The 141,766-nt window shown below is 45.6% G+C and overlaps 7 protein-coding genes and 1 non-coding gene across 15 annotated transcripts in view; 2 read left to right on the top strand and 6 right to left on the bottom strand.

The window, feature by feature from the left end:
* Window positions 1-3,414: 3,414 nt before the first annotated feature.
* Window positions 3,415-5,335, bottom strand: Khdc3l (KH domain containing 3 like, subcortical maternal complex member). Its single transcript, XM_032911003.1, has 3 exons — window positions 5,128-5,335; window positions 4,809-4,988; window positions 3,415-4,627 (listed from the first exon to the last, which is right to left on the bottom strand). The coding sequence occupies exons 1-3, from the start codon at window positions 5,291-5,293 to the stop codon at window positions 3,669-3,671; spliced, it is 1,305 nt and encodes a 434-aa protein (XP_032766894.1). The 5' UTR covers window positions 5,294-5,335; the 3' UTR covers window positions 3,415-3,668.
* A 7,072-nt stretch (window positions 5,336-12,407) lies between these two features.
* Rab27a (RAB27A, member RAS oncogene family) lies at window positions 12,408-34,215 on the bottom strand. The gene is made up of 5 exons (XM_032910811.1): window positions 34,021-34,215; window positions 28,314-28,399; window positions 25,790-25,893; window positions 21,603-21,726; window positions 12,408-13,211 (listed from the first exon to the last, which is right to left on the bottom strand). The coding sequence occupies exons 1-5, from the start codon at window positions 34,171-34,173 to the stop codon at window positions 13,013-13,015; spliced, it is 666 nt and encodes a 221-aa protein (XP_032766702.1). The 5' UTR covers window positions 34,174-34,215; the 3' UTR covers window positions 12,408-13,012.
* A 34,236-nt stretch (window positions 34,216-68,451) lies between these two features.
* Window positions 68,452-68,909, bottom strand: Pigbos1 (PIGB opposite strand 1). Its single transcript, XM_032911555.1, has one exon. The coding sequence runs from the start codon at window positions 68,733-68,735 to the stop codon at window positions 68,571-68,573; it is 165 nt and encodes a 54-aa protein (XP_032767446.1). The 5' UTR covers window positions 68,736-68,909; the 3' UTR covers window positions 68,452-68,570.
* A 3,121-nt stretch (window positions 68,910-72,030) lies between these two features.
* Pigb (phosphatidylinositol glycan anchor biosynthesis class B) lies at window positions 72,031-96,203 on the top strand. Its single transcript, XM_032911554.1, has 12 exons — window positions 72,031-72,269; window positions 72,943-73,078; window positions 74,554-74,671; window positions 76,835-76,939; window positions 79,284-79,414; window positions 81,551-81,691; window positions 88,825-88,876; window positions 89,563-89,774; window positions 90,432-90,496; window positions 93,563-93,776; window positions 93,865-94,045; window positions 95,082-96,203. Exons 1-12 carry the CDS (start codon window positions 72,140-72,142, stop codon window positions 95,223-95,225), a joined length of 1,629 nt encoding a protein of 542 aa, XP_032767445.1. The 5' UTR covers window positions 72,031-72,139; the 3' UTR covers window positions 95,226-96,203.
* On the bottom strand, window positions 95,037-126,834 carry Ccpg1 (cell cycle progression 1). Of its 6 annotated transcripts, none has more exons than XR_004388877.1 (10): window positions 126,714-126,834; window positions 115,362-115,430; window positions 112,841-112,961; window positions 112,437-112,513; window positions 110,487-110,673; window positions 106,275-106,526; window positions 101,321-101,442; window positions 98,383-99,451; window positions 95,971-96,068; window positions 95,037-95,479 (listed from the first exon to the last, which is right to left on the bottom strand). XR_004388877.1 is itself a non-coding variant. In XM_032911548.1 (10 exons), the coding sequence occupies exons 2-10, from the start codon at window positions 115,419-115,421 to the stop codon at window positions 95,463-95,465; spliced, it is 2,337 nt and encodes a 778-aa protein (XP_032767439.1). In that variant the 5' UTR covers window positions 115,422-115,430; window positions 126,714-126,834; the 3' UTR covers window positions 95,037-95,462. The 6 variants fall into 6 exon arrangements, 5 of the variants coding, with proteins under 5 accessions (XP_032767439.1, XP_032767438.1, XP_032767441.1 ...); XM_032911548.1 differs by having other exon boundaries at window positions 98,049-99,451; XM_032911547.1 differs by having other exon boundaries at window positions 95,037-96,068; window positions 98,049-99,451.
* A 58-nt stretch (window positions 126,835-126,892) lies between these two features.
* C8H15orf65 (chromosome 8 C15orf65 homolog) lies at window positions 126,893-131,552 on the top strand. Its single transcript, XM_032911552.1, has 2 exons — window positions 126,893-127,257; window positions 131,121-131,552. The coding sequence occupies exons 1-2, from the start codon at window positions 127,231-127,233 to the stop codon at window positions 131,460-131,462; spliced, it is 369 nt and encodes a 122-aa protein (XP_032767443.1). The 5' UTR covers window positions 126,893-127,230; the 3' UTR covers window positions 131,463-131,552.
* Window positions 131,553-135,448: 3,896 nt separating this feature from the next.
* Window positions 135,449-141,766, bottom strand: part of Dnaaf4 (dynein axonemal assembly factor 4) — a 13,516-nt gene continuing 7,198 nt past the window's right edge. Inside the window, exons 7-9 of one of the 3 annotated variants that reach the window (XM_032909957.1) lie at window positions 139,056-139,209; window positions 136,525-136,630; window positions 135,449-136,222 (exon numbers count right to left, since the gene is read on the bottom strand). In XM_032909957.1, coding sequence (XP_032765848.1) covers window positions 136,107-136,222; window positions 136,525-136,630; window positions 139,056-139,209 — 376 coding nt within the window. In that variant the 3' untranslated portion in view covers window positions 135,449-136,106. The remainder of the gene's footprint in view (window positions 136,223-136,524; window positions 136,631-139,055; window positions 139,210-141,766) is intronic. The other 2 variants (XM_032909958.1, XM_032909959.1) reach the window with 2 other exon arrangements.
* On the bottom strand, window positions 138,459-138,564 carry LOC116908468. The gene has a single exon (XR_004388985.1). It is a non-coding gene; the product is annotated as a U6 spliceosomal RNA (small nuclear RNA).

Here is a 141,766-nt window from a genome sequence, read left to right as displayed (position 1 = left end):
GTTTCTCTGTGTAGACCTGTCTGTCCTGGAACTCACTCTGTAGACCAGGCTGGCCTTGAACTCTAAAGAGATCTATCTGCCTCCCGACTGCTAAGATTAAAGGCGTAGGTCACCCACCACCACCCAGTTTAACGCTGTTTTAAGCTCAGATGTGGTGGACATAGTGCTCAGGCCGGGGCTCCATTGTTCTGGGAGAGTGGAGGTGTGAGCAAGGCAGGCAGATGATGTTTTAGTCCAGCCCAAGCGTCTTAGTGGCAGCATTGTGTCTCAAGGTTTTACGGCTGGAGCTGTAACTCAGTTATATCCTGAAGTGTCGCCAAGCAAGTACAAAGCCGTGGATTTGGATTTGGTTCCCAGCACTGCATAAACCAGAAATAGTAGCACACGCCCGTATCCCAGCAGTTGGAGGTAGAGGCAGAAAGATCAGAACTTCAATAATATCCTTAGCTATATAGTGACTTCCAGGTCAGCCTGAGCTACAAGACCATGTCTCAAAAAAAATTTAAAAAAAAAGCATCTGTGAACAAGTCAATTATAGAGTACCTACCTGCCCGGCAGTTCAGGCCTCTAGTGCTGTCTCTAACCAAAGATGTTTCACACATACATTACCATATTCTTTGAAAGTCATTTTAGACCTATTCTGTAAGTGCAGAGTGTTCCTTCATTTCAAAACAGTCAATAAATTCCTTTTCCGGCATTTAGACAAAAGCCAGCACTCCCTCCAAGGCTAGAATATATTTCCTACTTCCTGAAAGGATTCATTCTTATCTCTGGCTAACAGAGACCTTAGGCTCCATTAACATAGGCTTGTGGTCCCGGTTCACAGAGCAAGGTCAATGCTAGCCTCTAGGCTCCCTCAGTCTACCCACAAGTACCCAATCCCATACAATCCAACAAATACAATATATCCCCCTCGCCCCACCCTGCTCCCTTCTCTCTACTCTCCCAACAGCCAGCCTTGGGAGTATGGGATAAACTTTCACCTTTTCCACCCACCGAGTAGCTATTTGAGTTTCTTTACCCTTTTCACTCACTATCTTTCTTGTAAAAAGGAAATCTGAAAGCTAATGTGGGCAGTGCACTGTAACTCCAGCATTAGGAGACAGAGGCAAGAAAACCAGTTCTAAGTCATCTTCCACTACGCAGGAAGTTAGATAGTGTGGGCTACAGGAGATCATCACAATCCCTACCTCCTATCCCTCCCCCCAACACACAAGAAGAACCTCTAGTCCCACCGCTTGGGAACACTGCCACAAGTCCCAGGCAGTGAGAGCCCCTGTAACAACCCTGAAACAAGCTGCAAAGGGTAATGTAATTCTACCACGGAAGGGAAGTATGGTGGCTCACTACTGTAATCCGACCGCTTTAGAGGCTGGAGCAGGAGAGCACCACGGCCAGCCAGCAAGCGCTATGGAGCAAGACTGTCTGGAAGGGAGGCATCTTCAGGAAAATAGATGAAGTGCATCCGACCAAGGAAAACAAGCTGTCTTAGACAGGCCCAATATGCTCTTTCTCATTACAGGGAATATAAATTCAAAGAAATAAGCTAAAAGCAGAGACAAAGGTAATAACTGGCAAATTAATCAAGTCAGAGTTCATGTTACATAGAGTGTAATCATGAAACCCATTTATACAGTATAAACAAGGTAAAAGTTGTGGTTTTAAATCTTTAGAATTGGCCAGTGTGGTGCTCAAAATTAACCTGTAAGCCACCCCTGCTCAGAAACCAGGTATTTTCCTGGAATGCTGGAAATTGGAGTTCTTGGGAGATAAGCCTCATGGGAAAGTAAGATGGCCTATACGTTTGCCCTTACAAGGCCCTGCAATACATGGCTAGAGGCCATTCCAACAGGGAAATTTCTCGGGAATGTTCTTGACCAAAGTCCATTTCTTCTTGGTCAGTATTGAATATTTAATAAATGCTTGCTTCACATTTGGCCCAAAATGGTAGAGTTGGTTTTTCTGGTGAACCTCAGGACTAAACAGTTTTTCTGGTGAATGTCGGGATTAACACTAGATACAGGGAGACACTCCCACATTCCTATCATTATGAGGTAATTATGGGTCAGCTGGGAGGTGGTGGCACATGCCTTTAATCCCAGCATTAGAGAGGCAGAGGCAGACAGCTCTGAGTTCTAAGCCAGCAGGAGCTATGTAGTGAGTTATTATAAGCCAGTCAGTGCTATACAGTGAGACCCTGCCTCAAAAGAACGGAACATGCCCATGTAAAGGTTCCTTAAACTTGGTATCCCACCCTCAAAAAAATCACGTCTATGTCCAGCTTTGTCATCCAGGCATGGGCTCTGCTTCCCAAGTGCCAATCTCCCAAGCTTTACTCTCCCCTCCTCCGTCATCTTCTAGAATGAGACAGGGTCTGTCTCCCTGTGCAGCTCCAGGTGGCCTGAACTTCAAGTCTGCCTGGCCCAGATTCCCAAGGGCTGAGAATAAAGGCCTGTACCACCACACCCTGCCTCCTGGGATCACTACCAGCTGCTAGCTCCACCACCTGAATGTTTCTGCTCAAACTGCTCAAAAGCAGCACTCAGTTGCCTTCACCTTAGATTTCTGAGACATGGAACATGCCACATGCCCCCCACCCACCCACCCAGTTCAGGAAGCACAGGAAGTCCTGAGGCTTGTAGTTAGTCTCAGCCCTCCTACAATCTCCCCCCCACCTCCCACCCCCCCACCCCATCTTCCCAAAGAGACACTAGCCAAAGTCTGCAGTGGCAACTGGTTACAACCAGCTTTGTTTCCATGTTTTAATCCACTTTACACGCCCATCATAGCCCCCTATCCTCCCCTTACAAATCCTTCCCCCTCCATTGCCCTCTCCCCTTCTCAAGAGAAGGAGAGACCCCACCTTGGGTACCAACAAACCTTAGGACATCTAGTCCCAGCAGGACTAGGTACCTTCTCTCCTATAGAGGCCCACCCAGGCAGTCCATGTAAGAAGGAAAGGTATCCAATGGCAGGGAATAGAGGCCAAGCCAGCCACAAGCACAGTGTTAGGTGGCCCACATGAAGACCAAGCCACATATTTGCTACAAGTGTGTAAGGGGGGAGCTGGGAGGGCTCGGTTTGGCCTGAATGCTCCCTGGCTGTTGACCCAGTCTCTTTGAGCACGGCAATCAAACCTTTCAAAGCCAGTTATCAAATAACAGTTTCACAGCGCAGTCTGCTCAAGATACACAATCAGGAGAGCCAGTGGCCCTTAAAGGCATCTCTCCAAACACCTGGATGTATTGGGTTAAGCAGCCCAGTGGAGGCGTCTGATCCTGGGGGTGCCAGGATGGGGACCAACTATCCAAGGCGTTCCTCCACTCTCGGGGAAGATAGTGAGGGTGTCCAAACAGCACTTTGGCTGCTGGAGAGAGGAGCACTGTTCCTATATCACCACTCAAACACAGACCATAGGCATGCAATTTTTATTCCAATACTCTAAATTGTTTGCAAACATGTAACACAAGGGGGAAACAAAACCGCTCTACTCCGTTCTTCCCAATTCCTAGGGTAAAAAGAACCAGAAAGAAAGATGAAGGGAGTCAGTCTTAGGCAGGCTGAGGTTTAAGACCACTGGCCTTACTCAGCCCCAGGCTAACGCCCTGCCTCTAGGTTCTGGATTTGCAGGTGTGTACCATTTATCTTGGCTCACACCAGAGATGCATTTATAACATGACAAAGGGTTCCCAGACAGCTCTTGAAGGGCGAATTATGACATAGCTGTCATCCAAGGAAATCTCGGTCTCCCCCCCTTCAAGATCCTCAGGACACTTCTGGGACAAGGCCTCAGGGGCATCTACAGAATGCCGCTGGGTGGCACCCTCACAGACTTCAATGGGAGACTGCGCATTGACGTCCTGGTGGACTTTCCCTGAAGTGTGCTGAGCGAAGGCTTCACCAGCCTTCAACTGAACCAACTGGGTATCATCAGCGACCTCCACGGGAGTCTGCTGCGTGGCAGCCTCACGGACCTGCACCGGAGCCGGCTGAGTGGCCGCCTCGCGGACCTGCACGGGAACGGGCTGGGTGGCAGCCTCACGGACCTGCACGGGAACGGGCTGGGTGGCAGCGTCGCGGACCTGCACCGGAGCCGGCTGGGTGGCAGCGTCGCGGACCTGCACCGGAGCCGGCTGGGTGGCAGCGTCGCGGACCTGCACCGGAGCCGGCTGGGTGGCAGCGTCGCGGACCTGCACCGGAGCCGGCTGGGTGGCAGCGTCGCGGACCTGCACCGGAGCCGGCTGGGTGGCAGCGTCGCGGACCTGCACCGGAGCCGGCTGGGTGGCAGCGTCGCGGACCTGCACCGGAGCCGGCTGGGTGGCAGCGTCGCGGACCTGCACCGGAGCCGGCTGGGTGGCAGCGTCGCGGACTTGCACGGGAACGGGCTGGGTGGCAGCGTCGCGGACCTGCACGGGAACGGGCTGGGTGGCAGCGTCGCGGACCTGCACGGGAACGGGCTGGGTGGCTACCTCGTGGACCTGCACCGGAGCCACCTGGGTGGCAGCGTCGCGGACCTGCACCGGAGCCACCTGGGTGGCAGCGTCGCGGACCTTCACGGGAGTCGGCTGGGTGGTCGCCTTATTGGCGGCCATAAGACGACGCTCAACTCCAGCCTCCAGAGCCTCCTCTGAGTTGGAAGAAAGCAGTGTTAAGGAGGCCGAAAAGGACAACCATTCCTGAGTTCCTAAACACAAGGTCATCTGGCCTTCTAGAACATTTCCAAAACCCACTTTCCCAAGGTGGAGCTCCCCCAAGGAGCCAAGACTTGCCAGGCAGGATAGCCCTACCAACTCCTGACCCATACTTACTTTCCATCAATTTCATGCGGCAGAAGTGAGCCACGTTAGAGAGCATCTGAGCAACGTCCTTTTGAAAATTAGGCGGTCCGAATATCAAAATCTCAGCTTGCTTTTCGGGGCCCCACACGTTCACGTGAATCAGGACATGCAAAGTACACTCAACATGCGGGATGTGCTCTCCGTCCTTACCTGGACAGGGAGCAGGGGGAACCTAAGCGTGAGATGGCTTCCATTTCTTGGGGCCACAGCCACTGGAGTTGCTTTTCAATACATCAGAGTGTATATAGGGGTCAGGAAAAGGTTACCTTTGCCTTCCCAGTTCACCTACCAAACATGATTTCCACTAGCGTAGGTTCCACGTTCATTTTTTTTGGATCTTCCAGGTACTCGACATGGAACCACTTGGGCAGCCTGGGCTCTCCGAAAATTTCATAGGCTTTACCTAGTTTGTGCTTCAGCTGAACGAGCGTCCGAAACGTCTTCAGAGGGGCCATACTGTACCAGTCGAAAGCCTACCCAACCGCAAAATCAGAGAACTCAAGGTAACTGAGCTCGGAGCCTTATTTCAAGGGCAGTTCACTGGCCCCTTCCCACTTAAGTCCTTCCCATTGGATCTCAGTCCTCCCAGAAGCCCCACCTCTGCTCAAGGCCTCACTGGCTGCACCTGGGGTGGGGGTGGGGCAGCTCGCTGACCCTAGAGGGAAAACCTGTTTTCTTTCTTTCTTTCTTTCTTTCTTTCTTTCTTTCTTTCTTTCTTTCTTTCTTTCAAGATTTTCTTTATTATATATAAGTACACTGTAGCTGTCTTCAGACACACCGGAAGAGGGCATCAGATCTTATTACAGATGGTTGTGAGCCACCATGCATGTGGTTGCTGATTTGAACTCAGGACCTCTGGAAGAGCAGTCAGTGAGTGCTCTTAACCACTGAACCTTTTCTCTAGCCTGTTGATTTCTATTTTTAAGGTGTGTGTTGGGAAGCATCAGATATCTTAAGTGTGAACACAGGGGGATGATGACAGTAGACCCAACATCAGGACAGAGTGTTACCTGACTTCAAGGCCAATTTAATCTCACATGTGGCGAGGCTATGGTGGCAAATGTCTTTAATCTCAACACTCAAGAGTCAGAGACAGGCTAATCTCTGAGTTCAAGGTCACCCTAGTCAATAAAGCACATTCCAGGACTGTATCCCAAAAACAAAGTTTCACAGTCCCTGCACCTTAACTCTGAGTTGCCCCCACCCCCCGTACCAAATTTCCATATACTTTTAAATTTGTTTTCTGTTGCTTTTGGTTTTAAGACAGGCCTTACTAAGTAGCCTGCCCAGGCAGGAATTAAGACATGCTGCAGTTGCCAGGCAGTGGTGCGTGCCTTTGCTCTCAGTACTGCCTGCGGAGTCAGAGGTAAGAGGATCTCTGAATTCTGGTCTACAAAGCAAGTTCCAGGACAGCCAGGACTACACAGAGAAACTGTGTCTCCAAATACTCCCTCCTCCCAAAAAATGGCATGCTCTGGTAAGCTGGGCTTCCAATTTCTTTTACTTTCTAGAGACAGCTGGGCAAGAGCAAAAAAAAGCACATTTAATGAAAGCAACTCCACGCAGGTGGCTTCCCACCTAGAAAGAATGTTACATTTGTAACGCCTCTTTAAACCACAGAATTATATTTCAATTTAGTTTTCTGTTCCTGTTTTTTCTTCATTGTGATTTAAGAAAATCAAATTACAAATTACAGAGGATGTCTTTATTCTAAGAGTCTTCTGGGTGCTGAAGAGATGACTCAGCAGTTAAGAGTATTGACTGCTCTCCCAGAGGTCCTGAGTTCAAATCCCAGCGCCACAACCATGTGTAATGGAATCTGATGCCCCTCTTCTGTGTGTCTGAAGACATAAAATGAAAATCTTAAAAAAAAAAAAAAAAAAAAAAGTCTGATGTTAGCTGGGATGTGGTGATCCATGCCTTTAATCTGAAAACTCAGGAGGCAGAGACAGACAGATCTGAGTTCAAGACCAGCCTGGTCTACAGAGCAAGTTCTAGGACAGCTGGGGCTGTACAGAGAAACCCTGTCTCAAAACAACCAAACAAACAAACCCAAAATAATGAAGTTACAGGCCTCCTGGGGTCAACATTTGGGTCTTATCTCCGCCAGAAGAAAACCCCAAAACTCTGCTAGGCTCCTCTTGGTCTTCGTAGAACCTCTCTAAGCCAAGGGAGGGTCTAGGCACCGACAGGTGTTTCATAGGCCCGAAAGAGCCCTGAAACCTGAAAACGGGAACTAAGAGGCACAGAAAAGCATTCAGGTGATGGCAGAGTGGACTTACTTCTGTGAGTAGGCAGAAGAATGCTTAAAACTATTTTTGCTTAAAGCTTTACGTTTTAAGGTTTTTTTTAATTTTAATTACGTGTAAGTATGTGTGTCCGTGTTGATATTATGCACTAATGAAGGCAGGTGTCCTGGTAGGCCAGAAGCAATGGATCCTATGAGTCAACTGACATGGGTGCTGGGAATCAAACAGTCCTCCTCAGTAGGAGTACACATTCTCTAAAGCTTCCCTCCGGCCTGAGCCGCTCGTGATTACAACAGTAGCTTCAAGAGGAAATCTATAACGCACAGACTAGTGAATAGTGCACATCTTAACACAAGGAAGCCCTTGTGATTTTATTAAAATGGCTATAGAATTCATTTTTGGTTTTGTTTGTTTGCCTGCTTTTGAGACAGTCTCACACTGTAGCCCAGGCAGCCTGGCCCTCACCATATAGCCCACGTTCCCCTCAAACTGATGATCCTCATGTGTCAGCTTCCTAGATGCTGGGGTTTCATGCATGTACACCATGCCTGGCTAACAGTTGTGAACAAAAGCTTTTCCTTTTTGCTCTCTTTTGAAACAGAGACGCACTGTTGGTATTTGGGGATGCACACAAAGGCAATCCAAAGCAAACCAGTATCTGTTGCTTGGATACTAAAAAGAATTCCAGAATAGCAGGCAATGGTAGCACACACCTGTAATCCCAGCTCTCGGGAGACAGAGCCAGGTCCAACTGTGAGTTCTAGGACAGCCAGGGGCACATAGAAAATGTCTTTTTAAAAAAGAATTGTAGGATTAGCCAGTTTCTGAGCAAGAGAATGGTGTTGTTGTTGTTGTTGTTTAAGATTTTTTAAAAATTTTATTTATATGAGTACACAGACACACCAGAAGAGGGCATCAGATCCCATTACAGATGGTTGTGAGCCACCATGTGGTTGCTGGGAATTGAACTCAGGACCTCTGGAAGAGCAGTCAGTGCTCTTAACCGCCGAGCCATCTCTCCAGCCCGAGAGAATGTTTTACTAAAGGTACTTTTGGGGGGGGGGTGAGAGACTAAGGGAGTATAAGACAAGGTTTCTCTGTGTAGCCCTTACTGTTCTAGAACTCACTCTGTAGACAAGGCTGGCTTCGAACTCAAAAGATTGGCCTGCCTCTGCTTCCTGAATGCTGGGATTAAAGGTGTGTGCCTGCCACACACCCCCCAAGAAGCCCCTAAACCCACCTTAACCCTAGCTTAACCCTAGCTTAACCCTAGCATTTTAGTGTGGCCTTATGCATGAGGGTTAGGAGATAAAGCACCCTGAAGAAAAAGTCCTATCTTGCCATGTGGGCGTAGGCTTCTTAAGGATGATCACTGCTCATAGTTTTGAGACAGGGTCTCACCAAGTAGTCCTGGCTTGCCTGGAACTCATAGAGATCTGTCAGCTAGCCTCTGCCTCCCAGTGCTGGGATTAATGATTGTGCAGCCACCACGTCTACAACAGGGCAATGGGATTTTGTTGTTGTTGTTTTGTTGTTGTTTTTCTCTTGTTGTTTTTTTTTAACGATAGTCTACAGGATTTGGGTGAAATTACTATCCTATCACCAGGTGCTTCCTGAGGACACCTGACAAGGTAACTCTACTCCAGGAGAAGATGTGGAGGAAGGTTATCTTCATTAACAAAGTTAAATTTTTGGTTCGTGTTTGTGTGTAGGATGATGTCAGACAGCTGAGGGCAGGTACAAGATAGAACAAGGCCTGTTATTGGACAGGAAGGAAGAATGGGTGGGAGAAACGTTTGAGGGAAGAGGAGGAGACTGGAACCGGAAGGCGGAAGAAGCCTCGGAGAGAACATGGAGGCCGATGTTAAGATTCCACTCTGAACCTTTACAGGTTGTTGTGAATGTTCTTAAGGGGTGGATGTGCATGGGGCTTTGTATGTTTAGGTGGGAGATTACTATCTTATCAATTAGATCAGAGGTTATTGTGTTGTGTGTTCTCGCATGTAGCGATTTAAGTTTAAGAGAGTGTGGCAGCTAGAGACACTGGGCCACCACGGAGTTGGGATGTGTGTTCCTGGCATGGAAACCCGCCTTGGGAACTGGATGGGTAGAGAGATTGCTGCCAGGCTCAGAGAGAGGCCATCGGCAGTGTGATAAGGGATGGAGCAAAGCGAGTGAGAGGCTTTGCTGACTGAGATGAAAATATCTAACAGATATCTTGGGGCACTGCGGTGCTGGACCTAGAGCAGGTAAAAAGACAGCATTTTTATAATTTTACAGAAGCATTTGTGCCCTTCCCACAGAGGCTCTTCCCTATATAATCCAAACACTTTGTATACCTGCACCCTTTTTGTACCTTTGGCCTCCTGGCTGATGGCTCCCCTCTCTCTCCCTTCTCCCCGTCTCCCATGGTTCAGGGTCGTGCTCATTTTGGACTCTCCCAGATGTGTTTGCCTCTGCTATGCTCACCCACATATCTATAATGAATTTCCTCCACCATATCTAGAAGCAGTCATGCGGTTTCCTCGGGTTTTTTTGTTTTTTTTTTTTGTTTTTTTTTTTGTCCGTCCCCCATCCTTGATGAATTCTCATCTGCAGATGTGTGGAATAAACACTTACAGAAGGGTTGTGAGCTTGCACACTTAAGAGACCCCAGTTGCACCTCCACTTTACCTGTGCCCCCAACCTTCTTAGCTATGGCTCCTACACTTTGACAAATCCTCTTCAATAGGGTTAGCAAACCAGGCACCAGATTCTCAGCATGGGCCACTCTAGTGGACTGTGAAGATGGCTGCTCTTTTATAGGACATGGTTGGACAAAGTGGTATCTGAACAGTCTTGGAGAGAGCACCAGGTAGACCTATTGAAAGCTTGCGTCCAACGCAGACCCACACGTGCTAGATCAGAGCCAGCTCAGGGACGCACATGCACCTGAGTGGGGCAGAAAAGGGCTCGAGCATATAAGGTCTGTAGCCAAGCCTTCCCCAGTGCCCTGGCACCATCCCCAGTTCTGCTTTGGGTGCAGGCCTTAACCATTTTTGGTTATGTTCCCACAGACTACCTAGTTCACCGATTCACAAAGGTGCTCAATAAATATTGGATAAAACCTTTTGAATTGGGTGCTGGAGAGATGGCTCAGCTAAAAGCAGTGGCTGCTCTTCCAGAGGACCCATGTCCGATTCCCAGCAACCACATGGCAGCCGACAACTGTCTGTGATTCTAGTCCCAAAGAATCCAAGGCCCTTTTCTGGTCTCAAGGACATGCGCGCACAAGGGACACAGACACACATTCAGGCAAACATTCATACACGTGTGGGATGATGTCATCATACAGGTGAGGTACAGGATAGAAGGAAGCCTGTCATTGGACAAGAAGGAAGGATGGGCGGGAGAAAAGTTTGAAGGAAGAGGAGGAGACAGAAACGGAAGGGAGGAGAGGCTGCAGAAGAGTCACCAGACAACTAAGATTCCACGCTGTACCTTTACAGGTTGTTATGAATGTTCTTAAGGGATGGATGTGTACCGGGCTTTGTATGTTTAGGTGGGCAATTATATCTTATCAATTGGGCCAAAGTTTATTGTGTTGTGTGTTCTTTCATGTGCAGACTTAAGTGTAAGGGAGTGTGGGATGGCTAGTCTGGGCCGCCACGGAGTTGGAATGTGTGCTCTGGCAAGATATCCAGCAGGTATCTTGGGGCATTGTGGTGCTGGATTCTAGTGGGGGGTAAAAGGAACCTTTTTTTTTTTAAATAATTTTACAACGACACACACGAAATAAAATAGACCAAAAATAAATAAATAAAACCCTATTCCCGCTATCTTCCTTGGATAGTTTGACCAGGCTCCTCAACGAGCATCTCGTGGACTCTGCGTTCCTGAATCCTGGTTCCTTTGGCATTACAATTCCTAGTTTGAAATATTCACCGAAACTTTATATACTGAACCTCTTTTATTATTTATTATTATGGTTTAATTGGCACAAAGTTCACTGAAGAGCGTTTGCTTTCATATAGATTTGTAAATAGAAAAATACAGTGACAATAAGTACAGTTATTTTATATCAAATTTAAACCATTTTCAAAGAGAATACAGTTTTGGTTTATTTCAACAATTCAAGGCGGCTCTCGTGCTGGGCAACTGTCACATAACTTAACATCCGTGCCTGGTGCGGGGCCAACAGAAGGCGAATCTGACAGTGGATCTCCTTCTAGAAACCTGCACTGTACAAACATTGGCTTTGATTCTTGAAACAGAATTTCACTGTGTCACTGTCTGTCCTGAAACTCTATTGATCAGCCTGGCTTCAAACTCGCTGCCTGCCTCTGCCTCCCAAGTGCAGGAGATTGAAGGAGTGCACCGCCAACACCTGGCATAGTAATACGTTTGTATTTACAAAGGAGACATTAATTAAGAAACGTGCCCTGACGTGCAGTACAGTCCACTGAAGTCTTAGAGCAACGTTGGAAGGCACGGCTGTGATGGGCCCCAAGTTTCCGGTCTTTAGGATTCAGATGCATAGGCCTCGGTGACAACTTTGGTGTTTCAAAGAGTCCCTTATTTCAGGGACAGAAAGAGCTTAGTAGCCATGGCTATTTTTTCTGGGGAGGGGGTCAAAGGACAATGGCAATAAATAATCGATGTTGCATTTTTAAAAGTCTTCTGAGAGCCAGGTGTGATAACCACACCTTTAATCCCAACACTTAGGGGGCTGAAGCAGGTGGATCTCTGTGAGTTTGAGGCCAGCCTGGTCTACAAAGGGAGTTTCAGGCTGGCCAGAAACTACATAATAAGACCCTGTCCCAAAAAACAAAACAACAACAACAACAACAAAAAGCCACTCGAAAACTACCATGCAAAGCACGTGGTTTCCTTTATACTGTCAAAAAACATAAGTGCCCAAATTCTCAGTGAAAGTTACAGGCTACAAAACACCTCTCCTAAACTAGCATATAAATGTGACTGCTTAAAGTCAGACATTGATCTCCCTCCAGATAGCAAATAAACAAGCTGTTTAATTAGCAAGAGCTTCCCTCAGTTACACTAATGGGGGAGAAAACAAGCTGGGAAACCCCAACACCACCAAAGCTTGATGGAAAAGTCAAATTCGCAGTCTACAGACAAGTGAAAGCACAGCCTGAAGTGCCAGACCAGACATACGTACAAATGCACACACAGCAGATGCATCTTCAACGTTCAGATGTGGACTGAACCACAGATAAACTCGAGGGTCTCCATGACCCCTTGGCTAAAAGCCAGACAATCTGACTAAACTCGATCCCTACTTCACCCACCCCTGCTCCACAAACCCTTCCCACCACCCCCAAACTCACAGTGAGTCAATCCAGTCTACTCAGAGCCTACAGATATGGCCGCCATCTGTTTACGTTCATGTCAGAGGGAAGGCTAAGTTTAAGGTAATGCTGAAAGACATTGATCCATGGTACACACTTATTAACATTCACGTGAGAGTGATATTCTACGGTAAGGATTCTGAACTCTGGATTCTCTAGACCATGCTAGCTTTTCATTGCCCAAACATCTTAACGTCTTCAGTGAGACTCTAGGGCTGTGTTGAGGCAGTTGGCTGTTAAGGCAGGCGACGGGACCATCAGCATTCTACATGACACGAAATCTTCCATGGCTGAAATCTTGGATCCCTGAATGACCCGAGGCCATGGGCTTTTTTTTTTTTTTTTTTTTTCTCTAAGACACTTTTGGCTCTGTGAAATAGTTCCCCCAATTCATGGACTAAATCATATGAAGTTGCAATGAGTTACAATTGGATGTTGAGTCAGTTCTACTGGAGATGAGGAGCAGCACTTGGCACGTGATGCTGGCTTGGTCTCTACAGAGGATTTGGCAGGCAGGGGCCAGGCGCTGCTGCCACCACTGCCACCATTGCCGCCGCCATGCTCACTTGGTGTCTCAACAGCCGCATAACCCCTTCTCCTTCTCCTCGCTGAGTTGATCTGTAGAAGTATGGCCATTGGACCGCACCACCCCCTCTGGAATCCAGGACTTGTCCACACACCGCTCCATCCGCTTCATGATCAGGTCCAGGAGCATCTCAATTGCTTGGCTTATGTTTGTCCCATTGGCAGCGCTGGTTTCAAAATAGGGGATTCTGGAAGAGAGAAACCACTGGGGTAACAGTGTGGAGAGAAAGACAGTGACCTTTGCCCTTCATAATTTTTGGGCCATTTACAATCTAGAGAATCTGAGGATAAATATACATGACCAGCAGAGTGACTTCAGTAGTGCCCAGAGAGGCGACAGACAGTGTTTCAGTTATAATTCAATGTGCCAAATTACAAGGAAAAAATGACTTCTATTCCAGTGTGTGTGCCTCTCAAAATCATTCCTTCATATTTCATTTTTCAAAATGATATCATTGGCCAGTACCTAAAGCAAATGCCTAATTAGGCTTAAAGGAATGACATCATCGCAATTGGCAATCAGTCTGCGTGGGCTGGCGTTTGCACTAGGCAACCACCAATAGCTACCACAGAGAGCCAATGTCTCCTTAAGAAAATGCAGGGCCAGGTATAGCGCTGCACACCCGCAATCCTAGTGTGGGGGGTAGAGGCAGGATCGTAAGTTTAAAGGCAGCCGCACAACACAACAAATTTGAGGAAAGCCTGGGCTACATTAGACCCTGTCTCAAAAAAAGAAAGAAGAAAGAAAGAAAGAAAGAAAGAAAGAAAGAAAGAAAGAAAGAAAGAAAGGAAAGAAAGAAAGGTGCAAGAGGAGGGGAGAATGGGAGCGTGGGGGGAGAGGGCTTTAATTATATGCCCTAATTTCTCTGGTGTTGGGAGTGTTAAGTTTCAACAACCCCCCCTACACACACACACACAAGCATACCTGGCCTCTAGATTCTTCTAGCATCCCTCAGTCCCTTCCTATGTGGCTGGCATACACCACCCTCTACCCTGAGCCCAACATCTGGTCTGCCCTTCCCCCAGCAGCTCTTCCTTAGATAACCCAGACATTTTTGGTTTCCCACCTCTCTGTCTCCTGGTACCTTCGGCCTCCTGGCGGCTATACTTGGTTCCTCTTGAAGGACACTAGTTCTTACTGAAGTATAAGAGATATTAAGAAGCTTGGCCTGGTAGAAAGTAGGAAGGTTATGGGGGTCCTGTGGAGGACCCTAGGGGCTTTTGCTAGCCTTACACCCACCACCTCAGATCAAATTAGGCCAAGTACCAGCTTCTCACCTCGGGTCAAGGCTAGGCCAAGTTCCTTTCTCTACCCACGGTTCTCAGGAGGAGCAGGGACATTCTTGAAAAACCACAGAATGTACTGACATAGTCACCTGAACCTCTGGTCCCAGATAGAGTTTGAATGCGTGTCATATGCTTGCTGGCCAATAGATTCAAAGGTCAATATGCTTAGTCAATAAGTTTAAACTGTAACCTTGCTGATGTAGTCTGTACCCCTAAAAAGTATAAAAACTGCTTGTTATAACCATTCAAGGTCGCCTTCTAGTCACTCGCCACAAGGGGCTGATTGAGGGTTTACCCCGACACGCTGGGGAAATAAACCTCTTGTGTTTGCAGCGAACTCTATTCTTGTGTCTCACTTGGTGGGGGGTGTCTCCCAGCAGTTTAAGACTCACTTTGAGCCTCTCCCCCTCCCCTCCCCCCACATGGTTCAGGGTCATGACCACTCTGGACTCTCCCAGATGCCCCAACCTCTGCCCTCTCACATGTCTATAATGAACTTTTTCCTCCACCATGCCTGGGAGCAGTCATGTCCTTTCCTTTTCTTTTCACTCAGGGAACACAAAGGTTCTTGCATCTATAGATCACTAGGAAACTAGGAACGTTAAGAACCCAGGAGCTTCTTTTCAAAGGAAAAGATGTACCACCTGTTTCCCACCCAGACAGTCAAAAGTGGATGCTGTTAAGGACCTGATGGCCTTTGCTCTCTGCAGAGCCAGAACTCACCCAACTCCTACCCACCTCCTCCAAAGACCTTAATTTTTAGTTTTGTTTCCCAGTCAATAGAATACAGGTACTTTATAGACCCTAGGACTTCTTCACTATCCATTTGATGGAGACATCCAGCTCTTCCCCTAGGCCCTTAAGCTAGTACATGTAGCCTATCTCTAAACCCATCTTCCTGGAAGAAGTAACATATACTTTGAATTTGATACAGTTATGCTTCCCCATTCACTGGAGATTGTATTATACCAGGAACTCCGCCCCCCCCCCCAAAAAATGGTACTGCATTTAAATATGCTTACACACACACACCCAAAGGGGTCATTCTGCTAATAAATGGTACACTTGTGTTCTCCATTCCCATATATGTTCTCATACATCCTATAGACCCTGTTCAAGTAGGAAATGCCCTCTTGGATCCCCAGTGAGCAACACCCACAACCTTTTGTGTTTTGAGGCACAATTTAACTAGGTAACTCAAATGGATCTTGGATTTTCCATGTAGTCCAGGCTAGCCTCAAACTCACAGTCCTCCTGCTTCAGACTATCCAGTATTCAGACTGCAGATGTGTACCACCACTCCCATCTTACTATGTTATTTTTAAAGATTTATTTATTTTATGTGTGTGAGTTCACGGTCGCTGTCCTCAGACACACCAGAAGAGGGCATCAGGTCCCATTACAGATGGTTGTGAGCCACCATGTGGTTCCTGGGAATTAAAACTCAGGACCTGTGGAAGAGCAGTCAGTGTTCTTAACCGCTGAGCCATCTCTCCAGCCCCCAGCTTACTATGTTACACTTTTGGTTTTTGTTTCTGTTACATGCACTTGGGAAGCTGGGGTTGGGGTATCGAAAGTGCCAGGCTGGACTGGACTACATAACTATTTAGCAAGACCTTGCTTCAAAACCAAAAGCAATGACAAACTAAGATTCTGGATTGGCCACAGAGTCCCACCTCTGTTAATTCCAGGCCAGCCTGGTCTACATTAGTGAATTCCCGGACAGTCAGAAAGCACAAGTATTCTAGGTTGTAGAGCGAGTACAGTGCTCCCAACATAGCTCTGAAGCCTTCTCCTTATCTGTGAAAAGGAGGAGCAGTAGGCATGAGGTCATGGTATTAAGGGGCTGACATCAACACAGGTACAACACTTAACACCGTCAGACTTGAGAGAGACTTTTCTCAGTAGCAGTATTCCTTGTGGATATGGTGGTGCACACCTGCAATCCCAGCATGCCAGAGGCACCATTTCTGCACATTGAGTAGTAGTTTCTTCTGTGTTTTGTTTCAAGACACGGTTTCTCTGTATGGCCCTGGCTATCCTGGAACTTCACCTGGCTGGCCTCAAGAACTCAAGAGATCCTCCTGCTTCTGCCTCCCGAGTGCTGGGATTAAAGGCATGCCTTGCGCTTGTGTTTTCTTTTCCAAAAACGTATCTGAAAACAAGTTTAGGTATCTAGACTTAAATTCAAAAGGATCTGTATGGGGTTGGGGATTTAGCTCAGTGGTAGAGCGCTTGCCTAGCAACCGCAAAGCCCTGGGTTCGGTCCCCAGCTCTGAAAAAAAGAAGAAGAAAAAAAAAAAGGATCTGTACTTTCACCATAGAAAACTGACACTGCCCTTTTTGTCCACAAGATGGCGATAAAACAGCACTGCCAGGAAGAGCTCTTGCTAGCAGTATGAAAAATGGTTGGTTGATAGTTATATCCACCTACAAACGGCCACTTAACAGTTACTTGGGAGTTCCTGGAGACAAAAGAATATTTTGATGTGTTTTTCTTTTTTTCGGAGCTGGGGACCAAACCCAGGGATGTGTTTTTTTAAAAGATTTATTTATTATATATAAGTACACTGTAGCTGTCTTCAGACACACCAGGTAGAGGGCATCAGATCCCATTACAGATGGTTGTGAGCTACCGGGGTTGCTGGGAATTGAACTCAGGACCTCTGGGAGAGCAGTCGGTACTCTTAACCGCTCAGCATCTCTCCAGCCCTTGATGTGTCTTTAATAGGCTGGGAGGTGATGGCACACATCTTTTTAATGCCATCATTCAGGAGGCAGGGGCAGACAGATCTCTGTGAGTTTGTGAAGCCTAGTCTACAGAGGGAGTTCCGGGACAGATAGATTCATCACAATTTAAAAACAAAAAACATTAACCATTGCTTAATAACTGTACAGTGTTGGGCTGGAGAGATGGCTCAGCTATTAAGAGCACTGGCTGCTCTTCCAGAGGAAATGAGTTCAAATCCCAGCAACCACAGGGTGGCTCACAGCCATCTGTAATGAGATCTGATGCCCTCTTCTGGTGGGTCTGATGACAGCTACATTGTACTCGCATACAAATAAAGTAAATAAATCTTATAAAAATAAAAAAAAATCAAGTAAACAAAATGTTTTAAAACAGTTGGTTTCAAATCAATGCAAGGGACTGTCAGCTTTACACCCGTCCACCAGGTACCCACAGGGCATGACCCTCCACGGATGACCTCTATTATTTACTTATTGACAAAACTGGAAACTGAACACCGAGTTGCCAGAGATTAAGAGATGGCTGAGAGGTTAAGGGTGCCTACTGTCCTTGCAGAGGATCCATGTTCGGTTCCCAGCACCCATATCAGGCACTCACAACTGTCTGTAACTCTGCCTCGAGAGACATGATGCCTCTGATATCTGTGGTACACACACAGACAACTACACATAGTTAAATACTTTTTAATCCAGTGCAGGAATGATATATATGTATATATATATTATAATATATTATATATTATGTAAATATAATATAATATATTTATAATATATATTATAATATATATATGCACACACATATATTCATATGTTCACTAGCATTTGCCTGGCATGTGCAAGGCCTTGAGGTCAGCCCCCAGCACTGCAGAAGTTGTTAGAAAGACAATGAGAGTTTTATCAATGTGTCTAGATGTTTGGCTTACACGTGGATCCAGAACTCAAGCGAGTCTTGCTGGATGTTGAGTGCTCCCAGGAAAGGGCTGTGTGATGACCACTTGAACCTGGAGGACTGTGGCAAAGGAAATCTGGATTCTCTACTGAGTTACAGAGGCTTCCAGGAATCAGTCTTGTGCGTTTGGTTGTAGCTTACTCACGTTGTTTCAAGAAGTATGCACAGTAACACGTTAATTTCTTACTTTTTAAAGTTTATTATTTTTATGTGTGTGAGAGTTTTGCCTGCATGTATATAGTTGTCTCATGTGTGTGCCTTTTGTCAGAAGAGGGCATATTGGAGCCCCTGGATCTGGAGTTAGGGACAGCTGTAAGCTACCGAATAATAGGTGCTGGGAATTGAACCCTGATCCTTTGCTCCTATACATGGAGCCATTACTCCAGCCCCCATTAATTCCTTCCCCAACACAAGCAAGGATGTCAAGTTTACAAGGGATCAAACGCTCAGAGATCAAATTCCAACCATGTTCCCTAGTTCAGAGTTAGCACAGAGCACTGCCAAGTTCAGGCCTCTGAAACCCAAAACGGCATCTGTGCTGACGTATCTATCACCAACATAGTGAATAAAGGTTTTCAACTGGGCTTTCAGTGCAGAAACTTTGAGTACCTTCCCTCATCGGCAACCAGCAGGGGGGGCCGAGTCCTCCTCTCAGATCTGTGGCCGATTGTGTGCACAGCACACAAGTACATTCAGTTGTCCTTTAACCCCATTCACAGTTTTCTTGGCTTTCTCCATTCGGAATAAAAGAGGCAAAGGGACTTATTACCAGCTCCGGTTATCTTCTGTGACTGAAGGAGCATGGACGGCTTCCATTCCTGTCCTCTCTTCTCCTGGCATTTCCTTTATCCTCATCAATAAAACCTCTTCTCATTAGCACTCAACTCAGCCCATCTTTGTGACCTATTCCATGACAAGTGTGTGCTGGACACAGGGAAGACGGTCCCCGCCCGCATGGCTCAGACCTTGGTACAACAGGAAGCAACACCAGACTCTCTGGTGCTGGGCAGACTACAGAATCCCGAGACCCAACATGCAGTAATAAAGCAAGATCTGAGGAAGGCCCAGAGTGGCCAGGTTGGTCCTTCCACTCACTCTCCAGGTGCTTGAGACATCCTTGTGGAAAGACTTCTCTCACTGACCTGCTTTTACATTCACTTCCCAAAAGCAGGGCAATAACTATGGCCCCTATTGCCTCATGGCTGACTTCCTCCTTTCTCCTTGCAAAACAGCATCCCTTTCATCACTTCAGCCTGACTTGTAGTGTTTGGCCCCTCTGTTTCCTTTCCACACTTTGAGAGCCTCTCAAAGGGGATGGGCCATACCAGAACTGCCTGGGGTCTAGGTCTGCCGGCCTCTAGCTCAGAATCTCCCAAGTGGGTCCGTCATGACTGCTGCATTGGAAATTCACATGGGAAGCTGTTAAAGGCACCGGGTGCTCCTGTAGCCTGACTGAGCATTTCCCAGAATTTGCTTTCTGCTCTCGGTGGGCCACAGGAAAGGCGCGGGGGAAGTGAGGCATTACCCTTTAAAGATTTCTCACACGTCTGCTCTGACATGCTGACTCATCTTGGCACAGCCTAGCAACCAGACTTGCACCTGTCCCACCGCCCTCGCCTCTCTTAGCACTCGAGACTGCTAAGCCAGGTGTGTGATTAACGCTAAGATAAGGGCCTGGCTCATGCAGGATGCCCACACCACTAAGGTCAGAGGCAACGGCTGTGGGCAGTGTCAGGACACGGATGTAAATCCTACTTGCCCCTCAATACCCAACCCCACAGTTTGCAGTCAGCTTCCTTTCCTGACAGCCTAACCTGTGAACCCCAAGATTCAGCATTGGACACAGAGAGAGATCTTTGGAGACTACATAACTACCGTGGCATAAAGTCAGATCTCTGCAACAGATGAGTGCCCTCGCACAGGCTTGCGTGTTCATATGCGCACCTGTGCATGTGTTAGTGGAGGCAGAGGTTAACCGTGAGTGGCAACAATCCACCTTGGTTTTATTTTGATAGGTTTCTCACTGGCCCGGAATTTACCAACTAGTGACCTGCTTCTGCCTCCTTGCTCTGAGATTAAATGAGAGCTAACACACTCAACTTGTTTTTGTTTTGTTTTGTAAGATAGGGTCTTGCTATGTAGACCAAACTGGCCTCAGACTCAAAACAATCCACCTGCCTCAGTCTCCTGAGTACTGGGATTAAAGGCCTGTGCCACCGCTAAGCTTTAAACAGGGGTTCTAGAGTTGGGGGCGGGGGGATGGGCATCAGACTCAGGTACTCCAGCTTGCATGTTAAGCACTCTGCCAACTGTGCCATAATGTTCCCAGGCCAGGATGTCTTCATATACAAGCGTCTAACTGAAACTTAACTGCTAACACTCCACATGACCAAGCCACAGAGTCCAGGCCCATACTCTAGCCACTGTACAAAGCTCCCACGAATTTCTAAGAGCTCGAGATGGAAGTAAAGTGAGGGGACCATCACTGTCACCTACCCCTTCCACATGCAAGCCCTGAGGTGCCTCCATGGACCCACTTTTAGAGCTTGAGAAGAAAGACAGCATTTTCTGGCCCTCCCCTCAAACCCAGCTTAAAGCAAGGGGGCAGCTTCACTTCCTCCTGGCAAAGTCAGTGCCTGCTCTGTGATACCCAAAAAGGCCACCTCAATAGCCGGAACTCTGCAACGGTAAAGTGGTTTTGAAATTTCCTTGCCAAACACAGAGGATTTCCTTATTCTATGAGTCTTTTGTTAGCCAGGTGGTGGCAACACACACCTTTTAATTCTAACCCAGGAGAGGTGGAGGAAGAAAGATCTGTGAGTTCAAGGCCAGCCTGGTCTACAGAGCAAGTTCCAGGACAGCCAGGGCCATACGGTGAAGCCTTGTCTGGAAAAACCAAACCAAACCAGTCTTCTGTTTGTATATTGGACAGAAGGCCCTACATCTGCATTCAAGGATGTATTCCTACAAATTCCAAGGAGCTCCAAGAGAGGACAGAGTCAGCAGAGGACACCACTATCCCCCATGTTTGTTCTATAACTCCTGCTGTGATGCTCGTGTGAAATCTGAGGGGTCTGACACCTCTCAGAAGGCTGAGCGCTTTCTCTCGCTCTCTTTTTTTTTTTTTTTTTTAATTTTTATTTATATGAGTACACTGTAGCTGTTTTCAGACACACCAGAAGAGGGCATCAGACCCCATTACAGATGGTTGTGAGTCACCATGTGGTTGCTGGGAATTGACCTCAGGACCTCTGGAAGAGCAGCCAGTGCTTTTTTTTTTTTTTTTTTTTTTCTTTTTTTTTTTTTTTTTTTTTTTTTGGAGCTGGGGACTGACCCAGGGCCTTGAGTTTTCTAAAGCGCTCTACCACTGAGCTAAATCCCAACCCCAAATACCTGCCTTTTTTTTTTTTTTTTTTTTTTCCTTTTTTTTTGGAGCTGGGGACTGAGGGCCTTGCTTGCTAGGCAAAGCGCTCTACCACTGCCTAAATAACAGCCAGTGCTCTTAACCACTAATCCTTCTCTCCAGGCAATCTCTTTTCAGATGCTTGCTTGCTAATGTTTCCGTTTCCTCTGGACCCAACTATAGGATACTCACCCATACTTCTCTGCGAGTTCCCTGGCTTCCTCCTCTTTCACAGCTCTCTGGTCTTCTAGGTCACTCTTATTTCCGCAGAGCACTATATCTGGGTTTTCGCAGTACGCGTGCATCTGTAGCTGGCCTAAGGCATGGGAAAGACCATAAGTCATAATATAAGCACGTGACCAACAGAAAGTGAGTATACAGAGGTAGAGAGCTGATAGGATACTTTCCCTCTGCCTTGCTGAACCATAGATCACAGTCCTAAAGCTGGCTGCCTAGGTCTAGTCCCCTGTTTGGCTACTTCCTCCTCCTGAGGCTGGCACATGAGGTCCAGCTATCAAAGTATTGAAGTCCAGGATTCAAAAGCTCCTTTTGACTCACCTAATTAACATGTACAATCAGAAGACACCAACTCATCCTAACACAGGGTTCCCCCCTTCCCTTTTAGAAACTGCCATTTGCCTATGGCCACATCTGCCTCTGCTTTATCCAGAGGCAGTGCTTTGTCCTCTGAAGCAAATACCCCTGCCCTTCTCCCTTACCCCATTTCTCCCCTCTCCCTTGTTCCTTTTCATCCCTCTGGGACTAATCAACCTCCTTTGTTCTGAGAACTAGTCTTGGTGTATCCTGTGCTGACTCTGGTCCTTTCATTTTCCTAGGCTTTTCCTATTTTTTTTTTAATCATCCTAAGGCAGGATCAGTCTATTTGAAACAATTAAGAAGCTGGGTGTGCCAGGCCCAGATTCAGGGCTTTGAGTTAGCCCACCCCAAAATCTACCTTTCATGAACTGCTTGAGCTCATGAAAGGGCTGGTTCTGCTGATCCAAAGCTGCAGGATCTCCCTGACACAGGACAACATCAGGATATCTGAGAGGAATCCCACTGGGGATCCAGTATTGATGGTTTAGCAGAAGCCATAGACCTCCAGCCAGACCAATGACTCATTGCAATGAACATTTGCACATCAGAAGAGGACATCACATCCCATTACAGATGGTTGTGAGTCACCATGTGGTTGCTGGGAATTGAACTCAGGACCTCTGGAAGAGCAGTCAGTGCTCTTAACCACTGAGCCATCCCTCCAGCTCAATGAGATGTTTTCTTTTTTTTTTTTTTTGGTTCCTTTTTTTTTTTTCCGGAGCTGGGGACCGAACCCAGGGCCTTGCGCTTCCTAGGCAAGCGCTCTACCACTGAGCTAAATCCCCAACCCAATGAGATGTTTTCTAATTCTTTGTTTTGCTTTTTAATTTCTTATGCTGGGGAGGTTGCAAGGGCAGAGGGCAGATATGTGAAGGGAAGGGGAGATGAGTGGGATTGGGGTATATGAGGTGAAACTCACAAAGAATCAATAAAAAGTTAAAAAGAGGAAGAGGAAGGAGGAAGAGGAGGAGGGGGAAGAGAAGGGGGAAGAAGAGGAGGAGGAGGAAGAGGAGGAAGAGGAGAAGAAGAAGAGGAAGAGGAAGAAGGAGAAGGAGAAGAAGAAGGAAGAAGGAAGAAGAAGGAAGAAGAAGGAAGAAGAAGAAGAAGAAGAAGAAGAAGAAGAAGAAGAAGAAGAAGAAGAAGAAGAAGAAGAAGAAGAAGAAGAAGAAGAAGAAGAAGAAGAAGAAGAAGAAGAAGCAGCAGCAGCAGCAGCAGCAGCAGGGTGTGGTGGTGCATGCCTATAATCTCAGTAATCGAGAAGCTCTGAGTTCAGAGATAGCCTGGACTTCAGAGTAAGACCTTGTCTTATACAAACAAACACAAACTGTGGTTTGATGATGAAACAAGACATAGAATAAAGAGTAAATGAGTGTCACCAAGACCAGGGGAAACAGGGCACCAAAATTTATATTCTGTAACCTTCGGAAACATTCACCTATAACCCTCTAGCTAGTCTGAACTAAAAAGCAAAAGTGACTAGCGAGATGGCTCAGTGGTCAAGAGCACATACTCCTCCAGAGGACCCTTTTTCTGTTCCCACCATTCACCTAAGTGACTCGCCCCCAGCAGCTACCCTGGCCTCATAGGGCCCCTGTGCTCACATGCACATACCCACACAGACACAAGATTTTAAAAACATAAAAAAGAAAACTCTTTTAAAAGGAACCAAAAAGAGCTCCAGGGTACTAAATAGTCCCAAATTCCAGAGAAGGGACATAAAACCCAACTTCTTTTCCCTCACATGGCAGAAACTGAAGCATCTGAAGTTTTGCAATCAGTGGTCTCAGAGCACATGACTTCAGCCAGGAGTGTTGACACTTCAGTTCCTCCTCACAAAGGCAGGTCATACATATCTTATCAAGAGAAGGTGAAGGAGGAGGAAGTCTCCTCAGCCTTAAATAACACAGGCATGAATTTCAGGATATTGTTCTTTGCTTTTAGGAGACAACTTGGGTCACAAGACCTGCCCAGGCAAGATCTAACTGTGCCCGTTTCCTGTACAAGCCAGACCTCCTCTAACCTACGTTGTTAATGTGCAGATCCTACACTCTTTAATGCCCAGTCACAAGTTCCTTCAAGATCTGCTCCATCCTCTCCTCTACGGGTCCCTTCTGTGCCCTCCGAGCACCTCCAAAGTCCACTGTCATGCTTACAAACATCTCCTAGTGTTGAAAACTTGATGTTGCTGGCTATGTGCTCTCCTCAGCCATCCCTGCCCTCGTCCTGAGGGTCAAGTTATGTGACCATCTTAGCATCCTGATCTACAAATGAACACGATAGTACTTACTTCCCAGAGTCAAAGTGAAGATTCACTGATTCGGTGACTCTCTGGGTAAGGGGTATGGGCTAGCAGCCTCAGCTACCCCTGAGAACTTATCAGAAGTACAAATTCTAGGTTTTATCCAACAGCTACTGACCAGGAACCGCTCCCCCAGGAGACTCAGATGCATATGAGCAATCAGTTAATAAGCCAAAGAACGTTTAAGACTCTGTAAGAATTAGTAACAGTTCATAGTATCTGTGTTGGTGAGTTTAAGAGATGTTATTGTCTCTCTCTCTCTCTCTCTCTGATGGTTTACATATGCTTGGCCCAGGGAGTGGCACTATTAGAAGGTGTGGCCTTGTTGGAGGAAGTGTGTCACTGGGGTGGGCTTGGAGACCCTCCTCCTTGCTACCTGAGGATGCTCAGTCTGTTCCTGGCTTCCTTCAGGTAAGATGTAGAACTCAGCTCCTCCTGCACCATGCCTGCCTGGATGCTACGATGCTGCCATGTTCCTGCCTTGATGATAATGGACTGAACCTCTGAACCTGTAAGCCATTCCCAATTAAATGTTGTCCTTTATAAAACTTACATTGGTCATGGTGTCTGTTCACAGCAATAAAACCCTAAGACTCTCTCTGTGTGTGTCTCTGTCTGTGTGTCTGTGTCTGTGTCTGTGTCTGTGTCTGTCTCTCTGTCTCTGTCTCTCTCTGTCTCTCTCTCTGTGTCTGTCTGTCTGTCTGTCTGTCTCTCTGTCTCTCTCTCTCTCTCTCTCTCTCTCTGGAGAGGGAGAGATGTCCAGACAACATTTCTGTATTGCCCTGGGTGTCCTGGAGCTCCCTCTATAGACCAGGCTGGCCTCAAACTCAGAGAACCATCCACCTGCCTCAGCCTCCCAAGTGCTGGGAGTAAAGGTGTGCGCCATACCTGAATGGTATCATTATTCTCATCTCTAAACTTGGGCATGAAAATTATAAAGTAATTGGTGATTAATCGATCAGTTATCTGAAATTTTTCTCTAAAGAAGAATGTACCTAGACACCTAAACAACTGTACCCCAAGATGAGGCGCAGTGAGGCTCAAATATGTGTTCAAACAATAAAATAAAACAACAGTCTTCAGCAAGAGGGAGATAGTCTGGCTAAGATTATCATGGAAAACTTCATGGAAGCTCTTTCTCTACAGGTTTTAAAAAAAATTAACCTGGCCGGGTGGTAGTGGGACAGGAAGTCAGCTAGATGGTGAGCCAGTTCTAATCATGTGGGCCAAAGGACTCAGCTCTCTGTTCAGGCTCCAGCACTGGGCTGGCTCACCCATAGGCTCTTCTCATCCCCAGCAGAGAGAAGGTAGCTCCAGGGAGCAAAGGATGTCAGTGATCTGAGGCCCTAAGCTGAAGGGTTTATTCTTAGCAGCCTTGGCACTGAGCTGCTTCTAGCAGAACACACATCACATGGACATGCCACAACATGGCAGTGCAGAACAAGTCCCGGGAGCAGGGCAGGGCTGGGGAAAGCACACGTACTTATCCAGTTTCGGACATTGAGGAAACTTTGCTCGTTTGTCAGGTCGAACAGAAGCAGGAAACCCATGGCGTCCCTGAAGAATGCCGTGGTCAGGCTACGAAACCTAGGGCAGGAAAACAGACAGCTGGTCACTAGTGAATGAAGCATAAATAAATAAATAAAAGGGAAGGGAAAGGACATCACTGCTCCAAGCGTGGTGGAGGAGGACGCTTGTTATGGACGTGTGGAAGAGCATAGCCAGCAGCAGATATATCTGACAGAGCCCAGAATGGTCATGACCCTGAACCATGTGGGGAGAGGGGGAGGTGGAGGAGAGAGCGACCAAGTACAACAGCTGGGTGGCCAAAGGTGCAGAAGGAGGAGCTAAAGAGGAGTGGGTAACCACGGTGTCGGGATTGTACAGGAAGAGCTTCTGAGAGAAGGGCAGCCCAGCTCCTGGGCTGGAGAGTTCAGGGTAGAGGGTGGGGTATGCCAGCCATACCTTGTAATAGGCAGGGACTAAGGGACTCTGGGAGAACCTGGAGGCCAGGTCCCCCTTGATATGTTAAATAGGCGCCCCAGCTGCTTGTCTCTGGTTTGAAACTTAACAACTAAGTCGTGGCCCCACTCTTGAGTTGTATGGAAGACTGAGCTAGCTGTACAGGAGATCTTGACCTCAGCCAGGAAATCCTTGGACAACTCTGAGTTCACTGAGCCAAAACCAACAGTGTCAGGCATGTGTCTTCTTCTACAAGTCAGTAGGTCTCACTTCCGGCTCTGGGTCTCTCTGACAACCATTTCATTACCCCTACGGTGGGAGCAGTGTTGGGCCAACCTTTCCTGGTATTCTACCTCCACAGGCTTTACCTGCGGTCCCTTCTCTTCTCTCTTTCCTTCTCACTTTGCCTAAACGTCCAGTCTGAAACTGGCAGGCAGGCTCCATTTCTGTGGAAATGCCAAACAATAACCAGCTAGTCAGAAATAGGTTTTCCTCAATTACTGTGTCCAATGCTCTTACAAAAAGTCTTTACTGTTCACAGATACGTTCCAAAATAGCTATGGGTGGCATGATCTAAACTCTGCCCTCCAGGTAATTTGGGAGGGAGGAAGGAGAATCCTATTGGGGTTAAGGGGAGATGTGAAATGAGAATGGTTACAACATGGGAATGATTGGAACTGAGTAAGGGACACAGGTTCAGTTAAATCTCCTCTTTGATTTTATATATACCTGGAGATTTCTATGGTTTTTCTCTTTTTTTTTTTTTTTTTTATTTTTTTTTTTTTTTTTTTTTTTTTTTTTTTTTTTTTTTTGGGGATTTTTTTTTTTTTATTTTTTTTTTTGCCCCCTTTTTTAAAAACCCCTGGGAGCCAAATCCCCCCCCACCCCTTTTTTTTTTTTTTTTTTTTTTTTTTTTCTTATTAAAAGAAGGCTGGGAGATAGTTTGGTGGTTAAAGTGCTTCCCATACAAGCCAAGAACAGAGCTTGGATTCCCGGAACTCACATGACTATCAGGTAGGCATAGCAGATCACCTATAACAATGGCACCCAGGAGGCTGAGACTGGATCCTCAGAACAAGCTACAGAACTGGACTGGCTATGTGTGTGAGCAGTGGGCTGGGGTGAGCTGGACTGGCTGCGTGTGAGCAGTGGGCTGGGGTGAGCTGGACTGGCTGTGTGTGTGAGCAGTGGGCTGGGGTGAGCTGGAGTGGGCTGGGGTGAGCTGGACTGGCTGTGCGTGTGAGCTGGACTGGGGTGAGCTGTGGCGTGTGAGCAGTGGGCTGGTGGCTGAGCTGGAGTGGCTGTGCATGTGAGCACCGGGCTGGGGTGAGCTGGACTGGCTGTGCGTGTGAGCACCGGGCTGGGGTGAGCTGGACTGGCTGTGCGTGTGAGCACCGGGCTGGGGTGGCTGGAGAGCACCGGGCTGGGGTGAGAGACCCTGCTTCAATGAGTAAGGTGGAGAGCAATCACGGAGAGTGCTAATGTCAACCTTCGGCCCCCACATCACACATGTACATGCATACCCACAGGAGAACACACCACAGACACACATATGCGCGCACACACACACACACACACACACACACACACACACACACACCCTTCCAGGAGACTGTGAGAGAAATCAGAGGCTGTGGCTAACTGAAAGCAACCTTGCACCAGAATGTCATGTGATTTATTTTAGTCAAGTAACCTCTGACCAGATTACTTCACCCCAACCAGATGTTCCACCAGGCCTCAGCAACAGATAAGAACAAAGCAAGCAGCCTTGGGACTCCCTTACAGGTGGAACAGACAGCCGAAGTCAATGGGGAGAAGCCTAAAGCCTGAAACGGGAGAAAGAAGGATGAGTCCCAAGTACGAAGGGTTAATTTTAAGAAGAGTTACATCTCCTTTGACCTTGGAGAAAATACGCCTGTCACCATCACCTCAGGCTGCCAACACCCTGGTCTGGCGGCTCGTCTTACCAGGTGCAGAGGAGCCAGCTGGCTGCCTCTGCCTGCCCAGGTCAGTGTGGGTAGACTGAGGAGACTGAGGAGACATACCTCTCCTGCCCCGCCGTGTCCCATAACTGCAGGTGAATCCTCTGGCCTCGGCCCACAGTTCCATCCGGTCCATTCGCTCTGTACACCTGAAACAGCAAAGCAAAGATAAACCTAGGGAGATTCCGGGGCCAGTGGGCCCTTCTTGACTTTCTATTCATCACAAAACCCCAAAGCATTTAGACTTCTCAAGAGAATTGAGTCCCTGATACGACCAGCTTTAGGCTGGTGCAATGACTGCACGTAGGACCTCCTAGTAAGGCCTAGCTTGGGGTGTAGTTCAGTTGCAGTCTTGCCGAGCAGCCACGAAGTTCCAGGTTCCATTCCCAGCACCAGAAAAGCAGGCATGGTGATGCGTGCCTGCAATCCCAGCACTTGGGAGGTGGGACACAGAAGATAAAGAGGTCACTCCCAGCTATATATCAAACAATTTGAGGCCAGCCAAGAACAATGTATAGAGAGAGGAGGAGAGGAGAGGAGAGGAGGGGAGGGGAGAGGGAGAGAGAGAGAGAGAGAGAGAGAGAGAGAGAGAGAGAGAGAGAGAGAGGAGAGAGAGGAGAGAAAAGAGGAGAAAAGAGGGAGGAGAGAGAGGAGAGAGAGAAGAAAGGAAGGGGGAGAGAAAGGGAAGAGAGCAGAGAGAACAGAGAGAAAAGAGAAAAGAGAGAGGAGAGAGCAGAGAGAACAGAAAGAGAGAGAGAAGAGAGAAAAGAGAGAGGAAAGAGAAAGGAGAGAGCAGAGAGAACAGAAAGAGAGAGAAGAGAGAAAAGAGAGAGGAAAGAGAAAGGAGAGAGCAGAGAGAACAGAAAGAGAGAGAGAAGAGAGAAAAGAGAAAAGAGAGAGAGGAGAGAAAAGAGAGGAGAAAAGAGAAGAGAAAAGAGTAGAGAGAGAAGAGAGAGGAAAGACAGAGGAGAGAGAAGACAGAGAACAGAAAGAGAGAGAAGAGAGAAAAGAGAGAAAGAGAGGAGAGAGAGAACAGAAAGAAGAGAGAAAAGAGGGAGAGAAGAAAGAAAGAGGGAGGAAGGAAGGAAGGAAGGAAGGAAGGAAGGAAGGAAGGAAGGAAGGAAGGAAGGAAGGAAGGGGGAGAGAAAGCTGAAGATTGAGGCTGGAGGTGTGCCTCAGTAGTTCAGTGGGGCAGCACTGCCTTATTATGTGTGAGGCTCCAGATCTGACCCCAGGCACCACATACCACACAAAACAAACAGCAAATGTACCACCATGGCAGCCTAGAGAACCTCAGCCAGGCAGCCACTGCAGAGCAGTTTTGGAGACTTGTCCAAACCTTCCAAGAGCACTCTATCCCAGGCTTGTCCTAACCCAGAGCTTGTTCATGGGAAAATCCCAGACCTGGCAACTCTGTCAACAGCAGTCCCTATAGTGACTTAACAGACACAGCTGGCTTCCAGGGGCAGCTAATAAATGTCTCATCTCTAGCATTGTCCCCCCAAAATAAACTTAAAAACAAAATAGCCTGGTAGTGGTGGTATCCGCCTTTAATCCCAGCACTTGGAGGCAGAGGTAGGTGAATCTCTGTGAGTTGCAGGCCAGCCTGGTCTACAGAGTGAGCTCCAGGACAACCAGGGCTACACAGAGAAACCCTGTCTTGAAAAACAAACAAACAAAAAAATCCAATCATTAATAAGATTTGCTGCATGGAGAAAATATTTCCTTCACATGCAAATATTGCTAATAATGTCAAAACAGCAAGAAACCATGCTTAAGGCCTCAGCATATATGACCCCAGAGGTTAGCCTCACTCCTTCCCGTGATAAACCCATAGCTTCTGGAGAACTTCACAAACAAGATGATGGACTTTTTCGTGGTCAAAACTTAGGTCTTAAGTTCCTTGTGACCTCATAGAGTAAGGATTCCTTCAACCCTTGTGGCCTGTGGTTTTGTATATCAGCCTGTAATCCTGACCAGTGTACCTTGGGAACTACCCACTGGTTTCTTACTAAGAGGAAAAATAGGAGTTTTTTTTCCCAAAAGCCCTTGAAACAGTGTGACTTCAGAAGCCACCAGTCATGTATGGCCACTTACTGTTAAGACTCTAAAGAGTGGTTCCTTCTCCCTGTGTCTCTAAGTCCTTTTCCTCAGCACGAATCTTTTCTCCTTCCTAGTGCCTGTGCTTACATCTATATCCAAACCTTTTCATAATAAACTCTGTCTTTGTTTCCTAAAAATAAAATAATGAAAATGATGAAATCTATGCCACAGGAAAACTGAATAGTTACAGAAGTATCAACATAGCTAAAAAAGAAGCAGTGAAAATCTCCATCAGCACTGAACAGATAAATTTGACATGTTGTGGAGAGCTTTTGGGGTCACTTGGCAGGAATTTGACGTTGGGCCAGGACAGGGAAGTTAGCTCAGGCAGGAATCTGATTTTGGGCTAAAACAAAGAAGTAATCGTCAGGCAAGAATACAACTTTGGGCTAGGACAGGGAGGTAGGCTCAGGTATCTTGGTCATCCTGATAAGTCCTTAGGAACAGTGATCATGGGACTTTGTTTATTACCTTGCTTGTCCCCTTGACTATTTGTGTTTATTGTCTTGTTTGTTCCTTAATCTAGAACTGACCTTATTACTTTCATGCAATTAAAATAGTATAAAAGCAGATTGGGAAAAAATAAATTTGCCTCAGCCTCAGAACTGGCTGGGGTCATAGTACAGTGTTGTCTAATTGTCTTTTTCTTTCTTTCTTTTAATTTACATTTTAAACGTTATCCCCTTCCTGGTTTTTCCTCCAGAAACCCACTATCCCCCCTCCCCCTGCTTCTATGAGGGTGCTCCCTCACCCACCCACCCACCCATACTCTCCCACCTCCCTGCCCTGACATTCCCTTACACTGGGGCATTGAGTCTTGACAGGACCAAGGGCCTCTCCTCCCACTGATGCCCAACAAGGCCATCCTCTGCTACATATGCAGCTGGAGCTATAGGTCCATCCCTATGTACTCTTAGGTGGTAATTTAGTCCTGGGGAGTTCTGGGGGGATCTGATTGGTTGTTATTGTTGTTCTTATAGGGTTGCAAACCCCTTCAGCTCCTTCAGTCCTTTAACTTCATTGGGGACCCCATTCTCAGTTCAATGGTTGACTGTGAGCCTCTGTATTTGTCAGGCTCTGGTAGAGCCTCTCAGGAGACAGTTATATCAGGTTCCTATAAGCATGCACTTCTTGGCTTTCCGCAATATTGTCTGGGTTTGTTGTCTGTATATAGTCTCTGGATGGCCTTTCTCTCAGTCTCTGTTCCACTCTTTGTCTCCATATTTCCTCCTGTGATGTCTTTTTCTTTTTAATAGTCACTCTTGCCCTGGAGAACCTGTTGACTCACTGAGGTGGCTTGGTCAGTATATTAGCACAGTAGAATATTATTCTGCTGTAAATTGATGCATACAAGGGTTAGAGAGAAGGCTCAGTGCTTAAGAGCACTCTGCCTCTTTTTAGAAAGGACCTGAGTTCAGTTCCCAACACCCACAACAGGCAGCTCATGTTGTAACCATTGTAATGCCTTCTGGCCTCTGCAGGTACCCCAACCCACCCCATTCTCACATAAACATGATAAAAACAAAATAAGCATCTTAAAATTGATTCTGCCTGATACTTGCTACAATATAGATGAACCTTCAGACATGCTAAGTCTAAGACAGGCACAAAAGGCCTTGTATACAACAGATACAACTAGGCAACTCTAGGGATTTTCACAGTAGTTGAAAGGAGGAAAGATAAGCAATGGTGTTATTGGGGTTTATTTTTGTGATGATAAAAATGTTTATGTGGGCTGGAGAGATGGCTCAGTGGTTAAGAGCACTGAGTGCTCTTCCAGAGGTCCTGAGTTCAAATCCTAGCAATCACATGGTGGCACACAACCATCTGTAATGAGATCTGATGCCCTCTTCTGGTGTGTGTGAGGACAGCTATAGTGTTCTCATATAATAATAAATAAATAAATATTTAAAAACTGTTTATGCTGGGCATGGCAGTGAAGATCTTTTTAGATCTTCTACACAGCCAAGTTACAGGCCAGCCAGAGCTACATGGTAAGACCTTGTCTCAAAAGAAAAAGCATTGGGGGTTGGGGATTTAGCTCAGTGGTTAGAGCGCTTGCCTAGGAAGCGCAAGGCCCTGGGTTCGGTCCCCAGCTCCGAAAAAAAAAAAAAAAAAAAAAAAAAAGCATTTATAAAACTATAAACAGTTGCTGGTGGCACATGCTTATAACCCAGGACGCGGGAGGTGAGCCAGGGGATCAGTTCAAAGTAGCCTATGCTGGATGAGGCCCTGTTTCCAAAAACTAGATGAGTCGAGCTGGAGAGTGCCTCAGTGGTTAAGAGCATTGGTTGCTCCTGTAGAGGACCTAGGTTCGGTTTCCAGTATCCGTGGCGTTGGCTCACAACCCTTTATTACTCCAGGTCCAAGGAATGTGATACCTTCTTCTGGCCTCTGTAAGTTCCAAGCACGTATGTATGTGGTACACATATATATCATGCTTGCATGCAGGCAAATACGTATACACATAAAACAAAAATAAGTTAATCTGAAACCTAAATAAATCAACAATTAAGTATGCAAGCAGTTAGCTGTGATGATGACGTCACATGAATAGGCTGCCATGGATATGCCAGAAAAAAAAATCTGCTCAATTCTACACTTTAAATGGATGGGTTTTACTTGTTGACAATTACATGTCAACAAATTTGCTTCAGACCAAAGGGAAGAGCTGGAGTTACCCCTCCATGGCAGAACACCCAGCCTGCACAAGGCCTCTGACTTCAACCCTTAGAACTCCGTGCACACAAGAAGCTGGGTCACCAGGTGAGAGGTAACTAGCAAAAACAATCACATGCACACAGTCAGCCCTAGTGTGTGACACCAAGGCTTACAAATGCTTCCACAATCACTGTGGGTTGACGTTACTGCAACTTCATTGTTCAGAATCATGCCAAGAGAAGGTCTGCACATTGGCCAGAGAGCAGGAAAGAGAGAGGGGGAGGGAGGGAGACACAGAGACTCAGACAGACAGAAGCTAGGAAGTCTACATGGGGCCAGTGACTCACATCTGTCATCCTAGACTTAACTACACAGCACACAGTATAATGCTGGTGGCTCCGTGTGGTTGAACCCAGAGACAGAAAACTGACTATATAATGACTATCAGTTATGTGACCATGAGCATCTCTTAGGGCACTCGTCTTTCTCAGTGAGTGTAAGTCTCTGTCAGATTCTCTGGTTTCTGGGTAATGGCGGAGTCTGAGGCAAGAGGAACAAGAGTTCAAGGTTAGCCTGGGCTATACAGAAAGACTGTAAAGTGATAAAATAAGGTTGGTAGTAGAAAGGGCCTATCATGGGTTAGAGGGACTGAATTGTAATATCTTAGGAGCTGGGGACCGTGCAGCTTGCCTCACTGAATACACGTGCTGAAGGCTTCAGCCTTACTTGACCTACCAGGAGCACCACTCTTTTTTTTTTTTTTAAATTTATTTATTTTTATATGAATACACTGTGGCTGTCTTCAGACACACCAGAAGAGGGCATCGGATCCCATTACAGATGGTTGTGAGCCACCATGTGTTTGCTGGGAATTGAACTCAGGGCCTCTGGAAGAGCAGTCAGTGCTCTTAACCACTGAGCCATCTCTCCAGCCCCAACCTTTGGCTTCTTAGTCCTGTTAATCTGTTGACTCAGATTAGACTCCTATGAAGGGTGCAGAACTTACCACTCTCTTTTCCCTGAAATCAATGCCCACTGTGGTGATGAATTTGGAGTTGAACTTCCCATCAGTGTACTGGTACAGTACACTGGTCTTCCCCACTCCAGAGTCTCCCAAGGCCAAAAACTTGATGAGGTAATCATAATCTCCATCCGACATGATGGAGGCCTCTGTGCTTCACCTGTAAGGCACAAAGAAACAGGGTTAGTAAAATCCACCAGAAATACTATAATTAGAGCTGGTAGGATGGTTCAGTGGATGAAGCATTTGCCATGCAAGGCTGACAACCTGAGTTATTCCTGGAGCCCATGTAAAGGTAGAAAGAAATCCCCAAGGTTGTCTGCTGATGTGTGTGTGGTAGGTAAGCACATACACTCATGCGCACGTGCACACACACACATACACACATACATACATACACACATGCACGCACAAATTTTTAATTAAGAAATATTGGAATTTTCCATTATTAAAGTAACAATATTTTGTTCAATAAGTATTTGTTTGCATGCTTTGTTGGGGGTTTTGTCCATCTGTCTGTGTTGGTGGTTTCTGTTTATTTTTGAGGGAGGTCTCAGGTACTTCAGGTTGGCCTAGACCTCCTGATCTTCCTGCCCCTCCACCTCCCCAGTGCTTGGATCACAGATAGGATGCACCACCGAGCCTGGCTTTCCACAAGTGCTCCTGGGTAACAGCCTGTTCTAGAGTCCATGAGTGAAGGTAATGAAATGTTCGCTGTCCCCAAGAGATGCTCTTGGAAACGTAAATAACAGTCTAGGGCTTGGGGGTTTGTTTGTTTGTTTGTTTGTTTGTTTGTTTGTTTGGGTTTTTTTTTTTTGGTGGGGTGGTCTTTTGAGGTGGGGTTTCTCTGTGTAGCTCTGGATCTCCTAAACTCAACTGTAGAACTATAAAGAAGGAAACGCCAAGTGGGAACGTCCGCCGGACAGTTAATCACAGTCACGGCAGACCTCATAAAACAAAAGCTGCAGGTGAACCAAAGAAGGGGCAGATGGGTGTGTGTTGCACACGGGCAACCCTAGCAATCTAGAAGCAGAGGCAGGAGGATTGCTCATGACTTTAGGGCTAACCTGGTCTATACAGTGAGTTCTCACTCAACCAGGGCTACATAGTGAGACTGTCTCCAATACGAGAAAGGAAAGAGAAAAGTAAATGAGAAAAGAGAAGCCTAAGGAGGGGAGAATAACACACGGTGGGACAGGCCTGTGACCCCAGGGCCTGGAAGGGGTACAGGAGGAGCCTGAGTTGGAGGCCAACCTCAGTTGAGATGTTGCTCAAGGAGCAAATGTGCAAACAGAGACAAATGGGACGGATGGGACGGATGGGACGGATGGGACGGATGGGAAGGATGGGACAGACGGAATGGATGGGACGGATGGGACGGATGGGAAGGATGGGACGGATGAGATGGGATATAAGTAGTAACTCCCACAGCTCAGTGGCTGCAGGTCAACTTTTCAGGCCTCTCCCTCTTTCCACTTGGACTTTAAGTAATTTCATTTGTTTTATTGATTTTCATGTTCATGGGAAATGGCTCAGTCCATAAAGCACTTCCTGTGCAAGTGTGGGGGCCAGAGGTCTGACTCCCTGGCACCCACATGGTGAAAAGGCAGGTACATCCCTAACCCAATCACACAGTGTGGGGATACACAGATCTGACCAGCCAGCCTAATGGACTGGTGAGCTCCAGATTGAGTGAGATACCCAGTCTCAAAAGATAAGGTACAGAGGGCTGGAGAAAGACACCTTGCAACAACCTCTGATCTCCATATGCACACGTGCACACACACACACACCAAGACTGGTGGCACAGGCTTTTAAACTCAGCAACTGGGAGGCAGAGACAGCCAGATCTCTGGATTCAAAGCCAGTCTGGTCTTCAAAGTTACTTCAAGGAGTCAGGGCTACACAGAGAAACCCTGTCTTGAAAAACCAAAAGAGGAGGAAGAAGACGGGGAAAGGGGGGGAGGAGAGAAGGAGGAGGGGGAGGAGGGAGAGGAGGAGGAAGGAGAGTGGGAGGAGGGGAAGGAGGGGGAGGAGATAAGACACTTATAACTCACAGGTCAAATCAGTCTGATGGCTTCTGTATACTGTTATTATTTCCTACTTATTGGTCAGAGTGCCTAGCTGTCACACTCTCTCAGGAAGTGGGTCCCGTAGTGGAGTAGAAACCGTAACCCACAGCTAAATTCACCTCCTCCTGGGTTTCTAACAGGAAGTGCTCAAAATTCTTCATGATCAACTGGCACAAACTCCACCACGAAGGAGAAAATGTCATCGTCCCCAGCAGTACCCATCCATGGATGCTTTTCTCCTTTGCTCAGCCTTCATGATCGGCTTCCACCTTCTCAACAGATGCAACGCACAATTCCAGTCCAAAGAGAAGTGAGTCTCACCACGTATGAGGGGAACTGTGGGGGCGGGGAGGACGTGTTTCCGATCCCAGGGCTGGGGGGCAGAGGCCGGCAGATTTCTGAGTTCAAGTCAGCCTACATAGTGGTCTAGTGGTCTATGTAGCATTCCAGGCCAACACACACACACACACACACACACACACACACACACACACTCACCCCTCTCCAGGAAAGCCCTGCATACTCTCACTTACATGTCAAGTGCTAACAAACTCTCTGATAATCAGAACAATGACCTTCTGTCCCACTCACAGAGATACCTCTTCCTGCCCACGAAAGATGGGGTCCGCCCATCCACGCACACATCAGAGGCCCGCCACGCTGCTCTGTTCTCTCACACTCGGTCTACTCGGGCCTCAACACTAGGTGCTTCCTGTATGCAGGAATTAGTAGACCACAGGCAACGATTTCCTTCTTCAAGCTCACCTCATCTACCCCTGCCTAACACCTCAACTTAGTGACTAATAAAAATCCCAAATCCTCAGCCCCTAGAGCTGCTGTAGCAAACTTCTTCAGACAGCCCCAGTGCAGACCTGTGACCTCATACTGCAGGCATGACTGGCCCTGCCGATAAGGGCAGAGCCTCTACAAACATTCGCAGTTCGGTTTGCAGGATATAAAGGGTGACCCTTTACTGTGGGGCGGCTGTCTGTGTTTCTTCTTGCAGATGTAGGACTCTGGATTAATGGGCTCTCCAAATGAGGACCACGTGAGGCTAGAGTCTGGATTCATGCTGTACAGAAACAGGAGCTAAGGCTTGAAAGCAGTGCCAGATACGCTCCAGTCAGTTGGAAGTGGGTAGGTGGGTGGTTGGGGGTTCAAACTGAAGCAAAGGGGTCCAGTTCTGCAATAGGAGTGACAAAGGCCCTGTTAATCGATTTTATTTGTTATTTATGTTAATTTGTGAAAAGCTGGCCAGTCATGTACCTATACTTCAGTTTATTTTTTAATTTATAACCAGAGTTTTGCTGGGTTGTTTATTGGGTTTTTTGTTTTATTCTTTTTATTATTTATTTATTTATTTATTTATTTATTTATTTATTTATTGAGATGGGTTTTTCTGTGCAGCCCTGGCTGTCCCAGAACTCTCTGTAGACCAAGCTAGCCTCAAACTCACAGATCCACGTGCCTCCTGAGTGCTGGAATTAAAAGCCTGTGCCACCATTGCCTGGCCAGACTATTTTTATTGATGATGTTGCCTGTTTTTTGTTTTGTTTTTTTCAAGACAGGGTTTCTCTGTATAGCCCTTACCATGCTAGAATTTGCTGTGTAAACCAGGCTAGTCTCAAAGTCAAAGATCTGCCTTCCTTTGCCTCCTGGGATTAAAGGTGTGTGCCACCATGCTGGCCATGTTTTGTTTGTTTGGTTTGCTTTGTTTTTAAGTTAAGAAAATTTGAACCCTAGGGGCAAAAGAGATGGCTTACTGGTTAAGAACACCTGCTGCTCTTACAAAGGACCTGGGCTTGGTTCCCAGCACCCACATCAGCCCCTCACAACCACCTGTAAATCCAACTCTAGGATCTGATGCCCTCTACTGGCTCCTTCAGACACTGCATGCAGGTACAAACTCATACACACAGAAATAAAAAAGAAATTTAAGACCTTTTAAAAAAGAAAGAACGATGATAATACACCACCTCACACAAGTGCCCTGAGGATGGAAAGGCATGCTGTTTGTGGGGTACCCAGCATTCAGTGTGATCTAACAGCCTGCGACTCACAGAATTGCAAGGAAATGCCCAGAATCTCATCTACACTAGGAAGATTACCTAATTCACCAAGCTAAGATGTGCTGAGAGCATGGGAACCTTGGATCACGTATCTGAGTCCCCCTCTCCTGGAGGAAGCACTGTTTCAAAGCCTGCATCAGGATCCAAAGCTCCAGACACCTCAGAGTGGACACATTCCCACTCAGTTGGCGTCTGTCCCTCCCTCCTTACACAAATATTTCCTCACAGTGCTCCCCACCCTCACTCTCGTCAGGCTAACAATAGAAAGCACAGAACACCCATTTCCTCAACAAGAACCACAGGGTAGATAAGTGCCTGAGAGGCAAAGAGCTTCCTTATTTAAAAAAAAAAAAAAAAAAAAAAAGAGGAGGGCGGGGCTTGGTGGTGCAAGCCTGGAATCCCAGCTACTCCAGAGGCTAAGGTAGAAGGATAGAAAGGGCAGCCTGGGCAATTTAGTGAGACCTCCACGTGAACTAGACAGTAAACAGGACCCTGAAGATACAGTGTGGGGGTAGAGCACTTACCTGTCTAGCAGTTCGAGGCCTTAGGTTTAATTCCTAGTACCAAAACGAACAAAAACACAAACAAAAACTCTCAACATAGCTACATTGTTTTCCAGAGAGTAAATGAGGAGAGCGGTTTCTGTTCAGACAAACGGAGATGAGCTTTAGTAGATCCTGCCCTCAACCCTGAGGTTCAAGACGCTGGTGCAGGACAGGTTGCTGGGCTGCATAGCAAGGCTGTTTCAAAGGAAAAGGAAAGAGAGCAGCACTGCTGGGCAGCTGTCGTATGCCACAAACAGCACTAGACATAGGCGAGTTTACTTATCATCCTTAGAGCTATAGATTTCCAACAGAGAGTGTGCCTTCCTGTGTAGGGTTTGCATGGGTGCAAATCCTAACTCTTCCTCTTCTGCCTAAAGCAGTTCCATCCCAGTGCTTAAAAGTGACCTCATCTCTTCATCTGTAAAAACAAGGGCAACAGCCACGATTTCCACTGAGCTGCTCCCGATAAACACCCTGGCAATAAGCAACTTAGGGGAATCCAAGTCCTTTTCTATTTTTACTTTTTATTTTATTTTAAATATTTTTATTGGATATTTTTTCAATTGGATATTTACATGTCAAATGTTATACCCTTTCCCAGTTTCCCGTCCATAAACCCCCATCCCATCACCTTCCCCCTGCTTCTATAAGGGTGTTCCCTCCCCCTACCTCCTACCCGGACATTCCCCTACACTGAAGAATCGAGCCATGGAAGAACCAAGGGCTTCTCCCCTTGTTGCCCAACAAAGCCATCCTCTGCTACATATGCAGCTGGAGCCATGGGTCTGTCCATGTGTACTCTTTGGATGGTGGTTTAGTCCCTGGGAGCTCTGGTTGGCATTGCTGGTATTGCTGTTCTTATGGAGTTGAAACCCCTTCTGCTCCTTTCGGCTTTTGAGATTATAATTATAGAATTTCTCCCTTCCCTTTCCTCCAAGCCCTCCCTTATGTCCCACCTTGCTCTCTTCTTTCATTAAGTGTTACTACATACATATGTGTATGTGTGTATACATTTTAGCTTGAAATTCTAGATGGCAGTGCATCATTTCAGGAATTGACAATGGCAGGAACTGGAAACAGCTACTCACACCACATCCATGGTCAAGAGCAGAGAGGAAATGCATGCTTGCATGCTTGGTGGTCAGCTTTTCCCCTGCCCTTGTACAGCCTAGGGTTCAAACCCAGGGAATGGCTTAGTCATATCAGTTAAGGTAATCAGGACAGCCCAGCACAGACTTGCTCACAGGCCACATAATCCCTCGCTGAGACTCTTCCCAGGTATCAACTTGACAAGTAAAGCCAGCCATTATAAGAACCCTAGGAAGTGCGGAGACATGACTTACGCACTGAGGTAACTCACAGAAAGATTTCAGTCAAGTGATTGGTTCCAATGTTCAATCATTGCAACTTATTAGCAGTGAAGAGAGTTCTTTTTTTCTATTTATGTTTTGGGGTGCAGAAGAGCACATGTGGAGGCCATATGCAAAGGTTGGTTCTCTCCTCCCACCATGTGGGTTCCAGAAATCGACTCAAGCCATCATGCTTAGCAGCGAGCACCTCTGCCCAGGAAGCCATCTTGCCTGTCCTAGCAATAAGGGATGTGTCTAGTTGTTGCCATTTAGGGAGAAATTTCACTGTGTAGCCTTGACTGGCACAGATCTCACTACATACACCACTCCAGCCTCACCCTCAGAGACCTGCCTGCTCCAAACTCTGAGTGCTAGAATTCAAGGTGAGTGCCTGCATGTCCAGCCTACCGGAGGTTTTTCATTTTAAGCCTCCCTCCTCCTTTTCCTTCCTTAGTGCTATTGAGGATCAAATTAGGGCCTTGTGAGTGTTAGGCAAGCTCTACCACCGAGCTACAGCCTCGGCCCTCGAACCCATTCTTACTCTTAATATAGTCTGTGCCTGGATGCTCAGAGAGACACACAGGGTCAGTGTGAGGGGAAACCAGCTTGAAGAAAACCTAAATGCTGTCAGTTCCAAAGTCCACTGAGAATTTCTAAAGTGTAGCCATCCCTTAGCAGTTGACCCCGAGGACTAGGAAGTGGTAACATGGGCTGCAGCAAGATAGGGAGGGAGAGGCCGTTAGACCTTTCCTGAGTAGATCTGGAAGATGGTTGTCTATGACTCAGAGACATTCATTAGCTTTTTATCTCAGTGTGGACTGTCCTCAAGGGGCAATATCTATCACTTATTGCCAAAGCCTCTTTGAGGATCAGAATATGCATATATATTGGGATTTGGGAAATTTACCAAAATCGGGAGTGAGTGTAGTACTTATGGTTTGTGACAAGTACCTCTTGCTTTATACTGTCTAATGGGAGGAGGATACAACCTTCCATGTGTAGAGTAGAGGTGTGGCTGATTGGCTTCCTGAGTAATACCTTAAATAACACAGAGGCGGCCACACAGTGCACACAGCCATATGTCACTGTCATGAAACACCAGCCCACGACGGAGCATGCCTCCTTATGAACCTTGAAGCTGGGCTGTCTCCAAGAATTTGATAAAAAAAAAAAAAAAATGAAGAAGTGCAAAGTCTACTCCCAGTGGGTGGCTACTTTCTCTGGTGACTACGGAGACAGTGAAGAACAGGGCCCAGAGCCAGGATCCTCTACACGGTGACAGACACCACACCCTCCCGGGTAAAGGGAGCAGCAAAAAGTGTGGGTGTGGTGGATGAACTAAGTTAGAGCTGCTCATCACTTCAGGCAAGTCGGGGCTTGAACCCCATGTTACGGCTGTAAGCCTGGTGCTTTTCCCCACAAGCTAAAGGACGGCCCTTGAACGACATTTCTCAAAGATAGGACAGAAAACATTCTCCAAGCCTGGAAATACAGGAGCAACCTAAGCCACCTGGAATACAGGCTACCTGCAAGTCCGTCTGCTATCCACGGGCTCTGAGGCTACCGAATGTGGGGGTGATTAGTTAAGCTGGAGACCACCAATGACCCCACCCTGGGCCTGCTGCTCAAGGCAGAACTGTTAAGAGGCAGCACCCAAAGCAGAGGGCACAGATGGACCTGGAGTTGGAAAGAGAATCTCTCAACACTCTACAACACAAAGGCTTTTCTGAAACCCAGATGGGGATTCTGAGAGGATTCCTCTTGGAACAGGGGCTGGGGGATGAAGCGCTGCTCCACGCAGCCGCAGCGCATCGATGGCAGCCGTCTGCTAGGGACGTGCACCAGATCAAGAAGCAAGCCCTCAACTCTGTGAATGGGCAACGCTGCTTCTCTTGTTCTAAGAAAAATGCCTGAGTAATGAAAGCAGTCATACAAAGAACCCTGAGTTGTCAGTATAACTGAGAAAAGGGCCTCACTTAAGAGTTAACTTTTTGAGAGAATGAGTGTTGTGCATTTCTCATCCACAGAGGGCTTGGGTCCTGGGTATTTAACACCCAGCTCTTTGGCACCCCTTCATTTACACACCAGGGTGTTACTTTCCCATTTTCTAAGGAGTGGTGTTTCCAGTACGCTGTAATCAAATCTGACTTCTTCAGCATGAGATCCAAAGTAGGCTTTGAGTTCTCTGTGCTGAATCCTGCACTCCTACCCTAACACCCCACCCCTAAGGAAAAGCTGCTCACAAAGGAGGCTCTGGTGGACCATACACAGCTTCCCTCCCTCATATCCTAACCAACCTCCGGAAACAGAGCTGGTCTGCATCCATGGAAACAGGCTCTTCAGCCCCCCCCACACACACACACACCCAACCCCCAGCAATCATTTCCAGATGGCTTTCACTTGTCAGACACCTGCCTGCATTGCCACACACACTCACGTTGCTCTCTAACAGCAAACCTGAGCTCCCTCTCCGTGAGTTCATCCGCTGTCTTCTTCATCTTTTGGCTCTCTTGTCCCACATTCCCCAGATTTTCTTCCCAAAAGCTGACCTTAGAGTTACGCCAACATGTGCTTTCTGGAAACACAGTGAGCTGCTGGGCAAACTTTACATGCTCAACCCTTCTCAGTAAGTTCCCACAAGGCTGGGTCTCTAGGAAATCCTTCTTTTCCATTAAGAGATCGTTTTCCCCTCACTATGGATGAAGGGGAGCACCTCAGAGACTCAAACTTCTCAACACTGTGCTGGTTTGGGGTTCACCATGACATAACAGAGAAGGCAGTAGGTGCACCCATCATAAACTTACCCCACAGTGGCTGTAAAGATCTCCACCACTCACCAACCCAGTTCTTATAAAAGATAAGGAATAAAAAAATGTGATAGGCTCAGAAAATCAATCTATTCTCTAGTGTTTAAACGCCACTAAAATAGAATTCTTTAAAAAAAAAATTGGATTCTCAATCATTATCTGAAAAGAAAACATTTTAGAATAACATTATTGAAAACAGCTCTGGACCTGAAGAGGTGGTTCAGGGGCTTAGAGCATTTGTTGCTCTTGCAGAGGACCCAGGGTTGATTCCCAGCGTTCACATGGTGGCTCACAACCATCTATAATTCCAGTTTCAGGGGATCTGACACCCTCTTCTGACTTCTAAGGGCGTCAGACAAAACATTCATAAACATAAAATAAATCTAAGAAATTTCTTAGAAATTTAAGAAATTTAATTTAAGAAAACAGCTTTGATAAGGTGGGCGTGGTAGAGCACATCTTTAATCCCAGCACTCAGGAGATTCCAAGCCAAACTGGTAGTCTATGGAACAAGTTCCAGGGCTACACTAAGAAACTCTGTCTCAAAAAATAAAACAACAACAACAACAACAACCATGACTTTTCATTAGTAGCATGGGTTAGACTCATGGGTGGGACTTAGAACCCCAAGCCTCTGTCATTAGCTATCACCAAATCTTCTAGACTCTGTTTTCTCTACAATACATATTTAATTACCCCCCCAAACATCATAGACTTTAATAGATGAGTTCAAAAGAATGAAAATAAACTTACCAAGAGGACAGAGCCTAATCAAATACACTCCTCACAGTATCTAGGCAGACTCTCTCCCCCTCTGTCTACTTTTCCTATGTAGTTGCGGGTTCTTGGAATTGACTGTTTGCCTGTCTATCAGCACCTGTTTATAGACCGGGCGTGCCTGGCGTTCACTTATGCAGAGCCAAGGAGGAGCGAGGCACCACCACCCGCTCATTTCCATCAGCCTGTTAGACTGCAGGGTGCACTCTTGTTGCTTTTGATTCCTAACTCTACCTACCGCCTGGTAATCAGCAAATGTCACCTGCATGACACCAAACTTGGAGGAATTTCAGATGATTTTTAAATTATGTTTTGATTGTGGTATATCGCAGGTGAGTACTAATACTTTGAACAAGAACGTCCCCCATAGACTCAAATTTGAAAGTCTGGTTCCCAGCTGCTGGACTGTTTAGGAAGGATTAGGAGGTAAGGCCTTGTTGGAGGAGGTGTGTCACAGGAGTGAGGTTTCAAACGCCTACTCCAAGCCTAGTCTCTGGCTCACTCTGCCTGCCACTTGTGGCTCAGATGTAAGGATCCTCTATAGAATCAGCCAATGCTTTTCACCACTGACCCACCTCTCCAGCTCTCCAGCCTGGGAAAGGCAGATCTTTAACTTGTGCTATTATTGAAACTTCTCAAACACATGTTTCAAATTGAATTATCTTTCCCCCAAATTGTCACAGGAAAGTACTAACCTGCAGTGTCTCAGGATATAACCTCTTTCATCGCTAGGACTTCTAATGGAGGTAGACAGATGTTAAGAGAGATCAGTAGGGTGAGTCTGAGACCAGTCTGAGTTTGAGGCCAGCCTGATCTACAAAGCCAGTTCCAGGACAGCCAGGGCTACATAGAGAGATCCTGTCTGGACAAACCAAAAAGAAAGAAAAGAAAATCTAATTGGTGAGATGGCTTGCCTCCTCAGACTTGGAGACCTGAGTGCTAGCCCCAGAACTCGTAACATGAGGGCACGGGAGCAGACAGCTGTAATCCAGCCCTGGGGAGGCAGAGAGAGGATCCTGGTGTGCTGGTCAGCCAGCTTTAACTAACTTGTGAGCTTCAGGGTCCATGAGAGACCTTGTCTCAGAACAAAGTGAAAGCCATAGAGGAAGATATCTGAGGTTGACCTCTGGCCTCCGGGAGCACAAGCATTGGAACACAGAGGAAATTGGGTCCCCAACATGCGTAGAGGGAAGACGACATGAGGACTCATGAGCAGAGGTCAGAAATGGAGTCTCCCTTGACACTCTCAGGAGGCCCCATCCCACCCTGATCATGGGTGACAATATGTTCACAAGTTGGAGGGCCACCTACATCAAACAGCCCCAAAGTGCCAACATTTACATTAGGCTCAGACTTCCCCCCCTCCAAGCTCTGAAATAGAAGCCTGTCCTTTCAAACCTAACAAAATTAATCATTTCAGTGCCTGGAAGTTGGCATGGCAGATCTCGAAAACATTATAAGAAAAAATAAGACCAGATGCAAACCATACCTGAGTTAGGAGAGAGCCCGGTTGTGTTTTCTAAACCTTTGGTCTGGAGTCACCAACACACCAACTGACAACTCAGAATCACATCTCTCGGTCTCCAAGGTCACTTTGAATCTCGCATTACAACAAAGAGAAACGGTAAAGGCCAAACAGCCTGCTTAGGAAAGTTTCTCCAAAGACTCCTTTGAAAGCTGTCTATCCTACAGGCCTCTCCACGGAAACCCACAGTCTGGCTAATGAGTCTCAGCTGCTTGTCATATGGCTGGGCCAAGCAGTCAAGTGATTTCCCCGGGTCAGGCTTCTTAGATCCAAACCGACGGCTCTCACATAGAGCAGACTTAACTGTGCCTGGGATTTGGGGGCAGTGCTACATTCTTACTTTCCTCCACCCACCAAGAAAGCACATTTGCTTTCGTAACTGCAGTTTCTTTACAAATGCAACGCTCGGTTCAAACAGACAGAAGAGCAGGCACAAGTGGCCAGAGACAAGTCACTGCCTCCACCTCCTCCAGGCCGTCAGCTCCACTGACAAAACATTCTCCGGAGGAGTCTATCCTGACACCCACGAGCACCTCAGAGTCAGCCCGAGTTCCACCTGCCCTCAGAGTGCCTACCTTGCTCTCCTTCCTGCTGCAGACCTGCCTCTCCTCAATCTTCAGTAATTAAGGGTCCTCAGCGGCCCCTCCCTCTACTCCTCTCTGATTTCCAATTGGCCATATCGTTCCTGCTTTCACCCTCGTCTGTTTTAAAGTTTTATTTCTGGTCTGGATGGCCATGACTAAACGCTTATTTGTTATTCTGGCTTCAAACGTGTCCACACCTCTGATCCAGGCCCTTCATGGAACTCAAATTGTTCTTTCCACAAGCTCTTCCTCCATAAAACCTGGGGGGAGTGGGAGAAGACTCTGCAGTTAGGGCAGTTAAGAGCCCACAGGGCTCTTGCAGAGGTTGTAAGCTGCTGTGTGGGTCCTGGGAACTGAATCCAGGTCCTCTGCAAGAGCAGTATGTGCTCTTACACAAAAAACAAAAACAAATTCTTAAAAATTTTTATTTAGTTGTGTGTGTGTGTGCGCGCGTGCGTTGTCATTGTGTGCATCATGTGTGTGCAGGTGCCTGAGGAGGTAAGAGGAGGGTTTCAGATCTCCTAGAATTACAGGTGGTTTTGAGTGTCCCAATGTGAAGTGAACTCAGGTTCTCTACAAGAGCAGCAAGTGCTCTCAACTAGAGCCATCTCTCCAACCCCAAATAAATAAATGTGAGACACACACATCTAAAAATGAAGGACAAAGACAATACGATCATAAGATATTTGACAAAGATCAACCTTTTCATGACAAACGCTGTCAAGAAATTAGTTATAGGGGGATCCCCCTCACCACAGCCACGACACATGAGACACAAAGCCACATCATCTTAGGGTTGAGCCGCAGAAAACCTTCTTCACAGCCAAGGCCAAGACAGATGCCCACACTCACCGCTGCCCTTCAGCGTGGCTCCAGGTCATGGCTGGATCAACCAGGCAAGGGAGAGAAGCTAGAGCATCCCAGTAGGAAAGGAGGAGCTGAGGATAAAGCTCGCAGCGGAGTGCTCGCCCTGAATTCAAGCCCCAGCACTCTCCAGATTATAAGTAAATAATCTGTCTTTGGTGGCAATATGAGCCTATGTAAAGAGAACTCTAAAGATTATATATATGCTCATCATACACACACACGCACACATATATACACAGCCATACACACACACACACGTATACACACCCATACACACACACACATATGTATACACACATGCTCATGCACACACATACACACACTCCTATAGTAGCAATTGACTAGGAAGATGGAACCTGGGCATGGCCAGAGCCTGAGGTGAGAGGACTATCCCAAGTCTCAGCCTGGCCTGATCTCAAACAAACAAAAAATACAACACAACAAAACAAAACCCAACAAACAAAAAAGGAAGATGGCGTTGCACTTCCTGATTTCAAATTATTACAAAACTAAGGCTAAGCATGGTGATGCATGTCTTTGATCCCAACATCAGGAGGCAGAGGCAGGATCTCTGTGAGTTCAAGGCTGGCCTGGTCTACAAATTGAGTTCCAGGACAGCCAGGACTACCTAGAGAAACCCTGTCTCAAAAACAAAACAAAACAAAACAAAAATAAAGAAAACCTAAAAGTATTACAAAACTACAGTAGTTAAAACAGAACGGCACTGCCATGACAAACACACAGATTAGAGGAGTAGAGGAGAGAACTCAGAAACAAACTCACACTATGGTTGCTTAATTTCCACTGAAAGAGCCAAGCAGAGCAAATGGATTAGAGACTCCTCGACAGTGTGGAGAAGATTGGCTATACGCAGGCACAAGAGTTAAACTACAGAAGCATCAACTTAACATAGAATAAAGTCTTTTTATTCCCTCCCAACAGCTCTTACTTTACCCAGATAACAGCCTGATTTACCTGGTCCACAACATCCAAATAAGAACTCAAAATAAATCAGACGGTAAAGACTGATCTTCAAACATCATCACCATGATCCCGTGTCTGCCAATGATCTCTCCTACATAGAACCACATTCATACCTCCGTGGCCCCCGAAATATACAGCACAGCGTCCTTAACTGGGAGCTGTTTGAAGCTCTCAGTTTTGGCTTAGCACTTTGGACCCCGCCCCCCACATACAGGGTCTAAATAGCTGTAGGGAGCTCAGCTAGAGGTGATGAAACAAGCTCAACCTGGGCATAACATGGGCCATCCAGGCTTCCATAAGTCACAGCAGCATTCACCAGTACAGGGATGAGGTGGGGAGGGGTGGGAGGGTTAAGGTGGGGTAGGGGGCTTCTCAATGTTATGGGTCTAATGTGGAAAGTCTGTCATCCCAAACTTGGCTGACACTGGAAAAAAAAAAAAACCAAAAATTGAAAAAAACCTAAAAAAAACAAAAAAAAAAAAAAAAAAAAAAAGGAAAAAGACAGGTAGCTTAAGTCTTTAGTTGCAGGAGGACTTAGGACTGCTAGGCCAGCCTGTGCTACATAACAAATCCTAGACCAGTTCAGGAAACCAGTTGAGAAACCCTGTCTCAATATAAAACTAAACAAAAACTTCTAATGTAACTTGTCCATGGAGAGGAAAGGGACAGAAGTTGTCTATGTGTGAGAGAGGTGTCTGGGAAAAAGAACTAACCATTCTTATTCCTCCATAGAGTGTCAAGAGACAACACCTAAGCATGAGGGGAAATGTGTGTCATTTAGAGTCTGCATATGTGAGGATCGGCAAAGCCAGCAGACTGGGTAACAAGGGAGCTGGAAACATCTGGAAGTGGAGAGCCTGCTGGTTTGTTTTCAAATATAAGCCTTGTAGAACAATATTTGTATATAATCTTGACTTTAAAATTAATTAACGCAAAACAAAATGTGTTTGTTTTCCTTGAATGGTTTGGGACATCATATAAGACATTCCAAACTGGCCACACTGTATCTCCAGGAGAGTACCTACCCTGATGGAAGACTGACTGGCTTTGATGTAGAAGCTCACCACTTTGAGAAAAGTATCCAACCTTTCTGTCTCGCTGTCCCATCTGTAAAACAGGAAAGCTGATAGGATTGCGTTATACGGACTGGATTTTGCAATGCCTATGAAGTGCTGAAAGCGGTTTGTGGGAACAGTGTGACATGGCCCTCTGGGGACAGGTGACATAGCTAAAGGCCTGAGTTTGATCCCTGGGAATCCCATGGAGGAAGAAGAAAATCAACTCCTTCATACATGTGCGGTGGCACAAAAGCGCCAGTACACATGTGTGCGTGCAGGAACACTCACTCACATAACAAAAAAAGTTTTAAAAACTTTTTTTAAAAAAAAATCTGGAGGCTGGGGATTTAGCTCAGTGGTAGAGCACTTACCTAGGAAGCGCAAGGCCCTGGGTTCGGTCCCCAGCCCCGAAAAAAAGAACCAAAAAAAAAAAAAAAATCTGTTTTGGGCTGGAGAAATAGCTCAGCAGTTAAGAGCACTGACTGCTCTTTCAGAGGTCCTGAGTTCAAATCCCAGCACCACATACATGGTGGCTCACAACCATCTGTAATGAGATCTGATGCCCTCTTCTGGTGTGTCTGAAGACAGCTATGATATATTTATATATAAAATAAATCTTTGTAAATAATCTGTTTAGGGTGAGGTATATGATTAGTAATAGCCATTGTCACAAAAGCTAATTTGCCTCTGTAACAAATGACTCCGGGAGACTATTGCTTTTCATGTCTTTTATTGGTTTACATTTCATTTTCCCCTCCCACCCATGCTGTCAATCAGCCACCTGTCCCTCAGCACAGTCATTGTGCCCTTCTAGAACAAGCTCTGCCATCTTCCAGCATGCTGTGCTCAGCGATTGGACACCAGGTCACCAGACAGCCCAGCTTATGGAGCAGCGTGTGTTACAGGGGGAAGAGGGCACCGAGACATGTCTCAGAAGTCCTGACTGCATCAGACTGGCAAGTTTCCTTATAGCAGTCATCTGTGTGATGAACCCTGGGGGCTCACTTCCTCACTGTCACCTGTGGGTTAGAAGGCAGCTGACATAGCAACCAACTCCCAGTTTGCAAAGACGATCAGATTGAAGTCCATGAAAAGCCCAGGATTCTGAAAAGCCAACCCTTGTAAGGGTAAAACCAAAGGCGGCTACTATTTTGAAAGAGGGCTGAGCCTAGATGATACAGTGTTCCCATAATTCCTCACACGCATGCTAACAGTGGCTCCAGCTGCACGCAGGACAAGTAGCTCAATGTAGGGTGGGGAAGCATTCTTAGTAAGAAACAGGCAACCTGCTCTGTGCACGGGTGCCTCCCTGGCAGTCAGATGCTGGGTTTCTTTTTCTTTTTTTTTTCTTTTTGGCTTTGTATTTTTTTCTGAGTTAGGATCTCACTATACAGCCCTGACTGGCCTGGAACTCAACTATCTAGACCAGGCTAACCTCAAATTCACAGAGATCTGCCTGCCTCAGCCTCCCAAGCCCTCACAGTGGGATCAAAGGCCTGCGCCACCACACCCTGCCAATGCTGGCTTCCTAAGAAACTTTCCCCATCTCTGTCCTACACGATCTGTGTCAAGATTAAGGCATACTTAAAGGGCTGAGAGATGGCTCGGCGGTGAAGAGCACTGGCTGCCCTTGCAGAGGACCTGGGTTCCCAACATTGACATGGTGACTCACAACCAGCTGTAACTCCAACTCCAGGGGATCCAACACCCTTTTCTGGCCTCCAAAGGCTGTGCACACACATGACAGACAGACAGACAGACAGATATTCAGGCTCACAATCATACACATAAAAATAAATAAATCTTTTAAAAAATGTTTAACAGTTCAGTAACATTAACCACTCTTCTCTACAAAGGCTGGAGTTTGCTGTGTTTTCATGCAAGTTTCCTTTTTCCCCACTGTTGAGAGTTTTAGAGTAGTGTATGTTTGTGTGTGAATGTGTGTTTGTGTGTGTGTGTGTGTGTTTTACGGCTTATTACATTTTCATTCATCTGTTTTGTGTGCAGGTTGTCTGTGTGGTTGCCTACATTGGGGCCTCCTTGTGAAAAAAAAAAAGGACAGCTTTAGAGACTTGGTTCTCTTCTTCCCCGGAGTCAGACCCAGGGATCAAACTCAGGTGGTCAGGTTTGGCGGCAAGCAACTTGACCCACTGAGCCATCTCACCAGCCCCTTGTTTCTTCTTTGCTTTTAGGTGAGACAGTGTCTCACCGACTTGTCACCTGAAGGTCTGAGTGGGCTGCTTGGCAACAAACCCTGTCTCTGTTTCCCCAGTGCTGAGATTATAAGCATACCATTTTTGTTTTGTTTTGTTTTGTTGTTTTTTTTTTTTTTGAGACATGGTTTCCCTGTGCCCTGGCTGTCCTGGAACTCACTCTGTAGACCAGGCTGGCCTAGATCTCATGAAGATCCACCTGCCTCTGCCTCCCGAGTGCTAGAATTAAAGGTGTACAACACACGCCCAGCTCTGGGAATTGAACTCAGGCCTTTATGCTTGGGCAGTGTGCACTCGATGGATTAGACACGTTCCCAGCACTTCCTTGGGGGATTTATTGTAGTAACAGTTTCTAAACTTTCCCATAGATAGACATTAATTAGCATGAACTCACACAGGACACCTGGCATCACGCCTGAAGCTGATTTTCAATTTGAGTCTTAACTTTCCTCCTTCACAGCAGTGCCAAGTCATTTAGTGTCCCACTGGGCTGTCAAATGACTCTCTTGTCACTCCCACCTGAAAAACAAAGGCTCCTAACTCTGAGCGCACGAAACCCCATTTCTGACCTCAAAGCTGAAGCAATTCACTATTCCACAGATGTCAACTGCAGCTCGAAGGAAGTGAGCTCCCCACAAACACACGGACAAAGTCGCCATAGGAAGTTACAAAAGTGGGGGCAGGAGGGGGTAAATAACAGAAAAGATCACAAGTTACTCAAAACCAACACATGGCCTGGCCTCCCACAAGAGGCAGCTGGGATGCAGAACCAGCCAGACATTGGACGGAGACTTCTCTCAGCCACAAAAGCCCCCTCGGTTTGTTCTCATATTCTCCTGCTAGTTTCCCAGTCAGCACCCAAGACCTGTGAGCACAAAACAGCACAGCAAAACTTCGAGAAGCCAATGCCTCAAGAAGTCTGTGCCAACCAGCGAGGGCAGGAGACGGTCCCACATGGGGTTTTCCCAGGTATGATCAGGTGCCCATGGAAGACTCTTCCGGGTCTCTGAGGAAACTCCCAAGCTCTGTGCCCTACCTGGGCCTCTGAAACAGGATTCCAGGGAGACCTAGAAAATCTGCATTTATTACTGGTTTTCCATGGGCTCCCTGGTGCTGCATAAGGTTTGAGAACCACTGTACTAGGAAGACATTGTGCAGAGCCATGAATGACTAGATGAGAGAAGTCTGGAGGTGAAGGCCGTGTTCAACCTCCACCAGCCCCAGGTCCCAATCCGTAAAACAGACCATAGTATCTCCTTGGCAGGATCCCCGTGCAAAATACCAAGTGAGCGCTCCAAACCCAGTGCCTCACCCACGGCAGGTGCTGGGCAGGACTTTGTCTGCTCTCCACCTTGTGTGATCTTCCTAAGAAAAGATCCTAAGGACAGCCCGGGTTTTGAATAGGTGTTCCCAAGCAGACCAGATGGTGTGCTTACTGAGTCACCGACTGCGAAAGCCAAGGTCAGCAGTGTTAAGGAAAGATTGGGCTATGACCCATAGACCGTGTTCTTTCAGCTTTGCGGGCACTCGGATTACCCCGGTAGTTTTAACACACAGGCCCTGAGCTGGCCAGCTTCAGATCCAGCGGCTCCGAGGCGGGGCTGTGAATTTGCCTCCGTGGCACATTCTCAGGTGGTGTTCACTTTGCTGGGCTCAGCTGCACTTATGAAGGGCTTTACTTCGCAGCCCCACATCTAACACTAATTCACAGGACACCACGTACCGGAAAGGAAAACTGTGCCTCAGGGTTTCCTGTTTGACACCAGCCCGGCTGGTTACAAGTAAACAGAGCGTAAAGTAACGAGCCAACCATTTTCGAGGCTCTGTGTGCTGCCTCTGCCCTGAAAACCTTTCCTTACTGTTTTCTGAATGATGCTGAGAGATGGGGTTCCGTGTCCCTGGCTCACATTTTCCAAGCCTTAGGTTAGAACCTCAGGGTGGAGAGCATCACTGTGTCCCAGACCTGGCGGGGAAGTCTTTTTTAAATAAAAGCTGATTGCTTTGGGCTGAAGAGACAGTTCAGTGATTGAGAACAGTTGATGTTTTTCAGAGAACCTGAGCTTGATTCCCAGCACCCAAACCCGATGGCTTGCCTTAGGCCAAGGTTTCCATGTCAAAGAGCCTCCTACTACAGAAGCCGAGGTCGGCAGCGTTAGGGAGAGATTGGGCTCACACACACTCGGTAACTCAGTCCTCGGGCATCCGACGTTCTCTTCTGGCCTCCGGCACTGGACATATATCGCACACATGCATACGTGCAGGCCAAATGCAAAAACACATTAAACAAGCAAACAAATAAAAACGCTGATTCCCAAGGCCTAACCTCAAACCTAATAGATTACAATCGCCAAAGGAGACACATTATGTGCTGCCTTTTAAAGAGGCTTTAAAGAGACGTAACGAACCTGTCACGTGACTCGCCGTGACCCGATCTCTGGGTCCTGGCAGCATAAAGCCCTGGGTGGTTCTGCTGCTTTGTCCTCACACAGTGTTCACAGTAACCTCTCTCTGTGTCTGTTCTCTGGGCCAGTGCAGGTGAATTTTGTTGTTGTCTAAGAGAATGCCTGAGCTGTTTGAGGGGGTAGGTGGAGTGATGGTTCAGTGGTTAGGAACACTGATTGCCTGGGTTCGATTCCCTGCGGCCACATGGTGGCTTCCAACCATCTGTCACTTCAGCTTCAGGATCCAGTGCCCTCCTCAGACTCCCATGGGCACAGGCTAAATGTTCACACACATAGAATAATAAAATGAATCTGAAAAGAAAAAGAATATTCTCTATGTACTAATAAACTCTGCATTGAGTTATTTAAAATAAAGTTCAGGGGCTAAAGAGATCTCTCCACAGTTAGAGTGCGTGGTGTCCTTGCAGAGGACCTAGGTTTGATTCTCAGCACCCACACGTGAGCTTACAACTACCTTTAGTACCAGATCCAAGAGACCTGAAACCCTCTCTGGCCTCTGAAGGCACTAGGCACACACATGGTACACAGTCATACATGCAGGCGGTCACACATAAGCATCCAATAATGTACGATGTAAAAGAGAGAAAGGGAAGCAGATTTCCCCAACTGCCTCATTCTCCTGCTCACTATTAACAGCACTCGCCACCTTCTACGTCCGTGGCTCTCAACTTGTGGGTGGTGACCCCTTTGGAGGGAGTTGCATATCAGATCTCCTGCATGTCAGATATTTACATTACGATTCATAAGTAGCAATATTACAGCTATGAAGTGGCAACAAAATAATTGTATGATTGGGGGGGTCACCATATGAGGAACCCTATGATAGGGTCACAGGATTAGGAAGGCTGAGAACCCCTGTGCTAGGTGATTTCTAGGCAGTCAGCCACAGCGGCTCACACAGAGAGCACGCTAGCTGGAAGAGACAGGCCACAAGCGAGATAAACATAAAATAATCTCAAATAGCAATAGATACCATAGAGATAGGAACTCAGGGACAGCACGAAGTGGGCAGAGAGACAGCTCTAGCACAAGCTGTCTGTGGGCTGACAGAAAATTCACCGTGAAGGACAAATAGAGCCATCGTGGCAGACGCCTCTGGGCAGCTTTACCGTACGTCAAGACCGTAAGATACTTGGTCATTTCAGACAGTTTCAAGGAAGATGCCTCAGCAATTGGTAAAGTTCAATCTGAAAGTCCCTCTCGGGGTTGGGAGGCTGCTTAGGTGGTAGAGTTCTGGCCCAGCTTGCATGCAGCCCCGAGTTCAATTTCTAGCATACCCGGAAGTAAAGGCAGGAGAACTGGAAGCTCAAGGGTTTCAAAGATACTCTAGGATACCCAATAGTCTATCTGTAAATAAGTACATGAAAGATGAATGAATGAATGAATGAACGAATGAATGAATGCCACTTCCTTTGAGCACGCAAACATCACAGTTTTTGGACTGCCTAGACATATTTAAAAGGTTCTTCCAGGACTCCTCCCTGCTGTCAATCACCCAGCAGTATGGTTCCGAGCTTCAGACCTAGGAGACTAAGGGGAAACCGGGCTGAGCCACATGATTTTCAAGGCCCCTTCCGACTAGATCTAAAGTTACACAATTCTGTCAGTGTAACCAATGAGGTTTCCTCATCTGGGCAGCAGAATGGGCTGGAGAGTTAGGAGAGGGCTTCCATGACTGACTCTCAAATGCAGAAACACTCCCAGTCAAGCAGAATCAGTGCAGACACTGCCCAGTCTGACTATATTCTAAGCTCCATGGCACAAAGCTATAGGTGTCTGCTGGGAATTCAGGAAGTGCAGATGCGGGCAGACTGAAGACTTGAGGTGTCCACAGACTTTCTCTGCCCAGGTCCCTGTTATATCCCCTTTTGGGGTCACACAAATAGACCTTTCAGGCCAGCCTCCTGCTTGGCCACAAGGCCTACTCCTCTCATGAAATCAACCTGGTTCTCAACAAGGGCCCCAGTAGTCCCTGAGGGCAGGGCTCTCACACCCCACTACACAGCAGCAACCCTTGTAAAAATTAAAAATATGTATAGGCAACCCAGAGCAGTGGTGTATGCCTTTAATCCCAGCACTTGGGAGGCAGAGGCAGGTGGATCTCTGTGAGTTCAGTACCAGAGGGTCTGCAAACCGAGTCCAGGACAACCAAAGCTATTACACAGAGAAACCCTGTCTCAAAAAATCAAAACAAACAAAAACCGTATAGGCGTTGTCTTTGTCTGTGTTCTGTTGCTGTGAAGAGATACTGTCACCATGGCAACTCATAGAAAGGAAATCACTTAATTGGGGGCTGGCTTACTGTTTCAGAGGTTTAGTCTATTATCACCAGGGTGGAGAGCATGGCCTCACACGTGGTACTGGAGCAGTGGCTGTGAGATCCACAGGTCGGGGGGAGCAGGCATGGACATTGCATGGATTTTTGAAACTGAAAGGCCACCTCCAGTGACACACTTCCTCCAATAAGGCCACACCTACTCCAAGTGTGTATGAGACCAGCTTGGGAGTATAAAAGACCCTGTCTCAGACAGACAGACAGGCAGGCAGGCAGCAGACAGGTACACAGTGAAACCCCCTGGTGGGGGTGGGGTTGATGACCCTGGTTGCAAATTGCCAGTGTGATCCGTTGCAACCGATTTTCAGTGACATGGAAAAGAAAAGCATCCCAGTGATTCCTGGCAGTTGTGGGTCTCTCGTTTTCAAGCGTGGGACACAGAGATGAGTGGCTTTCCCCACCCCACCAAAAAAAAAAAAAAAAAGAGAAAAGAAAACTCCCACAGTCTACTTTATGGTCTCATGCAGAGCAGGGAGGGATAATGAAGGGTTAGCCTAGTCTCTAATAAGCAAAGCCCAGAACAACCAATCAAAGACTGCTGGCTACCCTGGGCCCTCACAGGCTCTTTCCAGAGGCTGCCCCACTGCTGAGCTCTTCCTGGACATGGAACAAAAACTAACACAAGAAATAAAATAAATAAATAAATAAATAAATAAATAAATAAATAAATAAATCCTGCCCACAAATGTGGATTGATATTTTTAAATTAATTTCCATATTCCTTTTACTGCAATTTTTCATTATTTTGCCTCTCCCCCCACCCACCCCTCCCCCCACTCCCCCAGCTGAGGACCGAGCCCAGGGCCTTGCTTGTTAGGAGAGCACTCTACCACTGAGCTAAATCCCCAACCCCTTATTGTAATTTTTTCAAGTTTTACCTAGGACCCAGGAAGCAATTCAGTTGGTAAGGTGCTACCCCACCCTACCCAACACCCCGCACATGGAACTCTGGGTTCAATCCCCAGTACCACATAAACCAAGAACGGTGCCTCAGGCCTGTAATCCTAGCACTTGGGAGTGGGAGGCAGGAGGATCTGACATTGAAGGTCATCCTTGGCTATGTAGCAAGTTCAGGCCAGTCTGAGCTATAGGAGACTCTGTCTCTCACACACACATCATCCTTAGGTACCCCACACGAGCAGAAAGAGGCTCATGCGCGCCAAGCAAGCATGTACCGTGTGGTGTCCCAAGTCACGAGCAAGAGATTTACATCTATGCATCCAAACAGACTAAAGCTTTATCTCCCGCTTACCCAGCCAGGCTCTCACTGCGAGGATTAAAGTGCTCACTCTATTACGTTTAACCAGGTGATCGATGCCTTGTCTTGGCCTCTAATGATATAAATACGTAGTAGATTAGTGCCCAGGAACACCCGGAGGATCCGCCGCCCACCCCTGTGGTTGGACAACCCTCAGCAAACAAGATAGAACAGACTTTCCTGTTTCTTGGCAACCGATTTTATTACGCTTTGACCTGGCAGCTGGAAGGGCTCAGTGTGAATTAACCATCCAGGTTGTGGAAAAAAGACCAGGGACTCTGAAGTACGGTTTCCCTAGCGGCAGACAAAACCGCATCCATTTTCAGGATTACCTCCCAGCCTTCCTTCCGACCTTCCCTTAAAAAGAGATTTAGGGGGTTGGGGATTTAGCTCAGTGGTAGAGCGCTTGCCTAGCAAGCGCAAGGCCCTGGGTTCAGTCCCCAGCTCCGAAAAAAAGAAAAGAAAAAAAAGAGAAATTTAGATTTTTTTCCTCCATGTGTTTGAGTGTTTTGCTTGTCTGTATGACTTGTACCTCACTCATGCCCACGGAAGTGAGAAGGAAGTACTGGATCCCTGGAACTGGAGTTATATAAACTTTTTTTTTTTATTTTAAGTGTATGAGTTTTTTGCCTGCATATATGTATGTGGACCACATGCACACCTGACCTGAGGAGGTCAAAAGCGGACACTGGATCCTCTGTTACTGGAATTATGGATGGTTTTGAGTCATAACGTAGGTGATGGGAGCCAAACCCAGGTCCTCTAGAAGAGCAAACAGAGCCAGCACACCTCACCCTATGCATCACTTGAGGGAGGCGTTGAGCCACTGGTCCTGGATCTGGCTCTGGCCCCTCCTCCTAGTCTATGTAACTTGGACGGACTGAGCCTCTGTCCAAGGTGGGGATCTCCTTAACTCTGAAAGGCTAAAACAACACTAATGTTCTCTCACTTGCTTCTAGCTCTAGAGTCATTAACAGATTCTCTCCATCACCATGGAGACAGCCATCAAGCCATAGCTCAGCCATTCTTTGAACTATATCATGCATTTCCTGTGTATAAGCGTGACCTCTAACTAGAATGTTTATATTTATTTGTATTTTGGAATAAGGCGTGATGGTGCACACTGCCATGAGGAGGCGGAGTCAGGGAGATCAAGAGCTAGCTTGGGCTACATCTCAAGACTCTGATTCAAAAAAAAAATTAAAGACAGATTAAAACATTCAATCATTTTTATTTGATAAATTTGAAACCCTATCCTTGAATTAGAAGGTTATACAGGCAATGGTAACACATACCTGTAATCCTAGCATAAATCAGGCACTTAGAAGTTCAAGGGCATCGTCAGCTACACGGAGTTCCAGCCTAGCCTGGTACACATAAGATCCAATTACACAAGAGAGAAAGAAGGAAGAAAGGAGAGAGAGAAAGATAAAGAGGAGAAAAAGAAAGAAGAAAGAGAAAGACAGAAAGGAAGACAGATAGAAAGGCAGACAGACAGAAAGGCAGACAGAAAGAAAGAGAAAAAAGAAAGAGAAAAGAGAGAGACAGACAGACAAGACAGAGACGGAGATGGAGAGGGAGGGAGAGAAAAAAGAGAAGAGGACAGGAGAGGAGGGGAAGGGAGGGAGAAAATTCCAATCCCTTTTAGGCAAGGCACTCAATTTTAATTGACAATAAATAAAATGTGTTGATGGACCCCAAATAACACAAGAGGATTGATGAGCTGAGTCCCCACCCTGGAGCCCTACCAAGCTAGATGCTCACTGTTCCAGTCCCTCCCCCCAGGACACTGGTTCACTGAAAGCTTTCATCTCCAGTGTCTGCTCTCAGACTAATCAGCTTAAGGGAAGCCAGATCAGCAACTCCAATTTCCTGATCACCAGGTGGAGGAACAAACATGGTCCAAGCAAATCTCAGGAGGCACAGAAAGGGAGTGCTTTTGAAGGGAAGCGCTGCTTCCTCAGGAGCCAATCATATTCTTAACAGGGGCAAGAGAGCTTTCTTCTTGAGGGCCCAGGCTTTAAACTGCAAGCATTGTTCTGTCCTTCAGAAACATCAAACCTATTTTAATTGAGAAATATGTTTTATGTGCGTATAACTACCACATATATATGTTAAAATAATTCTTTCCTATTTCATAGTGAATCTATAGATGAGACACATTTCAGGATAAGTCTTAATAACAAAGGAAGAAAGTAAACTCAATTGAAAAAAAAATCTTACACATAGGCTGGAGAAATGGCTAAGTGGTTAAAAGACTAGGCTATTACTGAAGAGGACCCAAGCTCAGTTCCCAGCACTCAGGGGTAGGTGTTACTCTTTTTCAAAAAAGAAGAGGTGTGAAAGGAGGAGAAGAAAGAGGAGGAGGGAGGGGAGGAGGAAGAGGGGAGGAGGAAGAGGAGGAGAAGGGGGAGGAGGAAAAAGGGGAGGACGAGGAGGAGGAGGAGGAGGAAGAGGAAGAAGAAGAAGAAGAAGAAGAAGAAGAAGAAGAAGAAGAAGAAGAAGAAGAAGAAGAAGAAGAAGAAGAAGAAGAAGAAGAAGAAGAAGAAGAAGTAATCTTGCTAGATGCCTTTAATCCCAGCACTTAGGAGGCAGAACTAGGCAGGTTTCTGTTATAATTTGAGGCCAGCCTGGTCTACATAGTGAGTTTTAGGACATATAGTAAGAACTTGTTTCAAGAAATAGAACAAAGGTTGGGGATTTAGCTCAGTGGTAGAGCGCTTGCCTAGGAAGCAAGGCCCTGGGTTCGGGTCCCCAGCTCTGGGAAAAAAAAAAAAGAAAAAAAAAAAAAAAAAAAAAAAAGAAATAGAACAAAACACACAAGGCTTTAGAGTATAGCTCTGTGGCAGAGTACTCCCCTAGCGTGTGGAAGGCCCTGAGCTTCAGTCCCACAAAAAGGAAAGGAAGGAAGGAAGGAAGGAAGGAAGGATGGATGGATGGAAGGAAGGAAAGAAGGAAAGAAAGAGGGAAGGAGGGAAGGAGGAAAGGAGGGAAGGAGGGAGAGGGAGGGAGAGAGAGAGAGAGAGAGAGAGAGAGAGAGAGAGAGAGAGAGAGAGACATAAAATTAGTTATTGTAGGATGATGTCACAGGTGAGGAGGTGAGGCAGGTACAGGATAGAAGGAGGCCTGTCATTGGAGGAGAAGGAAAGATGGGCAGGAGAGAAGTTTGAAGGAAGAGGAGGAGACTGGAACGGAAAGGAAGAAGAGACAGGAGAGAGGGTGAGAAGCCATGGCAGGACAATATGGCGGGTGACATTAAGATTCTTCGCTGTACCTTTACAGGTTGTTACAAATGTTTTTAAGGGATGGATGTGTATTGGGCTTTGTATGTTTAGGTGGGCAATTATATCTTATCAATTGGGCCAAAGGTTATTGTGTTGTGCGTTCTTTCATGTAGCGATTTAAGTGTAAGAAAGTGTGCGGTGGCTGGTCTGGGCCGCCACAGAGCTGGGATGTGTGTTTCTGGCATGGAAACCTGCTTTGGGAACTAGATAGGTAGAGAGATTGCTGCCAGGCTCAGAGAGAGGCCTTTGGCAGTGTGATATGGGATGGAGCAGAGCGGGTGAGAGGCTTTGCTGACTGAGAATTAAGATATCCAGCAGAGGGCTGGAGAGATGGCTCAGAGGTTAAGAGCACTGACTGCTCTTCCAGAGGACTTGAGTTCAAATCCCAGCAACCACATGGTGGCTCACAACCATCTATAATGGGACTGATGCCCTCTTATGGTGTGTCTGAAGACAGCTACAGTGTACACATATACATTAAATAATAAATAAATAAATAAAAAGATATCCAGCAGATATCTTGGGGCACTGTGGTGCAGACCTAGCGGGGATAAAAGACAACCTTACTTTTTTTATTTTTTATATTTTTACAACAACAATTTATCATACTTTATAGGCCAAATGAGTTCAATTCTCCCTGGGAAGTCTCCCAGTTTCTCACTCAGAGGGAAGTAGTAGGGTAAGGTATATAAAGATGCCTACTAAGAAAGTACAGACCTAATTGTTGCTTCTCAACCTTTGGGTCTCAAACCCTTTGGAGGGTCAAATAATCTCTCATAGGGGCTGCCTATGAAAACACAGACATTTATATTATGAGTCACAACAGTATCAAGACTACTTATGAAGTAACGATGAAAATAATTTTATGGCTGAGGTCACCACAACATGAGGAACTGTATTAAAGGCTCGAAGCATTGGGGAGGTTGAGAACCGCTGGACTAGATGGATGGTCCTGGAGTTTTTTCCCCTTACTCAAGTGCACACTCTGTCTTACACTGGTTTTGTTTCTGACTCCTTACAAAATAAGATTCAAAATGAGTCAGAGTGATACTCTGTTTCCAGGCTGATAGGATCTAATTAAAGATGGGTGGGTAATGGGGGTGGGGACGGGGGAGGGGGGAATAGGGTGTGAGGGTGGCTCGGTGAATGGGAAAGCACTTGCCAAGCATATGCCAGGCCCCAAGTTCAAGCCCCAAGAGTGAAAGGGTGTAGCCATGGAAATGGGCCAAGACACAGAAAGCAGCTGACAACTGAAAGTAGTTACACAATTAAGTGCCAACAGTTGGCCATTTCTGTTAGAAGCCACAGGAAGGCCCATTTGTTATAGTGCAAAATATTCATAAGAAATTAATGTCCATTTCCCTCCATTTCCAAGAACTCCACTCTTGCCCTAGATGAACATAAGAGGCCAGAAGACAGATCATCTACTAAACAGCTCTGCCTAATTTTCTCAGTGCAGTGCAGGGCTGCCTGCTGCCACCATCACAAGACAGGTGAGGCAGTGTGGAGGGGGTGAGGGAAAACCAGCAGAGGCGTCACTACTCAGCCTTCCGTCCTTTATGAGCTTGTTCTGCAGGCAGGCCTGGAACTCCCTAGGTAGCCAAGGATAACCCTGAATTTCTGACCCTCCTGCCTCCATGCCCAAAGAGGATATCGGGGCCCCTGGAACTGGAGTTATGGATGGTTGTGAGCTGCCGTGTGGGTCCTGGGAATCGAACCTTGGTCCTCAGAATGCTCCTAAGTGCTGAGCCATCTCTCCAGCCCCTTCAGAATTTCAACTTAACCCCGAGTGCAGTGGACACAATAGGGAATGAGCCTGATCCCTGGCCCTCACAGTGGGTGCACCTCTGTGCTGATCAGCACTACAAAGGAGGACAGGTAGAGAGGGGCAGGCAGGACAAAGTGGGGGTGCTATTTTAAATGGGGTGTCATGTCAGTAAGAGGGCCTGTCAAGACAAGAGAGAACAAGTGAAGAGCATTCAGGGGTAAACAGAATGGCAAACAGGGGGGGCCTTCAGCATGGGAACAAAGCAGGCAAGAATACCAGCATCTCAGAGGTCCATGGCCACAGCAAGAACTTGGTTTTACTCTTTACTTCTCCTTCTTCCTTCCTTCCTCTCCTTTCTTTTCCTCCTCCTCTACTTCCTCTCCTTTCCCTCCTCCTTTTCCTCCTCTTCATCTCCCCCCCCCATGTCCTCCTTCTTTTTTGACAGTTTCTCTGTGTAGCCCTGGCTATTCTGGAATTAGCTCTGTAAACTAGGCTGGCCCTGACCTCACAGAGATCTATCTGCCTGCCTCTGCCTCCTCAGTGCTGGGATTAAAAGCATATGCCACCACCACCACCCAGTGAGAACCTTGTTTCTCATTCTGGAATAACAGTAGAAAGTGTGTGTGTGTGTGTGTGTGTGTGTGTGTGTGTGTGTGTGTGTGTGTGTGTGTGTGTGTGTACAGGTGATCTCTGTGTTGAGGAAAGATTATAGAGATGTAAGAACAAGGTTGGAAGTGTTTTAAGAGGCTTTGGCAGGAACACAACTAGAGAAGGTAGTAGGAATGGGCGCAAACAGTAGAGAAATGGTTGTTCTGTCAGATGTGATCATGGCCAGGTGTAGGGCACACTTGTACACTTGTAATTGCACTCAGGAGGCTGAGGCCTAGGCTACACGCTGGGCTCCAAGCGATCCTGGGATATATAATGAAGCCATGTTTCAACTACGTGGCTCCCTCCCCCCAAAAAAACTGAGTAGGCAAGGTAGTGCAGAGGTTACCACCAAGCCATACAACCTGAATTAAATCCCCAGATCCGCATGGTGGAAGGAAAGAACCGACTCCTGTAAACTGTTCTCTGACCTCCCATACATATCATAGCATACACAAATGATAAATGTAATATTTACAAAAGCTCTATTTTTATTTCATGTGCATGAGCATTTTGCCTACATTTCTGTACATGCACAATACTGTGCGATGCTGGCAGAGGCCGGAAGAGAGCACTGGATTCTCTGAAGTCAGAGTTACAGGCAGTTGTGAGTTGCCTGGTGTGGGTGCTAGGAACCAAACCTGGGTTCTCAGGAAGAATCATGTATGCGCTCTACATTACAGAGCCAGTTCTCCAGCCACTTAAGAAGTTTGTAAACCAAAAAAAAATTTTTAGTTATACTCAAGTTAGATTCAATAAAATGTGTCCATGTAGGGCAAGAGGCATGGGAGAATGAAGATAATTGAGGGTGATTCTGGAGAGTGTGGTCTGAGGTTCTGTAAGAGTGAAATGTCTTTACTAAGATGGGGAAAACAGGTGTCGGGAAAGGAAGTTAAAAATCTGGTTTCCAAAGACTGGCTTCCCTCTTCAAAACGCCTGTGTGTGCTCTAAAGCCAAGGTAACAGAACTGAGAGGCTGACCATAAATTCCACACAGAGACGCAAGGGACTCTGCACAGCCAAAGTCAATCTTAAAAGGCAGGGGCGGGGGCCGGGGCAAAGCTGGAGGCCTGGTGCTCCCTGACTTAACACCTCATGGGCTAAATAAATGCTTGGGAGACAGAGGCAGGAAGATCTCTGTGAGTTCAAGATCGGCCTGATCTACATAGTGAATTCCAGGCCAGCCAGAGCTACATAGTGAGGCCTCCATCTCAAAAACAAAAAGACAGATTTGATGGATAGTGATGAAGACACTTAACACTGACTTCTGTGCTCTACATACACATCCACATGCGCGAACACACACACACACACACACACACACACACACAGAGAGAGAGAGAGAGAGAGAGAGAGAGAGAGAGAGAGAGAGAGAGAGAGAGAGACTAATTAAGACACATTATGGAGAGGAAACGGTAAGGTGCTGAGGGGAGGAGACCAAGGTAAAATAAAAAAGCAATTCCCACTCTGGTGTGCTCGGCATTGCTGTATGTCCTTTTCCCACCCCACCCCCCACCCCCTTCCTTTCTTTTTGCTGGTGTTTGTTTTTTGAGAGAGTCTCCCGTAACCCAGGCTGGTCTCAAGCTCACTACGTAGCAAAGGCTGACCTTGAACCCTGGATCCTTCTCTGCCACCTTCCAAATGCAGGGATTACCTTTCCCAGGTCGGTTCCACTCTACAGAGAGCTTTAACGAAGTGAATAAGAAATCTCCTGCCTTCCTCACCCCGCTGGACTGAACAGCTAAAGCAGAACAGCTGTTAGCCCTTGCGCTTGAAAGGGAAGCCTAGGGAGAATACTCCAGACAACAGCAAGGTGCAAAAGCCGGGGGAATGCTCAGACGCCTCAAAATCTCCTATATTTCAGAGCTGGCTTTCCAAAGCGGTACCCAGCTACTGGGCCAGAGACCCGGTCTTGGCAAAGTGACCAAAATATGTCATCGCATCAATTCTACCTCCGATAGGGTGACTCTTCAGACCAACCTGACCAGCTGGGTTCTCTGAATGACAGAAAAACGGAGAGCCCTTTCTCTTTCTAAAGACTTTAAAGTCAAAACCGAAGCGAGGGAAAAAGAGGTGGGGGGCATACCTATTCCTCCTCCCCTCATTAAAGGGACTCTGAAACCTAGATACCACCTGGGATAACCTTGGACCCCAGCCCCTGGAACTCTAGAGAACCAGCATCGGGAGATCTGTCCCCTGTCCCCTGATAGCTCCAGGGCCGGCTTGCTTGCTTGCTTGCTACCTGCAGCGCTCAGATCGCAGTGCTCACCCGGTTTGGTGCTCTGTCGGGTGCTGTCCCCGCGGTGTTGCGTCCCTGTAGTACTAGATTCCCAACCTGCTGAGTCCTCGCCGTGCTCTATCCCTTAGGTACTCCCTTCCAAGTGGAGCTCGGGACCCCGAGCGACTGGCCTTTTTTGGGTGCTTAGCGCTATTTTCCGTCCGGCCCCACATCACTTCCCGTAGAGGAGAGCGCAGTGGGGGCGGGCCCTGAGCGGCCTCCACCTCCGCCCCTTGTCACCTGCCCACAGGCCCCCAGCCACAGAAACGTCTCCTCCTCGCCTCGCCTAGCACGGAACAGGTCTCCTCGCCCCTTCTGTAAGGTGTGAGAACCACAGAGGGTGGTTTTCTTTGAGACCAAGAGTGCCACTCACTAAAAGCTCAAATCGCCCCGGTATCTGGGCAAGGCGAGGCGCGCCCTGGGGATTCCAAAGGTCTGTCCTAAAAGCTTTTTCATGGCTGTGCATCTTCGCTGGAGACAGCCTGGGCATAGCCTACTGGTGTTCTGGACCTAACGGCGAGAAAAATAGGCAAGATACAGGCAGGAGAAAATAAACACTATTCTGGAAGGCAATGGCCAACAGAGTCTACCCGCACACTCTAACTCGGATAACACTCACCCAGAAGTCCTAAAAACTGTTAAGGCAATTAATGCACAGTAAGAAGGAAATTATGGGGTGGCATAACAAAATAAGACCCGGCAGGGTCAGGAGCATCCTGTGAACTTCTGCTGCCTCCTAGTGGCCTTCTGTCGATGCCTAGGGTTTTCTGTGAGCTGTCTGGGTCTCGACCTAGGGATGAATGACATTACCCAAATCCACCCAAAGGTGGTTCTGAGGTTAACACTGGCCTGCCCCGTTCAGAATTCCATTTCCAAGAAAGCAAAATATTGAGAAGCCTGGGTTAAGTTTCCGTCATCCCTAGAGCCTGCCACCGCAAACTCTACTGCCCACCCACGTGCCCACCCTCCAGTCTGTAGCTACTGGGACTGCACCACAATGCAGTCCTTTCTCAACTATGTCCAAGGAGCTTTCTGCGGATGGTAGCTACCAGAGACACCCATGCTTCTGTAAGCAACCCCAATACACTGGACCCGAACAGAATCTTTTCTATTGTTCTATGGGGGGTGAAGAGAAATAGCTTCCTCAGGAAAGCAAGGCAACCGTCTTCCTTCAGGCACTTAAGAAGCTATCACCTTTCAATACCATCACACTGGGGACCAAGCTCCCTACACACAAACTTTTGGGGGTGAAGAAGGTATATTGAGGAACAACATTGTCACTGGTAATGGTTGGTTCTTTTGAACCTCCTGCTTCCACCTGAGTGCTGGGATCACACAGCTGCATCATTGCGCCCAGTGTGTGAGGTGCTGGTCCTGAAACCTAGGGCTTCACCCATTCCCTGAGACTTGACTATGCATCTGGTTCCAAGGGTCCATGTCTCAGCCTGTGACATACTCTAAACGAACAATGAAAAAAAAGTGCCACACCCATTTATACCTAAGCAGAAGCGCACAATTCCACGTCCTGAGTATGTCTCTATGTCTGTCTTTCTCTTGCCACAGCCCAGATACAGCCTGTGCCATGAGCCTGGGTCCCAGAATGAAAGGATTACACCTAATAGAATCCCACTACACAAAGAGCTTCTGTCAATGAGAAGCTTGGTATCTGATTTTCAATTTTCAAGCCAGCTATAGTGGCACACAAATTCAATCTGAGCATGTGTAAGGCTGAAGCAAGAGGACCAGTTTGATGCTGGCTTAAGCTACAATGTGAGTTTAAGGCCATCCTGGATTGTATGACAAGAGCCAACCCTGATGGCACAGGCCTGTGGTTCCAGGTACTCTGGAGAAAACAGAAGGATAATCACAAGTTAAAGTCCTGTCTGCGCTACTGAGTGAACTCGATGTGAACCTGGGCAACTCAGTGACATTTGTGATTCAAGAAGTGAGTGATGGAGAGATGGCTCAGTGATTAGAGCACTTGCTGCTCTTTCAGAGGATGGGGGATTAGTTCAGTATCCACAGGGCAGCTCACAACTATCTCCAACCCCAGGGGATCGACTCTCCTCTTTTGGCCTTCAGACACCAAACATGTCCATGGTATGTGTACATATATACAGGCAAACACTTGTACATGTAAAACTTAAGAAATAAAGCCTTTAAAGATTTCAGAAAGTGGGGCTGGAGAGATGGTTCAGCAGTTAAGAGCCCCGACTGCTCTTCCAGAGGTCCTGAGTTCGATTCCCAGCAACCACATGGTGGCTCACAACCATCTGTAATGAGATCTGATGTCCTCTTCTGGTGTCTGAAGACAGCTATAGTGTACATACAATAAAAAATTTTTTAAAATATTTTAGAAAGTAAAAAGAAAAAAAAGGCCTGGTTTTTCTCAATACATCTTCAACGTTTTTTAAATTGTTCCACATCTAGTCAAGTTGAGATTTTTAAGAACTTCATTTTTAATTTGTAACAAAGTTTACAACTTGATTTTTTCCAAAAAGTAAACAAATTGCAAGCACCTGTTAATAAGGGTCTTTAATGATGATGATGATGATGATGATGATGATAATAATAATAATAATAATAAAGTAAAAAGAAGGCTGGAGGCACAGGTCAGTGACTAAACACTTAGATAGATAGCATCAGGGATCCTGGGTTCAGTTTCTAAAACTGGAAAAAAATATAACACGCAAACTTCTCACATTTGTGTGGTTTTATTGTACATGATAGAGGAAATTAAAAATTATTTTATGTATATGAATGTTTTGTCTGCATGAACATCTACCTGCATACCAGGGGAGATCACCAGACCCCATGGGACTACAGTTACAGATGGTTATAAGCCATCAATTGGGTGCTGGGAATTGAACTCAGGACCGCTGAAAGAGCAGCCAGTGCTCTTAACTGCTGAGCCATCTCTCCAGCTCAAAAAGTACACACTAACTGTTAAACATGCTAAATTAATTTATGCAGTAGGAAATTTTTGCCCTACTCTTAAAAGACACGAGATAGCGAGTACATGAGTGAATGCTAAAGTGAACACGTCGGGGGTGCAGAGAGAGATAGTGAATGCATGAGTGAATGCTAAAGTGAACACATCGGGGCTGCAGACGTGGCTCAACACTTAGGAGCTCGTTGCTCTTGCAGAGGACCTAGGATTTAGTTCCATGTGACCCGCATGGCAGCTCACAACCATCTGTGACTCCGGCTCTCGGAGACAACTTTGGCCTCACAGGCACTTGCACTCACATGTACATAACCCATAAGAAGTGCATGCACAACTACATATAACTAAAAAGTATTTTTAAAAATGAAGCATCTCATTCTGAGCTAGATATGGTGATAATCTGTAATCCCAACACCAGTGGCAGGATTGCATGTTTGAAGCCAGCCTTGGCTACAGAGACAGATCCTGTCTAAAAAACAAATGCTAGGAAGAAAGCTATGGTTGGACAGCTTAGAGCTTGGGGCCAGCCTGTGCTACATAGTGAGCTCTTGCCCCAAAACAAACCAATGAAGAATTACATCCATAAATAACTTAGATCCATTACCCATGATTTATTTAAAACACACTAAATTCTTGCTAGATTAATAGTCCATGTGTGATGTCAATAGGACTTTAAGCAATGAAAACAATTTCAGTTTATGCAGAATTAGCTCCTCTTTTCCTCTGATTCTTGCAAAATTTTCACCTTTTCTTTTAATTCCTTCTGATCTCTGGAATACTGTTCAAATATTGGTTGATAAATATACATTCCTCCAGCAACTCCAAGGGCGGCAGCAAAAAGCAGTTGTGGAAGCGTCAATCTCCCGAGCATTGCTAGGGCGAGCGGCGCACAGCTGAGCGTGACTAGGCTCCACAGACGGCAAATCTCTTCAGAACTGTTTCCATGGAAAAAGGGACAAAAAAAAGTGGACCACTTAGTACATCAGCCTTTTAGAAACAATTTTATTTTAAGTTATGGGGGTATGGGAAGGTATGGGGTATGGGGGGCTGGAGCCCATGGAGGCCAGAAAGTGTCCAAGGCCCTGGAGCTGAAGTTACAGGCAGTTGTAAGCTAACACAGGTGCCGGGAACTAAACTCAGGTCATCTGGAAGAGCAGTTCATTCTTAACTCCCGGGCCATGACTCCAGCCCCACAACTGCCCTCTAGAAGATTTGTTACTACTTTCCTCTGGCATGAATGTTTTTGTAATATTTAAGAATTACTAACTAGGGAGCTGGAGAGATGGCTCAGCGGTTAAGAGCCCCGACTGCTCTTCCAGAGGTCATGAGTTCAATTCCCAGCAACCACATGGTGGCTCACAACCATCTGTAATGGGATCTGCTGCCCTCTTCTGGTGTGCCTGATGACAGCTACAGTGTACTCATATACATTAAATAAATAAATAAATCTTTAAAAAAAAGAATCACTAACTAATAAATACATAGAGGCTGCATGACAGCACATAGGCTTACTATGGAACATTTTCTAAAATTTCAATTTAGTTGTCAGTAGTTAAAAAAATCATATTTTATATTAAAATTTTTATTTCTTCAGGCATGGTAGCACAGGCTCCTATTCCCAACACTTGGGTCCAGGCAAGAGGATCAGGAACTCAAGGTCACCCTTTGGTTGCACTGCAAGTCTGGATTCCATAACTAACAGGTCCCAAACAAAGAACAAAACAAGTCAACAAAAATGTTCAAAAGGAACCTCTAGGGAATACAAGTTAGAGGGTGCTGTGAGACAGCGACGCACCCTCTCGGATTACAGAATAGTCCCAGTGAGTTATTTTGCGTTTATTTGCCTGTTTGTTTCTGGCTCTTCACGATGGGCAGGCTGCTCTAGACTACAGTTCTGCCTTCACCTCCCCAGCGCTAGGATGCCAGGCATGGGCCACTAACATGGCTGCTGGAAGTCTTCTCAGTGCATTTAAACAGGTAACTTTCAAAATGGCAAAAGGAGGGGAAGGGATGGCGGGCGACCTTTCAGGTCATTCAATACTTTTTACTTCAAAAGGTACCCTAAGGAACCCAGAGTGAGTGTCTCAGTTTAAATTCTGTCTGAAGAATAGAGGGACGGGAGAAATGACTTCACTATTCTTTCTGCAGTAGCCATAATTTTTAAGCAAGCTGTTTGACAAAAATGATTTTTTTAGGGCTATAAAACTTTATTGAGCCAGGAGTGATGGCACAGGATTTTAATCCCAGCACTAGGTGTGGGCAGAGGCAGGAAGAGCTCTGTGAATTTGAGGCCAGCCTGGTGTACAGAGTGAGTTCCAAGCCAGCCAGGGCTGCATAGTAAGACCCTATCTCAAAAAGGCAAAAACAAACAACAACAATAACAAAAAACTCGGAGAAATCAAATACAAATCATTTGCTTGCCTACTTTGAGAAAAGCAGGGGGCAAGGGAGATTTTGTTTCTAGTTCCAACAACTGAAAACAGCAGAAACTGACTAGTGAACACAGCACTTTCCAGGGAACAGTGCTGCTTGTCGGCCCCCTCAGCAGAGGTCAGAGGTTGCAAATGAGGAGGGAAGAGTGAAGGTGCCACACAATTTCTGGACCGTGGCATGGATTTAACCCAAGCCCCAGGTCACAAAAATAACCAGCAGCTCCTGTACCCTAAGGAACTTGCCCTCCATAGTTCTCAGGCGTAATTAAAGCCCAACAAGGAAAGAAAGGCATGTTTTCTCCTGGATTATACAGTTCACCACACAGATGACAACTTTACCAATCTTGCTTTGGTTCCAATGACTAAGAATTTTAAAGCAAACAAACAAAGGGAAGGTACAGAAGCCAGAGGCCATTCGGAACTGTAGTGTTTGTTGTTTCTTTTTTCTTTTTTCTTTTTTCTTTTCTTTTCTTCTTTTTTTTTTTTAATCTGAGTCTTTCGAGCCCCCGATTTGCTCAGCAGGACTTTTTTTTTTTTCCACGAAAAGATGTTCCCAAGGGCAAACACAAAACTTTGTTCAACATTCTAAAAGACAAGTTGACTGAATAGAATTATGTAGAGCCAGAAGGCTGCAGGCTCCAAACCAAATTACCATGGACTATCTTTAGTCTCCTAAATAGTCATTTTTTTAACCTATCTGTGTGTGAACAAACATCACTATAACTATCGGGTAAAAGATGAGATGCAGTAACAGGGCCCTCCCTTCCACCAACTCAAAAGCTAAGACTGTTATCAGAGGGCATCTGAGATCTGAAGCATTTCCCACTTTATTGTGTAACTCACTATTGATGTTTCCTCCAACACATCTTTTAAAAATTTATTTATGTATGTATCTGCAATGGCCTGGTACCCTCAGAGATAAGGAGGCAGTATATAGGTACTGGGAATCAAACCACGGTATTCTGCAAACGCTGGGAATCAAACCACGGTATTCTGCAGACGATCTCTTTCAGATGGTGAGCCACCATGTTTTAAGTCCTGGAAGAGCCATTTCTCCAGGCCCCACTCTAACTAATTTTTTTTTTAATGCCTTGATTGCTGGTCATGGTGGCACAGGCTTTGGATCCCATTGCTCCTGAGACAGAGGCATGAATTTGAGGCCAGCCTGGTCTACAGAGCAAGTTCCAGGGCAGCCAGGGTTATTTAAGAGTGTGACCCTGTCACAATGATAGAGGAGGCACAGTGTGCTGACTCACGCATTAGATCCCAGCACTCATGAGGCAGAAACAGTAGCTCTCTCGAATTCAAGGCCAATCTAATCTACATAGTGAGATCCACTCAAGAAAATAAGTAATAAATAAATTGATGAGAAAGTAGATAATAAGGGATAAAGAAAACCATTGGAGTTGTGAAAAACAGATAATAAAAATTCATTGAGTTATAACTTTTTCCCGTCATTGTGAGAGCCAGGATGAAACTGTTTCCACGCTACAGTGGCAGGAGGGATGAGCACCGTGGTCACCCGGGAGCTGATTTTCAGTGGTGCACGGCCTCCCTCTGCTCTGTTACCTCCGAGCGCCTCCTCAGCGGGCGCTGTGCGAGGTGTCAGGCGCAGTAAAGCATCCGGAGTCTTTATTTTTGTCTTTTCCAGCACTGAACTCCAGTCAGGAAGATTTGCTCCTGACCCACCCGGAGACTCAGCTGCTTCCGGTAGCACTTCCTGGCTGAGGGTGTGCCGGAGCAGCGAAGCGACGGCGGCTCGCGGGGCCCAATCTTAGTGGCATGTGTCCACCTACAAGAAAGTGAGGGGCGGGCACCGTGGGATGCAGGTAGCCAGGGGAGGATGGAGCCCGAGACCGGCGATCACAGCACGGCCTTCCGCAATCTCCACAGCAGCTCTGGAGAGATGAAGCTGCGGAAGAGGAAGTCCACGCAGTATGTGATCGCTCAGGAAAAGCGCTCTCGGCGCGTTGGTGAGTGCGGAGCTCACCGCAGAGCACAAGGCACCTGGCACCTGGGACTACACAGAATGGTGGAAAAGAGCTCAGGCTTACTGGACAGTATCATCGCTGTGTTGTGCAAACTGTGCTTGGACTTGCCTCAATCCTCCTACCGCACCTAGCACACATAGATTTTAACATAAAATGCCCCCCCCATTACTGTTGGCAACTAAAGAAGAAAATACTCTGCATTCAGCATCCAAGCTGCCTGTACACTGGGAAAAGCAAACTTTGGAGAGCGTTGATCATCAGTAACAGCATTTTTGTGTTGGGCAAAGCAGTTTCTGAACCTTAGCCTCCTCACATGTAAAACAGAGGTTCAGACTAACCAGTGGTTAACAGATTTTGTGTGTGTGTGTGTGTGTGTGTGTGTGTGTGTGTGTGTGTGTGTATTTGTATCTATTTTCACGGTGGTGGGAAGTGTTCGTGCTAAGGACTACACTCTAGAGCCTCAAGCAGGCTAGGCAAAGAGTCCCACCCCTGAGCTAACTCTGAAGCTGGCTCAGTAATCAATTAGAAGATGACCTTTGTGGACATCTTTGAAAGGTCTTAACAGAGCTGGAGTCAAGCCAGGGCATCACACATGGAATTGTAGGGGAAGCAGTCTCACTTTATGCCACACTTACTGCTTTGATTTGCTTTTCAGATCTTCTTGGAGAAAACATTTACCTGGTCTTGTTTACCATTGCTCTGCGAATATTTAACTGCTTCTTAGTCCAGACAAGTTTTGTTCCTGACGAATACTGGCAGTCTCTGGAAGTTGCACACCACATGGTTTTCAGATATCCTTTATGGTTTCTTTCCACCCTGAGTGTGTATTCATCCTAGGAGCTCAGTTCATGATTATGTGTTTTCAATATTTCTTTGAAATAGTTTCAGCTCAACCAAATATGCTGATATTTATTGTATGTCTTCCTTTGACACAGACTTGACAAAACAAAGAGAGAGAAACACACACACACACACATACACACAAGAAAACATAGGTAGGCATGGTGTCATACACCTTTAATCTTAGCAGACAGGCAGATCTCTGAGTTCAAGGCCAGCATAGTCTATAGAGTGAGTTCTAGGACAGCCAGGGCTACACAGAGAAACCTTGTCTCAAAAACCAACAAACAAAACACCAACAAAAACAACACAACAACAACAAACACCCCAAAACTTGACACTGCCTTTAGTGTATATACCTACAATGAATTATAGTCAAATGATATAGATAAAGTAAAAAACTCAATCCTTCCCAACATTTGGGAGGCTGAAGCAGCAGGATTGTAAGTTCAAGGATAGCTTAGCCTAGTCTGTTTCAAAACAAAGCCAGGTCCCTGGGATGGCTCAGCTAGTAAAAGCATGTGAACTTGGCTACCTTAGTCCTGTCCCTAAGACTCACATAAGAGTGGATAGAGGGACTGGGAAGATTTCTCAGTGACTAGAGCTGCTCTTAACCACTGAGGACCAGGCTCTTCCAGAGGACCAAAGTTCAGTTCCCAGCACCCACATGGAGGCTTTTAACCATCCTGCTTCTAGGGCATTTGATACCCTCTTCTGGCCTCCATGTGCGTCAGGCATACACATGTTGCGCAGAACATACATGTGCACACACATACACATAAAATTTTTTAAATGAAAAGAGAGCCAATTCTATAGAGTGGCCCTCTGACACTTACCCTTGTATCAACATATGTATCACGCACAGCTACACCCATATACACTGTTTTACCTATATTACAGTTATGTAGCTATATTATATAGTTATATATTAAATGAGAAACACATTTCTACTAACTTGAGGAAATAAAGACTTCAGTTAGCCAAATAGGCAATAAAAAGCTCTGTCTTGGCGCTGCAGAGATGGCTCAGTGGTTAAGAGCACTGACTGCTTTATCCCAAGGACTGGGGTTCGATTCTCAGCAACCACATGATAGCTCACAACGTGTAACTCCAAGATCTGACTTCACATAAGCATACATGCAGATAAAACACTAATGCACGTAAAATAAAAATAAATTATAACAAAAGCTGGGAGATGGTAGCACATGCCTTTAATCCCAGCACTCGAGGGGCTGAGGCAAGTGGATCTCTGAGTTTGAGGCCAGGCTGGTCTAAAAAGCAAGTTCCAAGATAGTCACAGCTACGTGGATGAACCCTGTCTCAACAAAGAAACTTCATTGTCAAGGAATAAAGTATTGTTTTATATATTGAAGTCTAAATAAATTTGCTACAATACTATTGGACATTTAATCCTTAATATTAATAATTATGGCTATTTGACCTGGGAATGGACAGAGAGACTGAGAGGTTACACTTATCCCCTAATCTTTGCAAGCATTTACAAGATTCTGCATCTTCTGGGGAAAGACAGTGTTCAATTACTGGTAAGTTTAAATTAAAATGACTAAAATTGTTGTTAAATCCAGATTTATTCCTTTTTCCGAAGTTACTTGGTAATAACTGAATGACTTCCTTAGTACCACGAAACTTGTTTTTAAAAGTCTATTGTTGCTAAAGTCCAGCCTTATCTGGAAAGCCCAACGTTCCAAAGACACTTTGATGTAGAATTCCTCCATATATTCAAAAAAAAGTAAAGTAAATTTTGAAATAAAAAGGAGGGGCTGGAAAGATGGCCCAAGGTTAAGAGCCTTTGCTCCACAATTATGAAGACCAGAGTTAGGTCCCAGAACCCATGAATCAAGCTGGCTCTGTCCCTGCAATCACCTTTGACCCTAGCTCTCAGGAGGTAGAGACAAGATTATCCCTGGTTGTGCTCCACCCTGCAAAAACTCAGTCCCCCAGGCAGGTCAGTCCCCTGCCTCAAAGGGAACAAATGACAGGGAAAGACAGAAGCACCCTCTGACATCCTCGTGCACACCGACATAAGCACACAAAAGTTAAAGTGTACGAGAAAGTCTATCAGAACTCAGTTTAAAGACAGCACGATAACTATTTTACATAGTGTTTGTTCCTTGGATTTGGTGAGGAAATGTGACACAAAAAAAAACTAAATGGCATGTGTCATCACTGTGCAGTAAGACTTAGTTTCTGGATTACGGATTACCAGCGGCAATTCAGGCGAGGCTGTGCACAGGACCTGAGAAAGGTCTTGTTTTAGGATCCTCTGGGAGAGGGACAGGAGGGAACCAAACCCAAGTTCCTGGACGTGCCAACAGGTTCCACTGAGGCACACCCAGCCCTCGAGGTCTGTTAGGCTGTAGTCCCCTGGAAGCTGGACTGTTACTTTTCAGTCAGAGAAAACCCAGTATTCCAAAGCCAGTCTGATTCTGAGGCACTGCATGGAGCCTAGAAAAGTGAGGTTTGGGATCAGCTTCTTTCTACACAGGGTCATGACTTCTCTTTTGGGTGTCTAAGGCCATCTTGAAAAAACAACAGTTTTCATACATATGTGCCATGCATGCACACACCGACGTGTTGGTGCTGGTAGCCAGAGGAAAGGTTCTGGTCCCCTGGAGCTGGTAGGCACCTGCGAGCTGCCTAACCTGGGTGCTGAGGACTTTATAAACCTGGGACCTCTGGAAGAGCAGCAAGCACTCTTAACCACAGTCCTCTCTCCAGCCCTGGATTCTTAAATTTTTGTTGTTAAGAGCACATGCTATGGAATCTAGCATCGGTCTGAATCCAGGCATTAATGTTAACACGCTCTGTAGCCTTGGGAACATCACCTAACCTCTCTGTGCCTTGATCTCTTCGTGTATTAAACAATGCCTGCCTCAGAGGATTACTGTAAGGAGTGAGCTGATACAGATAGTACCTGCTATGACACCCAGCATATAGTACTATAAATGCTTCACTTAATAAGAAAAGCTATTGTATGCTCACAAAAATAAATATGCTTCTGAAACATAGGTTCAACCCCTACTATTATAAAAGGTGAGGCTGGAGAGATAGAACAGTGGTTAAGAGCACTGACTGTGGGGTTGGGGATTTAGCTCAGTGGTAAAGCGCTTGCCTAGCAAGCGCAAGGCCCCAAGGTTCGGGTCCCCAGCTCCAAAAAAAAAAAAAAAAAAAAAAAAAAAAAAAGAACACTGACTGCTCTTCCAGAGGTCTTGAGTTCAAATCCCAGCATCCACATGGTTGTAATGAGGTCAGATGCCCTTTTCTGGTGTGTCAGAAGACTACTACAGTATAATTATATGTAATAAATAAATCTTTAAAAAAAAAAAAAAGACGTGTGCTACCACTGCCCAGCTTCAGAATTTTTTTTAAAAAGTGAATAATTAGCGTTGTAAGATATACCTAAATATAAAAGTGGGTAAATGGGGTACGGTGCTTCACACCTGTAAACCCCAACACTTGGTGCTGAGGCAGGAAAAACAAAGACAAAACCAGGTAGGCTACAGGGCAAAGCCTTCCCAAATGACAGCTGGGAGGGAGGGAGGGCGGGCCAGCAAGCCAAGCACACTGCAATGGATGGAGATGGAAAGGTGGTTTTCTGTTACTGGTTAGATTTTTTATCTTCATGGCAATTCAGTATGAACCAGGAAGATGTGCTTGACAACCCATTTTCTTTTTAACCAATGAAGATCTGGATTCCCAGACTTGGCCAAGCTCTTCTGTCTGCTGTAGCAGACCTAAGGCTTTACTCCCTCACGAAGCAGCTGGAAAACCAGGAAGTGGCGCGATGGGTGGTAAGTCCAAACACTTCAGACACAGTGTGATATAGAGCATGTGTGGGGTAAATGCTTCCTAAACAGCCGATCCACGGAACTTCCTGGAAAGTCTTCCTTAATTAGAAATATTAAAGTCTGAATGATGTATGCCATCTCCTCACTGTCCCAAGTGGGACAGGCTGAGTCCCAGGAGCCAGCTATGGAAGCCCTTGGGCCTGTAAACTGACAGGGTCCTCATCTCTTTCCTTAGTCATTGGGCACTCTGGAAGCTCCCCCCCCCCTCCCCCGGGCGATCTACCACTGAGCTAAATCCCCAACCCCTGGAAGCTGCTTTTACAGCCTGCCCACCCACCCACCCTCACCCCTGCCCACCCACCCAACCTCACCCGTCCTGAGGCTCTCCTGAAAAATCCCTTTGCATTGAAGCACAGCACTAGATGGAGTGCTGGGAGGAACTAGGCGTGTGCCGTAGAGCATCACCTGGAAAAGCATCTCAACAGCGGCTTTAGTTCTTGTTGTTGTTGGGGGTTTGTTTAGGTTTTTTGTTGTTTTTCTGTTTTTTGAGACAGTGTCTCTCTACATAAGCTCTAACTGTCCTGGAACTCACTATGAAGACCAGGCAGGCCTCAAACTCCCAAGAGATCCATTTGCCTCTGTGTCCTAAGCGCTGGGGTTAAAGGTGTGCCCCACTGGTTTATTCCAAGTCAAGCGACACCCCAGTGGGTGACTGGATTGCACTGAACCACTGTTTCTTTACTTGACTGCGTCCACACAAACCATTTACAAATGTACTGATTTTATCGTTTCTATCAGGAAATACATTCTAAATTCCTAACTTCTCATTCACCAACACATTTCTGGAATATGGAGAAAGGGCTTATTCGTGCAGACATGTATTCGCTCACGTTTTTTTTTTCCTTTTTTTTTTTTTTTTTTTTTTCGGAGCTGGGGACTGAACCCAGGGCCTTGCCCTTGCTAGGCAAGCTCTCACCACTGAGCTAAATCCCCAGCCCCTATCATTCACGCTTTTTAAGATGTGTTTTATCCTCTGTATTTTGAGTCTGTATGTGGTGCCAGTGGAGGCCAGCATTATCCTCTGTATTTTGAGTCTGTATGTGGTGCCAGTGGAGGCCAGCATTATCCTCTGTATTTTGAGTCTGTATGTGGTGCCAGTGGAGGCCAGCGTGGGATCCTGCAGCTGAAGTTACAGGTGTCCATGAGCCCCCTCCCGGGTGCTGGGACCCGAACTCCCATCCTCACACAGAGCAGTAAGTGCTCTTAGCACCTCAGTGTTTTGCTTTTTACATTGTAAAAAGAAAATTAGTTTAGCTGGTTGATTCAGAGACAGGGTCAGCTCCATACCGACTGTTTTGTTTTGTTTTAATGTTTTATATACATTGCCAAAGGTGCACATGAAATGGTAGCAAATATCCCAGCCCACTTTTGAGATCTTCCCTCCGAGTTCTCCTTAAGGAAAAAATCTTTTCTGTCATGTGTATCGGAACCTTTTAAAAAGGCCTCGTAGGAGAACAGGAAGCCACCTGCTGTTTTAACAAGGAGATCCTTCTAAGATGTAGCTTTGTAGACATCTGATACTTTTGTTCTTCAGGGAAACTGATTATTAGCTCGTTTCCAACCTGAAACCAAAGGCCTCCTGACACATCTTCTCTTCTCTTAATTTTTCACCAAAATATATGGGAGCCAGGGCAAAGGCTATAACGTGTGTGAAGCCTTGCCAAAAAAAAGGAAAAAGGAAAAAGAAATAATGGGAAACAGATGCTGACTGGCTCAAGACTAGCAACATTCAGGTCATTCATATATATATATATATATATATATATATATATATATACACATATACACACACACACACACACACACACACACACATATATATATATATATATATATATATAGAGAGAGAGAGAGAGAGAGAGAGATGCTCTGAAAGCACTACCGACTTTATATACATATATGACGACGATGACAAGGAGAAAGAAGTAGGGCAGCATTTCCAAAGCAAGGTCAGTAGATGCTCAGGATAGCTGATTCCAGGCCACTGTAAGGTATGAGGTAGAGCGCTGCCTGGATGATCTAGTGAGAACTTTCAATGTTCTATAAACTCCACTCTTACTGTCCGTGTTTCGGGTATTTCATTAACAAGAAGTAAGAGTCAGTCAAGTGCAAGCCATCAGGAAGCCCTGAGAGCACTACCAGCTTAGCATAAAAAATACAAACCTGGCATTGGCTCGAGGGTGGCACGGGCTAAGAACAGTGTTTGGCCATGGCTACAGCATGTGGGCTGGTCGAACACTTAGTTTCCCACTTCCCGCTGTAGCCATACTGACTGCCGACTTGTTAGTTTTTCTGCCAGCTGTGCTCCTGGTTCACGTGGTACTGCTGTACCCGGACCCTCACAAACACCATGGAGACTGCCCTCACTGTCATCGCCCTTTTCTACTATCCTCTGGAAGGCTCAAGGTCCAAGAACAGGTAAGACAGCCATTACTGTTAATAAATGAGGACAAAAGTCTAAGAAGTGCTTTGGAAAACCCTAAGTGTCAACGTGTCACGTCCAGTAAACATGGGACTTAGAAGAAACAACGGTCTTTCAATAAGTATAACAGGAAACCAGAAACAGTCACCCTGCATGGTGAATCTAATAAAAGGGATGGGTACAAAGTGTAGAAATGCTTAAGAAATCCTGTAGTACTTACTGAAGTAGCAGTCTCTTATCAGTGGGCTCCAAAGACTAGAAGAAAGTACCCGGATCCTTGTAAAACTCTCCTTGAAGGTCCCCTGGGAGCCTGGCCTGGCTATCCTTTAGCAGTGGCAAGGAGTTGGCCAGGAGAATAAATAATCCTCACTCATACTGTGGCTGCCTTCTGGTTCCCTAAAGCAATCAGAAGCAAGGCAGGCTTAAGAGAGTCCCTGCAGGTCTGCTAACCAGCATGGGAGAACAGGTTAAGCAGATTAGTTTTGTCTTTTTTTTCTTAAGATTTATTTTATTTATGAGTACACTGTAGCTGTCTTCAGGCATCGGACCCCATTGCATACAGATGGTTGTGAGCCACCCTGTGGTTGCTGGGAATTGAACTCAGGACCTCTGGAAGAGCAGTCAGTGCTCTTAACCACTGAGCCATCTCTCCAGCCCGGTTAAGCAGATCAGAATGGCAAAAAAGCAAAACCTAGACCAAGCATCAAGGAGGGCTGAGCAGGAGCATGGAGCAGAGAGAGCTGCTGGTGTGGGGAGCAAGTGAGTGGAGAGAGGAGGGAGCAGGGTGAGGCTGGGACGGGACCAGGCCCTTCTCCACACCTTGGGTTTTATTCTACACACAGAAAATCATGAGAGTCAAATGGGATTTCAGAACAATGCACAGAAAGCTGGGTATGCTGGCTCAACCTTTAGTCCCAGCACTCAGGAGGCACAAAACAGACACATCCCTGAGTCTGAGCCCAGCCTCGTCTGAGGAGGAACTTCCAGGACAGTCAGGGGCACCTAGAGAGCCTGCCTCAAAAACAGAAAAAGGATTGTGTTGGATGGGAGAGAGAGAGGCTTGCGAAGCACACCAACAAGCCAGAGTACACTCCCTCTTCCTGAACAAAAATCTTTAGATAAAATAATTTTCCTGTTTTGTTTTGTAAGACGGCCTCACAGTGTAGTCCTGGTTGTTCTGGTTCTGGAACCCGGCTGGCTGCAAACTTACAGAGAAGAAGCCTGCATCTGCCTCCCCAGTGCTGTGGTTAAAGGACTAACATTATTTCTGCATTAGACTTGGGTTCCTATGATGGGGGCTACGTAAGGGGAAAGTAAAGAGACAGGAAATGGGCTTCTCAGTGTGCTCTCCTGAGCCTGGGAGAGAATTAGAATACTTCAGTCGTGTAAGATAATTAGGGGATGTAGACTCCAAGGCAGTTTGGGGAACGGGCTGTTTTATTGTGCTTTGTAGCCTAGGGTCTCTAACTCCTTTATCACCATGAGACCTAGCCAGGCCTTGGGCACTTGTGGTCTCACCACCCATTGCTCAACTTTCTCTGCGTGTAACATTCAGTTTGAGAAACTCTGGGTAGGTCTGTTAAAACGTCATGACCCCATGTGGGCACAGTGGCCGCATACTTTTGTAATGCCAACACGGGAAGCAGAGACAGGAGGATCAGAAGTTGAAATCTAGCCTCTTCTCTATAGCAACTTTGAAGTCAGCCCGGGCTATGTAACAGACAGCTCGGGCATGGCTATAATCCCAGCGCTTGGGAGACCCACTAAACTGCTGAACCTCACCTTGAACTCATGATCCACCTGCCTCAGTCTCTGGACCCTCACACGTGTTTACACACAACCTTATGTGTGCATGTGTGTATGCATGTGCATCTTTCAAATAAGTATAATTTACTTAATTTTGAAAAAAAAAATGTAATACCTTCCTTGTGAGTGGTGCTGGGGTCAGACCCAGGGCCCTGCATACTCTTCTGTCAGGCTACCTCTCCGCTTCACAAGGTCACATCACTGCATAAATAATGCCATTCCCTTAAACATCTGCACTGTCTTCTTATTGTCTCGCAGTGAAAATAGCCGGCTGACTTCAAGCTCAGTCTCCCAGTGTCCCTGTAACGAGCTTTCCTTGCTCCTAGTGTCAAGTACTCGCTCCTGGTGGCACTTGCTTGTGTGGTCCGCCCCACAGCACTTATCCCGTGGGTGCCGTTACTCTTCAGACATCTCTACCAAGAACAGAGAAAGCTCCACCTGATGCTGCATCATTTTTTACCCGTAGGGTAAGTCTGGCTGTGGTGCCATCTACAACATCTTATTAAGACTGTAAGGAGGATACTTTATCTCTCCTCTAATTACTGTATAAAATGTCTCAGGAAAGTTCCAACTTAGTGTTTTCTATTCTTTCCACATGAGTGTGTGCATGCTGAAAGGCGTATGTAGAGGTCAGAGCACAATGTCTGTGGAGGGGGTTCTCTCTGCAGTAGTTCCAGGAATTGAACTCAGGTCACCAGGCTTTTGCTGCAAGCACCTCTACCCACTGAGCCATTTCATTGACCCAGTCAGTATTCTATTTTAGGTGTCTAGATTCGTGACACTGATTAACTGTATTATACTTCAGTGAAACAAAAATGTCTATTTCTTAGAATTTCCACACTTTATTTCCTAAAATTTTCTATTGTATTTGTATAGGACCTAGAACAGTTCTGCTCGTATGACCTCATGATCGTTTTAGACTTAAGTGATGCGACTGTTATTGTATAGGAAATAGAAACATGGAGAAATTTAAAATTAGCAAAGCCAGTGAGCTGGTGACATAAAACAGGAACCGTTAAACAGGATGTGAGTACCCAGCTATGAAGCCCAGCACAGCATCGTGAAGAAAATTCAAACTATCTCCTGAGCCTATGCTCGGCAGTGCAGAGGTTTGCCATCTCCCTCCGCTTTCGGAGTAACCAGGATTGCAGACTCCTGTGTGAGGCCCGGCCTCTAGGGGAGTGACAGGGATTGAGCCAGCTCCCCCGTATTCTGGCCTTTAAAGGAACGCAAAAGACTAAAGATCTTCAGGGGAAAGGATTAGGACATACAGTGACTAAGGTGACAGAAATATCACAAAGACAAACAGACCAGTTGGAAGACTGGGTTCCACAACAGAAAATCATGTTGCTCTTTCTTATTTACTTGTTCATTCATTTGTTTTTGAGACGGGGTCTTGTGGGTCCGAGTTCCTCCCTGCAGTTGGGCTTGGAGGCTGGGGAGGCAAAGCCAGGGAGTTTGACTGTAGTCACCCCAAGCTGCTGTTGGGTGTGTTCCGGGCTTTAGGGAAGCTCTCTTGGGGTGGGAAATGCAGTCTGAGAACCTGAAGCTTGTATTCCCTGACTTTGGTGGGCCTCCAGTCGCTGCTGGAGGACTGCACAGAGAAGTCAGGAACAAAAGTATGGGGGAGAAGGGGTCCCCAGGCCCGTGATGAGGCTGGGGCCAGGCCTTGGTGGTTCTCAGACTCTTGGACACCCAGGTGCTGCTGAGAGCCTGAAATGGAAGAGACCTTCGAGCTGAGGAGGCCAGGGCCCCGGGGCTGGGGACAGGAGAGCACCAGCTTAGCTCAGTTGTCATTGTCCTTAGCTTGGTGGTGGTTGAGGCTGGGAGTGCAGAGAGGCCTTCTACGGAAGGGAGGCTTAGGTAGGAGAAGGCCTTCTCCATGCTCCCCATGACAGTGGTAGATGAGACAGTCCTCGGTTCCAAACTGTTTTTGTTGTTCATCGTGGAAAATGGATGCCTACCTACTTCGAAGGTGGACCTGAGATTAAATACCCTTTGCAGAGAGGAATATGTCTGGGAAGGGGAGCTTATTGGCTAAACCCTCCGGACCTCTAGGTGCCTCATTAGCATGAAGAACTCTGTTCTTGACCTACATGACCACAGGTCATATTTCCTTCTGTGATAAGTGTTCCAGGCCAGGAATCTGGCAGGGAGCAGGGAGGCGCCTACCATCTCAGGTGTTTACCACGGAGTTTCCAGGGTCTCAGACCTGCTCTACCTTACCAAGCTTTCCTGGCATGGTTGACTGTCCCACAGCCCCTCCTTTTCATTTTAATAAAGGTGTCAGTGGAGTGACTGTCTAGTGTTATTTGTAGTGAAATTTACATGGGCAGAAGCATCAAAATAAAACACAACCTAAGCCAGAGGGGTAGTGAGGGGTGGGGGCTAGGGAATCAAGGGATTTTTTAACCAATTAATTGTTCAGTAGATTGTACAGTTTGTGAGGGTGTTAACATCAGTTTTAAACATTTGCTTAATCTATATAGACATCATTTTCCCCTACTTTCATGTAAATTCCTCCAAGTTCCATAGCCATTTGACCTTGGCAGGGAGTTCATCAGTCACTTGACGGTCTCGGAAGTCTTCAGCCAGATGAGGTGTCTGGACGGCTTCATTGCCCCAGGCAGGTCCAAGGAGAAGGCCGGGCAGCGCTGTCTTTTTTTTTTTTTTTTGGTGGGGGTGGGGGGGGGGGGGGGGGGGGGGTGGGGGGGATAAACCAGTAGAGAAGCAGAGCCGCAGCAGAGGGATGCCTGTGCATGCGTGGGGTGGGTAGTGTGTGTTAAGCCTGTAGTAGTTTGCTTGGGAGTTCATTGTGCTCTGTTGTTAGGGTCCTAGAAAGAGCAAGGGTGTTTGAGGCTTTTGGTCCTGGAAGGCATCCTTTAAGTTGAGAGTTACCTGTGTTGTATTAGGGAAAGCAGAGGGAAGAGTTGAGGATTTATCTGCTTCGGATGGCTGAGGAGGAAAATATCACGTTAATTATGTATCTGGGATAGGCAGTAACAGCTTGTCTGCAAAAGGAAATTGGTTCTTAATTTAGGATTGAATAATAGTTATCAGCACAATTGGTTTGACCTGTGAGAGTAGATTAAATATGATTTTTGAACCTTAAAAGAAATTTTAAACAAATTGAAAAAAATTCGGACAATTTTAGGACAAAAATTAGGACAATACTAGGGAAGAAAATAAAAGTTTAAAGAAGCATGAAAATTTTGGGTTAAAAGTCTTGATGAACATTGTTTTAGGTGTTCCTGTTAGACTGAAAATTTTTGGGATAAGAGTTTCAGGTGTGTTTTTCTGAATTCTCAGCAAGATCTTATCGTCTTTGGGGGCAGGTAGGGTGGGACCTTTCTCCTAGGTGGAGAGGGAGGGGTCTGCTGTCACTCCTATAGGCAGAACCAGAGTGAGTGAGACAGCACCCATAGCTGTGCTCTGTCTCTCTAGCCGCACCGGCAACCGCCCAGGGCCCAGGGCTCCTCCTGGGCGCCAGTTGCTGGTCTGTGCACCAGACGCTATCTGCTAACCACAGAGGTCTATGGCGAGCCCCTGAGGGAGCATTCAAGCCAAGGGGAAAGGGTGCAAGGGCCCAGAAGGCAAGCAGGTCTGTTTTTAGGTCTGCACCATGGAGCGGTGGGCAGCTGGGCTGTTGCTGGGACCGCCGCTGGAATGGAGGCCTGGGTTCAGGCTGGCAGGCGGGGGAAGGTAGAGAGAGAGCTCTAGGCATGTGCTACGGTCTGGAACTGGAGAGAGGAGGCTCATCACTGCTGTAGCAGGACGAGTTTAGTCCAAAATTAGATTTGGAGAGTATAACTAAGAATCAAAGGGGCGGGTAACCAGGAGCAGAGGCAAAGCATTAAGGTGATGAGAGCAAGGGGAGTGGGTATCGGGAGAGAGGGAGAAAGGCGTCAGGGAGAGACAGAAAGAAAAGCCTGAGTCTTCTGAGCAAGTGTCAGTGGTCTGTTTAATCTGCAGTTCGGATGTGGGACTGAGTAGGTCGCTAGCTCGGTATGCTTCACCACGGCAAGCTAACCACAGAGGTCTATGCGCGAGCCCCTGAGGGAGCATTCAAGCCAAGGCGAAAGGGTGCAAGCAGGGAGGGGAAGTGCAACTGCAGCCACTCTGGTGTTGCTACTGACCCTGCTGCCAATGTTGCTTCCAGATGTTGAGCTATCTGCGTTGAGCCGAGCTAGCAGACGGTTGGCTAGCAAGGGAGGTGCAGGGGAGTTTCTGGCAGCAGAAGCTTCGGGAAGGCGTTATGTTCTTCTCACCTTTACTCCTTCTGGATAGGATCTTTCTATACAGTTTTGGGGCGGGTTGGGGTCTGACAGCAGGCGCTTCCTATTGGCTTGGTCTGAGGTGTTCTGGATGCCTCATCTGCGTGTGGAGGGGCTCAGGGGTTGCTGACCCTATGTGACTGATGGTCTCAACTCTCTCTAAGGTGGGGGGTGGGTGCTGTGGCTACCTGACAGGGACCTGGTGTCTGGAGCAGGTGAAGCTCCTACTGTCCCTTTGGGCCCTGGGGCTTCCACTCCACCTCAATCTTACCAAGCTTCTTCTCCCAGTCCACTGCCCTGCCCCACAAGTCTCCTTGCGCAGGCCTGCCTCTATTTTCTGAATGCTGGCAGTAACCCTGTGTCCCACAAGTCCCAGCCTGTTTTGTCTTGTTTTTGAGACAACCTTACCACAAAGCTTTGGCTGGCCGTGAACTTGCTGTGTTAGCCAGGCTGGCCTTGAACTCAGACCCCTCCCTCCATCTCCCAAGTTCTAGAATAATGGCCTTGAACCAGCATGCTGAACTATCTTAGAAAAAAAATGTTGAGAGGGCTGGAGAGGCGGCTCTTCCAGAGGTCCTAAGATCAATTCCTAGTAACTACATGGTGGCTCACAACCATCTATAATGGGGTCCGATGCTCTCGTCTGGTGTGTCTGGAGACAGCAACAGTGTAGTCACATACAATAAATAAATAAATCTTTAAAAAAGAAAAAAAGTTGAACCTACTTCCCACCATAAGTTTGAAGAAAATCTCCAAGAAAAACATAGATCTCACTGTAAAGGTGAAACACCAGCGTCCCTGCCAGGCTGACAGCGACTTCCATGACCAGAGCTTCCCCAGGCAGAACAGAAAACTTTTGAAAAGATACTTTTTTGGGGTTGGGGATTTAGCTCAGTGGTAGAGCGCTTGCCTAGGAAGCGCAAGGCCCTGGGTTCGGTCCCCAGCTCCAAAAAAAGAACCAAAAAAAAAAAAAAAAGATACATTTGAGTGGTTAAGGCCCTTTGTGCTGGAGATATGGCTCAATGACAGACTACTTACACACTGACCCCAGCTCTGCACAAAACTGTGAAGAGAGTGGAAGGGCAAGCTATGGACCAAATCTTCATCGTATATGATCAATCAAACCTCATGTCCAGAGAGGACACAAAACAGAAAACTGTAAGAACAGGGTGACTTGAAACAAACCATGAAAAACTCTACCAGCTACTTCAAGTAATATCCAGTTTGGGAGCTGGACTCATGGTGGTTTTTAAAAAAACAAAAACAGGCAGTTGTTGCTCCTGCAAAGGATCCAGGGTTAGTCCTTGGCACCCACACAGAATTCCGACTGTCCAGAACTTCAGTCTCAGGGGATCCAACACCTTCTTCTGTTGGGGTTGGGGCTATTATGGAATCAACACCCTTTTAAACCTCTGAGGGCACCAACACTTGTGTGGTGCAGATACATACACACAAAACACTAATACACCTATATAAACCTAAAAAAAAACCCAAAAAACAGATTGCCACTATATCTAAAGTGTTCATCGTACAGGATGTGGCATATGCCTTTAACCACAGTACCAGGAGGCAGAGGCAGGTGGATCTCTGTGAGCTGCAGGCCAACCAGGGTCACATAGTAAGACTCAGTCCCAAAGCACTCAGCTGCGCTCAGTGACTCTCTGCTTGTTTATCACACACAAGACCTTGGGCTCAGTACATTTCAAGAGACAAACCAAGGCCAGGCATGGTGGTACATGCCTTTAATCCCAGCACTCGAGGCAGAGGTGAGGTCCAGGCCCGCCTGGTCTACAAAGTGAGTCCAGGCCAGCCAGAGCTATTACACAAAGAAATCCTGTCTCTAAAAACAAAAGATAAAAATAAAAAAGAGAAAGAACAATAAATCACATAAAATACCCCTTATAATCAAAATGAAATGAAGTTAGATAATTAGCAAACGAAAAAGGTCAATATATAAAAGCGAAAAGACATATTCATGGCCTACAAATCCAAGAAGAAATCGTAAGGCAGAAGAAATGAGACACTATCACTCAAGAGGCTGAGGCCGGAGGGAAACGTCCAAGGCCAACAACAGCAAAACCCCAGAGCCCATTCTGCCGCCCTACACCTTCTTCTCCGTGCTGCCTGCATAGTTCAGGCTGTTACTCTGATTTTTACCAAGTGTTTTTACTCTTTGTAGTTACTCTAACTCTTCCTTACCTAATCAAATCATAGCCATCCTCTAAGCCTGCAGATTTCTGATGATCACCATTTTGGAAAACAAAATTGGTTGCTTATCCTAGTGATATGTCTACTTAACCCAAGTGCATACTGTGAACACTTACATTTGTATGATTTGGTCCAGTATGGTGGCCAACACTTTTAATCCCAGCAGCACTCAGGAGGCAGAGGCAGGTGGATCTGAGTCTGAGGCCAGCTGCTCTACAGAGTGAGTTCTGGTACAGCCAGGACTGCCCACATAGAGACCTTATCTCAAAGACAAAAACAAAACAAAATTATACAGTTGTGGCTCCTTGTTAGCTCTCTGTTGCTGTGATCAAACACTAACCAAAACCAACTTGGGGAGGAAAGGGCTGATTACAGCTTACAAATTGCATCCATTACCCAGGGAGGCCAAGGCAGGAACCTGGAGAGACAGACTGAAGAAAGGAAACTTCTAAGGAATGCTGCTTCCTGCCTGGCTTCCTCTGGCCTGCTCAGCCTGGCCTATGGACCCAATGATGGTTCTGCCCACAGTGGGCTGGGCACTACTTCATCAGCTAATAGCTAAGAAAATGCCACACAGATGTGCCATAGACAGTTACATGGAGACAATTCCTCAACTGAGGTTCTCTCGGGTGTGAAAAGTTGACAACTCATGGGAACTGACACTGTCTGCTGCCAGTGTTCTAAAAAACTAAAAACGGAGTATCTTAAAACAGAATAAAAGCGGTGTGACAATTCACCCACATTAGACATGAACTGCAGCACACAGGAAGCCAGCCCAATCCTAGAAGCATGATGCCGATGAAGCGTCCAGCAGCTCTGAGAGCAGGGCAGCTTATCCCCTGTAATATACTTGGAGCACAGGCCCCTAGCCAACCACAGTCAGGACTTCTTAAACCCTGAGAATTGCGAAACAGTATCTATATTTCTATGTTGACAGATTATCCGAGAATAGAAACAATAGCGGGTTTTGTTGTTTGCTTAAGTGCGTCTTCTCATCTGGTTTACCCAGAGCTGCTGAGCTGGTCAAGCGTTTTTACAGCGGCACTGGTACAACGGCAGTGGCCTGGAGTTAGCTCAGCAGGTTCAAATATGAGTCATTGTTCCACTTTGTTTTTCAGATTCATTACCTTCAGTTTGTCTCTGATAATTGATCGTATCTTTTTTGGCCAAGTAAGTAAAAATTAGATTAAGCTAAATTAGGCTATTTTAACCATTTACTACTGCTCTGACTTTCAGCGTTTGTTTTTGTATTGAATCTGGCTGTGCTGGCCCATGCTCCTCCGTGTAGTGGCCACACCTGTAACCCCCACACCGAGGAGGAGCCCGTAATTGCTGGAGTCCCAGCATCCACATAGGAACTGCTCACAACCGCCTGAAACTGCAGGATCCCTTCTCAGCTCAAAGAGCAATTAGGCATGAGGACACGTGTTCAAGTGCATGCACACACCCAATTAAAGAAAAATCAGTTTAAAAAATTCTTTTCTAATTGGATATAAAACAAAAATATGTGTGATTATTCATAATTTTTGAGATTTACCTTAAACCTTAAAAACTTAGCAGTTTACAAATTAACACTATCAAATACTTAGAAAAACAAGTTACTAACCAGGGCGGTGGTGGCCCACACCTTTAATCCCAGCATTTGGGAAACAGTGGGAGGGGAAACGAAAGAAAGGGGGGTGGTGAGAAAAGACAAACAAGTTGTTAAAGGAACTCATGCCATTATGCAGACTTACTAAAGACTGCCTGAGTTTTTGGATTAAATTCTTATTTAATGCTATAATTCTGTCAAATACTATAAAGCCCTAATCAGTTTTTGATACTAACTTAACTTTTTTCTCTTTCATTTATGCCAGTGGACGCTGGTCCAGTTTAACTTTTTGAAATTTAACGTGCTGCAGAACTTGGGGACGTTTTATGGCTCTCACCCATGGCACTGGTACTTCAGTCAAGGGTTTCCAGTTGTCCTGGGGACCCACTTATCCTTCTTCATTCACGGTTGCTTCCTGGCCCCTAGGAGGCTCAACATACTACTGCTGGCCGTGCTGTGGACACTGCTGGTGTACAGGTAAGACTTTGTTCAGTCGGGCGAATGTTTAAATGTTACTAAGAGATTCTGAAACTACTGAGAAGTTCTCTCTTAGGATCTAGCAGTAGAAATTATGTCAGATGAAAGCACTTATGTGCTGCTCAGGATTTAGTCCTATTCTTACATCCGTCTGACTGTGAAATAAAAATGAGGAACTGGTGAGATGGCTCAGCAGGCAGAGGCACCTCCCACCATACCTGAGGACGAGCAGTGTCACCAGGATCCACATGGTAGGAGACTACTGACACCCACAAGTCCTGGTCCTCTGATCTCCACGTGTGCACAATGCTGTGTGCACCCCACCCACAACACACATGCAAACATTTTAAAACATTTTAAAGAAATGTATTCTTATTCCAGATTTAAGTCATATTAATTGAATAGGTAATATAATTTTTTTCTAAGTGTATTTTGTACATTATAATTCCCCTCTGACATTATTATTTAACACATAATCACATTCTATTTAAAAAGGAGTCTGATTCCTGAGTCTGATACATGGTATAATGCCATGTAACAAATAAAAAAGAATTCAGTGACAAATACTTGAAAAATGAACAGATCGTATAGTTTAAATACATTAATTTCTCATACTAATGTAAAATTAATGTTTTGTCTTAATATCTTTTATTATAGCATGTTGGGCCACAAAGAATTCAGATTTATCTATCCAGTTTTACCATTTTGCATGGTGTTCTGTGGTAAGTATTTTTGGTTAATAAAGAGTAGCTAAGTGAAGCCAGACTTGACAGCACTGCTGTAATCCCGGCCCAGGGGAGGAAAAGGCAGGAGGATCAACCACAAGTCGGGGTGGACTGGGCTTCGACAACAAGATCCTGTCTCAAAACAGCAATAAAACATTAGGAGTCTGTCGATGCCTAAGGAGCTATTTACTTCGAACTAGGCTCAATGAAAACTTCCCTAAACTATTACTGCAGTATTTTCTTTTTTGTAATCTAATGACCTATGGGTGTCTGTTGTCTGGTTATAGAGACAGAGCTGACTTAGAGCTCTCTCTGAGGCCAGACCTGAACTCAAGGGCCAGCCATCCTCTTGCCTCAACCCAAGTGCTTGGATCACAGATGTGAACCACTCTGCCTAGCCCCTAAATGACCTTTTTCTGTATTATAGAAGATAAAAGAATGATCTACTGGACAGTCTACTCTTTTGCCAGGGTAGGAGGTAAGACAGAGTCTGGCTGGCCTGAAACACCCATGCAGCATTCTCACTAAGTCAGAGGCTGGACTTGAACTCCAGACTACCCTGCCTAAGCTTATCCAGCAGTGTGATAGGATGACAGGCTTGCTGTACCATGCAGCTCTCCTTAGAATTATTGAGTCTTTCCCAAACTCTTCAAATCTAAGCCTTACTCCGTTCTTGTGACCTATTTTAACCTGTTTCATGTAATGCCGCTGCCAGCCACGGCTGTGTAGTAGTGACTTTTAATGCCACTAATTCTCATGAGCCACATCTTAGCCATGCTCACTCACACTGACTGGACGGAGCACTGGCAGGGCTGTGTGGGCCAGGCTAGCTGTATGTCGAAGTACATCCACTCCGGAGCCTTCTCACTGCCCATGGGTCAGATGGGGCTTCTTACGCAGTACTTTCAGGATTCCAAGAGAAGAGTGGGAGGGTAGGAGGCCTGGGCCTGAAATATACAGGGTCTTTCACCAGTCTTTGGGTCACGGCAAATCAAAAGCCAGGCCAGATTCAAGAGGTGATTAAAACCCAAGGTTTTTCAGTCTCTAGACTCTAGCCAGATGCCCTCAATGTCCTCTAAGGCTAAGTCTGGATAACAGCATCTAAGTTCCTCATAGTGTGCTCTGTACCTTGGTTTCTGACCTAACAGCCAATGCTGAGGTGCTGATGTACTGCCAACCAGTATTACACGTCACTGGTTTATTCCCAGCCAGCAGAGACCTTGCATCCCACTGAAGAGTGCTGGTTCCGAGTTCCGATCCGCCTGCCAACGTTACTTATGCACTGCTTCAACACAGATTCTGTGTTCTAAGGCCAGGAAAGTGATGCCTGTCTGCACTCCAGCAGCCGAGGCCAGAGGACTGCTGGTTAAAGACAGCCTGGGTTACATGAGTGGCAAGATCCTGTGACAAGGAAAAAATTGCAAACTCCAAAACAACACATCAGCAGGTGTGGTGTAATCCTTGCGCTTGGGAGGTAGATAGAGACTGAAGAAACCAGAGTTCCAGACCATCTTAGTGAGACCTGGGGGCATGAATTCTAGGGATCCAACTCAGGCTTGTGTGGCAAGACCTTTCCCCACTTGCTGGCACCCCTCCCAGTCCTCTTCCCTGGAAGCCACTGCTTCAACCAGAAGATCTTGCTACGTTGCCCAGGCTAGCCTCAAACTTTCGCCCGTCTTGCCTCCGCCTCCCTACTAGGTGGGATTGCTGGGATCACAGACTAGATATTCTCCAGTTAATTTCAGTGTCTGATGTTCACAATTCCGCCACAAGATCTTTCTTGAAAGATTCCGTATTGAGGTTGTGGTCGGTGAAGATACAGCCTATTTCCTTAAGACAACTGCAATGTAAACTTGCTGGTACCTCTGCCTGCGCAGAGGGTAAGATATAGGTCAGCCTTGCCCCTTGCCCTCCTCTACTGGTTCTCCAGCTAAAGCTTTCCTTTTCTCCACCCTTTCCTTTTCTCATGTAAACACCATCACTGACTTACAGCCTTCCTTCCCAGCAATGTTTAAAAATGTAGAGATTAAGTGACCGAACATACTAGAGAAGGTAAGGGGGGGGGGGTCCTTGACCTTTGCTTTTTTTTCTTTCCCCCAAGTCAGGGCTTCTCTGTATAACCCTACTGTCCTGAACTCACCAGGCCGCCCTTGAACTCAGAACTCCGCCTGCCTCTGATGTGTCCCCAGAGACCTTGGGTTTGTGTTCTGTTTTTAGAAGTCCTTGCCACGTGCAGCACAGGAGCTGGAATTACTAAGTGAAAGCTCAGGGCTTCCCACCCTCCCCACGGTGTGAGCCACCTTGGTAAATCACTGCTGGAGAAGACTGGCTGTTCTAACTACTCGACAGAACCTAAAGCCCATGCCAGTAAGGTGACCAGTGCATTTATCAGCACATAACTGTAAGCCCAGTACTTGAGAGGCTGGAGTTTGAAGCCAGCTTGGGCTACACAGTAAAACCCCATTCCAAATCCCACAAACCCACAGGCATACTAAGAGCTGGTTCACATAGAATGGTTTGTATTCCGTGAGATGGAAGCCAAGGCAAGCACCCTGGCACTTAGCACAGCACTTCTTAGGACCAGACAATAGGAGCAAAGCAGGCACTTGAAATGATGCTTATGAGAACTCCATCTCCACATTACATGCAAATAAAAATGCCTACTGGGTGGTGGGATCTAACCGGGTAGGACTGAACAAGCAGTATTGCTCCCTGTTAAGAAAATCATGAATCTTAGTCCAGGCTAGCTGTTTCACTATGTCCTTCCAACTGTCCTGGAATCATTCAAATTTCAGAAATCCCGTTGGAAATCTTAGGATGTCAGATCCCTCGGAGACAGACTACAAGCTAAGAATGAACAGCTATTGTCCACACCGTGCCTTTGACTAGAAGGCTAGACCCTGCCTGAGTGCAGTGGTGGTGAGTGGTCAGGAGTTGACTCGCTTACTGCCTGTTTGACACACAGTTCCACTGCTTCTGTCTGCCTGGGGAATTATACAAATGCACTTGCTGATAACAGGAAACGAGCGCCTGTGCCTCACTGACCCATCCTTCTCCATGCAGGATACTCGCTAGCCCACCTGAAGGCATGGAGGAAGGCAGCTCTGAGCTTCCTGCTCTTGTCAAATGTGCTGCTGGCACTCTACACTGGCCTAGTTCATCAGAGAGGCACGCTGGATGTCATGCATCACATTCAGAAAGTCTGCCCCAGAGGTCCTGACCCAGCTCCGGCCTCAGTATTCATCATGATGCCCTGCCACTCCACGCCTTACTACAGGTGAGGAAGGCAGTTCTGCCTGGGGTCAAGGTCAGCCTGAAAGGACAGAAACTTGGGGTGTTTAACTCTTTTGACCTTTTTTCCACAGCCATGTTCACTGCCCACTGTCCATGCGGTTTCTCCAGTGTCCCCCAGACTTGACTGGAAAAACTCAGTATCTTGATGAAGCAGATACGTTCTACTTAAACCCCTTAGGCTGGTTACAACAAGAGTTTCACAGCAATGCGTCACTCCCCACTCACTTGGTCACCTTCAATGTTCTGGATAAGGTATGTCAACTTGAAATAGTCAGCTCAGTGTTTTCACTAAAAGTCTGCTTCACTGACCCTCTCATCCCCTGTGTGAGTTAGTTCTCTAGTGGCAGAGGCGGCACGGTGCTGGGTGGGGACAGCTCCCCAGCTGCAGCGGGACAATGTGAGCCTGGTCTGTGGAACAGCATGTAATAAAGGGGAGCGTCCTGGTTCAGGCTGCTCTCTCCCTTTCTTTATGCACGCTGACCACAGCCCACAGGAGTGTGCCACCCACGTTCAGGGAAGGTCTTCCCTCAAGTCTTTAAAAACTTACAAACTTAGGAAATGTGCTTCACTGCTCCTGTCCTGTTTCCTCATGTGTATGTGTAGCCAAGTTTCTTATATACATGTGGAAAGGCCAGAGGTTCAAGTCGACCAATGTGGCTTCCTGTCTCTTTCCACCTCATTCTCTGAGCCTGATCTCTCACTAAACCTGGAACATAACAACTATGGCTGGCCACAGCCCCCCAAATCCTATCTCTGCCACACTCAGGTATGTGCCACCATGTCTGGGTTTATTTTTTGAGACAGGGTCTCACAATGTAGCCCTGGCTGTTCTGGAACTCACAGAATCCATCTGCCTCTGCCTCCCAAGTGCTAGGTAGGACTTAAGGCATCTGAACTCAGAGCCTCATGCCTGGTCAGGAACCAGGTGACCAAATGAGCCATCTCTTCTGCCCACCCTAAGGCTGGCCTCAAACTCATAGCGATGTGCCTGCTTCTGCCTCTTGAGTGCTGGGATGAAAGGCATATGACAACTGCCTGGCCTAATAGTTTCTTAATCCAGTAAAGTTGACAAAACGTAATGATCCCAACCCCCATCCTCCATAATTGATCTTTTCCCGAGTACAATCACCCTGTTCTGTAACTCGATAGTAGGATTATCTGCCGCAGTTGCTCCTTTCGCCAGAAATTTTGCTTTGAGAAGGAAAAAGTCACAAAAGAAAAACTGTAATTGGCAACTCTAGAATTCCTTGAAATCGTACTTGGCAAACATGCCTTTATTTACTTGCAGGAGATCCATGCCTTCCTCACCTCAGGGAACTATGAGAGGACTGCTACTTTCTTCCACACTCACTGGCCAGAGCGTCGAACTGGCAGTCACATACATGTCTACGAGCGGAGGTTAGCCAGCAGAGTCAGCACAGGAGGGAACTGAACTGTGAGGACTTCTGCAGAGACGTTGGCATAACTGAGAGAAACTGCAGGTGACTCGTGACATGAGGGGAAGCCACTGGGGACAGATGTACCATACACTGTCCTGAGGCATTCTCAGAGAACATTTAATTCGGCGCCAGACTTGAGAGAGACCTTTAGTTTTCCTCATGGTGCAGTTTATTGTTTCTTCCATAGTATTCAGGTATGCAAGAGTTCACAAGACAAGCCAGCAAGCTCTTCACAAGCCAACAGGCTCTTGAACCCACAGAGAGACAAAAGCATGAGAGTAGAAAACGTTAGAGCGGAGTCCCACCTCAGCTTAAGCCCTGCTGCACACCCACACACGGCACTGACTGCCCTGTGTGAGCCAAGCTTGCTCTAAGCTCAGCTACTCAAACCCAGCCTTGTTTCATGCACAGAATGTCTCATGCCTGGCTTCCTGAAAACTACTGGTTTGTTTGTTTTTTTTCCCAGAGCAAAAAAAAAAAAAAAGTTTTTGTTTTTAATAAACGTAAACTACAGGAAAATGCAAGTTAGTAAGCTTTGCTTTTGCGTAATATAAAGACAGTCACGGGGAGTTCATCCTAATTTCAACATCAAATGAAGTAGAAAGCATCCACATCTCTTAACTTCCTAACTTAACTTAATCACAAATCAGTACTTAGGGTCAAAAGGTAACTGGCCCAGTTCTATCTCGAGATTTGCCGTGTGTCTTCCATTAGCGCGACCGTATTTATACCATTTACCTTCCCTTTTACAAGGCTGTGGATGAAGGTGCTTCTGCTCTTGTTTTCGGTGCCTGGAGTTTTCAATATTTACCATACGTTGCTTTTTATCAGGTCGACTGAAAGTAGTAAACACATTTTTTATCTATGTTAGAGTTCAGTTGTCTAAAAGTAAAAATAACAATGTTTTTCCCCATTAACCTATCTGAACACTGCAGAGAGATAAAATGTAAAATAAAATCCTATTATATTACCAGGGGAGAGGGATATTACTTCAACACTGAAGAAAAAAGGACAGGCGTCAATACGCCTGCACTGGCTGGAAGGGGGGACCTAGCAGGGGATGAGGAGCAGGAATGTAACAATAAAATAATGAGGTGTTTCCGTTATCACTCCAGTAAGAACCAGTCTCGTCTCCATTGGCTTTATCCCTCAGCTGAGATGAATACACATCTTGCAACACAGTCTCCAACTCTCCCCCTCCTCAGTCAAGCGCAGCGAGCAGGCACTGCTCTCTTCACACTCTGCCAGCAGGCTTCTCCACTGCTTAACACGAAGACCTGCGTGCCAGCACCCTGCAGCCCTCAGCTCTAAGCACCTGTCTTGACATCTCTGGGCTCTTGTCACTCTGCACTCGTCTTGATTAGCCTTTTCTATAACCAGCACAGATGTTGGTGTCCCCTACACTAGACCTTCCAGTGGGGACTGACTTATTACCAACCCATCCTCTCCAAAGAATGTCAACAGATCTATCTCCAAAATCAATTTGCTTCCGGTTCCTCTTGCTTAGGACTTCCTTCTGGTATTCTGAGTAGTATCAATAGCCAACTATGAAGTCATTTCAGATACACCCACAACACTTACTTTCTACTTTCCTTACACAAGATATAACTGTCTCACTTTGTGAGTTGTTTAAAATGTATCTTGTCTGCTCCTCACCACCTTTGATGACTTCATTCAGATTCCCATCAGCTTCTCATGTGCAGACCAGCACAGTTGGCTGCATACCTTTCCAATTGACCCTCGTGCTGCTGCCAGTCATCTAAAGGGCTAGGCATCATCCCACCCAGTAACAAGATCCTCCAGAAATTCTCCCTCTCACAAGAAAGATAACTCAGGACAAAAATGGAGACCTTCCTGGTTCATCCCAGCTCACCTGTTTCTGCAAAGTAGTATGTCTTCATTTCTCCATGCCTTTGCAAATGACCTTCTATTCCAGGAAGGACCCTCCTCTAACCAAGTACTAACCCTCACTTCTCTTCCAAAAGCTAGTTTCAAAGCAAGCTTCAATGCAAGGTTACTTCAACCATGAAGATTTTCCAACCATCTCTAGGCTACCTGCGGCCACTACACCTTCATGCCTCTCCCTGCACATCTAGCCCTTGAACAGCAAGGAGTTGTTTACGTTTCCTCAAAGCAGCCTCCAACACTGCTCATTAAAGCACCAGACATCTGTTTCAAGAACCGAAGACATCAGAAACCAGTCTCATTATTTTATAGGCACATTGCATTTATTATGAAGACGGAACTTGACTCTCAAAGTAACAGACATTTACAGTTACAGAATGAAAGGCTGAAGGACAACGACACAGTCTTGAAGAACATTATGGGGCTGTGTGGCTCTGAGCACCCAGCACCCTTCTCAGGAGTAAGGCTGCACTGAGTGCTCCTGAACTCAATGAAACTGACAGTGACTGCAGGTAGGCAGCTGCACATGACCTGGGCTTTACGTTAAAGTCTTTGTTTCTAGCTTCCTAAGTCAAAGATTAAAAGTAAATAATTTCACCTAATTATATAAACTATACTGAAAGAAGCTAGATTGGCTCAATTAAGTTTATATACCCTTTAATTTTTAATCATTTGTTCAAGTCTAAGTGATTGACATGGATTTTTTTTCAGTTTGCAATAGTTATAATTTTAAAACTCTGTCTTTCAATTTATTCTGAATTTCATCGTCAATAAAGCTTGTCTCTTATAAACAGTAACCTTCCAAGAAGCTCAAAGTATTAAAAAATAAAATAAAATGCTATTATGCATTTTATCATTAACTGTATCATTGTTAGAAGCTATTATAATAACATGGTTTTATGTAAACCGACCTGGGTCCGAATGGAAGGGCGAAAACGTGCCCAAAGTGTCTATATATACATCCGTCCAACTTCTCCAAATTGTCATCCTCTACTTGATACTCCTTTATGCTCTTAAGGTAACCTTTCACATCATCAACAAAGTCGGCGAAGGGCTTCTGGTCATGTCTAAAGACACCGTTCGGGAAAAACGGACTGATGAACTGATCCAGTTCTTTCCAGTGGTGAAAAGTATCCAGTTCATTCAGTAAATACCAGTGAATCAGCTGTTTAAAGTCATTCATCCTAACAGGACCCGCTTGATTAACAGGGCTAATGGATTCCTGTCCAGCACATTCAAACATACCTGAACAAACCTTTCTGGTGGAATGGGTGCCTCTGCAGTCAAACTTGGCCTTGTATGTATATGAATTTGTAGTTTGTCTAATTTCTTCAGAATGACTGGGCTTTTCTCTCCCTCTGTCCCTCTGTGCGGAAGGGCCTCTGCAATTCTGGTTTTGGTCTGGTGCCTCCCACTCTGAGTATGAAGAATAACTGTAAGCTGTTCTTGGCTTCTCAGTTGCTTCTTCTTTTGAAGCCCTGAATCTCTTACTTCCCTTTTCATCAAAGATATTCTTGGTAGTATCTTTGAAATGTCGAAAAGTAGATTTGACTGAATCTGAGAACTTTTTCAGATTTTCCTTCACAGCTTCTTTTGCCTGCTTGATTTTTTCTTTATGATGTCTTACAAACTCCTTAGTAGAATTCTTCATAGCATCAAATGTTTCCTTAACTGTCCCCAGAAATGTCTCCTTTGACTTGCTCTTCACCCTGTGGCTTCCTTTGCTTCCTCTCTTCCTCCCGTCCGCCTCCTGCTTTCCGTGTTGATCCTTTGCCTCAACATACAGTCTCTCCCACAAATCAGAGCGCTGCTGCTCAAAGCTGAGCTTCTGCTCCAGCTCAGCAAGCCTCTGCTGTAACAGCACAATTTCCTTCTCTTCCCTTTGCACCCTAGGAGAATCTGCATGGCCCTGTGCCTGGCGAGGGGCTAACTGCTCCAGTTCTGCCCGCAGAGCCATTGCTGTGAGCTGTTCTCTCTCCAGGTCCCTTTTCAGCATCCTTGCTTCCTCCAAGAGAGTCTCCCTTTCATTAAGGAAGCTATTTGTTTTCTGTTTTTCCACCTCTAAGTACCGCTTAAGAACCTGGTTCTCTCTAACTAACTGAGTACTTGTGCCTTTATCTTCCAACAATCTAATCTGCTCCTTTAGTTGCCGTAACTCTTCCTGTAATGAAGACAGGGTCTTCTCTTCCTTCTCCAGAGATAGTCTTAAATACTTATTTTCTGCAGCAAGGTTGTTGTTCTGAGTTTCAAAGGTAACCTTTTCTGATTCAGTAGTGGTCCAACACCTCTCAAGGTTTTCTTTCGATGACTGGGTCTTTTTTTTTTTTTTTTTTTTTGAAGAGAAAAAAGAAATATTAAGTGCTTGGAAAGTTCAATCTGAATCTTTATCATGTAACAACCCTACCCTTTAGTGCTCCTCCTCTCTCTCTCTCTCCCTCTCTCCCTCTCTCTCTCTCTCTCTCTGTGTGTGTGTGTGTGTGTGTGTGTGTGTGTATGTATATGGCCATGTGCACAAATCCTTTGGGTATATAAATGCTCAACGCTACTTGCCATATATTCAAGAGGCTTCTCATTCTTAAAAAGTGAACTAGAAAGTAAAAGTGTCATGTGGAGAGAATGAGGAGCAGACAGGTACCTAAAATCAAGAACACTGTTGAGGAAGGAGAATTCAAACAAGAACAAGTGGGCAAATTCCATTCATGTCTAACAGCCTACTAGCAAGCAGACTCAAAGCCCCAGAGTCTGTGCTCAGTGCTGCATACAGACACATCATTGGATCACACCCATTTCTAAGCTAGAAAAGCAAGGCAAGCCCTTCCATCTTCTTACTACAGTAGCTGTCCTACGGAGTTTAGAGAACTAACATTTTATTCTATTTATTCCTTTATTTTCAGAAAGGGCCTCTCTACATCACCCTGGCTGACCTGTTACTCATTCTGTGGACCAGATTAGCCTCAAACTCAGAGAGCTTGTTGCCTCTGTCCCGGCAACTGAAAGATTTTAAAGTTAGCTGCACTTGCCTTCTGTAAGTAAACCCACAATCAGCCATTTGTATATTTGTATCCCCTGGCCCCAGACTCACTACTGATAAGAATAAAAAAAAATACTCAGAAGGCAGTGTGACCTGCCAGCAACACCTCTAATCCCAGCACTAGGGTGAAGAAAAGGCTGCTGGGTGTCAGTACGGAATCTCATGGAAACATCTCTGTACACGGAGGCAGCCTGAATCCTAGGAACATAGTTAAATACTCTCCCAAATCCAAGTAAACTCGAATTCAGAAACAAACAAAATAAGTAATTGAGTTTTACAACACGAGAAACAACAGAAATAGTTGTTTCCCTTAACTCATTAATCTTTAGAAAAAGGAAGGGAGGGAGGGAGGGAGGGAGGGAGGGAAAGGTTTAAAAGATGGCTCTGCTGTCAGAGGTGCCTGCTGTCGTGCCTGATGACCTGAGCTGGATTCCGTAGGACCAGCATGGTGGGTCACAGAGAACTGACTCCTAAAAGTGATTTTTCTGATCTCCACATTTGTGCCGTGCATGTAAAATATTTCATATGCACATACATACATAGATCAATTTTTTAAAAATCTTTGAAGTTAGATATTTGGAATCCAATTAGATCTGCTAGCCTTGCAAAGTTACTTAGGCTATCTAAACCTCTTTCTGTTTATAAAATGAAAAGATCCACTGCTTTACTCATAAGAGTGCCAGAGAGGTAGGTTACATGATATGTGACAATGTGAGGAACAGGTATAAAGGTACGAAACAACTTAACATTATTCTTCGCTTTTTTACTACATTTGTTTGTGTGTAGGTGTACATGTGGAGGTCAGTGGATAGCTAGTGGTTGTAGGAGTCTGTTCTCTCCTGTCACCACTTAAGACCTGGCAGCAAGTGTCTTTCCTTGCTGGCCCTTCTCTCTCCTCCACGACTCCTCACTGTAACGACACCTAACCCCCTCACTGCTGCTTTCTACTTTTCTTTTTCTCTTTGGCTGTCTGAGGCAGGGTGTCGCTAATTAGCACAGGCTCGTTTTGAACTTGGCCTGATTCATACTGCCTAGGTTCTCAAGTGCCAGGATAGGATCACAGTGTTCATGTGCCCTCACACCTAGCTCAATTATTTCCACATTACTTACTATAAGTTATTTTTCAATGCTTAATTAATACATAATACACACCTTGAAATCTAGAGCACACTCTTGTTCCTGCTGGCATTGGAAAAGATAATCCTTTACACTGTTCAGCTCATCTTCGTAGACCTTTCTGCCTAACTGCTGACGCTTCTGAATCTGGATTGTGCCTGAAAGGAAAAACCATCATAGGGATAACATAACTGCCACTCCTCAAAAATGCACCGCACACTCAGCCTACACTAGCTCCTTAGCTCGGGCAAGGGCATTCTTCACTCTAAAAACATTCACGGTGTCATTCCTCAAGCAGCAGTGGATGCTCGGGCATAGGACAAGCAGGTTAATGATGTCTGCTAATTCATTCAGCATACACACAGGAACATTTACCACCCTTACTAGTTCACTACCCTTCCAAAGAAAAACAAAGGCCACTCTATCCAACCCCCCAAAAAAACCACTTTTCATCTTGCTATACTGACAGCAAGCACTCAGCTTTAAAATCGCTGAAGTAAAGTGTTTCAACCTCTTTAAACAGGAAAATAAGCTGCCAGTGGAGTTCTTTTCCTACAGGTTAAGAGTCGAAGAAAAATGAAAATGTATGTTTCTTAATAATTTGCCTACAGGCTACAACTCAAGCACTAGAATATAACACGGGAAATGCCTAATTATGAACACCCATCAGTCTCAAAGTCACATTTCTTTTTTTTTTTTTTTTTTTTTTTTTTGGAGACAAGGTCTTGGGTCATCTAGGATAGAGTCCAACTCCCTATCCTAGACTTTACCTTTACCTGAAGATGACCTTGAACTCCTGATTCTCCTGCCTCCACTTTGTTTTTTTGAGACAGGGTTTTTCTATGTAACAGTTCGGGCTGTCCTGGAACTTATTCTCACTTATTCTCAGGCTGGACTTGAACTCACAGAGCTCCACCAGCTTCTGTCTCCTGAGTGCTGGATTAAAGGTGTGTACAACCACTACCTGGCAAAGAGGGGTTCTGTTTGTTTGTTTTTGAGATTGAGCCTCTTGCACACTGGACTCTAACTATGAAGCAGAGAACGACCATGAACTTCTGTACCTACCTCTAGAGTACTAGGATTGCACCAATTCCTAGTTTTTATGTTGAGCCGAGGCTGGAAACCAGGACTTTGTGCATGCTAGACAAACACTCTACTAACAGAGCGACATCCCTTCTACTTTTTAAATACTAAGATTACTTTTTAATAAAACTACATATACTATTTTGGGGGAGGGACATGTATGCCATGACACAAATGTGGAGGTCAGGAGAACTTACAGGAATTGGACCCCACCTATCCCATGTAGCTCTCAGGGATCGACCTCAGCCATGAGGCTGGAAAGGAACACCCTTACACTGAGCTATCTTATAGGCCCGCACAGCCAGACACGTTAAGATCTCTGCAATAGGGCAGGGGCAGTGGAAGAGCCTCTAACTACAATCTGCAAAGCCCTCTGGTTATCACTCAGAATTAGGACAATTCCTTCAGATTTGACCTTAAATTCAAAATGTTCTTTTGCCAAGACAAGCTGCATGCTCTTGCTACATGTATCACACATGTGGGAAAAAACTCACACCACTAAACCAAAAAGCACATCTGGCAACTAGTGGGCATACTAGTACAGCAGAAGTTTAAACAGGATGTGACATCCTTTTTAATTCCTTCTACAGGTCTTGAAATCCACTTTTGAACATCACTTAACAATCTCGGAATGGGGATTCAGCTAGGTGTAAAGGCCTAGCACATCATCTAGCTACTTCATTGTCTGGCAGGCTCTTCCACTTAGGAACCATTTCCTTCCAATATGAAGCAGACAGCACACTTCCTGAATTTTTGACAGATGACCAATCTAAAAATCTAGGCTGGAAACCCCCAGTGCCCTCACTGGTCTAACCTCTTCATCACTTTACTCTAATCCCCAATGCCTTCAGCACCAGTTTATAGGTTACAAAATTCACAGCAGTCCCAGCTGACCTCTAGCTTCTCTTACATTTACCTTTTTCTTTTCACTGTTTTTTAACTGTTGTTTTCAGTTGCTTCATAAATCAAACTTTCTCACTCAGTTAGCATCCTAAATTGTGCTCAAACAGCAGAAGATGGCATGAGATCCCATTACAGATGGTTGTGAGCCACCATGTGGTTGCTGGGAATTGAACTCAGGACCTCTGGAAGAGCAGTCAGTGCTCTTAACCACTGAGCCATCTCTCCAGCCCCCTTAAAAACATCTTTTATCTATCATCTAGGTAATTTTTGTTTCCAAAAGGGGTTATAGAATTTCCTGGAATGGTCTACTTTCCCTCCTGCCTGTCATAGACTTACTAAAAGCCCATTCAAGGTTGACTGAGTAAACTGATATAGTCATGGACTTCAATGCCATTCTGTGCTGTGTAACGTCTCATCTAGTTAAAGTTACATTCTCAGAACTGCTGGACAACCTGTCTACACCTACCTAAGCAAGAGAAGCACTTCAAACATGAACTTGGTGTTAGCTTTCTTACAGATTATTATCTTCTTTGCTAATTATCTTTTTTTAAAAGTTCAGATGCACTTTTAGAATGTGAATCATGTCAAACAGCTAGAGTACACTGTGCCACTATCTTTTGCTTTCTTTTCTCGTACAGACAGGAAACCTCACTGTTATATGGAGCCAAAGCTGGCCGCATTCTGAGCAGACTGTTTATACCACAGGCTGCTAATGGACACAGATATCACACAGAGAATGGATGTTAGCTTGGAGCTTCCTGCCCAGCACAGGCAGTGTCCTGCCCGTAGGTGAGAGCACTGAGAGGTCACTGAGTCAGGGCTTAGATTTATGTGTAACTCATTTATGTGCAATTCACATGCTGCATCATCCAGGATTCTCACACTGTATAAGCCTAAGATGAAAACATACAGGAAGAAGACAGTGTGTTAATTTTGTTAAAGCTAGTAACCTTGGTTTTAAAAGGACTGTTCTAAACTGTACTTTCTAAAAAAAAAAAATATTCCAAAGTCATGCAAATTCTGAGATTTTAGTGTGGTTTACATTAATATTAAAGTTAATAACCAACTCTTGGCTTTTAGTAAGAAAAAAAGACTTTAGACCTTTTCCCTTGTTTCCTTCATTTTTACCTGTAGGGGGGCAAAAATACACTCAAAAACATTGATAAAATGTGTGACTTAAGAGTAAGTACTCAGCAGGACACACAGAGGCAGGTCTCCTCATGGGCCCAAACCCCACCTCAAGCTGAACACAGAAAACATCATTCAGCAACTCAGACTTTAGCAAGTATGGACCGCCCAGTCATTTTATCCCAATATCACACTCTATCAAATACCTTTACCACATTCAAAGAACATATTGTTGGTAAGAACTATTAAAACACAAAATTGAAGTATAGGTTATGTAGGCCAAGAAAAGGAATAAATCTAATGGTAGTTTATATAGGCAAAGTAAGATTTTTCAAGTTGCCAGGCATGATGGCGTAGACTTTTAGTCCAGCCCTTGGGTGGGAGAGGTAGATGGGGCTCTGGGAGTGTGAGACTAGTGAGCTGCTACACAATGAGTTCCAGGACAGCCAGGGCTATAGAGAGAGACCCTGTTTCAGACAACAACAGAAGAGCTGTGAACTACACTGACTTATCAAGTATACTATACCTCTCTGGCCAGCTCACACGTCTATAATGTCAGCACTCCGGAAGCTGAGTCAGAGCTCAGCCTGGGTTACACAGTAAGATCCCGGTTTTAAAACCCTAGGTTTTAAAAACCTAGATAGATAGATAGACAGACAGACAGACAGACATACACACACAGAGAGACAGACAGACAGACAGAGGTAAGGGTAAGGTAAGGTAGGTTAAGTAGGTAGGTAAGGGGGTTGGGGATTTAGCTCAGTGGTAGAGCGCTTGCCTAGCAAGCGCAAGGCCCTGGGTTCAGTCCCCAGCTCCGAAAAAAAGGGAAGAAAAAAAAAAAAAAAAGTAGGTAGGTAAGGTAGGTAGATAGGTCAAGTAGCTAGGTAAGGCATGTAGGTAAGGTAGGTAAGGTAGATAAGGTAGGTAGATAGGTAGGTAGGTAGGTAAGGTAGGTAGGTAGGTAGGTAGATAAAAAAGATGTAAAGTACTGCTTCAAGATGTAAAGCCTGGAACAGAATTTGTAAACCAGTCTGACCTCAAACAAAACCCTCTGCCTGCCCCTGGGATTAAAGCCATTCAACACCATTCCCAGCATCTTCAGATATTTGTATTCATGTTTTGCCTGCACACATGTCTATGCACTATGTGCATGCAGTGCTCTAAAAGATCAGAAGAGGGCGGCTGGAATGGCGACTGCTCATGAAACAGCCAACATGTGGGTTAGGTGCAGGAGATTGAAACTGGGGCCTCTGGAAGAGCCAGCAGCCAGTGCTCTTAACCACTGAGCCATCTCTCAACCCCAACTTCACATTTTTAATCTCCAGTCTTCTTACTTTAAAAAAAAAAAAGCTGAGAGCTGGAGAGATGGCTCAGCGGTTAAGAGCACTGACTGCTCTTCCAGAGGTCCTGAGTTCAAATCCCAGCAACCACATGGTGACTCACAACCATCTGTAATGAGATCTGATGCTCTCTTCTGGTGTGTCTGAAGACAGTGACAGTGTACTTATAAATAAATAAATCTTAAAAAAAAAAAAAGAAAAGAAAATTCAGTCTTAGAAAAAAGCCACAAATATATATGTTACTAGTTCTTATTTATACTTGAGATTCTGATGGAGGAAGATTATAGGTTAGAGAACCAGCCTGATCTTGTCTCAAAGAAAAAAAAAAAAGGAATGTTAATGCTTTGTTTTGGAACAGGGTCTTGCTACAGTGCCCAGGCTAATCTCAAATTCCAAAGACTCAGCAATCCTTTCCTTCTGCTTCCTGAGTAAAGTAGCTGACTACAGGTACAGGCCACACACCCAGCCTTTTCATGCCATCTTGTCTTGCTGCTATATGCAAGTGGCTTCTACACAAAGTGTTTCCAAACACTCACCATAGAAATGTCCAAATCCCATGCTAATAGCAATCACCAAGGCCAGGATAATGCACTTGTTGAGACCACCACTAAAGTGGCGTTGACTTGTCTCCTTGGAGGGCTCATCTTCTGGTTCAGCGAGTAGAGGCTCCTCAGACTCTGAGATGGAAACGGTCTTCTTCCTGTTGCGGCGGCGTCTAGGGGCAGGGCTGGGCTCGTGGCTGGTGTCATCGCTACTGGATTCCTCATCACTATGCTGAGATGAAAAGACTAGTTTAAAAACAAAAATGTTGATATTTAAGTACACATTCTCAGAAAAGCCTTGCCAGTAAACATGACAATAATCAATTCTGGTCTTACATGCCCTTTAACATGAGAAAGTCAAAAAGAGAGACATAAACAAGAAAACGCTGTTATTTACCAAACACCAGAGCAAACACAGGTCAACTGTAGTCTGACAACTGCTACACCCTGCTTGCACCTTAACAGTCTCCTCGTGTAGACCTTTAAAGCTCTGCCCTTCCCTACCTCACAGTCTGCTACTTAAAGGGACAGGAAGTGTGTGTGTGAGAATCTCAGGGGTTCCACCCCACTGTGCAGGTCCAGAGCACCACAGTTCACACAGTTCCCGAAGTCAGAGAGCCCCTCCCCTCAACCGCCACTCTTACCAGAAGGTTATGAATTGCACCCTCTCGTAAATGTCAGCATGAGGAAGCGACACAACAGCTCTCCCCTATGCTAAGGTACAGTCTCCCTGCTCCTTCACGGGAAGAAACAAAAATCGCACAAAAAATCTCCAGTCCAGGAACAATCCCTTGGAGATGTTACTCAAGGCTTTTTGCACACGGTACTCCTTAATTGCATTCTTCAACAAATTATTGACAAGAACACTTGGTAATAATCTCTATAGGCCAGTTAGAAGAGAACATATGAACTTGAATTTAGCACAGAGCTCCAAAATGGCACACACTCATGCAACCAAAAATGCCAGTCTTTTAGAAAACAGGCTGTCCATGCCACAGAAAAGCTGGTGTCTACATCAGGCAATGCTTTCTAAAGACCAAGCGTGGAGAATGTAGTTTATGTTCACATGACAACAGAGACATCATTACTAAATGAACACATATCCTAACGTTTAGTGACATGGGAACCACTGGGGGGGGGGTCACTGTGTCATGACTTCATGCCCCTCATGCCCAGCATGTGTCTGGTTATTCTTGATCACTAGTTTTTCAAGATGCCATTGCGTCATCTGTGAGGTAGATGTCTTAGAGAAAGAGAAAGAAGGGAAGACTTAAACCAAGCATTGCAGGATATAAATGTACCCAGATCACAGCTGGGATATTGAAGTAATACTTCCTGACAGAAGCACAGTGAGTCAATGTAAAAGCAAATTTTTCTCCAAATCTCTTAAAAATGTCTCCAAACCTACCATGCATATTGCCTTCATATCTATGAACAAACCACCCAGTAGATATTAATAGTCATCAACTACCTAATGCCTCTATCTTTAACTCAGACATATAATGGTGGAAATATGTGGACTTCTAAATGTCTTGTGCAGCACGATTGGCCCCAATGTAAGCAGCAAGCAATCCAAAGGCATGCAGCAAGCTTGGCCAGCCGTTTGTGGGATCTTTTGGATCCAGGCTCTCCAAAGCACTCAGCATTTCATAGTGAATGTGACTAGCCCAGCTCCAGAAGCCCCTCAGCTCAGCATCAGTCACGCCACCTTGGAGAGCGAGCTGGCTAGGAACACGGAGTCTCAGCTGATCATCCCATCCCCTTATGCACTCAGGAATCTTCCACAGCTTCTCCCACCACCTTTCTTTTGTGAATAAATAGGAAAGAAGATGTATAAAGCTTTGCTATAAATAATAAAGGAAAAAAGCTAAAATTAGAACTTTCAACTGTTAAACACTATTATCTATATGAGATTAAAATCCCGTGACTGTGTCTTTAGAAACATACACAACATGAACTTCACTAGTGCAGTCACCTTCGCCTTCTGGGTTGGAGGGTTGGCCAATCAATGCAAGGCAATAGTTTTCTTAAACAAACAAAAGCTGCATACCTATTAGAATCATACAAAAACTTGAAGCTGAAAAGCTGTAAGGAAGACAGGAATGGGAGAACAGAATGAAGTCACTAAGGAGACACATCAACCATGATGCCTGGCTGTGCAGCTTTGCTGTGTAGACCAAAATTTATCATTCTTTTTTTTTTTAATATTTTATTTATTTAGTATATATAGGTACATTGTAGCTATCTTCAGATACACCAGAATCTGTTATAGATGGTTGTGAGCCACCATGTGGTTGCTGGGAATTGAACTCAGGACCTCTGGAAGAGCAGTCAGTGCTCTTAACCGCTGAGCCATCTCTCCAGCCCTATCATTCTTTTTAAACATTGTCTTTATACAAGCAATTTTGATGGGATGGATTGCAAAAGGTTTTTTAAAAAAATGCTTAAATTGGGCATGGCCACAAACACCTGATCCCAGCACTCAAGAAACAGAACAAGTCAATCTCTATGAATTTGAGGCCAACCTGGTATATGGCAAATTCCAGGCCAGCCAAGAATACATCATGAAATCCTTTTTCAAATTAACACACACACACACACACACACACACACACACACACACACACACACCACACACTCCCATCCCTTAATATTTCTGTTAATTCTGAAATAGTCTTAGATGTTTCAAAGAGGAAATCAAGTCAGACTCCTGGGCTTCCAGGTGCGAGTTCCCATCAACAGTGTGCACTGTTCTCTCACTGCGGAAAACTATAAATGGATAAGTAAATATATCAAACAGGAGAAAACTGAACATGATGGAATTATATAACTCACTCAGTGTGAGAAGGCCTCAACCTTCGGGTACTTGTTGAACTCCAAGGTCAACTGTGCCAACGTTTTGTAAATGTAGTTACACATCTACATCTCAGCCTCAACCAAGGGTGGAGATGGCTTACGGACTCAGAAGGCAGTCCTTCTGCTCCCAACACATACACACTTCTTTTTACTGCCATTCTCCAACAACTCGCACAACAATCATGTGTCAGACCTGAGTACCCCATAGGGACAGAGGATGTGGGTGTTTTGTGACATAATTTCAGATGAAGCAGGCAGACTGTCACAAACCCAAGGCTAGTCAAGGTACACAGTGAGGTCCAGGACAACGTGGACTCAAGAGATATTATCCCAGAACAAACCAACAAAAAAACCAAGAAACACAATGTGGCATTTTATTACCTTAAACTTGAATGAGAAATATCAGTTTGATTCTGACTGCCAAAGGTATACAAATTATTAAAAGAATGAAAAAATATGGGTTGGGGATTTGGCTCAGTGGAAGAGCACTTGCCTAGTAAGCGCAAGGCCCTGGGTTCGGTCCCCAGATCCGAAAAAAAGAAAAAAAAAAAAAAAAAAAAGAATGAAAAAATATAAGGAGCTAATCCAAACTATATATTCTTGGTTTTTCATCAGATTAGGAAGTGATTAAAACAGCAGTTCTAAATGGATAGGTCTCCACACCCCATCTTTAAATTATCACTGTGCGTTAGCTACAGGCTTCTCGTGTAACATTTTCCAGGAACTTTATGTCTAAGTATTTTGTGTCACATTGAAAGATATGACATATTCAGAAATCAGAGGTTAAGAATTGTAGAAGAGGCTGGGTGATGTTAGTACAGGTCTTTAATCCCAGCACTCAGGAGAGACATGGGCGGATCTCTGAGTTCAAGGCTAGCCTGGTCTACAGAGAGCAAGTTCCAGGGCAGCCAGGGCTACACAGAGAAACCCTGCCTGAAAAAAAATTGTGGAAGTTGGGAATGGTGGCACATGCCGTGGAACTGCTGCCAAGTCTGAGGCAGAGTTGCAGAGCTAGACCCTGCTAGACCTCAGTCAATCAGTCAATCGGATATTAAAAGACAAATGCACCTTTTGAGAACTTGAGACTTTAATAAACTGAAAGTGGCAGACTGCTTACCTAGCATGTGCAGTATTTGGGATTCCGTCCCCAGTACACCCTATGCACATGCACACTGTGATGTGTCAAAGAAAGAACACTGAGCTCAGCCATAGAGGCCAGGAAAACACTGTAACAAATTTTATCAAACTTTTCTTGAGTTTCAGAGAAATTATTTAAAAAGTTGAAAGCTGCGTTAGAAAAGAAGCCATTAAATAAGACATCAGAGGTTGGCTGCTGCAGCAGCTCCATACCGGGTTCTGGCTGGCAGAAGGTGTACTGGCTGCTGGAGGAAGAACCCAGGTTAAGGTCATCTTTAATAATTGCAACTTCCTGGGTCCCCATTTCTTCCAGTTTAGGTGGTTCAAGTGTAACAATATCCGAATCATCACTAGTAGTTCCGAAATAGACATTGTCTTCGGGGGAAGTTGTTTCCTCCACCTATAGAACCAAATTTTACAGGCAAGTAAGCTCGTAATTTTGAATCTTAAATTTCTTCACAGTTCAAACTATGATACCTAGTTTCATTCTTTTTGTATTCTCTCCCCTTGCCTTTTCTTTTCAATACTGGGGATGGAGCCCAGGGCCTTGTTCATGTAGTGCTTCCGGTGTCCCACTGGACACCTCCCCAAGCCCTTAATGATTGGATTTCTATTCAACAGCAAAGGATTATGCAATCATAATCCTTTAGAGACCTCAAAGCCATCCATAATGCTAAGAATTAGATGAGACGACTGTCTCCTCCCACTGTGCTTCAGAAGCTGAAGAGACTGCTCAACCCTGCTGTGACCACAGGATACCAAGAATTTACTTACTTCAGCAGCCCTGAGTTTGCTGGCATAGAACACTACCTCCAGGGAGTATGTGGCAGACTGATTCATCAGCTAGGCTACATACTACAGTCTGAATATGTCCTCTAAAACTCATTAACACTTGGGCCAGCACATGCCTTCAATCTCAGCACTCAGGTGGACCTCTGTGAGTTAGAAGCCAGCCTGGTCTACATACTGAGTCCCAGGTCAGTCAGGGATATGTAGAAAGCAAACCAAACAAAAACAAACCCTAACAACCACCATGAAAACCCAATGAGCTCTGAGGAGATGAGGAGGATGCATACGGCACAGGGCCATTTGGCCATTTCCTTCCTCTGGCATGCAAGGACATTGCATTTTTTTTCCTACAAAGAATGTGACAAAAGGTACAATCACCACACACCAAATCAGTTATTAGCACCTCCTTCTTGGACTTTCCAGCCTCCAAAAATAAACTATTTTTAATAACTTACTTGACAGCAGACCCCTCCACCTGCCTATCCACCTCATCGACACTAAAGATTTATTTATTTATATATCTGCTCAAGTTTATGCACATGTCTATCTGTGCACAGAGGCCAGGAGAGGGCATCGGATCCACGGAGCCAAGGTTCCAAGTGTTTGCAGGACACCCAGCTGATTCCATATGTGGTGAGATCTGAACTCAGGGCCTCATGATTGAATAGCAGGTATTGGTAACCACTGAGCCATGTCTCCAGGCCCTTTCAGAAGAGAATGATTCTTTATGTCACCATTCTCAGCAAGAAGAGACTGAAATGCCATTGGAAAGGCCATGCAGCCATGTAGCTTTATCCAAGACAACCGAAACAGGCAGTATTTAATTTGTTACCAAGTGTAAAAGTTCACCTTCATTTTAGACATTCATCTAATAAAATCTGAATATAATTCAAGAATAAAATCTACTTCCAAAAATAATCACAATGCAGATGAAAAGAATAGTTTAAACTTTTTTTTTTATGTACATGAGCTGTTTTCAGACACACCAGAAGAGGGCATCACATCCCATTTCAGATGGTTGTGAGCCACCAACTGGTTGCTGGGAATTGAACTCAGGACCTCTGGAAGAGCAGCCAGTGCTCTTAACCACTGAGCCATCTCTCCGGCCCTAAACTATTCTTAAAATGGTTAAATAGATTAAACTAATAAACTAGCTAGATCAGAACAGGTACTCATCGTCTAGTCAGTCAGGCTGTGAGGGTAACCTAGAGGCAGACTCTTTTGCTTAGAGTCCTGTTCTGAAACCCAAAAGAAGAAGTTAACTTTAACCTTTAAACTGACGGATTGTTTTTCCCTAGATTATCTTATAATCTAGAATGCTTAGCTATAAACAGGAAGACAGTGCTTATCAAGTATCCACAGAATAACGTTTACCTCAGTTGCTGACTTGGTTTCTCTCACTAATGACAACATGGTTTCTCCCACTGACGACGCGATGTTTGCACTGCTTTCTGGCATAAAAACCAAGATTAATATCGTTATTTCTTTTATTGAAAACACTTTACTTGTGCAGCCCACACACCATCCTCCCCCTGCTCTTGCTGACAACTTTAATTACTTGTAAGTATGAAGGGACAATTTCACACAAGGGCTGTAACTCATTCCAGGCTCTCTGGTGTCAGCAACCTTCTAATTTTTCTCAGACACTTGCTGGCAGGCTTTTGACTTAAACAAGTCCACTGAACGAATATCTGGGATAAAACCATTCCAGTGACAAGGATGATACCTGCATCTCCAGAAAAAAACACAAAAACAAAAAAATCAGGAACTTAACTTACCTCCACCTCCATGCCCCTCGGGAAGAACCTGCAGCTCCTCCTGGTCTGGTGAGGAATATTCTGGAGTCGGCTCACTGTTGTCACTGGCTGTGGCAGAGTTCACAATCTCTATATCAGAACCCTAGGGGAAAGTTGTAATCATTAATTTAGCTATTGCCCCCCTAAGACTGGATTTGACTGATGATATGTAGAAAGTTCCTGAGACTCTAAACAGTATCTATCATGACTGGCTTTGTTCAACTCAGTCTATATAGGCCTGCAGGAGGAAAACTGCAAAATGGAGCCATAGACTTCAATTTAATGTCAGGTAAACACAGGATGATTGTGCTATTTGATGAGACTAACAGCCAAACCCTGCGTCCTAAGTGTCTGCACTATGGAGCTGGAGAGATCTCAGGAGTTAAGAGCAGTTGTTCTTCTTCCAGGACCCAGGTTTGACTCCCAGTACCCACAGGACAGCTTACAAGACCCTGTTCTAGCATTCTCCGGCACTGAATGTCTGTGGTATGTGAGGCCAAAGGACAACTTGTAGAGCAGGCTTTCTCCTTCTGCCATGTGGATCCCGAACCCGCCTCAGGAAGTCAGGCTTGCACAGCACCTGACCCATGTCACTGGCTTCCTATTTTGATTGATGCTATTTTGTAGAAGACATAACTAAGAAACTGTTTTAAACCTTTAATTATCACTAATTATTTCTATACACCATATATACATCAAGCAGCAGTTATGGTAAATGCCTATAACACAAGCTCTTGGGAGATGAGGCAGAAGACTTCCATTTGGAGGGCAGCATGGGTTACATAGTAAGTTTAAGGCCACACTGGGCTACATTGGGACCTGTCTCAAAATAACTGAATGAATAAAGAAAGAAAGAAATAAAATCACATGAAGTAAGAAACACAAAACCTGGGGCTGGGGATTTAGCTCAGTGGTAGAGCGCTTACCTAGGAAGCGCAAGGCCCTGGGTTCGGTCCCCAGCTCCGAAAAAAGAGAACCAAAAAAAAAAAAGAAACACAAAACCTTAAATACAAATGGGAAACTTTTGATCAGTTACCGAAACCCTAAACAAGTGAGCGTGGTCTGATGCTGGTTTCTGTTCCTGTGACTTTTCTGTAGTGAAAACAATCAAGATGAGAAAGTGCTTCAGCATCTAGAACGTTCTAGTTACACCACACAGTATGCGCAGAGTTCCTCACTACGAAACTGGTTTTGTGACCATGTTCAAAGCAGCCTGAACTATGCAGTAGGTTCCATCCCAGCCACAACTATACCCTGTCTCCAAAAACAGTAACAAAAAAACAAAGGCTGACGGGGCTGGAGAGATTGCTCAGCAGTTTAGAACACTGTTTGCTCTTCCAGAGACACAAGTTCAGTTCCCAGCAACCACATGATGGCTCACAGCCATCTGTACCTCCAGTCCCAGAGAGTCTGACACCATCCTCAACAACAAAGACGACACCCAGGCACATGCCTTTATTTCAGCGCTGAAAAAGTGAGGCAGAAGGATCAAAAGTTGGAGGTTAAACCTGGGCTGTGGGGGCTGGAGAGATAGCTTAATGGTTAAAATAACTGACTGCTCTTCCAGAGGTCCTGAGTTCAATTCCCGGCAGCCACATGGTGGCTCACAACCATCTGTAATGGGATCTGATGCCCTCTTCTGGTGTGTCTGAAGACAGCTACAGTGTACTCACATACATAAAATAAACAAAAAATTCTTTAAAAAGAAAAAGTCTGGGCTGTGTAGTAATTTAGAGGCTGTCCTAGTTACACGTCAGACACTGAAAACTACATAAGAATAAGAACGTAGCTGTACCAGGCAGCACCTGACAATAACTCTGAGGCCAGCCGCTCAAAGTTAAGGAAGTCAGCTGGAATAACGTAGAAGAGTCTGGCTACAATTTTCAGCAGTACCCAAAATCCTGGCTGCTACTCTCTGGAGAAGTTCACACTTCCTCTTGGTTATGAACAACTGCTGTCCTCCACACATGTAAATCTAAAACACATTTTTTTATTAAGTTCTGCCCTTCATTAAATGATGGGGGTAGGGCTGGATATGGTTCGTGCCTCTAATCCCGTACCTGGGAGGCTGAGCCAGGAAGGCTGCCTGAGTTTTAGGTCAGTCTACAGTAGGAGACTTTCTCAAAAACAAAGCAAAAAGCCAGCCATACTGGCACACTCCTACAGTCCCCGTACTTGGAAGAACTGCTTTGAATGTGAGGCCAGTTCTGGCCAGTCACGGCTACTTAGTGACTTTCTCTCAGTACAACCAAAAAACCCTACACCCTTGGTGTTCTAGCACAGCCCAACTCGAGGAGGCACAGACAATATACTCATTTACATAAAATAAGTAAATAAATCTGTAAAAAAAAAGATTCAGGCTATATGTAGCTCAATGGTATTTAGCAACCAAATTTAATATGGGTGGGAAGACAGCCAACTATAGACAAAAGAAGCGGTGCTTACCTAGAACACTGACCTTCATAAAGCAGTTTCTGGCCTGCTAACACATGGGAGAACATACCTCATGATTGATGACAGTCCAGCCACAAGATGAGTCACTGTCACTGGAATTTTCAGACATTTTTCAGGTCTGTAATACAAGAACATATAATGAAACATGGAACACATTTTAAAACGATAAAGCTCTACAACAGCATAAAACCTCCAGGTAAAACTGAGACAACCCCCACAGGTTTTCCACACTGACTTTATGACTGCACACCTATAAGAATAAACCAAATCGTTAAACTGGGGAACCCTCCTGAGCTAAGACAGCCTGCCCAGCTGTGCTGCTGCAGACAACACAGGTTACACTGAAAGGCAAAGCACACCTAGAATCCTGCCGGCACGTGGACCAGACGGCAGCAGTCAAAGTCTACTTTCAACAACAGTGAGCTGTGAGAAGTCCAAAAGGCCAAGCTCTTGTGTAGTGACAACAAAAGACAGAGAAAAAACATGAAAGTTTTAATTAAAATAACTATTATCAATACCTCAAATGGTTCCATAAAAGATGGCTCCAAACCCAATATACTGAGAATGACCTGGTTTTGTCCTGAAGCAGCACCTTCCTCAGTGCTGCCTGGTCTCCCATCTGGAAAGACTTTACATTGTCACCCCACACTAGCTAGCCCAGGTTAGCCTTGAAATATCAATTCCCTTACCTATGTCTCCAGAATGCTAGGATAATCCACCTCCTTAACTAGCTTCACAGACTCTATCAAAGTGTTAGGTCTAACCTGACGGTTGTGGTTCCAACACAACTGTGTCCAGGAGCTGGGACACAGCTCAGCTGGTAGCATGCCTAGCTGGGTCTGATTTCCAGCACCATGTGACCTAAACATGCTGGCACCCATCTGTATCCTAGCATGAGGTAGTCAGAAGGATCAGAAGTTCAAGGTCACTCTTGGCTACACAGTAGTAAGTTCCAGGCCAACCTGGTATTGAAGACCTCTTAGGAGCCGCCCCACCCTCTGTTCTACTCTAAGAATAGCTAGTCTGCAATGACCTTCCCAAGACTCCTGGGCAGCAGTGCATGGCATTGCTCAATTCCAGGGCTCAGCACTAAGAAAGCTGAAGTGGGAGGGCTTCCAACTGTAAGCTAACCTAGGCAAGTCGGGGGTGGTTGTGGGGGATGGGGTGAAAAGCAGAAGGGAGGAAAGCAGGTAGGCCCCCTTAACCGTCAGCCTCCATAAATTCTGTTGGTTTTAGCCTGTAACACCAGCACTTGGGCTCTATAGTATGAACTTCTCTCAAAATAACACAAACTATGTTCTGCAAGGGAACTCAAGGAATACTTGTGCTTGTCTTTAATCCCAATATTTAGGAGGCAGAGGAAGGAGGATCTCTGTGAGTTCAAAGTCAGCCTGGTCTACATAGTGAGTTTCAGGACAACCAAAACTACACATTGAGACCCTGTCTTGAAGACAAAGAAGAGTAACACAATGCTATCAACATTCCTCATTAACCAAAACAGACAAGTCACCTGGTATGCTGATGCCCCACATTGTTCCTAATAAGCTACATCTTACTATGAAGAAGGCAGGGTTTCCATTTCTTTATCTTCTAGAATTAGACATGAGTGAGAAGAATGGGGCACTGTTATCTCACAATTCTGTGATTCTAAGCAGACCACAGATGGAGGTAAAAGCCCAGTGCTGCTGGGCTGTCCATGAACCTATTTGGATGGCTGTCCACTTGGATGGCTGTCCAGAGTCTGACTGTAGCCTATAATCCCAGCTATCCAGGGGGCCAAGACAGAAGAACAACAAGTTTAAGGCTAGCTTAGGCTATCAGTTTAGGTTCAAGATCAGTCTGAGTAACTTGGTGGAATTTTTTTTTCCTTTTAAAAATTCTCTAAGTATTTCTACACATGTATGTGTGTTGTGCCTGCATGTATGTGCATCACATTCAGGCTTTGTGCCCATATAAGTCAAAAGGCACTGGATTTCCTGGAACTGAGTTACAAATGGTTATGAGCCACAATGTGGGTGCTGGGAACCAAATTGTGGCCCTCTCCATGAGCAGGAAGAGCTCTCATCCACTGAGCAATCTCTCTAGCTCCTCCTCTTTAGAAGTTCCCTACATTACAAGCTAATATGAGTGGGGTTAGTGGCTGTGATGTAATTTAGTGGTAGAGCAACTACTTCGAATGCATTGGCATTGGGTTCAACCCAATTCAGTTTGTGCATTCAAATCAAAATTTTAGGGTGGGAAGTAGCTAACATGTTTTACTATATAGTGAGTCTAACCTTGCTAGGTAACCTAAGCTAGCCTAGAATTTGTGACTTTCCTGCATCAGCTTTCCCAGTACTGAGGCTACATTACTTCTAACTCTAATGAAATCGCTGTGTTAATCATAGGTGTTCTGTGTGCTAATGTATGTTCATGGATGCACGCACACACACCACACACACACACACACATGAAGATGCCAGAGAACAACCGTGACAATCATTCCTTGTTTTTTCTCTTATTTTTTAAAGATTTTATTTATTTATTATATATAAGTACACTGTAGCTGTCTTCAGACACACCAGAAGAGGGCCTCAGATCTCATTACAGATGGTTGTGAGTCACCATGTGGTTGCTGGGAATTGAACTAAGGACCTCTAGAAGAGCAGTCAGTGCTCTTAACCGCTGAGCCATCTCTCCAGCCCCCTTGTTTTTTTTCTTTAAGACAGCTTCTCTTAGGGATAGTCATGCACACCTTTAATCACAGCACTCAAAAGGGAGAGGCAAATGGATCTCTTTCAGTTCAAGGCCAGCCTGGTCTACCTAAGCTGAGTTTCAGGACAATCTACAAAGTGAGATTCTGTCTCTAAAGGAACAGACCAAGTAGGCCAAGTAGGCTAGACTGACTGACCAGCTAACTCCAAAGATCTGTCTGACTTATAAACAAAGGTGTGCTAGCATAACCACTTTTTTACATAGAATCTGGATCCTGAATTCAGGTCCTCATGCTTGCCTGACAGGTATGTTAGTGACTGAACTCTCTCCAGTCCCTGCGTTTGTTTATTTTAGAGAGCCTTGCTATGTAGCCTAGGCCTCAAACTCATAAACCTCCTTTCTTCATTTCCCAAGTTCTGGAATGGCACTGGAATGTCACCAGTCCCAGCTAGACATTTCACTTTTTCATTTTTTTTTTTTGTTTGATAAAATTACTCTAGAGGTTTGACACGCAGAGCATGTGAAATGAAACTGGCTTATTTTTTAATTGAGAAAAAAAAAAAAAAAAAAGTGCTCTGCAGGCTAACATGTATAATTTACTTCCACCAAGTGTTTGTGCTCAGACTCAAGGCTAGCCTGGCAGACCAGCAGAACCTAGTCTCCCTTACCCTGAGAAGCAGCCAAGCATGGCGGACGGGCCTGTTACTCAGCCCTGTTCCCCAACCAGAAGTGAGAAGGCAGATGTGAGACCAGCTTGAGCTGGGGACTAAGACCCTAACTCAGAAAGAAGGGAAGGAAGAAGGGGAAGGAAAAGGAGAAAGGGGAGGGAGTGAGAGTGGGGGGAAAAGGGGAAAAGGGGGAAAGGAGAGGGAAAGGGGGAAGAGGGGGGAAGGAGAAAGGGAAGGGAAGGGGGAAGGGAAGGGAAGGAAGGGAAGGGAAGGGGGAAGGGAAGGGAAGGGAAGGGAAGGCAAGGCAAGGCAAGGCAAGGCAAGGCAGGCAGGCAGAGGGAGGGAGGAAGGAAGGAAAAAAAAAAAAAAAAAAAATGGAGAGACTCATAGTTTGTGGGCCCATTTTTCAGGGCTGGGGAGTTAATCTGAGGCCTTCCTTACACATGCTAGGTAAGTGCTTCACTACCAAACTACCCCAGTGTTTTCTTTATTTTGATATAGGGAGGGTCTCACTACCTTACCCAGGCAGGCCTTGAGCTTTCTATCCTCTTGACTCAGACTCCCCCATTCAGGATTACAGGCACGAGCCACCATGCCTGGCCTTGCAGCAGACTGTTCTAGGGTCCTGGAAAGATGGCACACTCTCAGCTACTGCTCCAGCACTGTGCTGGCCTGCTCAGTGCCAGGCTCCCCATCATAATGTGGTGCTCACGGTCAGATCCCCTGGAACTGGAGTTCCAAACAGTTGTGAGCTGCAGTGTGGGCACGGGAATTAAACTTGGGTCCTCTGGAAGAGCAACCAGCTGTACTAACCACTGAGCCGTCTCTCCAGCCCTCAGTCTCTTCCACTGTGTTGGTCATGGTATCTCCTCACAGCAAGTAAATAAGACATATGTAACACAAAGGCCTGTGGTGGTGCATGCCTTTAACCCCAGCAGGCAGGTAAACTACCTAGGCTTGGAGACCAGCATAGAAAGTTCTAGGCAAGAGTGACACACTGACATCCTTTCTCAGAACAACAAAACCAGTGTTTACTTGTTTGTTTTGCTTTGTTTCTTTGAGACAGGGTTTTTCTGTGTAGCCCTGGCTGTCCTGGAACTTGCTCTGCAGACCAGGCCACAGCTCCAGTGGTTTTGACTTTGATAAAGGATGGTCTCACTAACTTACCCAGACTGGCCTGGAAATGATTCTGTAGCCCAGTCAGGCTTTGAACTATCTTCCTGACTCAGACTCTCCCATCAGGAATCATGGGCTGCTCCCATAGATGTGGCTGCCTCTGCCTATGTATGTGCCAACCGCCCCAACAAAAACAGTCAAACAGTCAAAGACACAAAGGGCATTTTCTCCCTGAAAAGAAACTAACATGTTGCCTTAAAATGTTAACCACAGGATTTCTAGTGAGTTGAGTCCAAACAGTACAGGATATAGAGTCCTCTGTCTTTGGTCATAGTAATCCTGTCAGAGAGTGCAAAGACTCATCTCTGTAAAAGCAGGCTCTCCTAGTTGAAATGAGGTAAGAAAACAGTCACTAAAAAAAAGATAGTCCAGGCACTCGGGGCACACGATAATCCCAGTACTCAGGAAAGCAGAGGTAGTAAGATAGCCCACGAGCTCTAGGCCAACCTGGTTACAGAACTAAGACTCTGTCGTTAATTAAAAAAAAAAAAATTGAGTGCAGCAGCACACACGTTTTAGCAAAGGAGGCAAGAACAGGAGAATCCGAAGTTCAAGGCCAACCTTGTCTATGTAGTGAGGCTGGATTAACCTGAGCTACATGAAACTCCACCTTTAATGGGGCTGGAGAGATGGCTCAGCAGTCAAGAACACTGACTACACTTCCAGAGGTCCTGAGTTCAATTCCTAGCAATCACATGGTGACTCACAACCATCTATAATGGGATCTGATGCCCTCTTCTGGTGTGTCTGAGGACAGTGACAGTGTAAAATATATAATTTCTGTAAAAAAAATAAAAACGAAACCAAAATCAATTACATTACTTTTAAAAATATAGTTCACCCATGTACTCCTGCTATATACATTAAATGTACTTTTTCACCCAGAATATCATTTCTGCAAGAGAAATGAGGCAACGCACCATTACTCTGTAAGTTTCCTTCTATGATGTAACACTGCAAATCAGGAAGCAAAAACCACTTTTGCTCCAATATCTGAAATAAACACCTTAAAGCCACATCTTTTTTAAAAGTGAGAAAACAATGATTTACACACTGAGTGGAAGTCACCCACAGCAGGGAGGCCCCGCTTTCATCAGCTATCTGCAGTCTTATGAAATGTCCTTCTGACCAGGGTTGCTACTGCTCAACTCTGAAAAAGCCTAAAAGAGCTAACAAATGAGGCTGAAGAGACAGCTCGTACCGCTCTCCCAAAGGACCTGAATTACCCAGAACCCACAGCAGACGGCTTACAAAAACTGCTTGTGCTCTAGCTTCTGGGGGATCAAACACCTCCATGGGTAGGAAACTCACCTGTACATACCCAGAAACGGGAACCTACCCAGTAAAAAAGTGCAACACCCCCTTTTTAGTTAACTCATACCTAAGATGGGTGTATGCTGTCCTTCCTGGGGCACTGAGTCCAGGGGTGGCTTCATCTTTTACATATCTATCTGTTTCTGGCTTTGTTTCCTATCTTTTTTTTAAATTTTCTATTTACATTTCAAAAGTTATTCCCTTTTCCTGTTTCCCAGCCATAGCCCCCTATCCCCCTCCCCTTCTTCTATAAAGGTGTTCCCCCTCCCAACCACACCCCCTTCCCCTACCCTCCCCCCACATTTCCCTGCACAGTTGGGGGGAGCTGGGGGGGTCTAGCCTTGGCAGGACCAAGGGCTTCTCCTCCCATTGGTGTCCCACAGGCCATCCTCTGCTACATATGCAGCTGGAGGCAGGGGTCAGTCCATGTATATATAGTCTTTGGATGGTGGTTTAGTCCCTGGGAGCTCTGGTTGGTTGGTATTGTTTTTATGGAGTTGCAAGCCCCTTCAGCTCCTTCAATCCCTTCTCTTAACTCCTGCAATGGAGACCCCATTCTCAGTTCAATAGTTAGCTGGGAGAGTCTGCCTCTATATTTGTCGTGCTCTGGCTGGCCTCTCAGGAGACAGCTATATCAGGCTCCTGTCAGCATGCACTTTGTTTCCTATCTTAATAGTGCGCTTGCTCTCGCTCTCTCGCTCTCTCGCTCGCTCTCTCTCTCTCTCTCTCTCTCTCACACACACACACTATAATTGTATTTTTTAGTTCTTTTAAATGGTCTCACAAACGATAATTTGCTCTTACTTTCTTACAGTTACCATCTCTGGTAATTGAAAGAAAAACTGATACAAGGATCTTATATTCACACTCTTTGTCTATGCCTGGTTACAGGGAGAAGGGTTCCCACTGTCATCTAGTAGCACTAGGAGATGCTGTGGATCTTCCTGGGCTGTCCACTAACTTCAAGAGTGGATGCTACCACCCACAGTACATCTACATGTTTTCCTTCACTTTCACACACCTGTGCCACTTTGGTAAAGCCTTTCAATTTCAAATGAACTTGGAAATTTCTACAGCACTGCTTTACATGAATGCTCTATATTAGTTAACCTCAGAGTTAGATGCTAATGGCACTTGCTGACTTTCCCAGAAGGAGGCATCTGTCCACCCCCACCCAGGGCTCTCATATCTGCCTGCCAGGAAGATTTCAGACTCAATATAGTCTTGCTGCCCATGAGGGCAACATTAAAAAGAAGCCACTTCCTATGAAAACAAACTAAGGACCTCAACACATCTGTGAGACTGAGACACAGACATCAAAGGCCCAACCACAGAGGCACCACCTTCAATTCCAGGTCTTTTGGTCAGAAGAGCTAAGCCATAGTGAGGAAGGGAAGCAACTGGTCTTCAAAGCAGAACACACTACCCAGCTCTCCCTAGAAGACAAACAAAACCCTGCATATTTCTTCACCAAAATTATGTACCAAAAAATGTGCATGACACTGCCACCATACTCCTGATGTGTACTAGGTTTCACATGTCCCTTACAAAGGCCTGAGTCCATCTTCCCAATCCACCTTGAAGGTACAAGACTGTTCCTTCCAGCTTACCAATGGAAAGACTTGGTAACTCAGATACTTGTTCATCATCAAACCAAGGTTCTCTGAGCTCATCAGCAATATGAACTCGAGAGTTGAGTAGGTCAGAGGCACTAAGAAAAATCAGACTTTGTTCTCTTATAATGAAAGAGGAAAACCGGCAACTCATGCTTCTGACTTCCTAAAGCTTCCACAGAAAAACCTACTGACTCTTCAATGGCTTTTCACACATTAAATACCCTTCTAAATGCCCAAATAAAACAAAAGTCCCTCAATATATGAAATGTAATCCCTTACATATTACAGGACTAAACTCCATCTCTGAACTCAAAACTGAAAGATGATTTGGTCCTGTTTAACCGAGCAGGGCAAACAGTAAGCACTGAAACCAACCCACTTACCTGCCTTAATCTAGTTAAGTCTGATTGTTACTAAGAATAAAGACCTCCTACCATCTAAAAAGCAATAAAGGCATCGTAGATAACTCAATGAGGCGCTCATGCTGGCCCACAATTGTACCTAGAAGGTCGAGGCAGAAAACCTGCAGCACACTCCAGGCCTTGGGCAGAGTACGACCCTGTCTTAAAAAAGAAATCAAAGAATCCCAGAACTCAGAAGGCAGAGGAGGCAGAGGCAGGAGGATCTCTGAGAGTTTGAGGCCAGTCTGGTCTACCAGTTCAAGTCCAGGACAGCCAGAGAAACCCTGTCTCAAAAAAGAAAAACAAAACAAAAAAAAACCCAAAAAAACAAAACAAAACAAACAAACAAAAAAAAGGGCCAGAGGTAGAACTCAAATGTGAGGCACTTGCTTACTTGCTTACTGCCACCAAGCTGGACGGCCAGAATTTAAACTCCAGGATCCAATCACATGATGAATCTGAGATTCCCACAAATTATCCCTTCCTCTGTTTACATACAAAACAAAAATATAACCAAGGCAAAACCAATGAGAGTCACTTCTCCTAAGGCTGATAATGACAAAACACATTCACTATTCCTGTGAAGGAACAATGTGATCCTTTAGGACAGAAGCAAGCAAAAATGTAGACTAATGAATTGTATAATTTTATCTGTTCACACTGAATCTAACAAAAAAGTAAATATAGCTCAAATTATCAGACATGTAAAGTCTACTTCTTAACTATCTTCAAACAGGGTCTGTTAGCCCAGGATGACCTTGAACTCCTGATCCTTCTTCCTATCTCCATGTGTAAGGATCATAGGCAAGCCCTACCACTCCAGGCTAATGTCCACCTGTAAAGGCTTACAAATAAACAAGCAGTCTGAGCTGAGCATGGTGGCCTGTCAGTGAATCGGAGACCAGCCAAGGAAGGGCACAGTAAGACTGTATCCTGCCTCTCCACTTTTTTTGCATGTGGATTTATTAAAAGAACCAAGATTGTCCAGTCTAACTTGTGTCTTTTATGCTTGATTTTTTTTTTTTTTTTTTTTTTTTTTAGTTAACAACAGATCAAAAGATACACACATACTAAGAATTACTGTTAGGATGTTTTTCATTCTTTCCAAATAACTAATTTGTTTCTTTCCCTCCTCAAAGTAATTTCCATTTAAATTCATATATAGTTTATGAATTCAGTATAATGAGGATTGTAGTTTGGTTTCTTTTGTTGTCAGTCAGTTTGTCTATTTTTTTTCCTTCTTCCTGATTTGGTTTTTGAGGTAAGGCCTGCCTCCTTACTGATGGGATTACAGGTGTGCACCACCAGCCCTGTGTAGTGCTTTGTCCTTTTTTTGAAATTGGATCTTGCTGTGTAGCCCAGATGGCCTTAAATTTCCAACTGTTCTGCCTATGCCTCCTAAGCTATATAATAGACCTAGGCCAGTATACCAGCTTGTTTATTTTAGTTTTTAAGCCTAACCCCAGCCCATCAGCCCCATCTCTGTGCATCTGTGTTTGGAGGGCAGTGAACAGCTTGCGGAAGTGTGGGTTCCAAAGACGAACCTCAGAGGGCAGACTTCCTCAGCAAGTGCCCTTACCCACTGAGATATCCTGCCAGCCTATTTACTTTTGAAAGTTATTCTTAAAGAACCCAGAGATAATGTTGGCAAGAGCATCAAGAATTCAAGGCTACATAAGCCAATTGGTAGCTGGCCTGGACTGTATGAGATGCTGTCTTTAAAGACTCCAGTGGTTAAAAACAAATGCTAGGAGTACAGTTCTTGACTCTTCCGGCTTCCACAGGCATGCACACACATGCTGCCTCTACACCCAAGCACTGCACACACATGCTGCCTTTACATACTTGCAGGCAAAACATACAGAAACATCTTTAAAAAAAAAAAAGTGGTGGACACAGGTGTATATGCAAATAGAGCATGTATAACAAAATAAATCTTTAAAAAAAAAGTGGTGGCACCCCCAGAAAAAAAAGGGGTAAAGAGGGCAGTTTAGTTTCACATCCTAGACAATCACTTTCATAACTAAATATCCTTAAAACTCTTAAACTTAAAACTCCAATGGATATATAATTGTCTGTTCCTTGGTTACAGTACAAAACTGGTTCTAGGAGTTGTTTTGATCGTCCTGGGGATTGAACTCAGGGCCTCACATACATTAAGCAAGTACAGTGCCAAAGAATTACATTCTCAGATCTTTTTATACAGAAATATGGTCTCCACTATATTGCTCAAGTGGTCTCAAACTTGATGTTCCCCTGCTTCAGTTCCTAAATATCTGGGGTACCATTCAACTGGAATTTCGACTTTAGTGTAACAGGGTTAAAACAGCATTTACAGCAGGCTCGGTAGTGCCTAAATATGATCACAGGGCGTAGGGGGCTTAGGCAAGAGAACTCCCAGGTCTAGCCCGGGAAATATTAGTACCAGGGCAACCAAAGCTACAAAGCAAAAAAAAAAAAAAAAAAAAAAAAGCCAAAAGCATTAACTCACCCTCACAAGCTCAGTTCCCTTGTGACTTGAGCCTTGAGCTTGTCAGAATAGCAAACTATTCACACCAGTTATACATGATAAACATCCCCTGAGAAATCTAAGGCCTATTGAGATTAGGATCTTAAAGTTGGTTGGTGCACTCAGAAGGCAGAGGCAAGCAGATTTCTGAGTTAGAGGCCAGCTTGGCCTACAGAGCGAGTTCTAGAACAGCTGGGGGATACACGGAGAAACCTTACCTCAAAAAACCAAAACCAAACCAACCAAAAAAACCAGCCCATCCACCCCAATTTAAAAAAAAAAAAAAGGTGAAAGAAAAGAGAAAAGATATTGAGACTTTAAGACTGGTATAGTTAGTGCTGACATTTCAAACATTATGTGACCTTGCTGGAAAGGTCTCACAGCACTCCTGAGAGTAATAAACTGGCTGCCCATTCTAGGTACAAACAGCCCCATACAGCTAATAAAGCAAAAGCAGGAGAGGGCAGTGCATGGTTCACTCCTCAAAAACAAAACAGAACAAAACAAAAACACCCCAACCGGCTGAGAACTCCGGCGCTTCCCCTAGCAGAGCTGGGACCAATGAAAGGTAAACAAAAACGGCACTCGGCAGCAGCTACTTAGCACAAGCCCGCCAGCCTGACAAACGCTGGGGAGGACCCGGAGGGGAAGGGTGAAGAACCGGCAGAAAAGGGGGGGTGAGAGGGGTTTGGAACGGCTTCGAGGCTGAACAGGAGTGTACTTCTGGGGTGTACGTTGGCACTTTTCCATTCCTGACACCTGGTACCTCAGGGCGGGTTCAGGGTTACGCACCCGGCATCTTAGCATATAGATGCAGCCGCACCCGAATCCCGGGGTGCACAGCTCCGAGCTCGCGGGCAGCCCGCGAGCCCGAACCTAACACCTGCCAGGTCGCGCCCTCCGCCGGAGGTCGCGGGAGAACCAAGGCGTCCACCAGGAGAAAGCCTCCGGGAGCTGCTCCTGAAGACACGAGTTGCAGCCCGCGGCCGCCCCACCCGCCCGACCTGAGCCCCAGGGTCCTACCCGAAGACAGCGCCTCTTCCGCCCGACCGCGCCAGCTGTAACCGTGGCGGCGTCCCGGCTCCAGACGCCAGTGACGCCTCATAAAAACAACAACCTGCTCGCGGGCGTCCGCAGCGGGGAAGCGGTGGCAGACGCGGCGCAGCAAGGCATGCTGGGAATTGAAGTACCTTCTGCACCTCCGGCCAGCTCGCGGCGAGGAGAAAGAACTACGACTCCCTAAGACTCGTACAGCCCGCCTTCCTGAGGCTGCCGGAAGCTGGGCGGGACGACCGCGGATCTCCACAACATCCGGGCTCCCATGCCTGCAGCCGGTTGCCATGGAGACGGGCTGCCACACTGGAAGACAGAGGGTTTCCATCCACCTTTCCCTCCCCTGAAATTGCAGTTTATGCGACTCGGATCGTTCTGGCTTCGTCCTTGGTGCTGCTTTCCGTCGGTTCTTCTTCTGTAAGAAGACCCACGCCTTCGTCAGACTTCTCGCTATCAGGAAAAAGTTGCTTTTGCTGAAGAGATTAAGATGGCGGGAGAGACAGTCTGCGACTTGGTGGGTTTGGGCGGAGAGCTAGATGCTTTTGAAAATCGAATTCATAATAGTGTTTGAGGCACCATCTACTCCCTCTCATTAACCTAGTTAGTCACCGAGCTTTTATATTTATAAATTTAAATGCACGATCCACAAAGAAATTACTTTAAGGTGTAAAGGAAGCATCTCACTACAAATGATCTTTTGTTCAGGATGGGGTTTTTTTGCATATCTATTTGCAGTCCTGGGGATCGAACTCAGGGACTTGTGCGTGGTAGGTAACTGCCGTTCTACTGAGCTACACCTCCCAGCCTTAGAACCTTCATGTTTATGTCATTTATAGTATGCCTTGTCTAAAGGGATGGGAGAGGGAGAACACAGCGCACTCTGTCCCCTACCTGGCTAGTGAGTAAATAATAAAGGAAATTCAGCAAGCTGATTGGGCAAAAGTTAGTTCACAGTTTAGGTCTGATATTTGTGTTGTTGTAACTAGGGAGGGATTGAACCTCAAGCCTCAGACTACTTAGAAAGCACTCTACCAGGGAGGTTGATCCCTAACCCCTCGTTTTTTGTTTGGATGAGAGGGGAGTTTGGAGTGGTGGTTTGTTTTTTTGTTTTGTTTTGTTTTGTTTTGTTTTGCTTTTTAGACAGAGCTTCTCAGAGTAACTGAGGCTGACTTCAATTCTCTGTGTAGCTGGCACTGAACTCCAGAAACTCTTGCCTCTACTTCCCAAGTATTAGGATTACTAATTAGGATTACTAATTACAGGCCTAAGCTGCCACACTCTGTTAAAATTTAAATAACAGCTGGTTTTACAGTGAGTGGGGTAACGTGGTGTACTTACTTTGATTACTTCTCAACATCTTCAATTATAACGGAGATGTAAGGAGATAGTATCGTCCCCCTGACGTGACTTCAATCATTTGAAGTGACTTTTTAAAATGATTAAATCTAGAGTTGAAGGTGACTTAGCTTTAGGGCCAGTCGTAGCAAGGGTGATTTATGAAAACTGGGGCCCTTGGTAACTGAAGGGCATGGTAATAATAACCAAAGAAAGCCCATGGTGTGGTTAGTCATGGTGGCCAGACCTAGAATCCTAGCACTATGAAGGCAGGAGGATTGCCAGGAGTTTGGGGCCAGGTAATTATTGAAACAGTCTCAACAACAACAACAAAAAAAAAAAAACCGGGTTGGAGAGATGGCTTATCTGTTAAGAGCACTGTATGTTCTTCCAGAGCTCCTGAGTTTGATTCCCACGACCATATGGTGGCTCACAGCATATATGCTGATGCCATCTTCTGGTACACAGGTATACATACAGATAGAGCACCCATATACATAAAGTGAGTACATCTTGAAGAAAAAAAGAAGGGAAATCCATTCATCCAGTATTTAATATTTCCATTCACCTTCCCTTCAAGCTAGCTCAAAAGCTGTGGTTTGGGTTTTGTTGGTGTTTTTAGCTATTTTTAAGTGGGTTGCATCTAGAAGGAAGTTCCTGCCATACATTACACTTTTCTAGTATTCTAATTCCTAAAAATTTTTTTTGGAGACAGGGCCTCTTGTATCTCATGATGGCCTCTGTCTCCCTGAGATGACCCTTCTGATCTTCCGTGTGATTACTGAAATGAGCCATCATGCCCAGTTTATGTGGTGCTGGAAATAGATCCCAGGACCTCTTTATATGTTAGGAAGCATGCTACCAACGAAGCCACATCCTCAGCCTGTTTTTTAATTTAACATTCAGAAACTGAACTTTACTTAGATACTAAAAGAATCCTGGAATTGAGAAACAGCTCAGCTATCTTAACCAGAACCTAACTAGCAGGGCATGGTGGCCTAGGTCCACAGTCCTAAGGATTCCAATTTCTCCAGGAAATTCGCTGTTGGGGATGGGAGGTGAAAGTAGGCAGTCCATAGTGAGACCACAGGAAGGACTTGCCCATAAGGAAAGACTTGCCTTTGGTAGATAGCTAAATGTATATATGCTTCTCTTCTGAGCTTCTTACCTAGAAAGGAAAGGGAGAGAGAAGCAAGGAGGGAGAGAGAAATATAAAGAGAAACTCAAAAAGCATTAGATTCAAGGACTACCTGCCCTTGAACTCTTAGCAACCCCTGACCTCGGACTGGTAGTGCCTTTGGTGCTACCACACCTTGCTAGAGATTTGGTGAGCATCTCTAGATTACTCCTGTTAGCACAACAAGGTCTGGCCACTCTCCCTAGATCTAGCATCCTTCCAAGGCTGCTGGGAGGGGTTACTGCCTTGGAGCATGGTAAAGAATGGGGAAGCTTGAAAGATTTAGACAGAGAAGAGAACTGTAGACTCTAGTGAACAACACTGTATGATTAAGTCATCTGCTACAAGGGTCTCTGTTTTCTCTGACTGACAAAGCCAGGGACCTTGGCCTCCTAGGGTAGGTAGCTCCTATAGTGTGTTTTGGCGTTTGGTTTTCTAATATGGGGGATTGAATGCATACACTATTCCACGGCACTCCATGTGCAGTACTTTTTGTTTTGTTTTGAAACTGGGTGTCATGTAGTTCACTCCCTGTGTAGCCAAGAATGAGCTTAAGTTTGTGGCACCTCCCAAGTGCCACCAGACATTGTGCCTTGTTTTTGTCTTTGAAGCAGAATCTTGTAATGTAACCCTGGAGCTTTGGCTGGTCCAGAAACCCCTGTGTAGACCAGGCTGGCTTCAGACTTAGTGAACTCATCCTGGTGAGTCCACAATGTTGAAATTCAGAGGTGTGCCACACCAGAGACAATTCTGCCCTGTAGTTACCAATGAAATACGAAAAGCAGCCAGGAATGATGGCTAGCCCTGTCACCCTAGTACTTCTTTAGAGAACATCAGTTCATACTAGTTAAACTATACTTGGACACAGCCTCACTTTTAACTGTAGGTTTATAAAAAGTGTTATGGGGGTTGGGGATTTGGCTCAGTGGTAGAGCGCTTGCCTAGCAAGCGCAAGGCCCTGGGTTCGGTTCCCAGCTCTGAAAAAAAGAAAAGAAAAAAAAATTAAAAAAAAAATAAAAAGTGTTATGGAGCTAGTACAAGAAATTTCATAGCCAAGTCTGCTACAATGCCAGCACTCAGGAAGCTGAGGTAGGAGTAGTTCCTTGAGTTCAAAGCCAGTCTGGGCTACAAAATGAGATTCTTGCTTCAAAGAACCAGGAAGACTTGAGTGTACCAGCAACAGGTGGAGCCAGCAACATCCCACCAGATAAAGCAGAGCAAGTTCTTTCCAGAGACCTCTTGGGTGAGAATGGTTATTGACTGACACAGTTTCAGGAGTTAAGTATAAATCAAGGCTGGAGTTCATTAGGAAACATTCAGTGTAGGTTGCAGCACAGACACTAAGAGAAGGTAGAGACATGTAAGAGGAAGACAGCAGCACACATTTTGAAGTAGGCAGGGCTGCTCAGGACAGAGGCCTCCATAGATGATGTAACAGGACAGCCTGTAATTCTAGTGATTTTTTTTTTAAGTTGCACTGGCCGAAGGATTTAAAAGATTAAGTAAAACATAGGTAGATATGATGACCCGTGCCATGATCCTAATTGCTTGGAAGGTTGAAGGCCAGATGATCAGAAGTTCAAGGTCATCTGCAGCCACACAGAGTTCTAGGCTAGCCTGGGCCACCTGAGACTTTCTCTAAAAAAATGAGAGAAAGACCCAGATATGGTGGCTCTAGATATTAATCCTAGCACTAGAGAGGCAGGAGTCTACATAGTGAGCTGTAGCTAAGGCTGTATAGTAAGACCCTATCTCAAAAACAAAACAAACAAAAAAAAAAGCAGGAAAGAAAAAAATCCAAGAAAAGTTGAGGGGATAAATCAAGTAGATGCCTTGTAACTCAGGGTGGTTTTTATTCCTTTTAGGATAAGAAAACTTCTTTGACTTCAGATGCAGAAATGAGACCTGAACCACCAGCTCCATGCATAAACCCTGGCAACCCCGTGTTTTCCTGTATGTTGGACCCTAAGACATTGCACACGTCCACCTCACTGTCCAAACCCCAGATGATTATGTACAAGACCAATGCCAGCCAGTACGGGGCCTTCACACCCAGGCCCTGCTTCCTTCCCTGTAAGTACCTGCCACAGGAGCAAATGTTCACAGAGCACCTCAGAGCAACCGGCTTTTATCAAAACAACAGCCTGAACGTTGGGCCTGACCGAACCAGAACCGTCGATTCTCCTAATTATCAACACACACTGTGAAATCCATCCTTCTGACAGAGAAAATGTCCAGAGGGTATTAGTTTTTAAGTCTAGAATACCTAATTTTGAACATTTGAAATGTAATAACTTGTTTTGTCCCAAGCTACATGGGAGAAGGGGAGGGGACACATGGCCCCTGTCATTCCAGCTCCCCAGGGACCCTCTGCCTCTGGCCTCAGAGGCATCTGCACTCACCGATATCTATACACACACACACACAATTAAAAATAAAAAACAAATGTTAAAGTGTTCAAAGCTAGGTATGCTGGAGTTCACTTGTGCCCTGAATGCTCTGCCAACTTAAGCATGAAGACCCACAATTTCATGGCCAACCTGGGATAACACAGTAAAACTCCAAAAACAACAAACCCACTCAGAGAGTACCCCACTTTATAATTAACTTGCCTATGTCTACACTACCAAAATCCAAATATAGACAGACCTATAACAACCACTTGGGAGACTGAGGCAAGAGAATAGCAAGTTCCAGGCCAGCCTGATCAGCTCATTGAGACCCTGCCTCAAACAACTGAACTGAAGTTCCCAGGAGCACACGCACCCCTGTTAAAGGAATTTTAAAGGTTGTGAGTTGGAATGTTACAAATTTAGAGACAGTCGTTGGGACTATCTCTGATACCCTTACTAGCCGTTCATCCCAACTCTGTATCTGACCTGACATCCTGTGATTATGAGGTAGTCATACCTTGGAATGCATTAACTTAGTAGATCATTTGTTTCTAAGAACCAGCAGCTAAGAATGTTTCAAATAGCATCTTAAGCCTTGCTTTACTGTGACCTGCCATTCCCTCCAGTGTATTTAAAGGTGCCTGGATTTGTGGCTTTTTTTGTTCTGTAATTATAAATTTCTTATTTTCACATTGAAGCATGTTGTTAGAGGCTGTACTAGTCAGGGCTCTCTGGTCACAGAACTTACGGAATGTCTCTATAAATTAAGGGAATCTATTATGATGATTTACAGTCCGTAGTCCAACTAACCCAACAATGGTCAGCTGTGGATGGGAAGTCCAAGAACCTAGTAGTTGCTCAGTCCCGTGAGGTTAGTTGTTTCAGCTGCTCTTCTGTAGAAGTAGATTCCAATGGATGTGCTGGCAAGTAAATGCAAGCAGGCAAAGAGGGAATCCTCCTTCTTCCAGTGTCCTTATGTGGGTCTCCAGCAGAAGGTGTGGCCCAGATTAAAGGTGTGTACCACCTTTTTGTTCCAGGCTAACCTTGAACTTGAGATCTCCTTGCCTTAGTTTCCTGGCATTAATGGTGTATACAACCTTGCCTGGGCCTAAACTTTTTATAGCCACTATGCCTCAAGATCTCCTTGCTGAGATCCAGGTCAGAAACTTGAGTCTTCCAGCTTCAAAATGTGGATCACAGGTGAGCCCTCCAATTCTGGATTTTAGTTCATTCCAGATATAGTCAAGTTGACAACTAGGAATAGTCATTATACAGGGACCACTTGAATCATTGTTTTTGGGCTATGATTGTTAGCATTCTAAGCTTCATCCCCAAGTTACCTGGCAACAGCCAGGTATGCCTGACTCACTATAAAAGGGGATATTTGCCCCCTCCTCACTCTTCTTGTTCTTGCTCCTGCTTCCTCTCTCTTACCCCTTTGTCCCTTCTCTCCCCATTCTCTGCTCTTCTTTCCACGTGCTCTACTCCTTTCCTGCTCTCCTCTTTTATTTCTCTTCTTCTCTCTTTCTCTTTCTGCCCTACTACCCTCTTAACTCCCCTCCTCATGCCCTGAATAAACTCTATTCTATACTTTACAAGTCCTGTGGCTTGTCACTCAGGGGAAGAGGTACCTCAGCATGGGCCTGCTGAGGGACCCCCTTCCCCCAGACCCCCATAGAATATATCCCCCCTCTCCTTATCCTTTTATTGACAACAATGATCACTCCTCTTTGGCTCAAGAATGACCTATCTCAGGGCATGCATTTGGCCTAGTTGGTAGAGTGCTTGGCTAGCATCCAAAGTGTATGGAGCTACTAAGCTGCAAGGGACTTCCATCATAGCACATGACACTACGTTTACTTACTAAGACAAAGGAAGATAGCAGCCTAGGCTGGTGGCTCACAGGAACCCAGCATTCAGGAAGCTGAGGCAAGAGGATTGCAACTTTGAGGCCAGCTGAGTTTCAAAGGGAGTTCCTGACCAGGCAGGACTACAGAGTGAGGCCTTACCTCTAAAAGCCAAATATAAGAAGTGTATCACCATTTAGCTGGGCATGGTGGCCCACACCTAAAATCCCAATACTTGGAAGGCTAAGGCAGGAGAATTGCCATGATTTCAAGACCAGCCTGGGATACATAGCTTCTGTCACACTACCTCCCAAAAATGAGTAAAGAGGGGCCAGTGAGATGGTTCATCCCTGTGTCAGCCTCCTAAGCTTAGAGGTGTGAAGCACCACACCATACCCAGCTCTAGGATATGTTTGTTTTTTGTTCATTTTTCTTTCTTCTTTTTTTGGTGTTTGGAGACAGGGTTTCTTTCTGTAGCCCTGGCTATCCTGGAACTTGATCTGTAGACCAGGCTAGCCTCTAACCCTCACAGAGATTCATCTGCTTCTGCCTCGAGTGCTGAGATTAAAGGCAGATGCCACCACTGCCTAGCTATAGTAACTATTTGTTATCCTTGCATTGGTAAGGCTGAAACAGAAGGACCACTATGAATTTCAGGCCAGACTGTTTTAAGACGCTGTCTTAAAACATCAAAATCTACAAACTAAATTTGTTTTAACTTTTATTGGGATGAAGTTTTTAAACTTTATTTTTACTGTGTGTGTATGCACCATGTGAATTTGTGCTCTGTTGGGATAACCTACCCCCACATATATTGTATCAGTGTGAATGTGTGCCCCTGTATTCTCAACTGTTAATTGCTGTAACTGCAGTGCCAGGTGCTGGCAGGATATATGATATTGTCATTGTTATAGCCTACAAGACTGCGTTCTATATGTAAATGGTGCCTCCTCACCTGCCTGAAAACCATGTAAATGATTCTGAGATTATCTTGTTAAAAGTCAAGCTATCCTGGGTTTGGGGGTGACCTAGCTCTCAATCTGTCCAAAAGGCCACACTAAGAGATAGACTGGGCATAGTCCTGCTGCTGATTGGTTCAGAGTGAGTAAACTGGGAAACCTCTCCCTCCATGCTAATAAGTTTTTTGTAACAGGAAGGAGGAGTGGCTTTTTTGATGAAAAGAACTGGAGACTGAAGTGGGGGAGGAGCAGAGGGGAGAAGCTGGTGAGCCACAGAGTCACGTGATAGAGTGATGGGAGGTGAATAGTTGGGTTTGGACGGCTAGCTCAGGAGACTGCCCTCAGCAAAAAGGCTAACAGACTTAGACTATAAAGATGTCTCCATGTCTTTATAGCCCCCAAACAGGACGCCCAAAAGCAACTACAATAGTGCTCGGAGTGGTCAGAGAAGGCATCCATCGGATCCTTGAAGTTGGAGTTCCGAGTGGTTGTGAGACAACTAATGTAGGAGTTGGGAACTAAACTTGAGTCTTCTGGATAAGCCACTGCGTTCTTAACACTAAGCCATCACGCTGGCCCTTGGTTAGCTGGTTTGAGACTCAGTCTTGCTATGTGACCCAAGCTGGCCTGGAACCCGGCATCTTCATTCTATTTCCTACTCTTGAGTGCTAAGACTAAAGGCATACAAGACCCTGCTCAGTTTTGTTTTCAACAACAGCCTATAAGTTCAAAAATAAGGTTTAGGGACAGGAGAGATGGCTCAGTGATTAAGAGCACTGTCTGATTTTCCAGAGGACTTGGCTTCAATTTCTAGCACCTACATGGTGACTCACAACTGTCTTTAACTCCAGTTCCAAAAGACCCAGTGCTTTCTGCTGGCCACTGCACGCACTGCATACAACCGTGGCACACATCCCTACAGGCAAAATACCCATGCACAGAAAATTAAATATAAATACATCTCTTGAAAAATAAACAAGGTTTTCAGAGTAACTTGTTTTTCTGTTGTTTATTTCTTCACTTTTTCGTGAGACAATTTCACTATGTTGCCCAGGCTAGCCTGGCATTCTACATCTTTTTACCCAGCAGACCCAGGGTTGGTATGCAATACATATTACACTGTAACTGGTCTAGACTCAAACAACAAATAATATAAAGAACAAAATACGGTTATGTGTATCTGTAAGTGACTAAAAATTGTCTATACCAAAGCCAATCATTCAGAATGAAATACTATATTTAATATAATAAAAATACTTTATAAGCACAATCTTATATGTGGAAATTCTATCCTGTTGATTCCTCCATAGTATCCTGGAAATGCCAACAGCTTAATTCCAAGGGCACGCACAGGCGGTTCAGAACAGCAATGTCAAAGCCCAAGCCCTGTCCTAAGACTGAAGATTCACATGGCCCCTTCTCTGTGCTTCCTTTTGTACTTTGAAACAGGATCTCGCTGTGTAGCTCTGGCTGGCCTCAAGCTCACAGAGACCTGCCTACCTCTGCCTTCCCAGTACTGGGATCAAAGGCCGTGAGAGATAGTTTTTACCTTGGAAATGATCCCTCAAGCACTGCCATTGCAAAGAACCTCTAACACTGTGCATTACAGAGCTAGAGTACGTGCAGGGACTGCTATACCGAGCTGTATCTATCTAGTCATGAGACTTCAGTGTTGTCCCTTGAATTATATTCCGAATCTTCTCGGCATCATTCTGTACAACTGTGTTGGCTGGGTCGATCTTAAGTGCAGCTTCATAATCTTGCAAGCCTGTATTGACATATCAATGATAATCAATAAAGCAAGTATTTCATAAATACCTGTATTCTCTAGACAACCTTTTGTTTTTCTGAAACAGGGTCTCCTGTAAATTTAAAGACTTTGACCTTGATAGGTAACTGAAGACAACATTGAACTTCTGATCTCCTGCCTCCACCCCCACGTGCTGGGATTCCAGGTGTGTGCCACCACATTAGTGTATATGGTACTGGGGACTCTAACAGCCTTGTGCGTGCAAGGCAATGAAACCCCTCCACTAACAGAGTTACGCCATGCCTCCATCAGTCTCCTACCTTCAACATACAACTCTAGTTGGCAGAATGCTGTCCCTCGTCGGACATGTGCCTTCATTCTTGCATTGGCATTGTCGGCAACAGGTGGTGTCAATAATTCTAGTGCCTTCCAAATAATGTATATAATTAGGGGTTAGTGAGATGGCTCAGTGGGTAAAGTGCTTGCTCGGCAAGCCTGAAGACCTGTGTTCGAATCCCAGCACCCACATCAAACAAACAAACAAAAAAACAAACAAAAACAGGCATGGCGGAGTGTGCTGATGTCAGTGCTGGGGGAGTAGAGACAGGAGTATCCCTACAGCTGATTGGCAGACCAGTTAGCCTAGCTGAATCAGAGACCTGCTTTGACAAAAAGGTTGGAGAGTAATAATTAAAGAAAAAGAGTCTATGGTGGATATGGGGGATTGAAGGGAGAAAGAGTGGGGAAACCGTATAATTATACTTAAATTAAAAAAACTCAAACACACACAAATGCAAATGTGGGAATAGAAAGATGGCTCATAGGCTAAGATCATGGGCTGCTCTTCCAGAGGACCTGAATTTAATTCACAGCACCCACATTAGACAGCTCACTGCTGTCTATAGCTTCACTTTCAGGGGATCCAGTCTCATCCTTTGGATTCTGTGGGCGACTGCATTCATGTGCAAATAACCGTCTATCCCAGCACCACACACAAACACACATGTGATTAAAAATAAATCCTTAGAGAAGAAGGTGAACACCTCTTGCCACTACACATGCCTGCAAACACATCCACACACATACTACATACATACTACATGCATGTGTATAAAACAGTCAGACGTAATGCTTTGCACCTATAACTCCTGTCCCCAGAGCACTATTAAGCTGGGTATAGTCACAGGCCTGCAGTTCCAGCAGTTTGGAGGATCAGGAGTGAAAGGCCATTCTTCTCTACCTACTAGGTTCCAGGTCAGTCTAAGCTACATGAGGCCCTGTCTCAGAAATAAATAAAACACTAAACATAGGAACAGCTGGGCCTGGTAGCACATGTTTATAATTCCAGTTATAGGGAGGCCAAGGAATAGGATGGCAAACTTAAGGCCTGCTCAATGTTATGAAATTTAGGCCTGAAATATAAGTTATATTGGTAAATTGTCATGTGCTATTTGCCCGTGTTGAAAGCTGTCTCAAGCATGTTTATTTCAAGAGCTCCCAAAACTCCACATCCTAGGTCAGGTTGTCCCTGGCTCTCTAACAGGGAGAAAGGAAAATAGCTAAGAGCTGAGGCTGTAATTACAAACATAGCACCCGTGAGAATGGCTGGTTCTCAGAGTGAGCCATTCCCAGCAGAGGTTACTACTGTTTCCCACACTGTAAAAGGGTCTGCAGTGGGAAGGAGGAACCGGAAGCTCATCCATGAAGCAAAGTCTATGCTTGCCTAGGAACCCCTCAGGCAGGACCCCAGTAGACTTCCCCAGCGACTGCTGCAGGACGGTCGGTGCCTGATGTGATGGCGCTTTACCATCTGATGCTTCTCTTCCTATCTGCTCCTGGCTGACTATTCTTTCCATTTTGCTCACTGCAAAACAAGCTCACTCTTTGGAAACAGAAAGCATGGCTACTGCAGATTATCCTCTACAGAGAACAAATAAAAAGGGAAAAGAGGACCACACAGAACTCAGCAGGACAGCATTTACCTTGAAGGCAGAAGGGCTTAGCATTCAACTTCTGGGGGAGGGAACTGAATACAGAACCCAGCACTTCACACTGGCTAAGCAGAGGCTTTACTGCGAGGCTAAGTGCTAATCCTAGGGCATCATTTAAACCAATAAAGAAGGCCTAGCAAATGTCTGCCCAATCCCATCCATGTGGATCTTGAACATGCTAGGTTCTATAGCAGTTTTTTTCAGACATCAGTAGTTTATTGTTTTAGTAGTCTAAACACATTCAAAATGGAAACTCAAAAAGAAAAATTAGGAAATACTTCATGAATTTTTGTGTCATCCTTGCACAGGGACTACAATACCCTTCTCTGTATCATTCCAATTTTAGCATCTGTGCTGCTAAATGAGCACACATTTGTCTCATTTGATCTTTTAAGAGAGTCTCATTTTGTAACATACATATACATATACATATCTATATATACATATCTATATCTATATCTATATCTATATATATATATATATATATATATATATATATATATGTTGCATTGGTGTTTTACCTGCATGTAAAGGTATGTGAGGGTGTCTGATTTGGGAGTTACAGACAGTTGTGAGCCACCATATGGGTGCTGGGAATTGAACTCAGGACCTCTGGAAGAGCAGTCAGTGCTCTTAACGACTGAGCCATCTCTCCAGCCCCAAAGCATTATATTTTTTTTTTTTTTTTTTTTTTTTTTTTTTGGTTCTTTTTTTCAGAGCTGGGGACCGAACCCAGGGCCTTGCGCTTCCTAGGCAAGCGCTCTACCACTGAGCTAAATCCCCAACCCCGCATTATATTCTTAAATGAAGTAAATACATAAACATATTCACAACACACCTAAACAGAGAAACGTACGTACCTTAGAAGAGTCCTCAATGGCCTTGTGTAAGTTTTTTAACTTGAGGTGGCAAGCAGCCCGATTCAAATACAGTACTGGGATCTTACGGTTCAATCGTATGGCTAAATTATAGGCGTCAATCGCTGCCAAGTAGTTTTCTGTTGCAAACAATTTGCTAATGAGACAAAAAGAAAAGGCCAATTTAACACTGAAGCAGACGTGGAGAAATAACATCTACCCTACTTGGCACTCAGTCAGTCAGTTTACCATCTGCCTTGTTTATTCCCAGTCAGATGGAGACCGCCTACCACAGACTCCGTCTCTCTACATACACCGAGCAAGCACATTGAGTAGGACAGATCCTCCCACACAAAGGCAGCCATCCTTTGCAGCAAGCGTATGGCAATCTTCCTTGATACGTTGATTTATTTAGGGATAGGGAAGGGGCTTAAACTGGCCTGAATGAAGCTGGTGATTTTGGCCTCAAGTTGGGGTGTGAGAAGCTGGTACAACTTCTCCCTCTGCTGGATACAGAGGAGGGAAGCACACAGCACAAATGCGGCTGCTCATTGTTAACCATAGGAGAAACTAGCTACATGAAAGCTGGTGCAGAGAGAACAGGAAAGGACAAGAGCCAGAGGGAACAGCTCTTCACGACCCCCGGAAGCTGTGAGCTGAGTGTGACACCTGTGTCAGCACACAGGCACCACCAGCCAGCCTGGTGGTACAGACCTGTAATCCCAGCTGCTTCACAAGCAGGGGTGAGAAGACATGAGATCAAGGTTTGCTTGGCCTACACAACAAGCTGAAAGTCAGCATGGGCAATTTAGTGAGACCCCGTCTCAAAATAAGGAAGGAATTGCTGCAATCCCACTCCTTGAGAGGGAGAGAGGAGACCTGGGGTTTAAGGCTTTGTTTGGCCACACAGCAGGTTCCCCAGACTGTGCCACGTGAGCCGCATGTGAAAACAAACAATAAGTGACATAATTTTTAAAAGGGAAAAGGACAGGGGATATAGGTCCGTGTTATAGCACTTGTCTAGATTGTGAGGCCCTTGATTCAAACCCCGATACTGCAAAAATCTATTGGACGGACAGAGCGTGCACAGGTCAGCCAGCCAGCATCAGTACATCTTGCTAAAGGGACACATGCCCCTTTGATTTAGCATTCAGAATGAAGCAGAGAGAGGCATTCTAAATATGATTTTAACAAATAACATGGACATGGTGCTAAAGGCCTGCAATCCCAGGAGTTTAGAGGCAGAAGCAGGAATGCTGACATGTCAGTTCAAGAAGAGTAAATTTTGCTGGGTGGTGATGGCACACACTTTTAACCCCAGTACTCAGGAGATAGGCAGAGGCAGAGGCAGAGGCAGAGGGTCAGAGGGTCAGAGGGGCAGAGGGGCAGAGGGTCAGAGCGGCAGAGCGGCAGAGCGGCAGAAAGGCAGAGGCAGAAGTAGGTAGCTCTCTGTGAGTTCAAGGCCAGCCTGATCTACAGAGCCAGTTCCATGACAGCTAGGGCTACACATAAAATCCCTGTCAAAAAACAACCCAAAAACCTAGTAAAACAAACTCCTCAGAGGTATGAAAGCATATGCTTGGGAGGTGGAGGCAGGAGAATCATTGTGAATTCAAGACCAGCCTAGCCTATATAGGGAGTTTCAGGCCAGCCTACAAAGTGAGATCTTGTCTCCAAACCAAAACAAACAAACAAACGAAAGTCATGGCTTGGTGCTCTCTGGCAGTGCACTCAACTGATTTTTCCTAGAGGAAAAAGGTCGTAAAGAGAGGAGAGTGACTTTTGCCTCCTCTGCACTTTGTCAGCAGACTCTAAACACCAAGTACTGCAACAGACTAGGATAAGCTGTAAAGCACTGTCAGTGGAGGACGATTACACCTGCGGCTGAGAGGCCATCTTGTAATGGCAATCCTAACATCCTTCTACAGGAAAAGCAGGGTGAGGAGACTGGCCCGTCTCTACAGACCTTAGTTCATTTCAACACAGGAGCAAAGGTTGGGTTCCTGGTCCTGTTCTGAACACATTTAGGTACACAGGTTAAACTAGGAGTGGTAGCTCATACCCATGACCCCAGCACAGGCGAGAGAACTGCACAAATTCAGTGTTAGACTGGGCTACAAGAGAACCTGGCTCAAGAAAATGAGGAGACAGCTCTCGCGATCCCCTGGGACAATCTTGCGGTTTGGGGGCGCAGGGGAGGAATCTGCAGGTTGAAGCTAGGGCCTCATGTGTCACATGTGGGAGGCGTGTTCTTGACCACCAAGCAGCACTCCCAGCCTGGCACTATCATTCAGAAGACACTGTGTAGCAGTCAGCAGACAGGGTCTCTTAGGAAGCAGCGGACAGATTCATACACATAACAAGCATGATGATCCCTTTGCAGGGCAAGAGTTTGCAGGTTTTCCAAAACCTTCCACACAAAACTTTCATCCTGGGATGGCAAAATGGCTCAGTGGTTAAGAACACTGACTGCTCTCCCGAGATCCTGAGTTCAATTCCCAGCAACTACATGGTGGCTCACAACCATGGGATTGGATGCCCTCTTCTGGTGCGTCTGAAGACAGCTACCGTGTACTTATAAATAAATAAATAAATAAATCTTTAAAAAAAAAAAAACCTGTCCTCCCTCAGCTCTGGTGGAGAGCTACTGTGGGTGAGAACCACACTCACCTACCCTGCCTATGCACAGGCTGAGGGACTAGACTAGCAAGGGA

The sequence above is a fragment of the Rattus rattus genome, chromosome 8 (assembly GCF_011064425.1).
Source record: "Rattus rattus isolate New Zealand chromosome 8, Rrattus_CSIRO_v1, whole genome shotgun sequence".
NCBI lineage: Eukaryota > Metazoa > Chordata > Mammalia > Rodentia > Muridae > Rattus > Rattus rattus.
The sequence above is the reverse complement of the archived record's forward strand: the minus strand, read 5'-3'. Positions and strand labels throughout refer to the sequence as shown.

Bases quoted from the DNA above. Each gene is read 5' to 3' on its own strand.
- Khdc3l (XM_032911003.1), bottom strand. From the start codon at position 5,293: ATGGCCCCTCTGAAGACGTTTCGGACGCTCGTTCAGCTGAAGCACAAA. The intron at 4,989-5,127 runs GTAGGTGAACTG...CTCCCTGTCCAG, and splicing joins GCTAGTGGAAATCATGTTTG to GTAAGGACGGAGAGCACATC. The intron at 4,628-4,808 runs GTAAGTATGGGT...CTTCCAACTCAG, and splicing joins CCGCATGAAATTGATGGAAA to AGGAGGCTCTGGAGGCTGGA.
- Pigbos1 (XM_032911555.1), bottom strand. From the start codon at position 68,735: ATGCTCGGGAGATTGACGCTTCCACAACTGCTTTTTGCTGCCGCCCTT.
- Ccpg1 (XM_032911547.1), bottom strand. From the start codon at position 115,421: ATGTCTGAAAATTCCAGTGACAGTGACTCATCTTGTGGCTGGACTGTC. The intron at 112,962-115,361 runs GTATGTTCTCCC...ACTTTCCCCTAG, and splicing joins GGACTGTCATCAATCATGAG to GGTTCTGATATAGAGATTGT. The intron at 106,527-110,486 runs GTATGGAGCTGC...TTTTTAAACTAG, and splicing joins CTTCTGCCAGCCAGAACCCG to TCTTTTCATCTCAGCATAGT.
- Rab27a (XM_032910811.1), bottom strand. From the start codon at position 34,173: ATGTCGGATGGAGATTATGATTACCTCATCAAGTTTTTGGCCTTGGGA. The intron at 21,727-25,789 runs GTACGTGTGCTT...CCCATGCCTTAG, and splicing joins CAATGTCCGAAACTGGATAA to GCCAGCTACAGATGCACGCG. The intron at 13,212-21,602 runs GTGAGTATCCTA...TCTCTCTTCCAG, and splicing joins GAACTCGCAGAGAAGTATGG to AATCCCCTATTTTGAAACCA.
- Pigb (XM_032911554.1), top strand. From the start codon at position 72,140: ATGGAGCCCGAGACCGGCGATCACAGCACGGCCTTCCGCAATCTCCAC. The intron at 73,079-74,553 runs ATATCCTTTATG...TAATATTAATAA, and splicing joins GCACACCACATGGTTTTCAG to TTATGGCTATTTGACCTGGG. The intron at 74,672-76,834 runs GTAAGTTTAAAT...TAACCAATGAAG, and splicing joins AAGACAGTGTTCAATTACTG to ATCTGGATTCCCAGACTTGG.
- C8H15orf65 (XM_032911552.1), top strand. From the start codon at position 127,231: ATGGCGGGAGAGACAGTCTGCGACTTG. The intron at 127,258-131,120 runs GTGGGTTTGGGC...TATTCCTTTTAG, and splicing joins GAGAGACAGTCTGCGACTTG to GATAAGAAAACTTCTTTGAC.